General features: G+C 44.6%; 2 protein-coding genes across 6 annotated transcripts; both read right to left on the bottom strand.

Annotated features, from left to right (window-relative positions):
• Positions 1-7,914: 7,914 nt before the first annotated feature.
• GRN (granulin precursor) lies at positions 7,915-36,999 on the bottom strand. Of its 4 annotated transcripts, none has more exons than XM_069951467.1 (19): positions 36,943-36,999; positions 18,618-18,759; positions 18,311-18,430; positions 16,640-16,718; positions 16,456-16,565; positions 14,751-14,889; positions 13,062-13,165; positions 12,847-12,976; positions 11,957-12,051; positions 11,740-11,863; positions 11,446-11,540; positions 11,247-11,370; positions 10,983-11,077; positions 10,782-10,905; positions 10,001-10,095; positions 9,800-9,923; positions 9,248-9,345; positions 8,239-8,454; positions 7,915-8,151 (listed from the first exon to the last, which is right to left on the bottom strand). In XM_069951467.1, the coding sequence occupies exons 1-19, from the start codon at positions 36,996-36,998 to the stop codon at positions 8,023-8,025; spliced, it is 2,199 nt and encodes a 732-aa protein (XP_069807568.1). In that variant the 5' UTR covers position 36,999; the 3' UTR covers positions 7,915-8,022. The 4 variants fall into 4 exon arrangements, with proteins under 4 accessions (XP_069807568.1, XP_069807570.1, XP_069807569.1 ...); XM_069951469.1 differs by lacking the exon at positions 36,943-36,999 and adding an exon at positions 25,589-25,673; XM_069951468.1 differs by lacking the exon at positions 36,943-36,999 and adding an exon at positions 23,947-23,981.
• A 24,470-nt stretch (positions 37,000-61,469) lies between these two features.
• On the bottom strand, positions 61,470-71,711 carry PHB1 (prohibitin 1). Of its 2 annotated transcripts, none has more exons than XM_069954030.1 (7): positions 71,649-71,711; positions 70,026-70,130; positions 67,467-67,628; positions 67,239-67,381; positions 66,532-66,648; positions 62,330-62,425; positions 61,470-62,154 (listed from the first exon to the last, which is right to left on the bottom strand). In XM_069954030.1, the coding sequence occupies exons 2-7, from the start codon at positions 70,111-70,113 to the stop codon at positions 61,942-61,944; spliced, it is 819 nt and encodes a 272-aa protein (XP_069810131.1). In that variant the 5' UTR covers positions 70,114-70,130; positions 71,649-71,711; the 3' UTR covers positions 61,470-61,941. The 2 variants fall into 2 exon arrangements, with proteins under 2 accessions (XP_069810131.1, XP_069810132.1); XM_069954031.1 differs by lacking the exon at positions 71,649-71,711 and adding an exon at positions 71,576-71,636.
• Between the last annotated feature and the right edge of the window lie 41,097 nt (positions 71,712-112,808).

The raw sequence follows: 112,808 nt of genomic DNA, 5'->3' as shown, positions 1-112,808 counted from the left end.
CTCACGCAGCACTGCAAAATACATGTGCAAATAATACCCAAAATATTGCCTTAACATGTGAACCAAATGGACCATAAGACTGTGTTGAGGAGTCTCACAGCCCTCATGTTAGTAAGTTTCCAGGTATTTAGTGTTTTACATTATCTTTGTGTATATGGAAGAAATATAATGTCACAGACTTTCCTTATGGGGAATCTGTCGGCTCTTTATCATGCAGTATCAAAGAGGCAGTGCAGAGCTGACGCATGCATGTCTCCTCCATCCCTGCCTTGACTAATTATTGCTCAGTGCTGGAAACCAAGCACAGAGATGTGGAGAAGGCATGCATACTGCAGCTCAGCCTCTGACTCGAGCTTACAAGGGAAACATGATTTGTATAATGTTGCAAACAGCATTCACCTAAGATACAGGTATCATGATGTTTTTTTTTTTTTTTTACCAATTCTTTACAAATTTATTTTGTAAGGGGGCAGCCATATTGCCTGAACTTTCTGCCCGCCATTAAGAGAGGTGTTTTACAGCAGCCCTAAGCACATAATGTTGGACACAAAGAAGAAGTCCCTATTGATTTTTAATAGGCATGACAGTCAATTAGGCATGCACTGTGATCTGCGCAGATGTCCTTTACAGGGAGGGGGAAAGATGCTGCGAGCTGTGATTATCACATATTGCGAATGACTAGATCCCATCTTCAGATGTCACCTTTTACTGTAGTCATGAGATTGTTAAAAAGTTGTATATAGAACAGGCTTTAGTTAGCATACACTTAGTGACCATATTAAAAAAAAATGATTTTATATATATATATATATATACTGACCACAGCTACTAGATGGTCATCCGTGGTTGGTACCCTGACAAGTCACAAGGTGCTAAATAGTATAATGGCTGTAATAGTAGTTTGAAGCGTATTGTTAGATCAGCAATGCAATAATATCATTTTAAAGTCAGGAAAGAATGCAGTTAATACACCTTCTCCATCTAGCGATCAGTCTGGGTGTCACCGCTTAGACTTTGAAAAACAAAAGTTATTGTCTGGTGCAAAGTGTAATGGACACTGATGTCCCCAAGCCCCTGAAGTAATGCTCACTCCCTCTCATCTCCAACCATGATAAGTCAGCTTCTAGTGCTCAGACCTGCTCCCAAATGTTGCACATAGCAGGCATGATATTTAAAAGCAGGAATTAAGTAGGGATGGGGAGGAGTAAGGAGGCATTACAGTTCTCAGCAGTTTAGAGGGTCAGAATGGAACACCTTTTTACACTATGCATTAGAGAATAAAAGCATTTTTTGTATGTTATGGAAGCACAGACATATGAAAGGTACCATGTGCCTCCTTGACCTAACAGCATAGTGGCAGTGGCTTAGAAAGTAAATTGCAGTTCAGATCAGAATGCAGGACTATCTGGGATTGATATTGGCAGAACAGAGGTACTGAACATCAGATGCATATTAGTCCCATTCTTAAATAGGTATTACCATCACCAAAAGTGATCCTTACTTCAAAAGATATTGAAAACAAGCTGAGTGGTGAGGTTTAACTGCTGAGACCCTCACAGAGCAAGAAAATAGAGGAAAATAACAGACCGTTAAGCTCAGCAGGGTTCAGATGAATAGCAGAGAATGGATGAAGCTCTGGCCATGCAAGGGCTTGGTTTTTGTGATCAGTGGAGGTCATAGGGGGTGAGATTCCCACCAGCTTGTTCCCTATCCTGGGATCTACCTCTAGCAACTTCTTTGCACTGCTGCAATTGTACAGTGCTGCAAGGACAAACACTGGTGAGCACTTGAGACTGGCATTTAAAGTGACTGAAGCACTGGAGGCGGACCGACCCACCCTTAGTGGGAAGAAACCCCAGCCCCTCCATGACGTGACTCTATTACAATCAATGAAACCCTATCATAGAGGAGCGGGGGTTTCCTCCCACTAAGGGTCAGTCAGCCCGCCTCCAGTGCTTCAGCCTGGGCCTGGTGGTACAGTCACTTTAAGCTTTGCAGCCCTTTAACTGAATATTCCTATCTGGACAAGTTATGCCCTATCCAGGGTGGAGCATAACTAAGATTGCCACACCCACCACAGTCCCAACCCAGAATTTATTGGCAGTTTTAGTGGCCCAAACATGAAGACATGTTCCCAGTAGCACCCACATGTCAAGACACCATCTAGTTGTACACAGGGGATTTTGGTGACACTTGATAATACATTCTTTAAGTGCTTGTAAGGTTTGGAATTACTCTATAATATATAAACAGAATACGCCAAGAAATAGTATCTCACAATGTTGTATAAAACAGTCATGGTTTGAGGTCAAAAATCCATAATTCAGGGTGGCAGAATTCTTGCCCCAGTACACAAACCAGATACATTACATAAGAGCTCAGGCCATAATACTGTGTACCCCATATGTGAGGTGTGGGTTTCATCACTCTAATTTTGGTAGGAGTTGCACACCACATTTATTTGCAACTTGAAAGGCACAGCAAGTAAAGACCAGGGTGGGGTTAGGTTTAACACATGCAAACTGAGACGTTTAAAAACTTTGTGCAATAAACACACACAATTGACTTCCAATTAATAGAGGTGGAGTAAAAAAAAAATTGTATAAAAAAAATTAAAGGAATCATTCAGCCTTAGAAAAACACTGCACCACTCCTCTCCAGTTTTGGTGCATGTTTTGCAACTCTGTTTCATTGAAAGAATGAAGCTTAATTGTGAACCCCACATGAACTAGAGACAAGAGTGGTGCTGTCTCAGGTAGAAATTGGCCATGTTTTTCTAATGCTGGATGACCTCTTTAAAGTACATTAAACACAGGTCCATGGATATTGGTGTTGCCATCTTTAAAGGGAAACTCCAGGTAGAGGTTAAAAAAAAAAAAAAACTTCTGCAGAAGCATAACGCATTTCTTACCCATCTATCAGAGTTTTAAAACTTCCAAAAATCCATTTGTTTGCTCTGTTTTGTGTTTCTGTTCTTCCTGGTTTGGCATTTCCCAGAATGCAATGCTTTCCCTCAGCTGCCCATCACAGTCCCCCACCCATTACAATCAGTAAAATTAGTGCAGCAGCTGCTTCTGGTCGGTCAGAGATGGTGAATCACTCAGGGGATTGGGGAATCCAGCCAAGCCTCCTGTGACATCATGCCCTGTCTGTCAAACACACAATGTGAGACAGAGGCATGAAAGGGGGGAGAGCAGAATGAGCAGGAGACAATGTGAATTGGCACAGGGGCCTTTTCTTCACTTCCTGGATTTCTATCAGCTACCAGTGTGGCAGAACTGTACAGATACAGTATACATTGTATAGACACATCTATAGAAAACTTTTAATGTACTTTTAATAGAAAATAAGTTTTCCTTATCCAGAGTTCCCCTTTAATAAAAAATAAAAAAATATACATACACAGACAGGTATACAGTCTTTAGTGAGTTTAGAAAAAAAATAGCAATTTTCCGAAACTGAGCCACAGTGGTCTTGGGTTGTGTGTGCGCTATTACAACTTTGCTCCATTAAAGTCAATGGAACTCAACTAACATTACACACAACCTGAAGACGAGTGGGTGTTTCTGAAAGAAAACATGCATTTTTTTTTTTCCTAATCCTGGAAAATCCCTTGCCCCAAAATGATGTCTTGAGACGTCAAGAAATGCAAGAACTTAATGCGCTGTTATAGGCTACTTGAATGTGAGGAGCCTTTCATGTTGTAAAAATTAGGATTACCTGGAAATACAAGAATTATGTCCTTGTGGGAAGAATCATTTTAGTGACAACCAGCCTATCCATCACAATGACCCAACTTTCCAGAGTCCCTGAGGGGTAAATCTGTACTGTTATTCTGGGGTTAATCCAATTTCTGCTGCTCTGCCTGAGCATAACATGCAGTTGTTACATTTCTGTAGCTTCGACATTAAGTGAGATGTGTTAGGCCAAAAATGAATTTTTCTGGAACAAACTTCATTGTCTACTACTAAAATACCTGTGGAGTCCATATACTTACTACACCCCTGTATATTTCTTTGAGGGGTGTAGTTTCCAAAATAGGGTCACTTGTGGTGGAGGTCCACCCTACTGACACCACAGGAGCACGTTGCACCCAGAAACTATTCCATCAAAATCTGCACTTAAAATGCAGAAAGACGCTACTCTTCTTCGAAACCTTGCCATGTGACCAAACAGCAGTTTATGCCCACATATGGGGTATTTTTATATTCAAGAGAACTTGTGTGTTACATATATTGCAGTGCATTTTTTGTGAAAATGAAATTTTAAACTTAAAGAAAATATTAATGGGAAAAAAAATTTCTCATGTCCTAATGAGAAATGCTTCACTTAAAGGACAAGTGCCATGAAAAACTTTTTCCCAGTAATTGAAGCACATTACAAAGTTATATAACTGTAATATGCTTCAAATCACCTCTCTGTCTCCCTTCCCTGTCTTTTCCCCCCCACCAGGAAGTGCACTAAACTCACACAGACCTGATGACTGCCGTCACCAGGCAGCTCCTTCTTATAAGGATAAGTCATCAGCAGGAGTGCTGCTCTAGCTCCTGTTACACCAGCCTCCCCCTCCTTGTCAGGTGACTCTGCTTGCTCAGCTTCTCTAGTGACATTCACTCACTGAGTCCAAGGCAGCAGGAAGAGTGTATGAGGTGTGGGGGGCTGCTTATGTGCCAGAGTCAGTCGGAGAGAAGATAAGCAAGTAAGATGTGACAAGTGATGGCTTGCAGTTCAGCCAATGGGAGCTGAGCAAGCTGAGTCACCTGACAAGGCAGGGGAGGGGGGAAGCTAGTGTAACAGGAGAAGGCTCTGAGAGAAGAGCTTGGTGATGACCGTAATCAGGTCTGTGTGAGTTAGAACACTTCCTGGTGGAGGGGGAAAAGACAGGGAAGGGAGGCAGATAGGTGATTGTAATGTGCTTCAATTACTGGGGGAAAAAAGGGTTTTCATGGCACTTGTCCTAAACACCTGTAAAGGTCAAAATGCTGAGAATACCTCTCAATGAAGTTTGAGGGGGGTGCCATTTTAAATATCGGGTGTCTTATGGGGGTTTCAATTTACTTAAATTTTTTTCAAGGACCAGTTGCTTTGTTATTTTGGAACTTAATGAACATTTTGAAAGTTCCTGATAAACTAAGCCCTGTATCATCCTAAAAAAGTAAAATGTTTATCCAATCATGCAAGCACATATTAGACCTATTGCCAATGTGACTTAGTAACTAGTTTATGTGGCATGACTGAAAACTTCTGTTTTCTAAAAAGGTTAAAGTCATACTAATGCACTTTCATAATTTTTTTCTTCATTTTTCTCCCCAAAACACCAAATACATTATACTTTGTTTTCTTGTGATACATTGACCAATTTTGACCAATTGAATACACTAACAGTCTCAGAATTGTGAGCATACATTAAAGCATTGCTGAGTTATAATGACAAAAGACAGATCAGATTGTGGAAAATGAGCTTGGTCATTAAGGCCAAGACAGACTGGAGGCAAGGGGTTAAAGCATACCTATCTGGACAGCATGGTGGGGTACATTGAAAGACTTCTGCAGGTATGCGGTTCTCTAATGTGGGTGGTCATCTGAACTGCAGGAGGTACCAGTGACTGCACTGTATGCAGTCTATTGTGCCTACAGCAGTTCAGATGACCACCCGCATAAGAGGACAGCATACCTGAAGACTTTATGTACCCTGCCACGCTGGCCAATTGCTAGGTATGCTTTAACACAGGCTTCTGTTTTATACACTTTAAAAGGCCCTATTACTCAAAGCGATCATCAGCCAGCCACTATGCCTGATAAGCGATGGTGTAATAGATGGCAACAATCAGCCGACATGTACGATGTTAGCAGATTTTTGTCTTAAAAGGTCTTTCAATATGTTGAATGACAACCGAGGAGGATAGCAATGATCTGCTGCTGTTGCTCCGTGTAATAGGAGCAGTACCAGCAGACCACCGCCATCTATGGGCTCCCTGTGGCGCCCCCTGCACTTGGATCCCATTACACAGGCCGATGGGGGCCCAATAAATACTATATTGACGCTCGTTTACTAGGCCTATTACACATCCCTATAATCATTTAGCAAAGGCTGCATGGACATGTATACTGTTTAAGCAAGGACATCAGTAACTATTACCCGTCCATGCTCCAGGGCTTTCCATGCGGTCTGCTTCCTCCGGGATGCCGCACAGCAGCCTGTCTGAGCTGACCGGGACCCTTTACAGCAGTGCTTTTCAATTCCAGTCCTCACCAACAGGTCATGTTTTGAAGATATCCCATACAAAGAGCAGCTGTGATAAGACCTGATGCACTGAGGATAATTATATCACCTATTAAATACTAAGGAAGTCCTCAAAACATGACCTGTAACAGGGGCTTTACAGACTGCAGCTGTCAGCCACACGTAATGACCTTACCAAAAGGCGTTACATGATTAGTGTAGTAAGGGTATGTTCACACACGCAAACTGCTGCATCTGCATAGATACACTGACTTAGTGCAAAATCACTTAAAATGAGCTGCACAGGTGAACATGCCACAAGAATGATCCTGACTATACCACCATGTGCACCAAAATCTGTTACATTTGTGAGCTGCAGAGGCCACAAGAGTTGATACAACACTAGGTGACATTCAGCACATCCTAAAAAAAAAAAAAAAAAAAAAAAAAGTATGTCCACTAGGTGGCAGTGTGCAGAAAATTTCCATCTCGTCTCCTACCACAGTCAAGATACAAATATGATGATTAGATGCTCTTTTTATTCTGCCGAGAATCTCGCTAGATATTATAAGTGGATTGTATACTACACCATAGGGACTGCTGCATTTTGCCAAATATGAGATGTATCGACTACAGGACATCAAAACAGTGCGGTCCTGTCATTCCTAAAAAACCAAGGCTTTGGCTGCAAGTTTGACACCTGTGCCATACACTGCTCTCTTCCACTGGAGGCAGAGAAGTTGTCAGCACATTGTTGTGAGCTCCATTGAATGTAGTTCAGTGTTGGGACACTTGTGAAAGCAATAATAGATTCCCTCCACACAGTGCATGTACTGCAGGTTCCATACACAGTCTTCTCTTGTACATACATGAGCCTTTAGTCAGAAACTACAGGCAGTCTAATTGGGGTGATAATTATACAGTTGTGTACAAGCCTCATGACAGCTTCTATTGAGGCGTGAAAACTGGGCAGACACATTAGATAAAGTGACGGTCTCCTCTGCTGACCACCATCAAATGTGCATGGCAGCATCCAGACAGCAGAGGTTAGGAGAAAGGATTAGGGAAATTGAATTTAGAGTGCCCAATCATTCTTAGGTAGACATGCTACTGCCAGGAGTCTATTAATAAAATGCATGACTACAGGTAGGAATCTGGAGAGACAGCTGCTGGCAAAACTGGTGTTCATCTAAGTCTTGTGTATGGAATATCTAGCGGCAGAACAGCCACCAGTCTTGCCCATGGGCTAGTAAGGCAGCGTCTCTATGTAACGGAATTGGCTGCATCTGCAATACTTAGACCATGGACAATAGTGAAGCCATTTCAGTTCTGTTTCCCCTAATGAAACTGCAAAAATGGTTTCCTTTAGGCCTGTTTTACAGTCAGGTCAGCTCATACCCTAATCTCATGGTGCCAGGTGACTGTTCCACAGTTGGTCCATTTTTGGAAGCCTTTGTCTATTGAAAAGGTATGTATATTTTTAGTATGAAGCCTACATTCAGCCAGTGCATTATACTGCGTAAATTTGTATTAAGTCCGCCGTTTTACACATAATCAGTTAACACACAACTTGTGTTAGATCTATGGTCATAGCCACATTCTTTTGGAAATCTAATGTGTAAGTTTTACCTTCTGGATGAGAGGTGCCAGGACTTCTGAACACCTGGGGAGATGAGACACACATGACCACATTTGTAGGTTTAAATACAAAATTTTATTTCCAGTGTTCTCTGCAGTGCTTGTAGGATTAGACAACGTTTGGTGCAATGGTACAGAGATGTAAAAGAATTCACACTATCTCACAGAATCGGCTTCAGTTCTTTCCACATATCCCACCGTGGACCTTCACTACGGCTACACTGCTGTCCATAGTTTAGACACACATGGCCATAAGGACAGCAGTGTATTCTATCAGGACAGCACACACCCTGCCAAGTAAAAAGTGCACAGTAAATATCCACATCATGACTATCAGGTAGTAAAAACAGCAAGACTTATAAATACTATATACTCACACGAGAATAAGGACAGCATGTCCAAGCACCACCAATGCCTACGCAACAAGTCTGACCATCATAGCAGGCAGTATATGCATCACACCATACATAACCCAATGGTTGGACTCTGGTAGCCTTCTCAAGAACACCAGATGGTTTATTGCAAGTGCCTGATGCCACATCACAGGTGTAGCCAGAAGGACAGCAGTGAAGGTGGTCGGCACAGCACACAGCCTTATGTGGAGAAGAGAAGAGTTACAGTAAGGTCCATGGCTGCACTACAAGATGGCAGATTAAGACAAGGAATGCAGGCCATTGGTTTTAGAGATCCATGGTAAGGAACCAATGGGCTTCATTTCACAACTCCATAGCTTACAATGGAGGCCTCAAATCTACATATAGGAGACAATAGTGCAGCAGTGAATATTAGGTGACCAAGAGCCAGTAAGAGAAGCAAAGTGAGCCTGCCCCCACAGGCCTGTAGTGTCAAAGCTTAGAGGAGACATTACACATAGAAGGAAAGTCAGAATATCTGATGAACTACTTTGTATGTAAAGTAGCTTTAGGATCCCTGACTGCTAGTAAGTCATCCAGATCTCTGCACAATCCTGAAAAGAACAGGTCCTATGTCAAGTATTTTGAGGATCTATTCTTGTAAACTTCAGTCATGCGACTATGAACAGAATGCACACCAACTGTAGGCGTGAATGGTTTCTCACCTCCTCCAGGGGGCAGCATGCCCAGCCTCCACCCTCTGTATGGCAGCAAGTGGTACCCTGGGCACAGCTGTGAGACTTGTCACACTTGACCTCAGGGGCCCGAGCATTGATCTTGCCAAGCCTTGGGGTTGAGAACTGCCCTAACACACAGGAAGTCTGCGCATCACATGTCAGCCCACTGGGGCAACAGGTGGCCTATTTAGGGGAAAGACACTGGTGAACTACAGAGACTGTAGAAGAGACAGAAGCAGAGAAGTTGGTTAGTAAGTGTAGGGGGCAGGTTATTACACATGGCATGATAAAGATACCTGCTCATAGGGGCAGCAACCCCATTCCCCAGATGCAAGTCGGCAGCAAGTGGTCTTGTCAGAACAGGAGGTTTCCTCATCACATTTGACATCACCACCTATATAAACCACAGTATTAATACAGGTTACTTTTGGATAATTTTTTCAGTTTTACAATACAACTAAGGGAGAACAATCCATTGCAGTCACCTTGCGTAGTGTCAATTTAGTGAAAAACAGGATACACAGACAACAGTAGGCCTACTGGTGTTCGTATACCCCAACAATGTTACCCTACGCAGGTTGAGTGCTGTGGATTGTTATTGTTAGATACTTGCTTGGACTGTGTTCACACTACATGCACCTGCATTATCTCCAAGGTCCACCTGCACACATCAGCTTAGGTTTTACTAGCAAGTGCCAACTCCTTTACTTGCTATTGCTTACAACTAAATAAGGAGCCACCGAAAGTGGCCGCCTCAAGTAGGAGTAAATGTACAAATACTGCAGTGTCATACAATGAAGGTGTGACTAAGTCCCTTATGATGTCTGTTTATTGGAAACAAAACTCACTCTTTTGCTTTATAGCTGGAGTCTTCTTAGACCAAGGAATGGACAGCGCCTCCGTCTGACACTGCCCGCCAACACAGGTGTATCCATTGGGACAGCAATGCTCATGATCATCACAGCACACAGCCTAGCAAGAGAAGCTTATTTATAGCAATTCCTCCAAACAACCCCCAGCCTCCATAAAAATTAGATAAAAGTACACACTTTTTCATAAGGACAGCACCCCCACTCTCCAGAAGCCAGGCGGCAGCAGGTGGCAGTGCCCGGGCAGGAGGTTGTAGAGTCACATTGAACTGTGGCTGTAAAGGTAGGAAAACCACCTCATGTGAAATGGCAAGACATTAAAGGGGTTATCCAGCGCTATAAAAACATGGCCACTTTCCCCCTACTGTTGTCTCCAGTTTGGGTGGGGTTTTGAAACTCAGTTTCATTGAAGTAAACGGAGCTTAATTTCAAACCACACCTGAACTGGAGACAACAGTAGGGGGGGGGGGGGGGGGAGAGGAAGAGGCCATGTTTTTGTAGCGCTGGATAACCCCTTTAACAGATCAACATTAGTCTGCAGGGTCACACAGCAATCTTCTCAATTGAACATAGTTAAAACCCAGAGTTAGGTTCCATTTACACAGAAAGATTATCTGGCAGATTATCGGCCAAAGATTTAAAGCCAAAGCTAGGAACAAGCTGTAAACAGACATCAGGTCAAAGAAAAGCCTGAGATCAAATTCCTGGCTTTGGCAGATAGTCTGTGTAAATGGACCCTTAAACATGGCATTGTCAGCTAGAATGAGGACATATACTGCACAGGTGTCAAAATCAGGTTTTCCAGCTGTTGCAAATCTACAACTCCCATCATGGCTGTCTATGCATGATGAAAGTTGTAGTTTTGAAACAGCTGGAAGGCCTAAATTTGACATCCCTGATATACTGTGAAGAGCCACCTGTGGGCAGACACCAACACAACATATTAGGAAACCAAGCTTACCCTTTTCCTTTATAGCTGGAGTCTTCTTAGACCAGGGAGCAGACAGCGCCCCCATCTGACACTGCCCACCAACACAGGTGTATCCATTGGGACAGCAATGCTCATGATCATCACAGCACACGGCCTAGCAAGAGAAGATCAAATAAATAGCAAGTCTTAAAACCACTTTCATCCTCCGTAAAAATTAGATAAGGTACACACCTTTTCATAAGGACAGCACCCCCACTCCCCAGATGCCAGGCGGCAGCAGGTGGCAGTGCCCGGGCAGGAGCTTGTATCGTCACATTGAACTGTGGCTGTAAAGGTAGGAAAACCACCTCATGTCAAATGGCAAGACATTAACAGCTCAACATTAGGACATTATCCAGCATGATCCTCAATATTCGGGTGAAACCATAGAGACCCCAACTGAACATGAAGGACAGATACTGCAGAGAGCCATATGTAGGCAGACACCAGGCTTACCCTTTTCCTTTATAGCTGGAGTCTTCTTAGACCAGGGAGTAAACAGCGCCCCCATCTGACACTGCCCGCCAACACAGGTGTATCCACTGGGACAGCAATGCTCATGATCATCACAGCACACAGCCTAGAAAGAAGCTTATTTAGGGGAATTCCTCCAAACAACCCCCATCCTCCATAAAAATAGATAAAAGGTACACACTTTTTCATATGGGCAACACCCCCACTCCCCAGAGGCCAGGCGGCAGCAGGTGGCAGTGCCCGGGCAAGAGGTTGTAGAGTCACATTGAACTGTGGCTGTAAAGATAGGAAAAACCACCTTATGTCAAATAGCAAGACGTTAACAGCGCAACATTAGCACAGTCTGCAGCATGATCCCCAATATTCCGGCCACACTACAAGTGAACATAACTAAAACCCAGAGTTAAAACATGGCAGCCTCAGCTAGAAGAAAACATATTGCAAAGAGCCACCTGTAGGAAGACACCAAGCTTACCATCTTCCTTTATAGCTGGAGTCTTCTTAGACCCGGGAAGAAGCAGTGCCCCCATCTGACACTGCCCACCAACACAGGTGAATCCACTGGGACAGCAATGCTCATGATCATCACAGCACACGGCCTAGCAAGGGAAATCAAATAATCCATAACAAGTCTCAAAACCAACCCCATCCTCCAAGGGGGGAGGGGGGGGGGGGGAAGTATAGGTACACACCTTCTCATAAGGACAGCATCCCCATTCTCCAGATGCCAGGCGGCAGCAGGTGGCAGTGCCCGGGCAGGAGGCTGTATCGTCACATTTGACAGTGGCTGCAGAGATTAAGAAAAAAAAGAAAAAAGTCACATGGAGTGTAGGGGACTGGTCAGAGAATGGAGTTTAAGTTAATGGGGTCATAACTGACTAAGCATGCGGTCTAATCCCAGGTATTTACAGAGCCCCGAATTAAGAAATCATGGTACTTTTCTCAAATTTGCAAGCATTAAAGTGGTTATCTAGCATTAGAAAGACATTCCCACTTTCTTCCAGAGACAAAGTTATTGTTTTCTTTCCATTTATGGTGATCACTGTGCTCGATCAGTAATTGTTTATTTTAATAATTCTCCGGCAAACATGTTTCTCTTGTTTATGTTTTTTTTTAAAAAACTTGAAAAAGGTGGGCAATTTAAGCTTTTAATAAAGTAGTGTTTATACACTTTAGGTCCCCCTAGGGGACTATAACATGCAATCATTGGATTGCACATACTGATCAATGCTCTTCTGATTAAGGGTCTTTTTACACACAGGTTTATCTGACATTTTTAAAGCCAAAGCCAGGAACAGACTAAACAGGTCGATAAAGGAAAGCCATTTCTGGCTTTGGCTTCAATAATATATCAGATTTGTGTAAAAGGAAGTCTCAATCAGCAGAGATGCCGAGGCTTCCACGGAAGTATAACCCTGAGACAGCCCTAGCACTGAACTCAAGAATGCTCCTGTAATAGTTGCCAGGTATCAGGTACAACATACAGCTTAGCTCCAGCATCTGCACTATATGCAACAACTGCTGGGCCGCTGTAAAAAGGCAATTTGGCAGTTGATAATGGGTTAACACACTAGTGCTTTACCTTTCTCTTGTAACACTGGGAGCTTGTTGTACATTGGAATCTCAAAGTTTGCATTCACGCACTTCTTCCGAGTGACATCACAGGTGGTCCCAGAAGGACAGCAGTGGACGAAGTCACTACAGCACACTGCCTGCAATACAGTCATTGGCAGAGAGCTAAGTACAGTGAGGACTAGTAGCCATATTAGCCTAGGTGGTTACTGCAAAGATACTTACAGACATGAAGGGGCAGCATCCGTAATGTCTGTCTGCAGTCTGGCAGCAGGTAGTGCCATCAGGACAGGAGGATCCATCATGACAAGGCACTTCCTTGACAGTTTCTGTCAAAGAATATTGTGTTGAATGACATTACGAAATATGAATTGCTCAGTCTGATTTTTTTTGGGTGACTGTAGGTGGTTAAACATGGGCTTGAACAGTGGGGCATTAGGAGAGTGCAATTGTTAAAGGGAATCAGTTATCTGCAGTTTACACTGCAAACTGGTGGTTACATTCAACCTCTCAAGACTCCTGATCTGCGATCAAGGAGGGTATAGGAAGGGGTGTAAAGAGGTGTTACAGCTTTCTCCACTTCAGGGCTTGGAAAGTTTTTGCTTCCAGCATGCAGAAAAAATGCTTTAATTTCAGAGTACAGAGTCACAGACCAATACAAGTACCACCATGTGTTTACTTGTCCTAACAGTGTCCACAGTTTGCATTATATCTGACAGGTTCCCTTTAAGGCAGTGTAAACTTCGACTAGAAAGACCAATAATGAGCATTAATGCACCAAAGGTTCAGGCCATTTGAAAAACTAGCACATTATTCTTGCTGCGTCCAGTGCCACATCCCTGCCTCCATTTACTCAGCTGTCCTCTCAGTACTTCTTGACGAAATCCCCAGGACACCCTGCAGCCAGTCCTTGGCCTCCGCAACAGACGGCACAAGATCGCCAATAGTGTGTTCACATGTACAGCTTCTTGATTGCAATTGGCGAAAAAAAAAAAAGGCAGGAATGGATTTAAGAGAAATCAGTCTTTCCTATATGACCAGTTTTCTATTTATAGTCTGTTCCTGACTGAAGCTTCAATAATTGCATTGGAAAAATCCTGTTTGTGTAAACACACACTAAGGCTGGTGACTGGCGATTGTATCTTCGGGCAAGTCATTGTGCAATGCAGGGAAATAAACGGTGGCACTGGATGCAGAAAATATACAACAGGTGTCTATAGCAAGGCGATAGCCTGCTTACTGAGGGTATGTTCGCACACATTGGAGTTTATTGCGTTAACACAATGAAAGAAAGAAGTTAAAGGATTACTGTAATGAAATGACCAATTACTGCAACTGAATGATTTATTTGTACTGTGTTACTGCACTGCCTGTGGCAAACAATTCAAAGATGGCTGATCGGACCACAGAGGGGTAAGTATTTCCTCCAGCAGTCAGGGAAAATAGGTGCCCCTGCAGTCACACTACAGGGATCCCGATCAAACAGTGATAGGAGCCACAATCGGAGTTTCAGGGGTTAATGGTGGGTGGCAGCTTTATAAAATAATGTGACACCAGTAGATAGCATCAATATAAGACTGTAGCAGCTCCCTGTGGATTGACACCCTCTTCAAAAGGTCAGAGTATGCACATTAATGCTTTACATTCATCTCAAGGGGACAGACTTTGTCTATTGTTTTCCATGTACATGCTCAATCTTGCTGTAAGCCATGCCATTAAATGCTGCTAAACAGCACAGGCAAGATGGCAGCCCCAATAACAATGTCAGAAAATAGAAACAGACTAAAATAAAGGCATCTTTTAGTATCTGGCTCTAAATCAGAAGAAGAAATTGTAGGAGATACATTCCCTTTACATGTAGCTTTGGCCTTGTTCCCCCCGTGCTAGCAAGCCCAGTTGAATCCCAGCACTTACTGGCACTGCTCAGCCTCACCCGAGCCGGCATCTTCTTTAACATAGGAACATCCCCATTCTCAGAGGCACATCTGCTGTGTTCCATATCACACGTAGTGGCGTGAGGGCAGCAGTGCAGGTGATCATTACAGCATACGGCCTGTAAATAGAAGGTCACAGTCAAGCTTACAGTGTATGTCAGAAGCAGAGCCATACATCCCTATTCATGTCAGTAGAGCCGGGGTGCAATACCAGAACACCCAGTGATAGGTGTGGCTTTTTTGGGTAGACTTTCTAATGCTTGTGGATCTAACACCCTGATGGAATAAGTCCACTGTGCCAATGCCTTTTCAACTCATCAAGATGGATCCATGAGGACCAACAGATTATTGCAGCCTGCACTAAAAAGTGTCTCTGGCAGCTAAATGGAAAAGAGCCAGGAAGTGAAGCACAAAGCTGTGCTCCTAGCTCTATCGATACATGGGAGTATGAAAAAAACATTTGACGTAAGACCTAATGGTACATTCTCTTTAAATTAGTAAAAATGAGCCATACATACTGCCCTATTGGCGCTGCAGTGTACTGTTCGGCCGTGTGGAGCTTTTTTTCATTCCGCTGCCTGGTTCCCGTTATTTCCGCCGATAAATTTATATGCCAATTAGCCACCCTGAAGTGCAAGAGGCCGGCCCAGCTCTGATGATGGCGCTCGGGATCCGGCGTGAGGACGCTGTGGCCAGGCAGAAGACAGGAGGCGGGCCGCAATTAGAATAGGAGGCATGCCAGTGCAACCTAGTCACAGCGCGTCACCGAGGGGGGCGGAGAGGAGATGGAATTTCAGGTGCCGGGCCGGCCTCCTGTGCTTCAGGGCGGCTAATTAGCATATACATATATAAGCGGAGATAACGGGAACCAGGTGGCGGAATGAAAAAGCTTCACACGGCTGGACAGTACACTGCAGCGCCGATAGGACAGTATGTATGGCTGATTTTTACTACTCTAATGGGATATTCTCTTTAAAGGGAACCTGACACTAGGGTTTATCCTGCCTTAATGAGGGCAGCATAAACTAGTGACAGAAATGCTGAAAACACGGGTGTAATACTTACATCGTTTTGTTCAGCTGTTCTCCTGATATGCTACACCCCTCCCCCAGCTACTGATTGACAATTGACTGCCTCTACACAGTGTGGCTAGATATCTGTCAATAAGCAGCTGGTGGGCAGAGTCTTCTGCTTCTCATGAATAATAAGGTCTACTGAGCACATGCACATAATGGAGGACTAGATATTGTCCATGTTATTCAGAAATCTCTCTATGGATCAGCTGCACAGAACAATGTTAAGTGATAAAAGCTGAACAGCATGATGTGTCACTAGTTTATGCTTCCAGGTTCACACTGCGTTTTCAGCATCCGTTTAACGCATCCGTTTTTGGAAAACGCATGAAAAACGGATTGCAAAAAACTGATTCATTTGTGTGCATCCGTTTTCCATTGACTTCCATTATAAAAAAAACGGATCCGTATTTGACGGACCAAAACACGTTGCTGACCCTATTTTTCTGGACGTTAAAAAAAACGGATCCGTTAAACGGATGCTGAAAACGCAGTGTGAACCTAGACTTAAGAGAGATTCTGTCAGAAGGTTTATGCTGCTGTATCTAATTAGTTCGTCAGGCTTATGAAAACAAGTAACAGACAGGCAATAATTTTCTTGGGTCAGCTCACCTGTGGGATTGGGCAGCACCCCCAGCTTTGCTCAGCTGTCAGGCAGCAGGTTGCATCAGTCGGACACTCCGATCTTCCATCAGGGCAGATTATGGCTGTAAGGTTTGAAGCTGAAGGACAGAGACTGATTAGCTGGGGCAGAAAGAAGCCGTGCAGAAATATAACCATTTGAGAGACTTCTTACCTGGGACACAATGGTGACCATCTTCAGAGCAATGGCTGCCTGAGGGACAGCAGTGATGTCCATCCTGGCAAGATGTTCCCTGGTCAAGCAGAGAATCAATAACTTTAGTTAGGGTGATTGTATAGAAGTGTCTGCAGTTAGACCTAAAGACTTGGTACACTCTGCTATACCTAGTGCTGGGCCTGATGGGGTGGTGCTCTATATCCATGTTATGCATAGAGCATGACTTTTGCATGGAGTGCTTCTTTAAAGCACTAGATCCCAACCTGTGGCATTTCAGCTGTTGCAAAGCCATAACTCAGGGTTGTAAGTCAGTTTTGCAACTGTGGGAGTCCAATGCTTTAAAGCACAGATCATTGCAGAGGTTAAAGAGGCCGTTTTCATGAATATCACTGCGGGAGCTCAGGGTCTCAGTGACCCTTGTTTGTGAAAATCCATCGGTTTATTCTTATCCAAAAGATAAGATGCAGACACCGCATTTTGTGCCATGCCCGAGAACAAGAGTGGCTTGAGCACTAATGAATATTTTAACCCTTCCCCTGCCAAGGAAATAACTCATGTCCTGGCAAGGAGGCATCTCCTTACTACCAACAGCTGTATCTCGGGCTGTGTTGCAGCTGAGATTCTGGCTTTTTATTTACACCAATATGTTATTAAAAAAAGACGGAGCACTACAGAGTCCACACTCACAAACTGAGCTGCAGCCAGGGCTAAGAGCAAGTGTCTCACTTAAAAGAAGCCCAAGATCACAACCAAGATACAGCCATTAGCCTTTGTTATAGCCTGGATTGGCTTCCAAGGAGGCACTGCAATATACAGAGGGCTGAGGTGAAATATGAGTGGAGACTTGCACTATATATAACACCTAGAGGAACCAACAAGGGACAATCTCCATCACCTGCATCATGGCGTTATGTTACCCCCCAAAAATCAGACAGAGCATGTGACCTTTATTCTTTTCATCAGATTAGAGGTGAGAAGGGGGGGCACACCTGCCCAACTGCTGCTAAAGCCTTTATACATTTTGCACCTTACACACCGACTGCTGCACTACTGAGATCTGTTACATGCTTCGGTCTTAGTGATCAGGATTAGCACTAGAGGGGAATAGCTAAATGTATTTTCTGATGAAATATTTTATGTTTGCTGTTGCTATAAAATCTGAGTATTTCTCTGTTTAGCTGAATAGGTGCAGTTTTTGCTCCTTTGTTAGAGAGTTATCTTGGACACACACACACTTTTGCAGAAACGCCAGCGGCCAGATGTTAGCTGGAGGTTAATGAAAGTTTACGATATGCCTCACATATGTTTGCATAAGGGGGACATCCATGTTATGTATAAACTCATGTCTTAAGAGTTTCTCTACAGTACATATAGTTTGCATTTGTGCAATTTTTACTTATTCAATGTTTTTTTTAGGGTGTTCTGGTTTAGATTACCTCTTGCTTAGTGCCATAATCAATTACTTACATGCAGTTCTGTGTCAAAGTGTGTGGGGTGTCATTTTAACAATATGCTTGGTTTGTCTCCAATATGATTTGGGGGGGGGGGGGGGGGATGCGTAATAAGATTCCGAAACCCCACCCCTCCCTCACAACATTTGTACATGTCAAAAATGTTAAGGTATTTTGCCTAAAACATCCGGCCCATCAAGTCTGCAAGATATTTTACCTTCTCAAAAGGACAGCAGGCAGATCCTCCTTGAGGAGTGTCCACACATGAATATTCTTCTGGACAACCCTTGTCAGAGCAGGAGACCTCAGTGATCATTGGGAGGGAACGAGACATCACCTGGATACAATGAGGGATACACAGTTAAACCTTGCCTCCAGGCTGCTCACTGCTGCCCCCTTGTATGTGATGTAAAGGAAGTGTACACAAGTCGGGTTGTAATGGTCAGACCCTTTTACCTCTCCAGAACAGTCTGATATCTACAGACATGGTGGTTACAAGATGGATCTGAACACATTCATCATACCTCATTCTCCGGACAGCACCCATATCCTTTTCCATCAGGCAGCTCACAGCACAGCGTGTTCTCGCCGCATGTTGTCCCATCAGGGCAATGGACTGCGGCAGCCGAAGCGACCAACAGCAGGAGAGACCAAGGAGGAACCATTCTGCAGCAAAATAAAAGGAATTACGACATTTAGAACAGGAACTGGAGACAATTTATAAATTACATCTCCGCCACCCTAGTGTCATATAGGCGTCATATAGGCAGCAAATCTCCCTGTACCAGAGGGTTATCAATAAGCTCTTACTGAAGGGTTTCTGAATAGCATAGAGCAGGGACAGAGAACCTTTGGCCCTCCAGCTATTGCAAAACTACAACTCCCATCATGATGGGAGTTGTAGTTTTGCAACAGCTGGAGGGCCAAAGGTTCCCCGTCCCTGGCATAGAGGAATCTTCCTACCCGAGATCTGTGACAAGTATAGCGGATTAGCCAGAAGTAAACTACAACTCCAGTCAATTCTCATTATACAAGGACCCTATAGCACATCAATAATTATGCTTGTATTCTATAGGCAACAGTCGTTTGGGTGGTATACACCAGGGACAGGGAATAGAGATGAGCGAACCTCGAGCATGCTCGAGTCCATCCGAACCAGATCGTTCGGCATTCGATTAGCTGGGGCTGCTGAAGTTGGATAAAGCCCTAAGGTTGTCTGGAAAACATGGATACAGCCAATGACTATATCCATGTTTTCCAAAATAGCCTTAGGGCTTTATCCAACTTCAGCAGCCACCGCTAATCAAATGCCAAACAATCGGGATCGGATGGACTTGAGCATGCTCGAGGTTCGCTCATCTCTAATGGGGAACCTTTGGCTCTCCAGCTGTTGCAAAACTACAATTCCCATCATGCTTGGACAGCCAAAACCTTCAGCTTTGGCTGTCCAGGCATGATGGGAGTTGTAGTTTGGCAACAGCTGGAGGGCCAAAGGATCCCCATCCCTGGCATAGAGGAATCTTCCTACCCGAGATCTGTGACAAGTATAGCGGATTAGGAACTGATGGTTATGGTATCAGCGAGATATCAGAATACGACTGACAGTGAATGTAACATCTATCTCCAGCCCGTCACACAGCATCTGCTTTATCTGCTTCCTCTTATTTTCACTTTCAACGCTGAAACATGTCATTTCCCCTCATTGTGATAAACCACGGCCACCGCTATCTGCAGATTCCATCCCCTACTATATCACTATCAGCTCTGCTGTGATTTTCACACTACTACATGTATCCTTGTGGTGGCACCACTATAGTACATCAACTTTACACACTTTATACCACAGAAAAAACTGCAGATATTTCGGGCATTAAAGAAACTAGTGTTTTTTCCAGTACAAGATTTTTTTTTTTCTCTTATTTGCTGTGTTGCATTGTTCCCAGTAAACTGCCAGGTGTGAGACAGCCTTAGCAGATATGCACAGTCTTTCGATATCTGCAATTGAGTAAGCTGGGTAACCAACACTGTGGCTGCCCCTACAGTTTAAAGCTAGAGCAGATCTGCTACACTGAAGCCCAACATTCTAAGAAGGAGAGATGACACCCCCATTGGGAGCTGTAGTGACATTTTGAGTCATCCAAGAAGCACAAGCAAAGCGGCTCTGATGCCACCTGTTAGAGGTAGGTTTTCCTTTACATATGGGTCTGAGGTTGATAAAATGTCTTGGCCCATGAATTACTGGGTCACAGCGGTGTAGTGATAGGGGTTGCAATGGGGCTCCCCAGGTTGTAGAACTAAAATCCCCCAATCATATCCTGCTGACAGTTTGCACCAGGGCCCACAAGCCATTAGCTATGCTCCTGGTCAGACATCAACTTTAAGGCAAAGCTACCTCCAAAAGGTGGCGCCAGAGAACCGCTTTTCATATCCTCCTTCCTGGAATTCTCAATGAAGCATAAATGGCCCAAGTCTCCATACAGCTTTATTGTGCTCCTCTGGAGGAGAAATATATTATCTCCTTTGGTCCCCCAGAGGTTATTATAATACATCACAAGGGGGAATTATTTATTACAATGTCATATGACTGTCCTGAAATATGAAACCTCAGACAGTCCCTATGAGGAGCCTATGGCATCAGGTGCTTTATGGACCATTTCCTGGGGATAAGATGGGGCTATCTAGGGAGGCCTGACACCAGACATCAAGTAAGACTAACCCCCTTCTTCTCCCCATGTGTCTGTCATAAAGTATGCCAACATAATTCTAATGAAATCCATTCTGGTATCGGGTCTGGGTATCCATGTATAAAACCACATACAACCTGTGGACAGCAATGGCGCTGGTATTGGAATCTGTTTTTCAATTCAGCAAAACCCTTTTAGGATGGTCATAACAGCCAAACCCAGTAATTTATATGGGGCTTTCTAGTGTATATTGTATTCCTGACTCCCTTGTAGTCTTTATTACCATGGGAGAAAGCACTGATAGGAGTATATTGCACACTTATAAGACAGCATGTCAGCCAGCGATATGTAGGCCATGTTCACACAAAGCTGTGGACTATAGTACTAAACAGCTTCATACAACATGGTGAAAATCTATAGGCCTCATTTCTAGGAACCTCGCCTTGTTGCCCACAGCAACCAATCAGGACTAGAGGTGCAAAGCAGACATTACTCTGCAGAGCCCCTGTAACAGTGTATTAGATAGCAGTAAGCTAGTCATATGTGCTGCGCATATATATATATATATATATATATATATATATATATATATATATATATATATATATATATATATATATATATATATATATATATATATATATATATATATATATATATATATATATATATATATATATAACCCCTGTGTGCAGAGTAGTCTAGAGATGAGCGAACCTCAAGCATGCTCAAGTCCACCTGAACGTTCAGCATTTGATTAGTGGCGGCTGCTGAACTTGGATAAAGCTCTAAGGTTGTCTGGAAAACATGGATACAGCCAATGACTATATCCAGGTTTTCCACATAGCCTTAGGGCTTTATCCAAATTCAGCAGCCACCGCTAATCAAATGCCGAACGTTCAGGTTCGGATGGACTCGAGCACGCATGAGGTTCGCTCATATCTACAGTAGTCTAAATCCTGCCCACAGTTACCAGGTATGCATCATGATCTGTAAGAATATATAGCAGATTTCCAGCTCTCCCATAGGCCGGCTATGACACTAAAGCAAGTGGAATTCTGCCCGATTTACCCAGAGTGAACATACTCTAAGGGGAGATTTATCAAACATGGTGTAAAGTGAAACTGGCTCAGTTGCCCCTAGCAACCAATTAGATTCCACCTTTCATTCCTCACAGGTTCTTTGGAAAAAGGTGGAATCTGATTGGTTGCTAGGGGCAACTGGGCCAGTTTCACTTTACACTATTGCTACGTTTACACGGAACGATAATTTGCCCGATCGTATGATTAACGATGTTAGTAACGTTTTTTTCCATAACGAACAGCGTTTAGACGGTACGAAAAATTTGTTTTGCAGTCGCTTAAGCCTATCTTACAGATTGGTTAAATCGGTGAACGACTGTTCACATGGAACGATCTGCAATTTTTTTTGCGAACGATCAACGACGATTTGAGAAGTTGTTGAAAGATCAAAATGAAAGATTCGTCGCTTGATCGTTTGCAGCGTTTACACGTACGATTATCGTTCGAATTCGCACAATAATCGTTCCGTGTAAACGCAGCATATGTTTGATAAATCTCCCCCTAAGTGTTTGAGGCTTTTTCTGTGCCTACATGGATTGTGCAGGGGAGACATTATGTGACAGCTTAAAGGGAAACTATCTGCAAGTCAGAAGTATCCAAGTCCCTATAGGGCACACAGCACTGAGGATAAAGGCAAGTTTCTCTCATCTCCAGTTTATTCCAAATGTAAATATGTTGGTTTGGTGCACTGGGGGCAGGACTGGTGCACTGGGGGCAGGACTATCACCCCTAGCAGGAGGAGGCCACCCGGGGATGGATCAGTGCTCTGGTGGGGTTTTGGGTAGTCCTGACCCAAGTGTACCAAAATATTAGCATATGGTTTACACTCAGAGGCAGGTGCTTCAATACCCAGCTTTTCTTTGAGCCACACTTATTTTTAATTTCCCTGGGTTTGAGCTACTAGTAAATTGAGCACTTTGGAGGCTGTAAAGAAAGATTTTGCCTAGTCAAGGCGCAAATATCAATAAATTTTGCGCATGTGAGGGCACGCCTCCCTACACACAGTGCTGTGCCCCCTCGGCAAATGGGGTGCAAACTAGCAAAAAAGTTGCACCATTTTTGCACATGGGGGTCCTTTTTGTCGGCTTGTGCTAGACGCAGAGCTTGAGGCATCTGCCCCTTAATATCGTAGAAACTTACCCTGCCCTATAGGGAGATATCAGCAGGTTAGACGTTTATAACCTGCTGATACAGAAAAAACATCTGCATTGTAGTAGAGTAAATAAATCCCAGGGAATTTCCAGTCCCAGAGCGACCAACATGTGATAACTGAATACACGATAGTCAGTATGGGTGCAAAGATGGCCAAGCACCTTAGATAGCTATTGGCTAAATACTTGTTTGCTGACAGATATTCCTTCCCATACACCTGTCCATGGAACAGCTGGAAGAATAGTGTACATGATGGGATTGTAGTTTTGCAGCAGCTAGAGGACCGCTTCACAACTGTGGTCTATGTGTATAACCTGAGGAATGATACAATGGGACAATTTTCCCACCAGTGACTTGTCAGAGTGACCAAACATTTACAGGAACACGGCAATGGTAGTAGCTACTCCACAGTACAAGGCTATGTTCACACTATCCAAGTACCGTAGTGATCACAGCCATGATTACTACGGTACTTACGTAGTGCTGCACCTGAGGAAATCCCGCCCGCATCTCAATTCAGCGGCAGTAAAGATCATCCGGACGGTACTGCAATGGCCGGTGTCTTACAGAGTGGGAACATAGCCCAAAACCGCAAAAAAGCAAGCGGCTCGGCTGCACCAGGAACAGGTTAGGATTTGTATCAAGGCTCACATGACTGTCGCACTGAGTCATTGTATCAAAGTGCCACCCATGTATTACAATGTACCAGTTTATAATTGCCTTTAGTGCAACCCATTGACCTTGTATTGTGCTTATACATTAGAGAAGAACTTGACACTTCCCATTCCCACACTACCCCGTCCCTGCTCGTACACGATAAGTGGAGTTCCCTTTTCTTGCAGTTTATAACAGCCTGAAAACATTTTTTATTATTCTGATTCCCACCTATTCACCACGGTACATTTTCTATATAAAAACAGCAACATGCACACTACCCTAGGGCAGCAGGATCCATCCTAATAGTGAAAGCTACACCGGGGGGTGCTAGGAGACACCAGTGAGTCCTCAATGAGGAAGTGAAAGAAAACTGGGAAGCGAGTCACGTGGTGCCCCTCCTCTGCTGCAGGAAATCCCCCACCCACACCCAGTCAGCAGACCAGCACTGGTAAAAACAGGTACAGATCACTGCCGAATAAGCTGCACACATCAACAGTCTCAACCTGTACATCTAATTACTCACAGATTTTTAAAGTGGAAGACAGACATGTTTTTCTAACCCTGGATGGCCCTTGCGGACATTCATTGATCAGCATAAAATGCTCATCACACATGTGCCAATCTGAGACTGGCGCATGCACTGGCTCATCCACAAGGGCTTTTACTGATGCCAACATAGGCAGTTATCCAGCTTTCCCAGACTCCTGAGTGTTAAATCTGCTTAGTTAAGCAAAGATATTAAAAAGTAGCAATACACCTGCTCCCCCCGCTGATTTTTCCTAGAGGGATCCCATGAATGATTCTACTATTCCTTTCCAAGATAATAGAGGTTGGCACATGGTACGGGAATAGGTGCCCAGTGCCAGGAAACAGATCTGACTGGTGAACGATAAGTGCATGGGGCTTATACTATATATATGATATACCACAACTCATGTGACCCAGCGGCTGCCAGCAGCAAGTTTTGGCAGGAATCCAGCAATACAGGGAAGGTGACTTGGGTCAGAAGCAAAGTACAGTCCTCAGTGTTAGCGTCTTGCAGCCATTAACTAGTTATCACTGGAAAAGCTGGGTGACAACTAACTTCAAGGACGGCACCCAGATTTCCCGACTTCTGTCTAGTAAGCCAGAATAGTTACTAAGACAACATGGCATCCCTCCATCTAATCCAGCAAACCTCAACTTGTTGCAAAACTCCAACCCCCAGCATGTCTGGACAGTATTGTAGTTTTGCAACCACTGATCTAGTGATGGGTTGGCCAGTCAGGACCCTAGGAAAGATGGCTGCCAACCAGTATAGCAGGTGTGATCACCCAGCTTTCCCAGGAGCAGTCTATACCTGGTGACTCACTCTCACCTGATCCTGGTATGGATCAAGATTATAACCCACCCACAAGACTTTGCAACATGTATCACCTACAAGGAAGTAAAGCTGAGAAACAATGGAGACACTACACAGATGTAGCAGAGCAGAAGTGCACCATATCCAAAGGTCTATAGGGATCTGTCACAGATCGAGGTCTCCAAACTGCAGCTGTTCCTAAACTACAACTCCCAGCATACCCTGCAGCATCTAGAGCAATGTTCCCCCAACCTTTGCAAAACTACAACTCCCAGCATGCACTGGAGCAACGTTCCCCCAACCTGTGGCTTCGCAGGCTTTCCAAAACTACAACTCCCAGCATGCACTGACAGCTTTAGCTGAAGCCAAGTCATGAGGCCATTTTTATAAGGATGGAGTAGGAACCATAACAACAGTCCTATGCAAAACAGAGAAAGCACTGAGGTGTTTCAGCTGACAAACCCGGCTCTGCTGCACCTGGGTCACAGACAGTAAGGCACTCATTGCATTGTAGTGGTGTGACAGGCGACAGTTCACACTAGAGCGCAGCACAATAGCCGCAACACCCGCCTCCTCACCTGTCTTCTGCTTCAGGAACTCAGCCTAATACCCGTCCAGCCTCTGACCTCTTATAAGGAAAATAGCCCCGCCCGCTCTACGCTCCTATTGGCTGACTGGCCCGTCTTTCTCAGCTTCAAAGCCTTAAGCGTCACGTGATCTAGTGGGGTCAGCGTCACATGACCGTGGACACGTGATTACAGGGAAACTAGGTGAGGAGCGGCGTTCTGCAACCTTTGGCGCGCAAGGCATGATGGGGAGTGTAGTGTCACGTCCAGCGGGAAGCCACAGACTGAAGGTCACAAATAGAAAGTATAGATAGGAGATGTACTAATAACTGCATGTTATTCATATGTTCTTTAGGGGTGATTGTTCACCAGCAATTAAAGCGGACATACAGGATTAGAAAAGCACTGCTGATTTTTTTTCCTGGAAACAGCGCCACCCCTGTTTATGTGCGGTATTGCAGCCCAGTTCTAGTAACTTAAATAGAGAATAGAGAGTTGTAATACTGCTCACAACCTTAGGTTAGGCGTGGCACTATTTTTTTTTTTAGGAGAAAGCAGTTATGTTTTACTAATCCTAGATATCCCCTTTAAGGCTTGCTGCATCAAATTGTACAGAGGTACAGACAGTGTTCACACAGTGTAATTTAAAGCTTTATTCAAAAAAAAAAAAAAAGGCATAATAAGGTCCGTACCATATGGAGATTATGCCTCAAAATAGTTTGAGCAAGTTTGAACATAAGCATAGCCGACTCACGTTACACAGGTATTTCGGTAAGGTAAGCCTCGCCCCATATCTAGAGGCTTCACAACTATCTATGGACACACAAGAAGTGCCCAAAACATAGTAATAATAGCTTGTACGTGCAATTTGGGCCAGTTGTCTGCCTCAGCGTCTTCACCAACTGTCTGTTGTCAGGGGAAATCTGTCTCTAATAACAGCGAGCTCAAGACACATTGCTTGAAGTGGGGTCAAGGTCACTATATGCAGGAGACAGAGATAGACCCTGAATAAGCCCTGGCTGTGTACCTGCACAATGAGCCAGTCTGCCTGCTGAAGATGATCCACCCTGTGCCTCAAAGGTAAATCATGGCTTCCCTCTCTCATCTCTCTCCACCCATTCAGTTGGGTAAGGTTGTATAAATATTATTGTACAATAAATATATTGTATAACCATGTCCACATGGCTGCAATGTAATCTCTGCCTCCACACCATTAGCTTCTCAGCACCTAGGGTAACCCTTTCATTGCTGTTTCCTTCATTTCTGCCCACATAGTACCTTGGAAAGACAGTACATCAGTAACTCCTTCTCCCAGTGTACTGTGGAAATCAACCCCCAGCATAGTCTGTTTGGTGCACTTTCACCACCACTATGTGATGGCATAGCAATGAGGTGTATGTGCTGTGATTGGCCAGAGAAGAGAAAGTAAAGAAAACCTGGGTGACAACTATTCGAAAGGTGGACACCTAACTTTTCCTGACCTATTATAGTTACCTATAATAAGTCAGACAAATCAATGGAAACTGTGCAGTAACATGGCATCCTTTCATCCAAACCAGTAGTCTGGAACTTGTTGCTCTCCAGCAGTGTGCCCTGCATGATGGGAATTTTTAACTGCTTAAAACCCACAGGTAATAAGAAAAATCACTTTTCTCATTGTATGGATGGCAATGGATATGGAGGGCGCACACTGACTGCACCCTCCTGGGTTTTTCCTATCCCTCAATCCCTCCCTAACCCTTTAGCCCCCTGAGCTTCTTCTTCCTGTCGACCTGTTCGGATTTGAACGATAATCGTTTAATGTAATAGCAGACAACGATTAAACGACCAACAAGAAATCATTGGTCGTTTGATAGAATTTGGACCTAATTTATCGATGATCGTTTGCAAATTGTTTGCTTGTAATAAGACGACGTTCGCAGTAGTGACAAGTGCAGTAGCGATGACAGGACGACCTCAAGAACGATCATAAGAAATAATCATCGTTCCGTGTAATTGGGTGAACGATTTCAGCTTGTTTGCCATGGCAGTCGTTTAAGATCATTAATCGCTTAGTGGAATAGGACCCTAAGAGTTTGGCACTACGGGCAGGGAGGCTTACCTCTCCCCCTGCCTCTGAAGCGTTCTCTGCTCTGGGACCCCCAGCTCCAGCAACGTCACGACTTAGCTGATGGATTGCCCGCTAAGCCAATCAGTGACTGGGTTGGGGCACTGCTGCGGTCACCGATTGGGCAGTCGTGACAACATCGGAACTCATGGCAAAAAGGAGTTGCAGATGGGATCCTGGAGCGTGTGATGTGGGCACGGGGAGAGGTGAGTAACACTTGTTCATTGTGTTCATTGTAGGGTCTATGTGCAGTCTGAAAAAATTCTTGTAATCAGGAACCTGGGAAAGCTTCGTTCTAGTTCCTATCACTCAGCTTTCCCGGAATCAGATAACTACAGAGTCTTTCTCATTTTCAGCTGATCCTGTTACTGATGTTGTAATTTTGTATAGTTCCCCTAATGGAAGGTTACAATGCACCCCCAAGACTTCCTGACATGTATCACCTTCAAGGAAGTAAATCTAAGAAGCTGCAAAACACTAGTGGAGTCACAGATTTAGCAGAGCCATTTAAAGCAAAAGCGCACCATTTCCCAATGTCCAGTCTAGTTGTCACAGATTAGGGCAGGGGTAGGGAACCTTGGCTCTCCAGCTGTTGCAAAACTACAACTGTCATCATGCTTGGAAAGCCAAAGCTTTACCTATATATAGACCCCTGTGCGCTTCCCCAGTAGTATATAGTCCCCCTGTGCGCTCCCCCAGTAGTATATAGCTCCCCTGTGCGCTCCCCCAGTAGTATATAGTCCCCCTGTGCGCTCCCCCAGTAGTATATAGTCCCCCGTGCGCTCCCCCAGTAGTATATAGCCCCCCTGTATGCTTCCCCAGTAGAATATAGCCCCTCTGTGTGCTCCCCCAGTAGTCTAGAGACCCCCGCTTTGTGCTCCCCAGTAGTATATAGCCCCCTTGTGCTCCCCCTCCCTTATAGCATATAACATAAAAAAAAAAAACACTTATACTCACCTGGGTCTGGGCGTTTCCTCTTTTGTTCACTGTTGTGGCCACACTGCAGCTGTCACAAAAGGCCGCTCTCCCCTCGTCCTGGCGCTGGCGCTCCAGTGACGTCACTCAAGTGCCGGCACCAGAGAGCAGCTTCAAGAGTGACTGAGAGGGAGGGAGCCAATGGCTCCCTCTCTGTCAGTGCTGCTGCACGGTAACTATGAGCGCTCGTTATGAGCGCTTATAGTTACTGTGCAGAGCGCAGTTCAGTATACAGGTATACTGAGCTGCAGCAGGGGTCCGGACAGCTGGCCTCCGCGCTCCGCGTTTGGACCGCGATGTGTTTTGGACCGCAATGTGTTTTTTTTTTCTCTTTTAACCCCTTGTGAAAATGATAAATTCAAGGCTAGACCAACATTATAGCGTAAAAAATGTAATATTTCATTTTCACGCCACATTGTTCCACATTTGTGCCCATCACCAGTGGGGTCCATATGCTTACTACACCCCTTGTTACATTCCTTGAGAGGTGTAGTTTCCATAATGGGGTCACTTGTGGGGGGTTTAAACTGTCTTGGCAACACAGGGGCCTTTTAAATGCAACATGGCCCCTCGAAATCCAATCCAGCCTCAAAAAACTAAATGGCGCTCCTTCCCTTTGGAGGCTTACCCTGCACCCGCATGGCGCTTTATGTCCACATGTGGGGTATTTCCGTACTCAGGGGAAATTGCGCTACACATTTTGTGTTTTTTTTTTTTATCTTTTAGCCCCTTGTGAAAATGAAAAAATCAAGACAAGATCAATGATTTAGAGTAAACAATTTTTTAAAAATGACACTAAATGTTGGTCTAGCCTTGATTTTTTTCCTATTTCCACAAGGGGTTAAAAAAATAAATAAACGCAAAGCGTGTAGGGTAATTTCCCCTGAGTATGAAAATACCCCACATGTGGACATAAAGCGCCATATGGGCACAGGGTAAGCCACCAAAGGGACAAAGCGCCATTTAGAGGCTGGAATGGAGGATGGAGGCCATGTCGAAATTACAAAGCTCCTGTGCTGCCAGGACAGTAGAAACCCCCCACAAGTGACCCCATTCTGGAAATTACACCCTATAACGAATCTAACAAGGGGTGCAGTGAGCATATGGACCCCACCGGTAACAGGCACATATGTATAACATGTGCCGTGAAAATAAAAAATACCATTTTTTTCATTTTCACGTCCCAAATGTGTCCGTCACCAGGGGGCCATATCCCCGCTGCCCCCCTTGTTAGATTCCTTATGGGGTGTAGTTTCCAGAATGGGGTCACTTGTGGGGGGTTTCTACTGTCCTGGCCGCACAGAGGCTTTGTAATTGCATCATGGCATCCAAAAGGGACAATTCTAATTTATTTGGGGGTATTAGGCCAATTATTAGTTTATAAGGTTGAAAATGACAGGTGTCCATCAAATTCATAAGACAAAGAGAGAGTAGATGATCTCCAGCTTCATAAAACGTACTTTTTATTTATTTCGGCAACATCATAAAAGTGCAAACATTAAAAACACGCCGACGCGTTGCGAGGTAGACCCTCTTAATCATGGCACATAATACAAGTATACAAGGATATAAATACCTTTAGCATGATGTGACGTAACCTGTGGGAGCTAACCCCACCTGTGGACAACACCTGACTCCTAGAGGCCACATGACCTGCTCACACAAGGCTAAGGGAAAAATGCGTACCGGATCAGACTAATACATTATCAGTATATATAGAATAAATCACTCTTATAATTTAGTCCCTTTGGGTACCTAGTTCCAAACTTCAAAATCCAGTAAGCTTCCCGTTTCCTTAAAAGACCTTCCCAATCACCTCCCCTGTGAGGTCTATTTACACGTTCCAAAGCACTAACCTGTAGGGTGTCCGTGATCCCATTATGACAGTCTATAAAGTGTTTTGAAAGACCTGACACGAATCTACGTTGATCACCCTGACTAGAATTCCTTATATCCAAAAGGTGTTCTCCTATGCGTTTTCTTAATTTTCTGATGCTGGATCCAATGTACTGTACATTGCATGCTGTGCACTGCACTAAATAAATGATATGAGTGGATGTACAGTTAATAAAAGATTTGACCCTGTGACTTAAACCTGTACTGCAAGAACAAACCACTGACTGTTTTTTCACAAACGCGCACAAACCGCATCTTGGTTGTGCACATTTGAACATCCCGGAAACAGAGAGCCAATTGTATTGATTACTATGGTCCTGTTCCTTTTGTAATACACTAGGAGATATTAAATTACCTATGGTTTGTCCCCTACGCGCCACACATCTGATCCCTTGCTCAAGTATATGTTCACACTTGTGGTCCTGATATAACATAGGTAGGTATTTCCTCAGGATACCACAGATGCTATTGTACTGGGGACTATATGTGGTGGAAAAAGTAGGAGGCAGTTCATGTTTACATGTCACTTTTGTGTCTTGTTCACTACTCCGGCTCTCTCTATCAGTAAGATGGTGAGTGCGATTTTTCCTTTCCGCTATTTTTCTGGCTCGGTTGATTACATGTTTCCCATAACCTCTGGCCTTAAATCTCTCCTCCAGATTGTGTGCCATATTTAGATAGGTGTCCATATCCGAGCAATTCCGTCGTAAACGGATAAATTCCCCAATGGGGAGATTACGTGTTACATGCGTGGGGTGGCTACTACTAACATGTAAAATGCCATTGCCTGCACTAGGCTTTCTGAACAGGCTGGTGTGAATGTGGCCCTCAACTAGGCTAAGAGATAAATCCAGAAAAGAGATGGTGTGTGGTTCGAATTGATAAGTAAACTTAAGATTTAACGTGTTTGCATTAATATAACGTAAAAAATCTTGTGCTTGCATCTCCGTGCCCAGCCAGACCAGGAGGAGGTCGTCTATGTACCTCCCGTATCACCCAATAACCCCCAAATAGGGGTTATGGGTGCTGTACAGGACGACCTCCTCCCAGTATGCCATAAAAATATTAGCTAGTGACGGGGAAAAACTTGCACCCATCGGACAGCCAACCATCTGCAAATAAAATGTGTCCTGAAACTGAAAAAAATTGTGAGATAACAGAAACCGTGTAACATGTAGAATGAAGTCCTGTAGAATGTTGTTGTAATTGCTGTATTTACGTAAATGGTATTTTAATGCCTGCAGGGCACAATCATGTGGTATGTTGGGGTAGAGGGCTACTACATCACAGGATAGCCAAGCTCCACCTCCAAACTGGGGCAGTTTCTCTATAGTGGCAAGTAAACTTTTGCTATCTCTGATATAGCCTGTTGTTCTTTTAGCAAGTGGCTGCAGCAGGTTATCCAACCAAACGCAGAGGCGTTCTTGGATAGATCCTATCCCAGAGACTATAGGGCGGAGAGGAGGGGGAAATATATTTTTGTGTGTTTTTGGCAAAGCATGAAACACCGGGACAACCGGAGAAATCGGCATCAAGTAATCCCGCTGTTTCACACTAATAACCCCCTGCTCCACGCCCGTGTCCAGGATATCCATCATAATTTCTTTTATTCTATTGGTAGGGTCAGACTGCAATTTCCTGTATGTAACTGTATCATCCAGAATCTTTTGTACCTCCCTTATGTATAAACCTCTGTCCAAAATAACCACCGAACCCCCTTTGTCTGATTTGCGGACCACTATATTATGATTTTCACGTAGCTCTTTCAACCCATGTCTTTCACCTTTTGACAGATTGTCCCTAATTTTCTCGTTTTTTACCCCATTATTCAGAGCTGTCAGTTCCTCCTCAATTTTTTGCTGGAAAGTATCCATGATCCATGTTTCCGGGATGTTCAAATGTGCACAACCAAGATGCGGTTTGTGCGCGCTTGTGAAAAAACAGTCAGTGGTTTGTTCTTGCAGTACAGGTTTAAGTCACAGGGTCAAATCTTTTATTAACTGTACATCCACTCATATCATTTATTTAGTGCAGTGCACAGCATGCAATGTACAGTACATTGGATCCAGCATCAGAAAATTAAGAAAACGCATAGGAGAACACCTTTTGGATATAAGGAATTCTAGTCAGGGTGATCAACGTAGATCCGTGTCAGGTCTTTCAAAACACTTTATAGACTGTCATAATGGGATCACGGACACCCTACAGGTTAGTGCTTTGGAACGTGTAAATAGACCTCACAGGGGAGGTGATTGGGAAGGTCTTTTAAGGAAACGGGAAGCTTACTGGATTTTGAAGTTTGGAACTAGGTACCCAAAGGGACTAAATTATAAGAGTGATTTATTCTATATATACTGATAATGTATTAGTCTGATCCGGTACGCATTTTTCCCTTAGCCTTGTGTGAGCAGGTCATGTGGCCTCTAGGAGTCAGGTGTTGTCCACAGGTGGGGTTAGCTCCCACAGGTTACGTCACATCATGCTAAAGGTATTTATATCCTTGTATACTTGTATTATGTGCCATGATTAAGAGGGTCTACCTCGCAACGCGTCGGCGTGTTTTTAATGTTTGCACTTTTATGATGTTGCCGAAATAAATAAAAAGTACGTTTTATGAAGCTGGAGATCATCTACTCTCTCTTTGTCTTATGGACTAACGGGGAACGGCCCGCAATAAGGATCTCACCTGCTTCTGTCACGGAGAGCCTCCATTATCTGAAGTGAACCACATGGTGAGCTGATATTTTTGTTCTTTTTGAGTCCATCAAATTCAACCTGTGTTGATCCAGAGGAAGGCAAAAAAACCCTCATAATGGCGATCAGAATAATCCCTGGATCAACGTGACCCCTGAAATAGGAATAAGGGACAGAATTTAGAAAATGTAGATCTCCAATGTAGTGTGGTATGCCTTGAAGCGATCCAGTATGCAGAGTCCTAGCTGAGGGGTCCAGAGCAGGTATTTATCATTTTTGGGGACTTTGATCGCCGGCCGGTTACGGCGATCGGGACGTGGCACCGTGGCCACCATTACTTTTAACAGTAATGGCGGTCGGTGCTGTCTCGGACAGCACCGGCCGCCATTATTTTCCGGGTCATCGGGTCACCGATGGCCCAGAAAGGTTCCGATCGCCGCTATTGGCTGATCTGAACTGATCAGCCAATAGCAGCGATCGTCGGCATGGAGGGGGGGTTAACAACCCCCCATGCCGACAGGAAGAGATGGCCTGCAGTGTATTTCTGCAGGCCATCTGTCCCGATCGCATGCGGCCGGTCCGCGGCGCCCTCTTAAAGGACCCGAGTACCGGTATGTCATGGGTCCTTAAGTGACAGTGATCCATGACGTACCGGTACGTCATGGGTCCTTAAGAGGTTACACGGATCGATAATTCGCCTGATCGCATGATAAACGATTTTGAATGAACAATGTTTTTTTTATAACGATCAGCGTTTAGACGGAACGATACATCGTACGGAAAAATCATTATGCGATCGTTTTGCGATCGCTTAAGCCTATCTCTCACATAGGTGAAATCTTTAAAAGAATGTTTACACGGAGCGATCTGCGAATTTTTTGCGAATGATCAACGACGATTTGAGAACATGTTGAAAGATCAAAATGACCGATTTCTCGCTCGTCGCTTGATTGTTTGCTGCGTTTACACGGACGATTATTGTTCGAATTAGATCGTTATCATGCAAATTCGTTCCGTGTAAAACCACCATTAGTGTACTTACCTTCCGGCAGCTTCTTCCTGAAGGATTGGACTCCCTTTAGTGGCAGGCATAGACCTGTTCAGCTGTATTTAAATTATCTAGTGCTACAAAAACATGGCCACTTTCTTTCAGAGACAACACGACTCTTGTCTCCAGTTCAGGTGCGGTTTGCAATAAAGCTCCATTCACTTCAATGGAACTGAGCAGTAAAACTCCGCCCAAGCTGGAGACAAGAGTGGGGCTGTCTCTGGAAGAAAGTGGCCATGTTTTTGTAGCGCTGGATAACCCCTTTAAAGGCTCAGCACACAAGTTCTAGTAAATTCTAGGCTTGTCACCTGAGGGTATTTATTGCCATTACCTTTAATCCTGTGTGCTCAGTTGTTGGTGTTGTTCCAGTCAGCAACCACCTCCACCTCCAGCCACCGGCATCTGTGCTTCCTAGCGACATTCTACCTGTTTGGATCGTTTTCCATCCCTGGTTCTCAGCCTAGTCTGGTTGATGTCATCTTATAGTACATTTAAGTTTGTCTGCAGTAGTGGTTCATTTAGCTATGAACTTCAGTGCTCCTTCATTTCCTTCAGTTGGTGGTCACCGGGGACCTTCTCTGAGGGTAGCAACCTGGGAGGTTCCCGCTGCAAAGCCTATCCTGTCTTGTGGCAGGCTTTGGTGAAAACTGGGGACTTCTTATACTCCGCTCCTTGTAGAGGTTACATCAGCACTAGGGATGGTCCGAACCTGCCGAGGTTCGGGTTCGTATGAACCCAGACTCTCGGCAATGATTCCCGCTGTCTTAAACCTCCGTGGAGAGGGTGGATACAGCGGGAGGACCGCCTGGAAAACCGGGACACAGCCACAGCCATAGCACTCCTCAGTGATCCAGTGGATCCACCTCCTGATGCCTAGACCTTCTGCTACACATACTAGATCATTTATACTCCACAGAACATCAAATGAATTAGTTAGTTCAAGGTAACTGTATTCATACTGCTATGTGCGTTTGTGGGGCAATCCCAGACATGTGTGGATAGTCCCAGAGAGATCTAGATAGTTTTAGACTGTTCTAGAAGCTTCTTGCTAGGTCTCACAATTCCAGAAGATTCTAGAAATCTACTCTCGGCACTGAAGATTTTGAGAATATTCTTATAAATACATACATTGCAAAACATCACTGTGCTAACCACAAAAGATTGGTTTAGGGGAATACTAAACTTTTCATATATCCTTTTTAGGCACAAATAATTACGATTTTTTTTAAAATTCTTACATAATGTTATTTAATTCAGCAGTAGGAGTGTAGGTTTCTTGACTGATCAAGGCTGTTGGTTTGTCAGGACACGCTGGGGGTTGTAGCTGTGGAGCAGTATGCAGCTGTCAGGACATGCTGGGGGTTGTGGAGCAGTACGCAGCTGTCAGGGCATGCCGGGGGTTGTAGTTGTGGAGCAGTGTGCAGCTGTCAGGACATGCTGGGGGTTGTAGTTGTGGAGCAGTATGCAGCTGTCAGGACAAGCTGGGGGCTGTGGTTGTGGAGCAGTGTGCAGCTGTCAGGACATGCTGGGGGTTGTAGCTGTGGAGCAGTATGCAGCTGTCAGGACATGCTGGGGGCTGTGGTTGTAGAGCAGTATTCAGCTGTCAGAACATGCTGGGGGCTGTAGTTATGGAGCAGTATGCAGCTGTCAGGACATGCTGGGAGTTGTAGTGGTGGAGCAGTATGCAGCTTTCAGGACATGCTGGGGGTTGTGGAGCAGTATGCAGCTGTCAGGGCATGCCGGGGGGTTGTAGTTGTGGAGCAGTTTGCAGCTGTCAGGCCAGGCTGGGGGTTGTAGTTGTGGAGCAGTATGCAGCTGTCAGGACATGCTGGGGGTTGTAGTTGTGGAGCAGTATGCAGCTGTCAGGACATGCTGGGGGCTGTAGCTGTGGAGCAGTATGCAGCTGTCAGGATATGCTGGGGGTTGTAGTTGTGGAGCAGTATGCAGCTGTCAGGACATGCTGGGGGTTGTAGTTGGGGAGCAGTATGCAGCTGTTAGGACATGCTGGGGGCTGTAGCTGTGGAGCAGTATGCAGCTGTCAGGACATGCTGGGGGTTGTAGCTGTGGAGCAGTATGCAGCTGTCAGGACATGCTGGGGGCTGTTGTGGAGCAGTATGCAGCTGTCAGGACATGCTGGAGGCTGTAGCTGTGGAGCAGTATGCAGCTGTCAGGACATGCTGGGGGCTGTTGTGGAGCAGTATGCAGCTGTCAGGACATGCTGGAGGCTGTAGCTGTGGAGCAGTATGCAGCTGTCAGGACATGCTGGGGGCTGTTGTGGATCAGTATGCAGCTGTCAGGACATGCTGGAGGCTGTAGCTGTGGAGCAGTATGCAGCTGTCAGGACATGCTGGGGGCTGTTGTGGAGCAGTATGCAGCTGCCAGGACATGCTGGGGGTTATAGTTGTGGAGCAGTATGCAGCTGCCATTGCCCCCTGGTAGTCAGCCCCCCTCAGGTAGCCTTACCCCCTGGTAGTAAGCCCCCCCTGAGGTATCTATTGCCCCCTGGTACTAAGCCCCCCCCCCCTCAGGTAGCCATTGCCCCCTGGTAGTAAGCCCCCCTCAGGTAGCCATTGCCCTCTGGTAGGCAGTCCTCCTCTCTCCCATGTGGACAATGCCCCCTGTACAATAAAAAAACAATATACTCACCTCTGTAGCTGAGCTGCTGTGTCCTCCAGCGTCTCTTCTCCCTGCTCTGTGTACATGAGTGACGTCACTCATATGCCGGAACTACAGGGGAGAGAGTGGCCTCTTGTGGCTGGAGGCAGAATGACACCTCCGGCCACAAGAGGTTTAGCAGAGCAGGAAGCAGATGTCTCCTGCTCTTCTAGTGTAACTGAGGTCCGGGGGGCGGCGGGACACATGGGGGCTGTCCTGGGACGGCGGGATATGACCCCAAAAACAGGACTGTCCCGCCAAATTCAGGACAGTTGGGAGGTATGCTACTGCAAAACTACAAATGGACAGCATGGTGGGAATTGTAGTTTTGCAACAGCTGGAGGGCCACATGTTCCCCTTCCCTGATCTAGATGAATACATCTTACTGTTTCAGCACAGTTTTACCAATAGCAGATATGTTCTGAATGACTATGCAGAAATATTTATACATCAGATTGTACAATGTTCTGTTCCAGTTGCATAACAAACATGATGCAACTATAATTTGTACATGAGAGGAAACCACATAATATTGTCAAAGAGGAAGTGCAACTGCTGTATAAATGATACAAGCGCATCTATAATTCACCTCTGACCTGGTTATTAGTTATTGTGACAGGTAATATTCCCCTTATCAATCTAATCTCATTGCTCTCAAATCCATATACATTTATGTGACGTTGGAGATGTCTGTGGGAATTATCACCCAATTATCCAGAAGACAAATGATTGGAAGAGGCCAGGATTATCCCAGAGGTGTATGATGGGGTTGAGGTCCGGACTCTGTGCGGTCAGTCACCAGACAACCCCCCACACTCCATGCCTTTATAGACCTTGCTGTGTGCACTGTGGCACAGTCATGTCGGAACAGAAAAGGCCCAAACCCAAACTCACAAACTTGGAAGCAACATTTGCCCAGAATGTTCCTTGTATGGTGAAGCTTTAGGATTTCCCTTCATTGGAACTAAGGAGCCAAGGCCGATCCCTGAAAAAGAATCAATAACTTCATCCTTCTCCACTAACCATTACAGCTGACATAATGTGGTCACAGGAAGGTTCTCCTGGCATTCACCAAACCCAGACACATCCATCAGATACCAGATAGAAAAGCCTCACTACACAGAGTCCTCTGCTCCACAGTCCGGTGGTGGCTTTTCACCACTCCATCTTGGCACTTGGCATCATGCTCGGTGATGTAAGGCTTGCATACAGCCGCTCAGCCATAGAAACACATGTCATAAACGTCCCATCAGGGCAGTTTTTCTACAGGTTTTAATTTCAGATGAGTTTTGGTTTCTGCAGTTTTTTATTCAACAGTAGGTTAGCGACTTACACCCTATGCACCATACACCCTATGGGCCCTATTCTACGGTAACGATAATGGGCCGAATCGGCCCCATTTGGCCCGATTCGGCCGATTATCGTTCGGTGAAATAGAGAGAACGATCAGCCGATGATCATGTCATCGGCTGATCGTTCATTTAGGGCCAGACCTAAAATCATTGTTCCCCCACTGTGCATCGCTACGGTTGAATAGCGGTGAGTGGCGGGCGACCGACGATTTGAGAAGAAGCAGCATCATACATTACCTATCCAGGCTTCTTCTCCGCGCTGTCTTCATCCCCGGGTCCCGCGCTCTCTATCTTCAGAATGGCCGGTCAGCTGACGGAGCGCTCAGCCAATCACAAGCCGGGACCGCCGCGGCCTGTGATTGGCTGAGTGTGGCCTGTCAGCTGCTCGGCCATTCTAAAGATAGAGAGCGCAGGACCCGGGGATAAAGACAGCGCGGAGAAGAAGCCTGGATAGGTAATGTATGATGCTGTAAGGGCTGCAAGGACATCAGTAACGATGTCCCTGCAGCCCTCACTCAACGATCATCGGGCCGTGGAATAGGCCCAGTAAACGAGCGGCGATCTTGCAGATCGACGCTCGTTTACATCGTTGATCGAGCCCTCCTCGGCCCGTGGAATAGGACCCTATCACTTGGCGACATTGTGGCTGAGTTGCGGTGGTTTCTATACTGTATGTTTCAACTTCTCAGAAATACCACTCACAGCTGATGGGGAAAGATAGAGGGGAAAAGAAATTTCCAGGACTCCTATAGTGACTCCTATTACAGTTCTGCGTTAGTAACAATGAGGAACTATTCACATACAAAATTAAAAGAAACTCTGTGGACGATATACATATATCTCTTTATATAACCTTTTAAAAACTATGTGAGGTATTTATGTCACTGTAGCTTCAGAGCAGGTCTCTGAACTGACAGGCAGCTCAGCCAATCACTGTGGCTACCATGGTGGCTCTGGGAGGCGAGCAAAAGGCAGAACAACTTTAGGAGCGTTGAGAGGTAATGAATACAGTTTAAGGGCAAGGGCTGCATAGACATCTCTAATGATGTCCATGTCGCCCTTGCTAAACGATGTAGGCTCGGTAAATGAGCGTTGATCTAGCATATCAGCGCTCGCTTACAGGAAGTATCAGGCTGACTAATACGGCCCCAAGTCTGGTGTTTGAAGCAGAAAGAAGGTCTGTGACCACGGATAAGCAAGTATTTTTATTTATTTCGTTTTCGTTTGCCCTTTGACCTGGCAGCATATTAAAAGGGATATCCAGAGAGCAGATAAGGGTCTCTCTCTGGCCATCTCAGATGAGATGAGGGGGTCTGGAGGCAATATTCAATAGCTGCCTGTTATTATGGCGTCATTAGGCAGCTATTGGACATTGCATATGGGTGAGGTAGGATCTGAATAAACCCTTTTAATTTTACACAGGGACTGGAATTCCCCTTTGGGGCCCAATACTGTTCTCTATATAGTCTGTCTATTTAGTGAAAATTAAAAAAAAAAAATGAAGTGAGAAAAGGAAGCAATCATTTTATTGTTGGAAATAAACCGTACCACAAAAAACTCAATGACCAACACTTCTCACGCCACATCACAGTCTAAGGGAGGAACAGCACTACCCAGCCACATCCACTATACAGTGGTACCTTGGATTACGGGCATAAGTCGTTCCGGGACCGTGCTTGTAATCCAAATCCACTCTTAAACCAAAGCAAAATTTCCCATAAGAAATCATAGAAATGCAGACAATTGGTTCCACACCCCATAAATAATGATTTATTATTCTGAATAACATGTAAAACAAATGAAACAAACATTCAGAAACAGCAGAATCTGTGATATTATAAGTTACTGTACAGTAATGGAGAGGATGGGAAACAGCTTATGGCCAGTGATTTCCGAAGCAAAGTATGAGATATGTTCATGATAGGCCGCTGCCCTCAAAGGAAGATCAAACCGCTCCCTGAGTGCCACAAAGGGCAACACTTGACGTTTAAGAGGACAATATCCGAAAATGGACAAGGACTGACAGAGACTGCAGGGAGCAGGAAAGAATGATCAGGGCAGATGTGGGCACATACATGCAGCACTCTGTCCGGGGAGAGAGGGGTTACAGCTATGGAGAGATTACCTCCACAGTCCTGTCCCCTGAAGCCTGAAGTGGATCTGCTATGATTTGGAAGGTGAGGGAGACTTCCTGGGTCAGAGTACAGGGCTGTAGACCACCCTGCGCAGTCCATGCCCCTCCCCCACTCGCCCTCCCACCCAGTACAGGCAGCTCTTAAACCAAAACGCTCTTAAACCAAGTTACTCTTAAACCAAGGTACCACTGTATCTTCTTCTCTACAGAAGTCAATCTAATGTACATAGGGAAAGCTATCCCGTGGCCTCTGTCATCAGCCATGAGGCACATGTAAGGCTGGCTTCACACTGTGTTTCTCAATCCATTTTTTTGTCATCCGTTTTATGCAAAAACGGATGAAAAAAATGGATGTATTTGTGTGCATCTGTATTGATCATTATAAAAAAACGCAGTGGGAACCCAGCCTCAGCCCCCCCTGCTATCGCCAGACGCTCCACCTGACATTGTATCAGATGATCTGTTTACAATACTTTGAATTTTTTTTTTTCTTCATTTTCTTCCTCGTAATTTCCCCTTTGGTCACATGAACATTACCCATGCTGCATCAGTGACAGAAACAACTTACAAGGAATGCAGAATAACTAAAACAATGCTGCAAACAAAAAGCAAAAGGTAACACTTCACATATTTCTAATTCTGAAATAGAAAAAAAAAACATTGTTAGATTAACCCTTCAAGGTGATGTTAGTGCTTCTCACTGCTGTTATTGAGCCTCTGAGAGTCTCTTTCATGGTGCACGGCAACTTCTCAGTCTCTAAACTTTAGGAATCAGGAGCAGAGTTGGTCTGTTTGCCAGTAGTACTCAAACAGTTAAGTTCCATCTTTGTTGCTCTGTTCTCTATGATCTAGTGCTGGAGACAGTAAACTGGACTGAAGCTGGTAAGGAATGAGAGGGAAGCCATGTTTTACCTTTAAGGGACAGTGTGGATCATTGCCAGCAGGCAGACTGCCTCGGCTTAGAGGTGCACAAAATGTAAGCCCATTCCCATTTTTTGTGTTCTCATCTGCTTTGTCTTTTTTTTTTTATTTATTTATTTCTGTTTAAAAAAAAACAAAACTCCATCTTACATCACAAACATAAGAGGAAATAAAACAATAAATGCTTCAACAATTAAATATTCCATCGTAATATCAAATTTTTTTATCCCTCCCCCCCCTCTCTTAACCCCCCCTCTTCCCCCCACACGCCTCAGGTATGGCAAAAAATAAACAAAAAAAACCCTCCCCTCTATATTTCCTTTCAATATTTCCACACAGTTTTAGTGTTTGCAGCTTTCACCGATCTGCTCTGTCTTTTTACGGATAAGCCTGTACCCATGTTTTCAAGGTGGTCCTCAGGCTGTATCCACCTTCTCCACGGAGCGGGCAGACATCAGGATTCAAAAGTTAACAGTTTGGCTCTGTACAAACCTTATTAAAACCCACTTTACTCATCTCTACTGACAACAAGTGGATGTGGTTTAAGAGCTGATTTTTTTTTTTAGGGTAAGGGGTCATTTTTGGTTAATGAAGTGAGTTACAAATATATGACACATTACAATTTAGCTCCATTCACTTTAATGGAACTAAGCTACAAAACCCATACCCAAACTGAAAACAGGAGTGGTACTGTTTCTGGAGAAAAAAAAAAAAGTGACTATGCTTTTCTAAGCCTAGACAACCCCTTTAACCCTTAGAAGACCCGGGCAATTTTCATTTTTGCAGTTTTGTTTTTTCCTCCTTGTGTGTGTATATTTATATATATATATATATATATATATATATATATATATATATATATATATATATATGTATAAGGCCATAGCGCTTGCATTTTTCCACCTAGAGACCCAGATGAGCCCTTATTTTTTGCGCCACTAATTGTACTTTGCAATGGCAGCGTAATGCTCGGTTCACACGTTGTAAGAGTGCGGCTGTATGTGCGGCTGTAATTGTGCGGCGGTATTTTTGATGGTTCGTGTGTATGCTGGGAAGTATAGGATATGCGGCTGCACAGTGCACACTATCTCTGAATCTACGGCCCTATCGTAAACGGACCCGTAAAAAATGAACAAGACCATTGTTTGCGGCTGGACATGCGGCCGTGGATTGACAGGCGGTCCGTACGGAGTACTTCAAAAATAGCCGGCAATGATGCCGAATGCCGATGCCTCTAATAGTTAATATATTAAATTAATCAAAGACATTTTATTTGTAATCAAGACACTTTCGTTGATCAATAATTTATTTCTAACGAATCCATCATTTTGCAATTAAATATACTGTTAAAAAAAATAGATATATAAATAAATGTATATTTATCTATATATGTATTTTTTGACAGTATATTGAATTGCACAATGATGGATTCGTTAGAATTAAATTATTGAACAACGAAACTGAGTTTTATTCATTAAATATTAATTAGTACAGGAAGCTCTATAAGCCGTGAATTCATATGCCGGCAATAGAGCATTCTGTACTAATCATCACTTTACTTTAATGAAAACATCAAGTGTTTCTTCTAATTATGTTATGACAATAACATTATTAGAAGAAACATTTAGAATTATATGTGCGCTCAGCTGATTGGCTGTTCGGCTGAGCGCACATATAATAAGCCAGTCCGCAGCACAGTGACTTCATTGTGCTGCGGACCAGCGAAGAGGACACATCGGGGTGAGTATAGAGCTCTCCCCACCCCCTCCCCAGCACTGCACCCCTCCCAGCAAGGAAGGGGGGTCACTTAACCCCTTCCTTGCTGGGATGGGTGCAGTCTGACATCAGTCTGGCCCCCCGGGGGTTAAGGGGGATGCAATACATCCTCCCTTAACCCCTTGGGGGTCAGACTGTAAGCAGCGATCTGTAAAGATGCTGCATACTGTAAGGAGCACAACACCGCTCACAATGATGGGTGTTGTGCTCCTGTTTGTGTTTTTTTTGTGTGTTTCTCCCTTTTTGTTTTTCAGATATCGGTATCCTGGGGATTACGTCGGATTCCATGGACTACGTCGATGACCAGCGGTTGTTCTTTGAATTTTTTAAATAAAATGGTCAATGAGGGGTGTGGGGGTGTTTTTATTTGAATAAAAAAATTTTTAAACTTGTGTCTTGTCTTTATTTCTTTACTTTTTAGACTTAGTAGTGGAAGCCGTCTAATAGACGGAATCCATTACTAAGTTGGGGCCTAGTGTTAGCCGGTATAAAATGGCTAACACTAACCCCCTATTATTACCCCAGTACCCAATGCCACCAGGGGTACTGGGAAGAGCCGGGTGCCAGTGGTCCCGGAGCGTCAAAATTGGCGCTCCTGGACCGGGCGGCAGCAGGCTGGTAAGATTTAGGCTGGGGAGGGCCTAAACCAATGGCTCTTCCCACCCTGGTGTTACCAGGCTGCTGTCATTTGGTTTTTAACCCGGCTGGTTATAAAAATAGGGGGGACCCTATGCGGTTTTTTTTAATAATTTATTTATTTAAAAAAAAAAACCGCATAGGGTCCCCCCTATTTTTATAACCAGCCGGGTTAAAAACCAAACGACAGCAGCCTGGTAACACCAGGGTGGGAAGAGCCATTGGTTTAGGCCCTCCCCAGCCTAAATATTACCAGCCTGCTGCCGCCCGGTCCAGGAGCGCCAATTTTGACGCTCCGGGACCACTGGCACCCGGCTCTTCCCAGTACCCCTGGTGGCATTGGGTACTGGGGTAATAATAGGGGGTTAGTGTTAGCCATTTTATACCGGCTAACACTAGGCCCCAACTTAGTAATGGATTCCGTCTATTAGACGGCTTCCACTACTAAGTCTAAAAAGTAAAGAAATAAAGACAAGACACAAGTTTAAAAATTTTTTTATTCAAATAAAAACACCCCCACACCCCTCATTGACCATTTTATTTAAAAAATTCAAAGAACAACCGCTGGTCATCGACGTAGTCCATGGAATCCGACGTAATCCCCAGGATACCGATATCTGAAAAACAAAAAGGGAGAAACACACAAAAAAAACACAAACAGGAGCACAACACCCATCATTGTGAGCGGTGTTGTGCTCCTTACAGTATGCAGCATCTTTACAGATCGCTGCTTACAGTCTGACCCCCAAGGGGTTAAGGGAGGATGTATTGCATCCCCCTTAACCCCCGGGGGGCCAGACTGATGTCAGACTGCACCCATCCCAGCAAGGAAGGGGTTAACTGACCCCCCCTTCCTTGCTGGGAGGGGTGCAGTGCTGGGGAGGTGGTGGGGAGAGCTGTATACTCACCCCGATGTGTCCTCTTCGCTGGTCCGCAGCACAATGAAGTCACTGTGCTGCGGACCCGCTAATTATATGTGCGCTCAGCCGATCAGCCAATCAGCTGAGCGCACATATAATTCTAAATGTTTCTTCTAATAATGTTATCACAATAGCATTATTAGAAGAAACATTTGATGTTTTGAGTAAAGTAAAGTGATGATTAGTACAGAATGCTCTATTGCCGGGAATATGAATTACCGGCTTATAGAGCTTCCTGTACTAATTAATATTTAATTAAGAAAACACATTTTCGTTTAAATAAATACAGTTTCTTTGTTCAATAATTTAATTCTAACGAATCCATCATTGTGCAATTCAATATACTGTCAAAAAATAAATATATATATAAATATACATTTATTTATATATATATTTATTTTAACAGTATATTTAATTGCAAAATGATGGAATCGTTTACATTTAATTATTGAACAATAAAAGGGACTTTATTAGACAGCTAATGTGTTTTATTAATTCAATATATTAACCATGAGAGACATCGGCTATAGTGCAGAGGATCGCAAACCCCGGTAATAGCAATTCATGTAAACTGTGTTCCCTGCTTTCCCAGATGCATCCAGAGGTGTTTGCATCACTTTCTTAACATTTTATTTGTTATTTTTAGTTGAACCAGATTTCCAAGTAAATGACCGTATGTTTTGAGCCGCATGTCTATTTTTTCCCACGGCCGTAGTTTCACCCGCACATTTACAGCCGCATAAAAAATACAGCCGCACAGTTACAGCGTGTGAATCCAGCCTTATAAAGATGTAAAATATGCAGTGAAACCAGAAAAAAATTAAACTTGTGTGGTGAAATAAAAAAAACAAAAAACATTTTTTTTCAAATTTGTGTGGGTGTGGGGGGGCGTTTTTACGCCGTTTGCCCTAGGGTAAAACTGATCCGCTGCGTGTATGGGACCCATTCAAATTCACAGTACTGGATCCGCAGCGGATTTCGCTGCTAACTTGAAGCGTCAAATCCGCTGCGGATCCGGTAGGTGTGAACGTACCCTAAGAAGGTTTTTTAGCGGGCCTTTAATACAGATAGAACTGCTCTCCTTGACATGTCATCTAATTCAAAACAACAAAGTGAGCCAAAGAAAGTTAGATGTATAGGCACCTATGATGCCAATGCTTCCTCCATCATGGCAATCCTACGTAGGCACTGGCGAGTCCTACTTAAGGGCCTATTACACTGGTCGTTAACAGGAGCAAACGAGCACTCTCAGCGCTCGTTTGCTCCTCGTTCCCCGCTCGCTGCCGCCGCTTTTCAGCGTGGCAGCAGCGAGCGGGTGAGTGCAGGAGGGGCGGCGGGGAGCTGCGGGGGGGGGGGGGGCTGCTCGGAGGATCGCTGATCGTCTGGGCAGCCCATAGGATATAGCAGCGTCTGCTGCCGATGCTCCTATTCAACGGAGCGACGGCAGCAGATCGTTGCTGTATCAGTCGCTTGTTTTTCAACATGTTGAAAAACAAGCGACTGCAACGATCAGCCGACATGAACGATGTCGGCTGATCGTTGCACTCTATTCCACGGGACGATTATCGTCCATATCGGCCGATAATCGTTCCGTGGAATAGGGCCTTTAGAGATCAGGATTTAAAAGATGTCATGGGCCCTAGGCCTAGTGTGACCTACAGAAGGGGTAAAAACCTTGGTGACATTCTGATGCACAGTCACTATGAGGGTGATAATCCACAATCATGGTTAAGATCAAGTATCACTGGATCACATTCATGTGGAGGGTGTCAATTTTTCAAATACCGCCCAACTACAAAAGAATTTGTAAATCCAGTTGATAACAGAAGGTATGAGATACGGCAGTTTATTAACTGTAGATTGAGGGGTATCATATATATAGCATATATATGTGAGTGTTCCAAGATATACGTCGGGAAGACTGTACAGGAATTCAGGAGAAGGATCTCTAACCATTTAAGCACAGTCAGAAATGCTGAAGACACACCAATCTCCAGACATATACGTACGTTTCATGCAGGTAGATGTAAAGCTCTTAGCTTCATAGGGATCGCCCAGCCTAAATTGGGACCTAGAAAGGGCTGTTAGGATAAGTTGCTGTTACGTGAAGAGGCAAGATGGATTCCCCGGCTGTCCAGTATGAGTCCTCTCGACCTCAAAGAAAGCTTTTCTTTTGCGGCTTTTTTTATAATTCTTTAGAATTATCTACTGCGAACGACCGAACAACGTCTTATTTAATGCAAACGATTTGCGAACGTTTTGCGAACGAGCAACGATAAAAATAGGTCCAGGTCTTATAAAGCGATCAACGATTTCTCGTTCGGTCGTTAATCGTTAACTGCATTTCAACCGAACAATTATCGTTTAGATTCGAACGATTTAACGATAATCTGAACGATAATCGTCCGGTGGAATAGGGCCCTAAGTCATTGATATATTTTTGGGTGGCTCCCAAAGACATTATATGTAACAGTAAGCAACCCACACCATTTGTTCGCTAATATATTGCTTTCCGCCACTTGTAGATACTAATATGATTTCAGAATCATCTACAGCAGATCCATATATATTTGTTATTGGACACCTATTGGTTTGGGCTATTGGAACTGGTAATTTTTTGGTCTATCTCCATCAAATGCATCATTTACGCATGATTCTGGAGCAAATACATTTTTAGACCTAAGAATATTGCTGATAAGTACTGTCAAACCAGTACAAGAAAGATTAGTACTGTCAATCCAGTACAGGGAAAATTTATAACAATTATGTACTGTTACTTACCTTACCTGAAATCCTATGATAAAGTGGACACCTATAGGTTTGGGTTATCGGGATTGACTATTTACTAGAGATGAGCGAACCGGGTTCGGGTTCGAGTCGATCCGAACCCGAACCTTCGGCATTTGATTAGCGGTGGCTGCTGAAGTTGGATAAAGCCCTAAGGCTATGTGGAAAACATGGATATAGTCATTGGCTGTATCCATGTTTTCCAGACAACCTTAGAGCTTTATCCAAGTTCAGCAGCCCCAGCTAATCAAATGCCGAATGATCGGGTTCGGATCGACTCGAACTTGAAACTGGTTCGCTCATCTCTACTATTTACCATTCCTCAGCCCATGTCCATCAAATGCATTTATTATGTATGTAGGCTTATGAAATATCACTGATCATAAATGCCAGGGCCGGCGTCAGCACCTGGCATACTCGGGCAAGTGCCGGGGCCCACGGCCGCTCAAGGGGCCCCCGACACTTGCCCAAGCAGTGAGACAGACGCCCGCCGCATCACCGACCCCCGGGGGAGCGGGTGCTGCAGACCCCAAGTCCGGGGGAGGGCTGGAGGGGCTGGGGAAGGACCTGCCGTGTTTCCTGCACTGGGGAAGGACCTGTGGTGACGTCATAAGGGGGCGGGACTGAGAATGGGAGAGGCTGCATATGGATGAAGGACCTGTGGTGACGTCATAAGGGGCGGGGCTGAGAACGGGAGAGGCTGTATATGGATGAAGGACCTGTGATCATTGTCATGTGACATGAGGAGGCGGGGCTCACTAATACCTTCCCTCTGTATGCTGTGAGTTTTAGTCCTTCTCTTATATCTCCTTCTGTAATGGCCTCTGATCTCCCATAATAACAGGCTGGCCATGCTGGGAGTTGTAGTTCTCCTCATATCTCCTCCTGTAATGGCCTCTGATCTCCCATAGTAAGAGGCTGTGCATGCTGGGAGTTGTAGTCCTCTTATATCTCCTCCTGTAATGGCCTCTCATCTCCCATAATAACAGGCTGTCCATGCTGGGAGTTGTAGTACTCCTCTTAAATCTCCTCCTGTAATGTCCTTTGATATCCCATAATAACAGGCTGGACATGCTGGGAGTTGTAGTTTCCCCTGGTATACCTCATGTAATGTCTCTTATTGTAACTCCATTCTAGCCTGCTCTATGGTGAAGAAGCTAGAATACAGACTCCAAGGGGACGACCTCCTTCTAGCACCTCCATTCTAGTCCATTCTAGCATGGATCCGATCTCACCAACAGGCGCAGAGCGATGACGTCATCACGCCTGCTGGTGGATCCACAAGGCGCACACAAGGGAGAAGAGGACCCGTCCCCCGGATTAGTAAGTATGTTTTTTTTTTGTGCTGAGGGAGATCAGGGGGCATTTCTATGGGGCAGAGCAGGGGGCATTACTATGGGGACAGAGGGCATTATTACTATATGGGGGGCACAGCACGGGACCCACAAACCTCCTTACTTTACTGCACATGACACCAAACAGCGGAGTTACTACTGTATAGGAGCCTATGGGTGGGAAAAAGGGAAGGAAGTTGCTGGAAAAGTGCGGAGCCTAACATGTTTGTCTGACAGGTCCCGAAGAGATGAATTGTAGCTGGAAGAAATCATCATGGAGGTCTGGGCCAGATGGAGAGGAAACAGAGAGCGATCGCCTCAGATCAAAGAAGACGTCACCTGTGAGTTACTGGATTAAGTTTTTTTTCGATATTTTGTCAAACTTTATTTGGTAGGTGTGCCCCGAGGTGTGCTAGGTGTGCCCCGAGGTGTGCTATACAAAGGGGCCCGCTGAGGCTCTCTCGCCCAAGGGCCCACAAAAACCTGGAGCCAGCCCTGATAAATGCCCATAGGGAGGTTTACATATGATATATTACTTACCTGTAATCTTATGATAATCTTATTTTCTACGATATATACATGCTGCTAATTATTAAGCACAATGGGATTTATATATCACCATATATTATCATGATTACATATATTACATACTTACCGAGTATAGACTTAATGATAATGTATAGGATCCTATTTTCTTTATTTACTGTTGACAGTGCACTTATAATAATAATATGCTTTATTAATATTGGCATTTATTATATTCAGACACCTATAATTTAGCAGTGGTGGCATATATAATGTTATTTTATTATTACGTCCTCCTAGTACTGATACATGTTTTCGCCTGTATTTTTTATTTTATTTATAAATTGGGAAAAGGGGGGTGATTCAGACTTTTATTAGAGGAGGGGATTTTTTCTTAATAAAAAAAAAAATTATTTTTTATTTTTTACACACATACTAGAAGTCCCCCTGGAGGACTTCTAATATCACTACACTGATCTGTCTTTGAGATTAATGCAGTATAGATATACTGCATAGATCAACGAGATTGGCGTTCTATTGCTCTCGGCTGCTACAGCCGAGAGCAATAGATTACCGAGCTGGGATCTGCGCCATTACGGCGCAGACCCCCGGCCAGATGGGATGCAAGGCCACTCCTCTGTGATCACGTTGCGGGGGGCAGTTGCGCTGCTAGACCACCATGGATGGGGGAAAAAAAGTATTTAGATGCAGCTGTCAACTTTGACATGGAGATCGGACCATGCACGCTAATAGCCACAGATAGCAACCGGGATTGCGGCGGTTTAGAGTGGGGTCCTGGGTCGTCCAGGGGTTAAACACCATAATTGCCCTTTAAGGTCCACACTTATGCTTGTAAAGGTGCTTAAGTGGGTTATCCAACTTTAAAAAACATGGTCACTTTCTTCCAGACACAGCACCTCTCTTGTCCTTAGTTTGGGAGCTTAGCTCCATTTAAGAGAATGGAGTAAAATTGTAATACCACAGGGGTGGTGCTGTTTTGCAAGAAAGTAAGTAGCTGTGTTTTTTTTTTTACTTCTTGGCTGGTCGATATGGCCAAAACATAAAATCTTGATTTAAAAAAAAAAAATTATGTCCGACTATTGAAGTCATAGCGCAATTTTAAAATAAAATATCTAAATCAGTTTTCAATTTAAGGCCTTGTTCACGCAATGTATAACAACAGCCATTGTCTGACACGGCAAAATCAGATAACGGCCGCTGTTTTATATGTTAATCCGTCTGATACTTCATTTTCGGCCGGATGGACATTATTTTAAAATCATTGAAATCCAGCCACCGTATCGGTGTGCCTGAAAATCATCCGTTGATTTTAAGGCACATTATGGCCGACATGCGAGCCACACAGTGTGTGAACTGTGAATTATTTGTGGCCGCTGTATCCGAACAAGGCTGCAAATAATTGACATTTGAATTATTTGGCAGCCGTAGTTCAATACACAGTGTGAACAACGGCCGCTGTTTGCATTAATTTCAATGTTGCTCATTATTTTATGACAAGAAGGGCCATTTTATTTGCACTTGTTTAAAGCCTAAAGGTGAATTAATAAAATTAATTCGATTAATCACCCAGCCCTTTCTGGGAAAACTCCTTTAACCCCACGTCACAGGCAATTTTCGTTTTTTCCTCGTGTTTAAAAAAACCACAGCACTTGCATTTTTTTCACCTACAGACCCACATACACCCTTATTTTTTTTCAACATCAATTGTACTTTGTAATGACCAACTTATTTTTTCCACAAAATATGCTGCAAAACTGAAAAAGAAAATATTTAAGAGCCAAAATTGGAAGAAAAAAAACAAAAAACTATTTTTTAAATTTCAGGTGCGTTTTGTGTTTATGCCGTTTACCATGTGGTAAAACTGACATGTTTTCAGTAGAGATGAGCGAACGTTCCGTATTTGATTAGCGGGGGCTGCTGAAGTTGGATAAAGGTCTAAGGTTGTCTGGAAAACATGGATACAGCCAATGACTATATCCATGATTTCCACATAGCCTTAGGGCATTATCCAACTTCAGCGGCCACCGCTAATCAAATTCCGAAAGTTCGGGATTGGATCGAGTCGAGCATGCTCCAGGTTCGCTCATCTCTAGTTTTCAGTGTTCCCCAGGTCAGTACGATTACAACGATAGGCAACGTAGAAAACAATATAATCTTTATTTTATTGCTTTTAAGAAATTTAAAGCTTTTACAATGTGTTTAAAATTGCTCTATTACCATCCTTATAACGCTTTTAGCTTTTGTCTGTGGGGCTACTTGAGGTGTCATTTTTTGCGCTATGATCTGTACTTCCTATCGGTAGCTTGCGTATATGCGACTTTTTATTCAAATGTTTCTGCATTTGATGTGACCAAAAATCTGCAATTTTGCACTTTGCCACTTTTTTTTTTACACTATTTACAGTGTGAGATTAGGAATTACACAATTTAAAAACTCGGGCAAGTTCATATGGAGACATAACAAGTATGTAAATTTTTTATTTATTTATAAAGTGGGAAAAGGGGGTGCTTTAAACTATTATTAAGGAATGGAATTTTTTATTATTATTATTATTATTATTATTTTTAACACTGTAATTTGAAGTATAAGAATGTTAACAGAAGATGCCAACATAAAGTAGACATATTGGGGGCGATTGATCAAACTGGTGTAAAGTAGAATTGTCTTAGTTGCCCCTAGCAACCAGATTCCACCTTTCATTTTCCAAAGAGTCTGTGAGGAATGAAAGGTGGAATCTGATTGGTTGCTAGGGGCAACTGAGCCGGTTTCACTTTACACCATGTTTAATAAATCTGCCCAATTGTGAATTAATAGCTAATTTATGTGGTGGGACTTATAAGTGTAACATTTTTCAATTATTTTCAAGAATTTTGGAAACCTTTACACAAAAAGATAAAACCTGCTGAACATATTAGCCAAAATTTACCACTACCAAAATACAATGTGTGATTAAAAATACTTTCAGAATTACTTGGATAAATTAAAGCATCACAACATAAAAAGACACATTAGATTTGAAAAAAAAATGTCTTGGTCATTAAGGGGTTAAACATTACACAGGTCAGCAACATTTTACAACGTTTTTAGGAAGTTTATGTCATACCCCCTTAAAGTTCATCTGCACGTACATGAGTGATGGAGCAAAAATGAGCGATTTTTGGTGGAACAGAAACTAAATATTCTGAGAATTCTTATTACCGAAACACTGAAATGACTGGTTTTGCTGGGATGACTTCCACATTAAGCAAACTGTACAGTATTGAGATGGCGCCCTGTGTATACAAGACTCCTTTCCCAAACGTCTAGGTAGGGATGGCCAAAAAATTAAATCTGAAATTAAAAGTTTTTAAAAGCTTATTGGTCATTCTCAATTTTTTTCCTAGAGGAAAAGTTCAGTGAACTAGTGCCAGAAAAAAGAATGATACACAATGTAAAAGACTATGATCGGTCCAATAAAAATGGTACACAGTCTAGTGTACATATAAGCTTTGGTCAATGAACTGAGACTGCTGCTCAGGAGATAACCGGAGGAGAGGACAATGCAATGGTAGAATTGTAACTCCAGCTGGGAATGTTATTGGAGCATAAGAAATGATGCAGCTATGGAGGTAACTGAAGTATAACCACATACACTGAGGTATACGGTCAGTACAAGGATAAACACCTGTGTACAGGTCACAGACAGACAGCTTCCTTAAAGGGGTTATCCAGCGCGACAAAAACATGGCCACTTTCCCATTACTGTTGTCTCCAGTTTGGGTGGGGTTTTGAAACTCAGTTCCATTGAAGTAAATGGAGCCTAATTGCAAACCACACCTGAACTGGAGACAACAATAGGGGGAAAAGTGGCCATGTTTTTGTAGTGCTGGATAACCCCTTTAAAAATTGAAGGGGTTATCCAGTGCTACAAAAACATGGCCATTTTGTTTCAGAGACAACCCCACTCTTCTCTCCAGTTTGGGTGGAGTTTTGTAATTCAGTTCCATTGAATAGAATGGAGCTTAATTGCAAATCACACCTGAACTGGAGGAAAGAGTCATGTTGTCTCTGAAACAAAGGGGCCATGTTTTTGTAGCACTGGATAACCCCTTTAAGCCTGAAGGTGGAGTCTCCCAGGTCCACCTCTTTTAGCAAAGTGAAGACCAGCACCTGACCCCAGAGGGATGAACCTTTCCAGGTTAGTGCTGGTTTGAGTAGGAGAGTAAGAACATGTTTACTCTGTCCCATCCAGTTTAAGTGGGCCTTATATCAAGCTTTAGACCAAGCTAGTTTCCAGTTCCATGCAAACCGCTAAACCAAGTAACCAAACTGCAGCATTACCCTACAATTTGGGTCACCTACAAGAAATCATGTGGCATTGAGAAGATTTTGCCCAAGATTGCTTACAGTCCATGTTCAAAGGCAAGTTCTGCTCAAGCACCTTTTCCTGACAGGGAAATCATGATAGCCAAGAGAGGTAACAGTTCTCCAAGGACTCTCTTCCATTACCTATTTGTTAACATGAGTTGTAAGTAGCCACATGTCACAAGTCTTTTCTGTGTACACCCTTTAGGATTTTGCCACAACCACTATGGTACAGTAAGGGTCATATGACACTGGACGACTACGGCCCGATCATTTTAGTAAACGAGCACCGATCTGCTCCTCTGCTGTCACTTCTTTGAGCGGAGAGCGGTGGCAACGGAGGAGCACCCACTCTCCCATAGAGATGCTATGACATACTGAGGCAGGTGGAATTCCGCGGCGGAGAGCTCCACCGCAGAATTCCGCCTATTTTAATCAGTGTGAACATACCCTAAGGGTGGATAACACCAGGGACAATTAGTTGTGAACACGACCCTACTAGGTGACATATCCGGGGAACAACACCATCCAGCTAGCCTGTATCATCAGCTGCCCCCTTGCGTACCACAGCAGCTCTAAATGTGACTGGAATATATGCCATGTCCAGAGCTACACAATTCTGTTGTTACATACTGACTGGAGTATAAGTCTATGTTCACATTTACATTGTTTCAGCCATATTTTCAGCAAAAAAACATAAATGCAAAAATAGCTGAAAACTCTGGAAGAGCTTATTTTGTCAGAAGATTCCTTCCCAACACCTAAGCCTCCTATCCATGAAATAGGCCAAAAGGACAGGGAGGAGCATTGGCAAGCCACCAGAGAAACAAACAATGGACCCAGAGAAGAAGGACCTCCTGATCCAACTACTACAAGTAGAAAACACTGTCTAAAGCAATCACATTTTGCTTTGCACATTAAGGAACTGATTTGATCAAGGCTGTCACAGCTCCAGAAGAAGCAAATTCAAGACGTGGTTTGAGGTTTTCCTGGACAAACTATAACAGTTTCTGGGCCTGTGGCAAGTGGGAACAACTTGTCCAGACAGGCCCTGAATTGAAAATAACAATAAAAAAAAAAAAAAAAAGGGAAGTGCCATCAACAATCACCTAGAATATCCGCCCAATTAGGAACAGAGCCAAACCGATCTGCAAATGGTGACATCAGAAGCCGAAGCACAAGGCAAGACAGCCACTATCTATGGAGGCTTCGCAATAAGTACTTTCTTGGCTAGGAAATAAAGGGCAACCACTTCTCAACAGCCTCTTCCCATAGTGGGAGCTTGGTACCAGAAAATCTCTTGTCCTTGTCCCCTTGAGAAAACATCCTTATTCTCAATATGAGAGGAAGACCTAACACGTTTTTTGATTGCACATATGTGACTTTTTGATCGCTTTTTATTACAATTTTTTCTGGATTTGATGCAACCAAAAATGCACAATTTTGCACTTTGGGATTTTTTTGCGCCTACGCCATTTACCGTGCGAGATCAGGAATGGGATTAATTATTAGTTCGGGCGATTGCGCACGCGGCGATAGCAAACATGTTTATTTATTTATTTTTATTTATAACATGGGAAAAGGGGGGTGATTCAGACTTTTATTAGGGGAGGGGGCTTTTTATTAATACCAACACTTTTTTTTTTTAAACTTTTACACTTATACTAGAATACTTTCTTCCCTTCTATGATTTTCCTTTAAAAAGTCTGTAGATGTGTTTAAATGGCTTATTTTTTAATGGTTTTATTCTTCTTGCAGCACTAGACACTTTCTTTTACGTCTCCACAGCTCGACCCTTCATTTTCTGAACAATGGATCTCACCTCTGTTGTATCTTTTGGGATGACTGATATGAAAAAAGGGAGAAGGACAACCATCAGTAGGTAAGAGATATAACAGAAGCTTTCTTTTTAACCCCTTAAGGACCGGGCTATTTTTGGCCTTAAAGGGGTTATCCAGCGCTACAAAAACATGGCCACTTTCCCCCTACTGTTGTCTCCAGTTCAGGTGCGGTTTGCAATTAAGCTCCATTTACTTCAATAGAACTGAGTTTCAAAACCCCACCCAATCTGGAGACAACAGTAGGGGGGAAAGTGGCCATGTTTTTGTAGCGCTGGATAACCCCTTTAAGGACCAGGGTCTAAATCTGACCCTGAAAGGATTTAGCACAGTCTTATGCTAAGTTTACACGGAGCGATAATTGGCCCGATCGCACTACTAACGATTTCGAAGTAATGATTTTTTTTTATAACGATCAGCGTTTAGACGGTACGATATATCGTACGGAGAAATCGTTTTGCAATTGCGCACCCGCACCCGCAGGGCCGGCATATCGGAGTGGTGGCGGCGGGGGTGGCGATCGGAGTGGCGGCGGCGGGGGTGGCGATCGGAGTGGCGGCGGCGGGGGTGGCGATCGGAGTGGCGCAGGGGGCTGCGGACGGCCGGACTATCGCGCAACAACTGTTTACACGGAACGATTGGAGAATTTTTTGCGAACTACGAACGACAATTTATGAACATGTTAAAAGATCAAAATGAACGATTTCTCCCCCGTCGTGCGATCGTTTGCTGCGTTTACATGTACGATTATCGTTCGAATTCGATCGTTATCGTGCAAATTCGCACGATAATCGTTCCGTGTAAACCCAGCATAATGGTGCGTTTACACAGGCAGATTTATCTGATAGATTTTGGAAGCCAAAGCCAGGAATGGATTTGAAACGGGGGGAAATCTAAGTCTTTCCTTTATGACCTGTTCCCTGTTTATAGTCTGTTCCTGGTTTTGGCTTCAAAGATCTGTCAGATAAATCTGCCTGTGTGAACGCACCATTATGGTGTGTTTACACAGAGAGATTTATCTGACAGATCTTGGAAGCCAAAGCCAGGAACAGACTATAAACAGAGAACAGGTCATAAAGAAAAGACTGAGATTTCTCCTCTTTTCAAATCCATTCCTGGCTTTGGCTTTGAAAATCTGCCAAATAAATCTCTCTGTGTAAACGCTCCCTAATCCAATCCCTGGCTGCACTGCTTATTGCACCCCCTATAGGTCACACAGTAAAATGCACTTACAGTTTGGCTTATATAGCAGATCCCTATAGACAATAATGTCATCTGTAAAGTAGATGAGTAGAAAATTCACCATTTAATAAAGGCGACTAGTAATACGACACCAACTGCCAGGACTACAAGCCTGGACATGTCTTATGACATCATCAGTCTACGCTTGTGACATCACAATGCAGTGTCCAGGCCTCACAATGCTTTGTCCAGGCGATTGCCCCTCAGTCTTTTCAGTGTCAGTGGAGAGGAAGGACATGGAGAGAATTGTGCTGATTTTAGTGCTTTTAGTTTGTGCTGTAGAGGGAGAGGAGTCAGAGACCCCAACAGGTAATGGACATTATGACTGTGGAGGGTTTGTCAGGGGTTTCTCTGGGTTTTGATGGGAAAAGTCTTGGGCATCAGATGCTGCTATTATTGAGTATTTCATGTCTTTCCTTTCTTCTTCAGGATCCAGGATAGCATGGGAAGTGTGGGACAGTATTCCCAAGACAGGTGAGTAGTCAGTTTCTCCTCCCTTAGTTTTGCTCTCACAGCCTCCTATCCAGCCCTGCCGGTAGTGATATCTGCCGTGTGTGATCGGACCCTCCAGCAGTTATATCCACCGTGCCCAACCAAGCTGCCAGTCCCTGCCCTACTGATGGCTGTATGGAGGACATGGCTGGCATCAGGAGGACTTACACATGTTATACTATGTCTCATAGAATATACTGTCAGTAAGAATAACAGTCATCTTGGCTCTTTCCCATCAGTCAGAAGAGTTGGCGTCTTGGTCGTTGGCATCGTATTACTAGTCGCCTTTATTAAATGGTGAGTTTTCTTCCTCATCTACTTTATAGATGACATTACTGTCTATAGGGATCTGCTGTATAAGCCAAACTGTAAGTGCATTTTACTGTGTGACCTATAGGGGGTGCAATAAGCAATGCAGCCAGGGATTGGATTAGACTGTGCTAAATCCTTCCTGCCTGTTATACATTGTCCCTTTATATATCACTGTGAGTAGTGGGGAGGGGGGGTTCTGATGGATAAGTCACTACTGGAATCTTTACCAGTGTATATAACAAGATTTCTCTGTCTCACAGTTACAGGTGTCTGAGGCGTTGTTACAAACGGTGCTGCAAGAAGGCTGATGCATTAAAAGAAGTTATAGTCCACAAGGCAGGTAAGTAACAGAGGGTCAGATTTGATAAGTAGGCCCTGGTCCTTAAGGCCTGGTCTTGAAGGGGTTAAAGTGAAAGCTTTTATTATATATCTTACCTACTGATGGTTTCCCTTTTTTCATAGCAGTCATCCCAAAACCCGTGGAAGAGATGAGATCCATCTTCCCAAAAATAAAGTGGCGAGCAAAAGAGATGTCAACAAAAATGGCCGGTGCTGCAAGAAGCATGAAAATTATTAAAAAGAAGCCGCTCAGAAAACTGCTGAAGGAAAAAAGAAAACTCCTTAAGCGTCTCTGCCAACTTTTAAAAGGAAAACCATAGAAGGATAAAAAAAACTCCTTCACCCCCCCCCATACCCCTTTCTCCCCTCCCCCACACCCCTATCTCCCCTCATTCTCCACACCTTCCCTTATTTTCTCCCCCCTTTCCTCTTGAAAATAAAGAATCCTTAAAAAAAAAACTTTTTTTATTCTATTATTTATTTTAATTCTTTTAACCCCTAGGCCACACATGCCGTAGAGGTACACCATTTGTTCCTTAAAGAGAAAATCTTTTTCTTTCAGATCAACTGGTGTCAGAAAGTTATATAGATTTGTAATTTACTTCTGTTTAAAAATAACCAGTCTTCCAGTACTTATCAGCTGCTGTATGTCCTGCAGGAAGTGGTGTATTCTCTCCTGTCTGACACAGTGTTCTCTGCTGACATCTCTGCACCAGACAGGAACTGTCCAGAGCAGAAAGGTTTTCTATGGGAATTTGCTAAAGCTCTGGACAATTCCTATCTCGGACAGAGATGTCAGCAGAGAGCACTGTGTCAGATTGAAAAGGAAACATTTCCTGCAGGACATACAGAAGCTGATAAGTATGGGATGACTTGATTTTTAAATACAACGCTATACAACACCAGTTGATATGAAAGAAAAAGATTTTCGTTGGAGTACCCCTTTAAGCATGTATGGAGGAGGCTGAGGACTTGAGCCCGCTCCCGGCTGCTTATTTAACCGGATATTTATTGTGTAACCTAGGAGCTCGGCCGGTTCCCTGTCTGGAGGAGGAGCATCCAGTGACTCCATTATTTGGCCACTGTAGATTCCTCCCCACTACTACCACTATTTTTATACCGATTCTCCCTATGGTGCGCCTGTTATTTTCCTTATAGCTCTTTACATTTATTATTGGAGGGCACCTGAGTGGATATGGAGACAGGGCTGCTTTAACCACAGGGCAGATGGTGCATTTGTACTGGGCCCCCACTGACAGGGGCCCCCTGCATCACCCAAGCCTGGCAGACAGACAGCACACCTAACTTAGTAACAGAAATTTCTAAGGGTCCATTTACACAGAAAGATTATGTGACAAATTATCTGCCAAAGATTTGAAGTCAAAGCCAGAAACAGACTTTAAACAGAGATCAGGTCATAAAGGAAAGCCTGAGATTTCTCCTATTTTCAAATCCATTCCTGGCTTTGGCTTCAAATCTTTGGCAGATAAGCTTTCTGTGTAAATGGACCCTAAATTAGACATGCTGTCTGTCTGCCAGACCACCCCCCGCCCCCCAGCTGGCCGCCCGTCCTACTCCCATAGCGGTTCGTTCTGAGCGCCCCGGCAGACAGACAGCCCATCTAACGTAGAAATTAAAGGGGTTATCCAGCGCTACAAAAACATGGCCACTTTCCCCCTACTGTTGTCTCCAGTTTGGGTGAGGTTTTGAAACTCAGTTCCATTGAAGTAAATGGAGCTTAAAGGGGTTATCCAGTGCTACAAAAACATGGCCACTTTTCCCCCTACTGTTGTCTCCAGTTCAGGTGCGGTTTGCAATTAAGCTCAATTTACTTCAATGGAAGTTTCAAAACCCCACCCAAACTGGAGACAACAGTAGAGGGAAAGTGGCCATGTTTTTGTAGCACTGGATAACCTCTTTAATTGCAAACCACACTGAACTGGAGACAACAGTAGGGGGAAAAGCCGCCATGTATTTGTAGTGCTGGATAACCCCTTTAAGCGCTTATAGCAAAAGGCGTGGGGGGGCGATAGGGGGGGCTTCCCAGGACATGGTTTTGCCGAAACTCTCTCCTCAAAATTGGGACAGTTGGAAACTATATGATGGGAATTGGAGTTTTGCAAGAGCTTGAGGGCCGAAGGGTCCCCATCCCTGGATTTATTCTTGGGGAAGCAGTTAAATTATTATATTTCCTGTAGAGCCCCTTTAAAAGAGCCAAAGTGACTTCTGCACAGTCTACAGACCTCCCATTGACTTGAGAGCTGCACACAGAGCACTGTAAGCTCCAGTTACCATAACTCCTGGGTTATAGAAATAGTAGAGCTAGTGGTGCTGTGTATACATATCCCAATAACCACCAACATGTCAGCTGCTGGAGGACTACAATTCCCATCATGCCTGGAGGATCAAAGATATGGCTTCAGCTGCCCTGGTATAATGGGGATTGTAGATTTGGAACAGCTGGAGGGCTGAAGCTTCCCCATCCCTGACCTATAGTGGAGTTAGGTAAACCACCACTGGTGGCCATCAGCAGGCCTGAGGTGACCAGCTCTTGGTTTTGATCCTATCAGACATAGATGGCACATAGTGTGGATATCCCATACATGTTCAGATGGGGACACAAAGAAGATTCAGGTGTAGAAGACCCCCATCTATATGCAGGTAGGCGTAATAGAGGGGTCTCACCCTCTGTTGGTTTTAAAGAGGAACTCCGGATAAGAAAAACTTGTTTTCTATTAAAAGTACATTAAAAGTTATATGAATGTGTCTATACAATGTATTACTGTATCTGTACGGTTCTGCCACGCTGGTAGCTGATAGAAATCCAGAAGTGAAAAAAAAATGGCCCCTCTGCAAATCCACATATAACTCTCGGCACTCACCAATTCAGTTCATGCGGTTTTTATTGTATCAATAAAAATCAGGAGGGTGTGGAGGAGGGACAGAGAGCTTGTGCAAAGTTAGGGCACAAATACTCCCGTTTGGCACAGGCTTCAAGTTTGAAAGTATTTTTTTAGGACAATAACTGCATCACCTGCCAAACGGACCGCAGGACAGATCTTGGATTAAAAGCAGCTATCCGAAGGTACAAGTGGTTTGGGGGGGGTTAGATTGTGGGTACAGAGTCGCTTTAAATTCCCCTCAAGTTCTGCTCCTATTCTGACAAAGCTGAATAGGTGAGGAATTTCAAGCAGAAAACTTTCCTCTTCAATTCCTCACTAAAAACTCGCCTATTCCTCAGTGTAAACATACCCTAAGTTCCGGTGGATTCCATAGCTCGTACCCGCTCGAGGCGGTGTGCATCTCTGTCTGTGCCATAGTCACCATTCTATGGCCGGGCCAATTCCTCCACCTGACATGTCAATTCTTTTAGCGGAAGGCGGAATCCACCTGGCCGTAGAATAGTATCTATGGCACGGTCGGGAGATCCGCACGGATTCTGCAGTGTGAACCCTTTTACAGACATATCAGAAGAACTGACAGGTCCCATCTTACTTGATAAGCTGTAAGATATTGACTGTTCATTAAATGACATAATACATGGATGACAGGCAGAATTATTTATTATTATTAATAACAACGAAAAGCCTAATTCATTAGAAATCTGAGATCCAAGGGTAAGTGCTCCCTGTATAAGAGGAATGGCGTATAAATGATGACCAGTCAAAGTGTTGAATGTTTGGGTTTATATTGGAAGAAGAGGCACAGATTGGCTATACTTCATTTGAGTCAACTCCATATCAAAGTCAAGTGACCGATGCTGCATGTAAAAAGCAGAGCCAAAATAGCATGTTACATCTGTTTTTTCCCCTGTAAACCATGTTATGTATCATTACTGCACTTTGTTCCTTCATGTGACTACAGGGCCAGTCAGTCATTTGACTCATCTATAGTGTTGACTCCAGCACAGTCCGCTGCTTCCTGGATTGGAGCTTCAGCATTGAAGTGACTAAAGCCCTTATTGGGGACACCGAAACACAGATGACAAGTGGGATGGGGAGGCGACAATCCCTCGGACTACTGTGGCAGTTGTAGTAGCGTGGACTGTCCTGGGGGTAGGTATGTTACATTACGGGATCTGGATAGCTGGTATGCAATGTCTTCAGCCGCTTCCAGTTTGCGGAGCTCGATTAGACCATCCCCGACTTCTGCTAAAGAGATGGCAATCAGCTCGGCAGCCTTAGAGTCTCCTTCAGCAGATATGATGGCAGCCTTTTTCTGCTGCTCTGCCTATAAGATAGCAAAAAAATAAAGGAAGACGTGACTGTAATATCACACATCAGACAGATGATTACTATATTGGCTCAATAGCTAGCTGGTGTCATAGGTTGTCAGTTAGCGTTTATTCACACTTGCACAAGACACAATAGGAGTCTACCAATGACCCCAAGGAACGTGTCTTTACCTTCTCCACGATAAACCGGGCTCTCTCTGCCTCTTGCTGGGCCACTTGTTTGGCTTCCACAGCTTCTGTGAACTCCTTACCAAACGTCAAGTGAGTCTACAAGGAGAGGAAACATGAATGATACATTGTGGCAGATTTCTTATTACTGTCACTTCACATATCAGGGCTGTGGAGTCGGTAAGCCGCAGCTCCGGCTCCTGTATTTTATCAGGGACCAACTCTAGGTTTCCGACTCCAGCTCCTTCATAAATGGCCAGTCAGACACCAGGGGAGTTATTTATCACACTGGTGTACAGTAGAACTCCTGAAGAACTCAGAACTGGACTAGATGGAGCAGGTGGTCTTTTCTGCTAGTTAGAAACAATATTTTTAACTAAACACTCACCATACACAAAGAAACCTGCTAACAATGCCAGATCCCTCTGATGTATAGGTCAGACATACTGTAGGCCCAGATTTACCAGCCCTCTATCAGAGTCCGCGCTCCTGAATCATGGTCCCATAGGAACTACCTGCTCAACCAGTGAGTGACTGCAGCTGTGTCCCACTTTATGGCTGAGTGGGCAGTTCTGAGCAGGGCCATGACATGACAGGATCGGGAGCCCAGCGGGGGATGCTGTACTGCAGGGGCAAGGGGTGGAGGTAAATAAGACTATTTATTATGATCCCACCACCCCCTGTCCCCCCTGGATTTTTCCACTGTTGCCCAGAATACCCCTTTAATTTCTGCCTCTCTCTCCAACACACATGCAGCCTGCTGCAGCCATAGCACACTGAAAAAAAAACATGCAGTCTTCTCCCAGAGAAAAACACCACATTGAGGGCAGAGGTTACTGCTACACTACTTATGGCTTCTCCTCCTCCTTCTCTGTATTATAGAAGGATATCCTTATATTACACTGCTGCTCATATACAATCACCCAGCATTCAGGAAGAGAACAGCACAGATCCCCCCACCCACACAATGGACTCTTCCAGCTCAGAAACAAATCGCCAAGTAGTGACAGACAACTTTTCCCCGACCACCCTTATCTAATAGGGTCAGTGCTTTATTACTCAGGAAACTAAATGTATGTGAAAAAGTTTTTGTCCCCTCATATACATAAGCTCCTTAGATTGATAGAACATAAACTATATTAATGAGGAACATTTATAAAATTTTTAAAGTTTTTTTCTTTTCTTTTAAAGCTGGAGTCAGATTAGGTACATTTTCACACTCCGACTTCACAGTGATAGATAAAAAAAATAAATCACAATTGCTTTTTGTCCCTTTACCTTCCACTGCATCTCACCTCAGAGGAATCGGTGTAAGAACATGGCATCACAAAGCAAGTTTATTTATTTATTTTTTTCTCATGCTTCTGTATTATAAAAGTAGAATGTTGGTATACTGAATACAGCAAAGTATAAAACCCTACATTTCATGGTGCATTAAAAAAACCCTTGCAAAGGCAAAGGCAAAGGGGATAAAAATGAAAGAAGAAAACAAATTGGTGGTGTCAAGAAGGGTTTAAATGTGGAAGTGACCCCTACTATAAATCAAAAGGGAACTAAAACTGAACTCTGTTTGATACATTTTTGCCTTTGCAGCAGCCAAAATTCTCAGAACTGAGAGATGTGGTAATGCACTAGCGGGTCTTGCAACTTCTCCAGTCTTACAGTGTTGGAAAACAGATAAGTCTGCACTGTGCCACGGGGGGGGGGGGGGGGGGGGAAAGGCACTCGCACTCAGGCAGTGGACAGTACTGAACCTTCCATTAAGGCTCACCAGTGTGGTGAGAAGGCTAGGACCATATCTGCTCTTCCTGGACACAGGGTACAAACTATGTATTTGATTTTTGTCATTATTAATGAACTGTGTCGTCAGGCCACCCCTCCAGAATGATTGATAGTGAGCTCATCTTCGGTTGCGTGGGATTTCAACATGAGCTGGCTGTCAATCATTCTGGAAGAGGCCTGACGATACACCGGTGGTTGGAGAGTGGGGCAGACACAGTCAGTGTCACAGACCCGCCTCTTTGACACAGTCAGCCCAAAATAAGTATTTTTTGTCACAGTCTCCAGATTACATAGCAAAACTGGCTGTGTCCCCTAAGGGTTAAGTAGGGAACTTCACAATGCAATTTCCTGGTGACCAATATATTGCTTTATTGTACTTAGTATGCCGAAAAATTAGTGCTTGCAAGTAGTAAACTGACTAGGAGCCTATGCACAACCTAACAAGCATCTAGCCCTGGTCGGCCTCCAGCTGGCATGGCAACCTATGGTCATCCTTCTATCACATAAAGACCCTACAGGCCCCTTCTGTTTTACCTGCTAGATGCAGTAGTCAATAGTATAGTACAGATATGAAGGGTTAAACATCCAATCTGAGAAACAGATCACTGATCTCAGGGAGACTAGCCAAAGATAACACTGCCGGCGCTCAATGCAGTGAAATCCTAGGTGTATTGCTCTCTGGGAAACATGAATATGCAAAAAAGCCTGTGATGCCTCAAAACACGGGGCGAGCCAGATATCCCTCCGGGAAGGACCCAACCAAGAGGTGGCTCCTGTAGGGAAACCACCAAAACCACCATATTAAGACGCCCTATAAGTCAATGTAATAACAAGGGAAAAACCAAGGCCAGGTATCCACCCACATACCGCTGTTTCAGGTTGTTGCCCCTCATCAGTGTGGAGCAGGATTCTGGCTAGGTGGGAGCAATGCCTAGTAGAGCCATAAAAGAAACAGATCGCTGATTTCAGGGAGACCAGCCAAAGATAACACTGCCGGCTGCTGGTTAAAGCGCTCAATACAGTGAAATCCTTGGTGCATTGCTCCCTGTGAAACAAATATGCAAAAAAAAAAATCCAATATGGCCACTCTGCCTGATCCCAGCTGTTAAACACGGTCCCTGATAATGACGACACGACAGTTGAGTGTCTAAGCATACACATGTGCACGGTTAAATGTATCTATGTTGCTCTGGTTAATACGATTACAATGATGTCCAACATGTACAGTTTCCATCATGTTTTACTACTTTTAAGAAAAAAAAAGGCAAAATTCAATAGCCATATTCTGACCCCTACAACCTTTTAAATGTTCTGTGTACACAGCTGTATTCGGTTCCATTTGGTACCATATTTGCATAAATCACTTTATGATCACTTTTTATTCCATTTTTAACTTGGTTGCATGTAGAGATGAATGCAGTACCTTTGTGCTGCATTGATCTATTCTGCCAGTGCTCTATTGTTTCAGCCTACTGTAGGCAGGCTTAATCAATGGCCGAGACAGGCAGCCTCGGGAGGCCTAGGGTCAACTGACATTGTATCGGTTTCCCACGATCTTGTTGCGACCGGTAATGACGTACGGCAGTGTCATCTAACAGCAGCCGAGTGTTTTCAAGGCTACATCTAAATGGTTAATTAGCTGGCATGGCGATCACTCTGTTTCAGCAAGTGCCCCCCCCCAGCTTGTGAAAGCAGTCAGGAGTCTCTGTATGTGGAGTGCACTTGATTACCAAGCCCTTTTCATACGACTTATTTGGCGTTATCACATTTATTTTCCTCATAGGTCATTAAGGGGTTAAAGGGAATGGATCCGAGTTGTCCAGCTTGGTAAACCAATGATATACATCCCACTGGAGGTCCTCATCTCTAGCTCAGAGTGGTTACAAATTTGGAGATCCCATTCTGCATTTGACAGACTACCCACTGTTTTTTGAATGAGCACATGTGCAATACATCAATTGCCCTGTGGTGGTGCTGCAGGGAAATTATTGCCACGCTTCTCCATAGGTTACAGTGGATTGATCCTTTAACAATAAGCTGTTTCATAGGCAGAAATTGTTAACAGTGGAAAACACAACCAAGGATCACAGCGGGGCTCTAGAAGATGGCTACAGGACTACAATCAGGTTGTAGGTGTTTCCATAGCAACAGACTACCAGCAAATCCTGTGTAGTCTGATCCTGCAGTTACACTGCCTTTCATTTGTGCCTTGCTAATCTGCTGCATGTATATCGCCAAAAATAAAGGACAGATGGAGTATAACAGTATCAAACTACACAGGGTTGTAGACCCAACATTACAGGGAATTTTTACTGTTTGCATAGTTGTTTCAGTTTTTATATTATTGTACAAAGGAGCAAAAAAAGAAAAGAACATTGACGTAATACACAGTAGTTATCCCTAAAGCCTATGCATGAACTTACCAGGGACACGTCATCCAAGATGAGCCCGAATGTGGTGGCTCTTTCTGTCAGATCCTCGCTGACCTGCCTTGAAACCAGCTCTCTCTGGGTAATCAGTTCTCCTGCATCAAATCGGGCCTGTCACAGACAAGTATTGAAATATCCGATCAAAATAACGACAAATATGAGTTTGGTATGATGACAAGACTTGATTAAGGCAATAAACTCAATGACTACTTAGGCCTAAATCCTACAACTACAGCGGGTTCTCTTGTCTTATAGACGTACACTTGTATTGTGACATTGGCACCTTAAAGGTGTAATCCCATCTCAAGACCTCATCCCCTATCCAATGGGATGGTCAGTGGAGTGGTCCGACCACTGGGACCCACAGCAATCCTTAGAACGGCTTTATGGGGCCACCAAACTGTACTGGGCTTGGCTATCACAAATGTTTTGCAGGCCCAGAGATTAAATAGAATGCTGGTCATGTACACCATTCAGTCAGGTGACAATATTGTCCCCATCCTAAGGATCAGTTGGGATCCCAGTGGTCACACCCTCACCAATGCATGGATGGACCTGACCCATCAACAAGGACAGTCATGAAATAATACATTTCCCTTGCAGCGGCCACTAAGAGAAGCCCTTAGACCCTACAGCACTTAATGTGTCATAGAATAATCCAGACCCCTGCATTTACCATTCCCATCACTGTGCACACTTACCACCACTGACTTCAATATCTCAGTAGTAATAGACGGTAGAACCCTCTCATCATAGTCTTCTCCAATACTGGTGTAGATACGAGGCAGCTGACTGGCGACCGGCCGGAAAAGGATACGCAGGGTGATGTTTACGTTCTGCAGATCTGTGAAGGATAGACCCAATAAGTAAACCCCTCCTTCATAGCACAAGGTTGTTGGTGTAATACGGTGCTGAAGTTTTCTTCTTACCTTTGCTTCCTGTTATTACAGGGACATTGCGGGGACGTGAGCGGCAGTCAAATATTATTGGTTTCTGGACCCAGGGAATAAGGAAGTGTGTACCTTCATCCACCACTAAATCCTGCACACCACGGAATCTGTCAAAAATGACAGCGCGGTGACCTGCATCCACTAAAGTATGACAAAAAAATAGGAAATGGTGAGGTTATCGTTTGCATATACACTGATCAGTCATAACCTGCATGCTGTGTGATCGGACGCCTTTCTATCATAGTCAGCAGAGACCTTTACGGCAATTTGTACTAAATACATATACAGCACAAATCTATCTCTCGCCCTCATAGTTTGCTAGGACATCAATGCAGGTACCCTTTTTTATGATAGGTTATTATGTAGCTTGCATGTAGGTTGGTGTATGCCCCAAAACGTGATGCCAGCCTGGGTATTCAGCTACGCATAGGATAGGGGATAACTGCTGGGACCCCAAACAGTCCCAAGAACGGGGTTGCAATTGCACCGCAATAAATTCAGTGCTCACAGGGGCCTGTGCTTCATGCATTCTCAGGCCACAAAATGCTTCCAAGTTCAGCCCTCAGATGCGTTCAGGGGCATCATAGAGAATGAATGCAGTGCAGGCCGAGTAGGCTGCTCCATTCATTGCACCCCTTTTCTCGGGATCTGCGGTCATAACTCACTGCTCAGCTTAACGGATAGGGGATAACAAGCGGACATGGGAATACCCTTTAAAGGGGTAGTGTGGTGAAAAACGTTTCCCCTCATTCCCTCCCCACATGAAAAGTTATGTAACTTCATAATATACTTTGGTAGCCAATTCTAGCATCTTACCCCACTTTCCCTGGTCCCGCTGGCCACTGGAGGTCAAGATCATCTTTCAGCCCCGGATGCCATTTTGTGTCACGACGTAGGCCGACACGTCATGATCTGGGGCGTTCCCCTGCTATTGGGTCCTGCTTCACTCTGCCTCTCTCTGTACAGCCATGTCAGTACTATTAGAACTGCAAGTCCCAGCACACCCGATGGTGATACACATGTCAGTCCAGTGTGTATGACCATCGGGTCTGCTGAGACTTGCAGTTCTAATATGGCTGTACAGGGAGCAACAGGGTAAAGCAGGTCATACACTGGCCTGACATGTACAGCTGCCGGACTCAATGAACTCATAAGGACAGTGCCGCACAGTGGCCATCCAACTCCTGTCCTTATGAATTCATTAAGTCCAGCAGCTGTGCGGCACTGTCAGCTGTGAGCCACGTTGGTGGGGAGCGTCGATTGTGGTGGCGGTGCCGGCAGGGTTACAGGACAGAGGAGGTGAATGGCGACTCTGTGGCACCGTCACTTGCCTGCCGGGTGGGAGGTGATAGAGGTTGTTAGCAGTGCCTGCAGGGGGAACAGGATTGTATACACGGGGGGAGTGGGGGCCATACATGACTGTATACATGGGGGGTGGGGGCTGGCGTACATGCCTGTATACACCATGTGGGCGATCGTATATACGGGGGGTGCAGTTGTCAGCGGTGCCGGCAGGGGGTACATGTGAGGCCACTGTATGACCTGCTTTACCCTGTCGCTCTCTGTACAGCCATGTCAGTACTATTAGAACTGCAAGTCCCAGCAGACCCAATGGTCATACACACTGGACTGGCAAGTGTATCACCATCGGGTGCGCTGGGACTTGCAGTTCTAATAGTACTGACATGGTTGTACAGAGAGAGGCAGAGGGAAGCAGGACCCAATAGCAGAGCTTGGGGAGGTATGGGAGGCGTGTCAAGCAGGGAGGGAGTGCCCGGGAGCCCAAGGAACGCCCCAGATCATGATGTGTCGGCCTATGTCTCGACACAAAATGGCGTCCGGGGCTGAAAGATGATCTTAACTTTCAGTGGCCAGCGGGACCAGGGAAAGTGGGGTAAAATGCTAGAATTGGCTACCAAAGTATATTATGAAGTTATATAACTTTTCATGTGGGGAGGGAATGAGGGGAAACGTTTTTCACCGCACTACCCCTTTAGGGTGGAGAATCCAGGTGCCCCCTTTAATTCTGGAACACACGTAGCAGTCATGGCCAGCAGAACTACATGTAAGAATGTCCTCAGGTTTTCCTAGATTAAAGTCATTAAATGTAATCCAATGTAATTCAACAACCCACAATGATTCAGCACTTATTTCCAGCTAGCTGGAACATCAACCCCTGTCCTCATGTCCTTTTAAGACATGCGACCATCATAAAGGGGGGGGTCCTCCACTGGGTACCACCTTCTAAGAGACAGAGCTGATCTGCAAAAATGGCTCCTGTTCTGCTCACTCCAGCTTCTATGTATCACATATCATACTATATGTTACCCCGCACTGGCCACGGCAGGTAAAATCCATCACCCCTCAGGGGTCTGTGAATTGCTCCACTAAAGGTGTATCTGTACATATACTGTGTACAATAACCTTTCAAATGATAAGTATTGTGACATGGTTGTAAGTAAGCCAATAGGAGCTATCAATTATGGGATGTAAAACTACAACTCCCAGCATGCCTTGAAAGCCACAAACACAACTTACCATTATATAGAGCCGAATTTACGACACCTCCAGCAATGGCCAGTCCCAGACCAAGCTTTCCGATGGATTCAAACAACTTTGCTGCCATTTCCTTTAACTTGGGGCCTGTGGTGACACAAAACATCAGACATTACTGACAATCACGACACCGATAATAATACAGTGAACCTGAAGACTCTGCATCTCAGTAATAAATATTACTATTCATAATGCTGCACAGAAAGTAAAGATCCAGCAGGTGGCGCCTTTCCAACAGATAACACTTTATGAATAAGCCCATGTGACGCACTGTGTGAATACACCATCATATTTCCCTGTTTGAATCATTGTGTTTATGAAGTGGGACATCATAAGACAACACATCTACTACATTCGCCAATCACTGATTTTTCAGGACTCCATATAATTTTTTTTTCCTGGGAATAACCCTGGAAATGGGAAAACACCCCATGTAGCTTCTCCCCGCCCCCCCTCTTTTTATTGTTGTATTTATTTTTATTACAGTCGTAAAGAGAAAAAAAATAAGAAGTAGATGGTGCCTATTTTGGGTGTAATAAAACCTTTCCCCCTCTTTTTTATTTACATAAACACCTCAAATAAATTAAAAATTGCAAAATCACTTTACATTTTCTAATCTGCATAAATGCAAAAAAAAAAAAAAAAAAAAAAAAAAAAAGCTAGAAAATTTGAGTTTTTCAATTTAAAATGTATTTTCAGAGCCTCAAAATACAAATTGTGAACATGGCCTTACAATGAAGGATGTGATTGGCTGCTGGCGGTAACAAACCCTCCAGTGTTGTATATATTATGGTAGCAGTACTTATCAGCTGCTGTATGTCCTGCAGGAAGTGGTGTATTCTTTCCAGTCTAACACAGTGCTCTCTACTGCCACCTCTGTCTATGAAGGAACTGTCCACAGCAGGAGAGGTTTTCTATGGGGATTTGCTACTGCTCTGGACAATTACTGACATGGACAGAGGTGGCAGCAGAGAGCACTGTGTCAGACTGAAAAGAATACACCACTTCCTGCAGGACATACAGCAGCTGATAAGTACTTTTACCATAATATATACACCTGATAAGTATATATACAGCTGATAAGTCCTGGAAGACTGGAGATTTTTTTTTAAATAGAAGTAATTTACAGATCTCTATAACTTTCTGACACCAGTAGACTTGAAAAAAACAAAACAAAAAAAAAAAACATTTTCACTGGAGTATCCCTTTAAGTCCCTCCCATAGGAAAATCTGGCAAGCTCTCCTGCAGCGCCCTCTAGTGCTAGGTGAAGAAAGGTTCATCTCCAAGTCTTGATAAACTGCCACTAGCATGCTGGGAGTTGTAGTCCCCATGACAGTGAGGTGTATACACTTACAGGGCACCCTATACTATGGCTGACACCTTCTCCCCCATTAGCACATTCAGCCCTATACACATATACACTGCACGTCCCCTATCTTCTCCTCATTGACCTCCCTGTAGTATGAGACCCCCATAACCAAGCTGTCCCTCCATCAGTTTTTATTCTCCCCTCCGTTACAGGCACAGACACCTCCTCCCGGTGCACGTCCTCCCCGCTGTCACCGGCACACAGGCTTCCCGGCCTCCCCGATTCCCGCACTCACCTCCTCAGAGCTCTGACCTCCACATGAGACACGCCGCCCGTCTGCGCATGCGTAACCTTTGTCCTTCACTAAGCTGGAAAATCATTCGCCGGTCCCCCGCCGCGCTGCACATTGGGATTTGTAGTTTTAAGTGATTCTTTCCGGTTTAGGTTTATAGCGAGTGAAGACTACAGTACCCAGCATTCCCAGCGGTGAGGCAGGCCTTTCCGTGCTGTCCTTGGCACATGTTGACAGGGGTTGGAGCCTGGAGATCGTGGTGCAATAAGTGACATTTTACTGCAATGTTACTGCTAGAGCTGTGTAACCCAACCTGTGGCAAAACTACAACTCCCAGCATGCCCTGGAAGCCTGCAACGGCAGTGATCCCCAATCTGTAGCCAAAGTGCAATTCCCAGGGCATACAGTATAGTGGCGTTGTAGTTTTGCAGCAGTTGGAGAGCCTCAGTTTGCAGCACTGAGCTCTGGGTTCTATCATATGTATTAGATGTTATGGTATAAGCTTCTCAGTGAGTATATAGAGTGGCTGCGGGGTCCTATAAGCAGTATATAGAGTGGCTGCGGGGTCCTATAAGCAGTATATAGAGTGGCTGCGGGGTCCTATGAGCAGTATATAGAGCGGCTGCGGGGTCCTATGAGCAGTATATAGAGCGGCTGCGGGGTCCTATAAGCAGTATATAGAGCGGCTGCGGGGTCCTATAAGCAGTATATAGAGCGGCTGCGGGGTCCTATAAGCAGTATATAGAGCGGCTGCGGGGTCCTATAAGCAGTATATAGAGTGGCTGCGGGGTCACATAAGCAGTATATAGAGCGGCTGCGGGGTCCTCTAAGCAGTATATAGAGCGGCTGCGGGGTCCTATAAGCAGTATATAGAGCGGCTGCGGGGTCCTATGAGCAGTATATAGAGCGGCTGCGGGGTCCTATAAGCAGTATATAGAGCAGCTGCGGGGTCCTATAAGCAGTATATAGAGCGGCTGCGGGGGTCCTATAAGCAGTATATAGAGTGGCTGCGGGGTCCTATAAGCAGTATATAGAGTGGCTGCGGGGTCCTATAAGCAGTATATAGAGTGGCTGCGGGGTCATATAAGCAGTATATAGAGTGGCTGCGGGGTCCTATAAGCAGTATATAGAGCGGCTGCGGGGTCCTATGAGCAGTATATAGAGTGGCTGCGGTGTCACATAAGCAGTATATAGAGTGGCTGCGGGGTCACATAAGCAGTATATAGAGCGGCTGCGGGGTCCTCTAAGCAGTATATAGAGCGGCTGCGGGGTCCTATAAGCAGTATATAGAGCGGCTGCGGGGTCCTATAAGCAGTATATAGAGCGGCTGCGGGGTCCTATAAGCAGTATATAGAGTGGCTGCGGGGTCCTCTAAGCAGTATATAGAGTGGCTGCGGGGTCCTATAAGCAGTATATAGAGCGGCTGCGGGGTCCTATAATCAGTATATAGAGCGGCTGCGGGGTCATACAAGCAGTATATAGAGCGGCTGGGGGGTCCTATAAGCAGTATATAGAGTGGCTGCGGGGTCCTATAAGCAGTATATAGAGTGGCTGCGGGGTCCTATAAGCAGTATATAGAGCGGCTGCGGGGTCACATAAGCAGTATATAGAGTGGCTGCGGGGTCACATAAGCAGTATATAGAGTGGCTGCGGGGTCCTATAAGCAGTATATAGAGTGGCTGCGGGGTCCTATAAGCAGTATATAGAGTGGCTGCGGGGTCCTATAAGCAGTATATAGAGTGGCTGCGGGGTCACATAAGCAGTATATAGAGCGGCTGCGGGGTCCTATAAGCAGTATATAGAGCGGCTGCGGGGTCCTATAAGCAGTATATAGAGTTGCTGCGGGGTCCTATAAGCAGTATATAGAGCGGCTGCGGGGTCATACAAGCAGTATATAGAGCGGCTGCGGGGTCCTATAAGCAGTATATAGAGTGGCTGCGGGGTCCTATAAGCAGTATATAGAGCGGCTGCGGGGTCCTATGAGCAGTATATAGAGCGGCTGCGGGGTCCTATGAGCAGTATATAGAGCGGCTGCGGGGTCCTATAAGCAGTATATAGAGCGGCTGCGGGGTCCTATAAGCAGTATATAGAGTGGCTGCGGGGTCACATAAGCAGTATATAGAGTGGCTGCGGGGTCCTATAAGCAGTATATAGCGTGGCTGCGGAGTCCTATAAGCAGTATATAGAGCGGCTGCGGGGTCCTATAAGCAGTATATAGAGTGGCTGCGGGGTCCTATAAGCAGTATATAGAGTGGCTGCGGGGTCCTATAAGCAGTATATAGAGAGGCTGCGGGGTCCTATAAGCAGTATATAGAGCGGCTGAGGGGTCCTATAAGCAGTATATAGAGTGGCTGCGGGGTCCTATAAGCAGTATATAGAGTGGCTGCGGGGTCCTATAATCAGTATATAGAGGGGCTGCGGGGTCCTATAATCAGTATATAGAGCGGCTGCGGGGTCCTATAAGCAGTATATAGAGCGGCTGCGGGGTCCTATAAGCAATATATAGAGCGGCTGCGGGGTCCTATAAGCAGTATATAGAGTGGCTGCGGGGTCCTATAAGCAGTATATAGAGTGGCTGCGGGATCCTATAAGCAGTATATAGAGTGGCTGCGGGGTCCTATAATCAGTATATAGAGCGGCTGCAGGGTCCTATAAGCAGTATATAGAGCGGCTGCGGGGTCCTATAAGCAGTATATAGAGTGGCTGCGGGGTCCTATAAGCAGTATATAGAGCGGCTGCGGGGTCCTCTAAGCCAGTGATTTTCAACCAGTGTGCCACGACACATGGTCGGGTGTGCCGCGGGGAAAGTTCCCCAAACTATGGTGCCCTTGTGTTTTGTTCGCCGGCAAGGCGCAGCGATCAGTGGCGGATTATAATGTGGGCGGTTGCGTGGTGCGCTGTGGCGGGCCGTGATGCACGCATCCAATCAATGTGTGCGCTACGGCCCGCCGCAGCGCACCGCGCTCCCAGTCTCCGCTGATTGGAGGAGCACGTTCGGGCCCTACGGGCGGCCAGTAAGTGAGGCGGACAGCAGCGGTGACCATCTCGGAGGAGGTGAGGAGGAAGGGGGGGGGGGAGAGATACCTGGGGATGGGGGAGAGAAACAGTGGAGAGAAGCAGGGGGGAGAGAAGTTTGGTGGAGAGAAGCATGGGGGAGAGAAGCACAGGAGAGAAGCATGGGGGAGAGAAGCACAGGAGAGAAGCAGGGGGGAGAAGTATGGTGGAGAGAAGCACAGGAGAGAAGCAGGGGGGAGAAGTATGGTGGAGAGAAGCATGGGGGAGAGAAGCACAGGAGAGAAGCAGGGGGAAGAAGTATGGTGGAGAGAAGCACAGGAGAGAAGCAGGGGGGAGAAAAGCAGGGGGGAGAAGTATGGTAGAGAGAAGCACAAGAGAGAAGCATGGGGGAGAGAAGCAAAGGAGAGAAGCAGGGGGTAGAAGTATGGTGGAGAGAAGCACAGGAGAGAAGCACGGGGGAGAGAAGCACAGGAGAGAGAAGCAGGGGGGAGAAGTATGGTGGAGAGAAGCACAGGAGAGAAGCAGGGGGGAGAAGTATGGTGGAGAGAAGCACAGGAGAGAAGCATGGGGGAGAGAAGCGCAGGAGAGAAGCAGGGGGGAGAAGTATGGTGGAGAGAAGCACAGGGGAGAGAAGCACAGGAGAGAAGCAGGGGGAGAAGTATGGTGGAGAGAAGCACAGGAGAGAAGCAGGGGGGAGAAGTATGGTGGAGAGAAGCACAGGAGAGAAGCATGGGGGAGAAATATGGTGGAGAGAAGCACAGGAGAGAAGCAGGGGGGAGAAGTATGGTAGAGAGAAGCACAGGAGAGAAGTAGGGGGGAGAAGTATGGTGGAGAGAAGCACAGGAGAGAAGCACAGGGGGGAGAAGAAAACAGGCCCAGGTATAAATACATTTACAATCTATATTATTAACTATATGTATAATATGTACTGTTTTAGTGTCATTTTGTGCCATTTTGGTTGGTGGTGTACCCCGGGATTTTTTAAGTATAAAAAGTGTGCCGCGGCTCAAAAAAGGTTGAAAATCACTGCTCTAAGCAGTATATAGAGTGGCTGCGGGGTCATATAAGCAGTATATAGAGTGGCTGCGGGGTCCTATAAGCAGTATATAGAGTGGCTGCGGGGTCCTATAAGCAGTATATAGAGTGGCTGCGGGGTCATACAAGCAGTATATAGAGCGGCTGCGGGGTCCTCTAAGCCAGTGATTTTCAACCAGTGTGCCACGACACATGGTCGGGTGTGCCGCGGGTAAAGTTCCCCAAACTATGGTGCCCCTGTGTTTTGTTCCCCGGCAATGCGCAGCGATCAGTGGCGGATTATAATGTGGGCGGTTGCGTGGTGCGCTGTGGCGGGCCGTGATGCACGCATCCAATCAATGTGTGCGCTACGGCCCGCCGCAGCGCATCGCGCTCCCGGTCTCCGCTGACTGGAGGAGCACGTTCGGGCCCTACGGGCGGCCAGTAGGGGAGGCGGACAGCAGCGGCGACCATCTCAGAGGAGGTGAGGAGGAGGGGGGGGGGAGAGAAACCTGGGGATGGGGGAGAAACAGTGGAGAGAAGCAGGGGGGAGAGAAGTTTGGTGGAGAGAAGCAATGGGGGAGAGAAGCACAGGAGAGAAGCATGGGGGAGAGAAGCAGGGGGGAGAAGTATGGTGGAGAGAAGCACAGGAGAGAAGCAGGGGGGAGAAGTATGGTGGAGAGAAGCATGGGGGAGAGAAGCACAGGAGAGAAGCAGGGGGAAGAAGTATGGTGGAGAGAAGCACAGGAGAGAAGCAGGGGGGAGAAGTATGGTGGAGAGAAGCACAGGAGAGAAGCATAGGGGAGAAAAGCAGGGGGGAGAAGTATGGTGGAGAGAAGCACAGGAGAGAAGCATGGGGGAGAGAAGCAAAGGAGAGAAGCAGGGGGGAGAAGTATGGTGGAGAGAAGCACAGGAGAGAAGCATGGGGGAGAGAAGCACAGGAGAGAAGCATGGGGGAGAGAAGCAGGGGGGAGAAGTATGGTGGAGAGAAGCACAGGAGAGAAGCAGGGGGGAGAAGTATGGTGGAGAGAAGCACAGGAGAGAAGCATGGGGGAGAGAAGCGCAGGAGAGAAGCAGGGGGGAGAAGTATGGTGGAGAGAAGCACAGGAGAGAAGCAGGGGGGAGAAGTATGGTGGAGAGAATCACAGGAGAGAAGCAGGGGGGAGAAGTATGGTGGAGAGAAGCACAGGAGAGAAGCAGGGGGAAGAAGTATGGTAGAGAGAAGCACAGGAGAGAAGTAGGGGGAGAAGTATGGTGGAGAGAAGCACAGGAGAGAAGTAGGGGGGAGAAGAAAACAGGCCCAGGTATAAATACATTTACAATCTATATTATTAACTATATGTATAATATGTACTGTTTTAGTGTCATTTTGTGCCATTTTGGTTGGTGGTGTGCCCGGGATTTTTTAAGTATAAAAAGTGTGCCACGGCTCAAAAAAGGTTGAAAATCACTGCTCTAAGCAGTATATAGAGCGGCTGCGGGGTCCTCTAAGCAGTATATAGAGCGGCTGCGGGGTCCTATAAGCAGTATATAGAGTGGCTGCGGGGTCCTATAAGCAGTATATAGAGCGGCTGCGGGGTCCTATAAGCAGTATATAGAGCGGCTGCAGGGTCCTATAAGCAGTATATAGAGCGGCTGCGGAGTCCTATAAGCAGTATATAGAGTGGCTGCGGGGTCATACAAGCAGTATATAGAGTGGCTGCGGGGTCCTATAAGCAGTATATAGAGTGGCTGCGGGGTCATATAATCAGTATATAGAGCGGCTGCGGGGTCCTATAAGCAGTATATAGAGTGGCTGCGGGGTCCTATAAGCAGTATATAGAGCGGCTGCAGGGTCCTATAAGCAGTATATAGAGAGGCTGCGGGGTCACATAAGCAGTATATAGAGTGGCTGCGGGGTCCTATAAGCAGTATATAGAGCCGCTGCGGGGTCCTATAAGCAGTATATAGAGCGGCTGCGGGGTCCTATAAGCAGTATATAGAGCGGCTGCGGGGTCCTATAAGCAGTATATAGAGCGGCTGCGGGTCCTATAAGCAGTATATAGAGCGGCTGCGGGGTCCTATAAGCAGTGTATAGAGCGGCTGCGGAGTCCTATAAGCAGTATATAGAGTGGCTGCGGGGTCCTATAAGCAGTATATAGAGCGGCTGCGGGGTCCTATAAGCAGTATATAGAGCAGCTGCGGGGTCCTATAAGCAGTATATAGAGCGGCTGCGGGGGTCCTATAAGCAGTATATAGAGCGGCTGCGGGGTCCTATAAGCAGTATATAGAGCGGCTGCGGGGTCCTATAAGCAGTATATAGAGCGGCTGCGGGGTCCTATAAGCAGTATATAGAGTGGCTGCGGGGTCCTATAAGCAGTATATAGAGTGGCTGCGGGGTCACATAAGCAGTATATAGAGTGGCTGCGGGGTCCTATAAGCAGTATATAGAGTGGCTGCGGGGTCCTATAAGCAGTATATAGAGTGGCTGCGGGGTCACATAAGCAGTATATAGAGTGGCTGCGGGGTCCTATAAGCAGTATATAGAGTGGCTGCACATTGTAAAACACATTGTTACTGAAGTTTATCCTGCAGTACTGGCCGGATGATCTTTATTTCTGATGAATTGGGATGCGGGCGCATCAGTGTCTGTGCGGCTGCTATTCAATGAATAGCGGCCACAGAAAACTGACATGTCAGTTTTTCGTGTGGCCGGTTAGAATTCCATTCATGCACATACAACGTATGTTTTGTATAAACAACAGCCGTGATTTATTTAAAACATACATTGTGTGAACATAATCTTAGGTCTCATTTACATGTCTGTAAAATCAAGACTACAAACTAGTTCGTTTCAATGGGTTTCAATGGCCCTGTTCACACATCTGTACGCGTAGTTGTCCCCATGCATTGTGGACAACTACGAATCAGTAGTGCTGTCCTTAGCTGCGGGTGCACGATTGCAGACAGCACTATGAACGTGTAATTAAAGCGACTGTACCATCAGTTCATTCACTTGAAGTTTCACACATGGATAGCTGTTCGGACTGTGGCTGCTGGAGAGGATGATGGCAGGGAGACACTGAGGGACACAGGGCACTGGAGGGACACTGAGCATCCCTCTGCCATCATCCTCTCTAGCAGCCACAGCCTGCACAGCTCTGGGAGTCAGGTCGTGACATCACCATGTTATCCAGGAAGTGACATCACCATGTTATCCAGGAAGTGACATCACCATGATATCCAGAAAGTGACATCACCATGTTATCCAGGAAGTGACATCACCATGATATCCAGGAAGTGACATCCCCATGTTATCCAGGAAGTGACATCACCATGATATGCAGGAAGTGACATAAGCATGTTATCCAGGAAGTGACATCACCATGTTATCCAGGAAGTGACATCACCATGTTATCCAGGAAGTGAAGCCTTGATGCAGTAGTAAGTGCAGGGAAAAAAGCACTTTATAAGCATTTCCGGTAATAAGTGTATATTGGTGATTTGTATAACTTTTGGGGGGCAATACAATACTTTAATAAAAAGTTTTGCCGGACTTCTCCTCTAAAGCGAAAATACTGATGGTACATTTGCTTTGAGGTCTAACTAGAGCTGAATCTAACCTGCTGATATGTCCCTACTACACAAGAGATGCTGAGGAGGAAGGTATGTCTATTACGTTTATCCTCGGCACTGTTCGGGTGCAGTTAGTAGTTTGCTCCACGGTCCGGTAAGACGATTAGGGGTACTGGGGCATGTGTACAGCTGCAGCACATCCACACTCAGTAGCTGAGACCCCTGGGGGTGCTCCCATTGTATGGTCAGCTCTCCTGTCACACAGTACCAGAACCTCGGTAACCACACAGTGACATTATACTGACTGGATTGTCACGTAACAAAGAGCATTGTCTCCTGGTAATCTGCAGAGCTGATAATTGAATTATTAAAAGTTAATAATATAGTTAATTTACTACCTGCGTGATGAACAGGTGTCTTTCCTTGTGTGAGCAGCAAAGGACTGGGACTTGCTGTGTTTGGTCTCTCTTTTTTTTTTTTTTTTTTTAACAGAGAAAAGACCAAATTTCAGCATGGAGGGAGCATGGCCCATAGTTTGGCCATATGTATAACATTGATTTAAACACAAAAAAATTGTGTTTATTACAAAACTGCTTGCGATCACAACCCCTGTTGATCTCTTAAAAAATTATTTTGTGACAGATACACTTTAAAGTAATAAGCTCTCTTTGTGCCTCTGTACCCCCTGCATCTGCTAACTATACTGTAACATCTGTAACACTTTTCCTCCTACTGTTGTCTCCAGGTCAGGTGCGGTTTGCAATTAAGCTCCATTTACTTCAATGGAACTGAGTTTCAAAACCCCACCCAATCTGGAGACAACAGTAGGGGGAAAGTGGCCATGTTTTTTTAGTGCTGGATAACCTCTTTAATCATCTTCCCAATGTCTCCTAAAGTCTGGGAGCCTCTGAGAACTAAATAGAAATGAAGAAGATTCTGGACACTCATGATTTCACCCAAATTCAGGAAGGAAACATAAGGCTACGTGCACACGGAGTAAAAGTGGTGAAATTCTGAATGCCGCCAGCCTCCGTGTCATAATGACAGTGTATGGGAGGCTCACGCGCCTCCTCTATCCTTGCTGAAAAATGAACATGTTCATTCTTCAGCGCCGAGAGACTCCCATAGACTGTCATTATGACAGGGAGGCTGGCGGCATTCAGAATTCCGCCACTTTTACAACGTGTGCACGTAGCCTAAGGGTACAAACACACGCAGCAGATACGCAGCAGATTTGGTGCTGTATACAGTTATTTAGATCTAATCTGCTGCGTATCGCAGCAGTAAATACGCAGCGTATAAGCCGTGTGTGTTTGTACCCTGAGGCTACAAACACACACACCGTATACACAGCAGATACGCAGCAAATACGCAGCAGATCTGCAGCAGATTTGATGCTGTGTTCAGTTATTTAGATCTAATCTGCTGCGTATCTGCTGCATATCTGTTGCGTATTTGCTGCGTATTGCAGCAGTAAATACGCTGCGTATACGGCGTGTGTGTTTGTACCCTAAGGGCGGGTTTACACTACGGAATTCTCGCAGACAATGTCCGCGGAATTCCGTCAGCTGTCCGCCCGCACGGGCACGCGCTTTTCCGCCGGCTCTATAGACACCACTCTATGGGCCAGTGTATTCCGCGATCCGCTGAAAGAAGTGACATGACACTTCTTTCAGCGTATAGCGGAATACGCCGGCCCATAGAATGGTGTCTATGGGTCCGGCGGAAAGGCGCCCAGATGTGCGGGCGGACAGCTGACGGAATTCCGCGGACATTGTCCGCGAGAATTCCGTAGTGTGAACCCGCCCTTAGAGTAGAGTTAGCTCAGTATAGCAAGGAGGAGGTCTGTAACTTTCATAGCTTATAGACCTGGTTGCAACTGCAACTGCTGTGACCCAAATAACTACACCTGTGTTCCCATACACCTTCCTGACTCCAAACAACAACGGCCAATATCAAACAACGGCCAATATCTCAGATGTTCACCCGGCCGATACTGCAGTATTGGCCAGATGAACATCATTTTAATTGGAATGCGGGCACATTGGTATGCCCACACCTTATTAGCCATAGAGCTCAATGTAAAGTAGGCCGGGAGCCATACTTTACATCTGCAATAACTGCCGTTGTTTATTGTAAGACTATGTAGTGTGAACATGGCCTAAAACTGCAAGGGACTAGGTGCAATTTCCTTGGGCAGAAACAAATGACTTTGGATCATTGACCCAGTCCCTGAACTTTCTCAATTACTTTAAGGGGAACTATCAGCAGATTAGACAAATCTAACCTATGTCCCTCCTTCAAAGGAGACGCAGAAGAGGAAGGTATGTGTCTTATCCTCCTCCTCCTCAGTGCAGTTAGTCTTTTGCTCCACTGTTAGGAGCACTGCCCCCCCATAGTTCTGATCCGTCCTGATTGGCCCACCCCTTTCTAATGATAATGACTGGGGCAGGCCATACCTTCCTCTGCGGCGTCTCCTTGCAATAGGGATATATCAGCAGGTTACATTCGTCTAACCTGCTGATAGTTTCCCTTAAGGGCCCTTTTACACAGAAAGATTATCTGACAGATTATCTGCCAAAGATTTTAAGCCAAGGCCAGGACTGGATTTGAAAAGAGGAGAAATCTCAGTCTTTCCTGTATGACCTGATCTGTTTATAGTCTGTTCCTGGTTTTGGCTTCAAATCTTTGGCAGATGATCTGTCGGATAATCTTTCTGTGTAAAAGGGCCCTTAAAACAACTTGAATGATTATTTTAAAGACATTTAATGAAATTAGAAATACAAAGCTGCTAACTTCTAGAAATAACGCCACCCTTGCAGATGGGCTACATCTGGTATTGCAGGGTATATAAGCGCTACACGTTACTAGATCAGTTGGGTTTTATAGGAGCGATAAACAGCGCCTTTGTACCATCACAGCTTCTGACTTGTTTATAGCACTGTCACTAATATATTAGTATGACATAGCAAAGAGGAGTATGTGCTGTGCTGTGATTGGCCAGAGAAGTAAGGCAAAGAAAGTACTGTGTGTGTACTACTGGCAAACAGTAAACAAGTGAAAAAGTAATTGCCTCTAAACTTAATAACTGGATTTGCCACCCACGGCAATAACAGCTGCAATCAAATGTGTGTGTGATATCTTGTGATGGGCTTTTTCATATTGCTGGTGAGGATCTTTGGCACATTCTTCTTTGCACAATTGTAATTTTGCTACATTGCAGGATTTTTGAGTTTGAACAGTCAGTGTAAGGTCTTGCCGCAGCATCTTAATGGATTCAAGTCACTTTAACATTGACTCGGCTTCCCCCCAACTCAACTTGTCCCTTTTGAGCCATTATGGGTTCTGAGTTTATGTGTCTTAATCTCACTTGAAATACGTTGTTACAGCCACTAGAAATGTGTATAGTTGCTAAACGGCACTGCGTGGCTCAAGGCTCCGGTCGGGTGCTCTGCCCCACGGTTCCAGACCCAGGTTCCAAAGGTAATTCACAAACAAGGCAAGAGGCGGCACTCCAAGTTTTAAAGTGAACAAAAAGTGGTGTTTATTCACCCAGTATGCAACGTTTCAATCTACTCATTGAGATCTTTGTCAAGTGCTTGACAAAGATCTCAATGAGTAGATTGAAACGTTGCATACTGGGTGAATAAACACCCCTTTTTGTTCACTTTAAAACTTGGAGTGCCGCCTCTTGCCTTGTTTGTTACAGCCACTAGATGTCACCATAATACCGATCTGTGCAACAACATAACAGATTCTTACAGACTCATGTGCTGTGACTTGCAGCCGCTAGAGGTTTATGGTAATGATTAGAGGATTAAGGGAAAGTTGGCAGCAGAAAATGCCTAACAATGCACTTTTGCCAGTTGTGTTTATTTGATTGCATAAAATGTTGGCATGTTTGGGGAACACAAATCACAAGTGGCAGAAATCATTGTTGTCATCTTCACCGCTGGCGCATTGATTTTGAGCTTTTGCTAACAAGCAGCCGGAGTCTTCCCACTTCCTTTGGGTTGAAACTACTTGTCAGCTCTTTCTGGTTAAGCACTTTTCTACATTGGTTTCAGTTCTTGGCGTCATTGAATAATAAGTGCTGTGTCATGGAGGTTCAGTCATTAAAGGGGAACTTTGAAGGTTTTTACCACTCAACTTCTCTTCGTGTGATAACCTATGTGATTCCTAACACATCTGCAAATCACTTATTTCACCATAAAAGGCTCTTTAATGCAGAAATAAAACCCTAAAGTATTGGGCACTAGGTGTCTCGCTTTCCTGCAATGTGCTGTCCACTTCCTGTTGTTAGGGGAAATCAGTCTTTAGTAAGATGGAATACAGGAACTGAGTTGGGATTAGCTACTGCTCTATGCAGCAGAGAGGAAGAGTGTCTGGGTTGTGTACTTATGTGATAGATGACCCTCTCTGCCTCCTACAAAGGGACTATGATGTCCATAAAAGTTAAATCAAGGCTTCCCTCTCATCTCTCACCATCCATTCAAGTTCCAAGCAGCTGCCCCTTATGTTCCTACAACCTCCCGAATGTTATGCTTTCTTCCCCCTTAGGCTACATTCACACGTAACAAAACTAGCGGAATTCCACGGTGAAATTGTCCGCCGCGGAATGCCGTTAGCCTCCGTCTTATAATGGGGGTCTATGGGAGGCGCGTGCTGCTGCTCTCCCCACGCTGAAGAATGAACATGTTCATTCTTCAGTGGAGAGACGCTGTGAAAACAACAGCGCGCGCCTCCCATTATGAGAGGGAGGCTAACGGCATTCCACGGCGGGCAATTCTGCCGCGAAATTCCAAAAGTTTTGCTACTTGTGAACGGGGCCTTCCTTTAGCTTGTCATCATTATCATCATCAACAGCAACTGTTTCTTTCATTTCTGCTCACATAGCTACTCCATATGTCATCTATAGTACTGTACTGCCAGTGCTATGTAGTGACACAGCAAAGAGTATGTGCTGGGCTGTGATTGGCCAGAGAAGTAAGGGAAAGGAAGTCTTGTGTGTGTACTACTGGCAACAGTGAACAAGTAATTGCCTCTAAGCCTAACAACTGCATTTGCCAGGAATTAGATTACAAGTCTAAGGAGAGTGAAGGAGGAAGATGGGAGGAGGAGTACCTGGGAACACACACACAGACCGTAGGGAAAGATAACTAACTTGCAGGGCATAAATCTGCTGAAAAATGCCATATACAAGATAAATAATGTCCAGATATAGTGGAGAGCCTTATGTACACAGACAGGACAGCTTATCCTAAAAAGTCACTTGAAACTAAAGGTGCTGCACTTAGCAATGTCTTTTTACCGTTCTCCAGAACGATTTCAATGACTTGGTGTTAAAGGGAATGTATCATCAGTATCATAAAATTTGTATGTTAAACATATTTTTTAAGAATGTTTCCCCCCCCCCCCCACGTTTCCATTTTACTATCTACTGTACTGTATATTAATAACTAATCCTGAAGTTTTGTAGTTTGTTTGTAACGCCTGGAGTAGTGGATCCACTGGACCGTCACCAGCGATGGCACTAACCTCACCAGGGAGCGGAGTCTAAGGGGCCGCTGGTTTTCACCAGAGCCCGCCGCAAGGCGGGATGGACTTGCTGCGGCAGGCGACCCCCAGGTCGCTACCCCTGGCTTGGTTGCTGGTGACGGCAGTCGAGGCATGGCAGGAGCAGTAGGCAGGAGATCGCGCAGGCAGAGGACAGAAGGCGTGCTCGCAGGTGGCGGACAGGACTCAGGAACAGTGGGAAGGCAGCGGGCAAGGATAGGGACAAGGACTAAGGACAACAGGGAGCTGGGCCAAACGCTATGGGAAGCATGTAGAGGCTCCAACACGAGGGACAGGGCATGCTGGGATTTATAGGGAGTGATTGGGTGCAACTACCAATTAGGGACGCACTGCCCCTTTAAATCTGAGACAGCCGGCGCGCGCGCGCCCTAGGAGGCGGGGACGCGCGCCGGCCGGCACAGCGACAGACAGGAACGTGGAGAGGTGAGGCGCCCCCCGGGGCCGAAGTAACAGCAGCGCCGGGTCCCTGACTATGGACACCGGCTACTGCATGGGGCAGGAGACGGTCGCGGCGGCGGCCCGGAACGCGGGACGCCGCCACGGCCGGTACAGTACCCCCCCCCTTTGGCCTCCCCCTCTTTCTTGCCTGCAGATGGCACAGGAAGCCACAAAGTCTTTGACATCTTGGAACAGACTGGACCACCAGTAGTGACGGGAGATCCGTTGGCCGGTCTTACGGACTCCAGAGTGCCCGGCCTCCAATGAGGAATGTCCCCACTTCAAAATACCTCTTCGAAGCGCAGGGTGAACATGGGTCTTTCCGGGGGGGATGTGGGATTGTGGATGAGATCCTTCTGTAAGTTCTCCCGGTGGTAAGAGGACATGACCCCAGTCTCGGTTACGGAGAGAGGGTACACCTCGGCAGAGAAGGCTTCCGCCAAGTCTTGGTCTCCAGCCGGTAGGCCGGATAGAGGCTTGGCGGGGTCGGATGACGCCATAGAGTACTTGGTCTGAGGTGACTTGAGACACTGGCTGGAACAGTCCTGACCCTAACTGAGAATCTCCCCGGTTCTCCAGTCCAGCTTAGGGGCATGTAATTGCAGCCAAGGGAGTCCCAGGAGGATGGCGGGAAAAGAATGGGGCAGGACGTAGAAGGATATCTTTTCCTGAAGTAAAGGACCCACCTGGAGGACTAAAGGTGCGGTCTGGTAGTACACACGGTCGGTAAGAATTTCGCCCGTGACCGAGGAGATAGTCAGGGACCTGGCTAGTCGGGTCACGGGTAGCTGCCATCTTTGGACCAATGTTGCCGCAATGAAACTGCCTGCTGACCCAGAATCGAGAAAGGCAGTAGTCTGGTGATTTTGTCCTGAGGGAGTCCGGATGGAAACTGGCAAAGACAGACTTGGAAGGGTGGCATTCACACCTAGGGACACCTGTCCCACCGGACCTAGGTGCGAGCATTTTCCGGACGTTTGAGGATGTAGGGGACATCTCAGCCGAAAGTGATCTGAACCACCGCAATAGAGACAGAGATTCAACTCCAGACGACGGATTCTTTCATCAGGCGTCAGGTGAGCCCGTTCCACCTGCATGGGAATCTCAGGAGAGGGCTGGGACATCGGAAAGTCAGGATTCTGGAAAACCGGCGCCAGCTGGGGATGGCGACGGGAACGGCTTAGTAGATGTTCATGCCGAACCTCCTCCTCCCTCTCCGAAAAACGAGTATCAACTCTGGCGGCCAGTAGGATGAGTTCGTTCAGGGAGGTAGGTAGGTCTCGGGCGGAAAGCACGTCTTTCACTTGACTGGATAGGCCCTTCTTGAAGGTGGCTATTAGAGCGGCTTCATTCCAGTCCAATTCAGCCGCCAGGGTACGGAACTGGATGGCGTAATCGCCAACAGAGGAGCTCCCTTGAGAGAGGTTGAGGAGAGCAGTCTCGGCTGAAGAAGCACGGGCAGGTTCCTCAAAGACGGAGCGAAACTCGAATAGGAAGGCCCGGAGATTGGCAGCAACAGGATCATCACGGTCCCACAGTGGCGTGGCCCAGGCCAGGGCTCTACCCTCCAATAGGCTGATGATGAAAGCCACTTTAGAGCGCTCGGTGGAAAACTGACTACTTAAAAGTTCAATATGCATGGTGCACTGAGTCAGGAATCCTCTGCACAACTTGGAGTCACCAGAGTATTTGCTTGGGAGAGCAAGTCGGAGTGTAGAAACAGCGTCAGGAGGTGGTGTGCGCTGTAAGGCGGCAGTGAGTTGCTGGATCTGCTGCGACTGTTTCTGGATTTGTTGCGCCTGTTGAGCGACCACTCTGGCGACGTCACGGAGATCAGGCACCTTGCCGGGATCCATGGTTGGAGCCTACTGTAACGCCTGGAGTAGTGGATCCACTGGACCGTCACCAGCGATGGCACTAACCTCACCAGGGAGCGGAGTCTAAGGGGCCGCTGGTTTTCACCAGAGCCCGCCGCAAGGCGGGATGGACTTGCTGCGGCAGGCGACCCCCAGGTCGCTACCCCTGGCTTGGTTGCTGGTGACGGCAGGCGAGGCGTGGCAGGAGCAGTAGGCAGGAGATCGCGCAGGCAGAGGACAGAAGGCGTGCTCGCAGGTGGCGGACAGGACTCAGGAACAGTGGGAAGGCAGCGGGCAAGGATAGGGACAAGGACTAAGGACAGGAACAACAGGGAGCTGGGCCAAACGCTATGGGAAGCATGTAGAGGCTCCAACACGAGGGACAGGGCATGCTGGGATTTATAGGGAGTGATTGGGTGCAACTACCAATTAGGGACGCACTGCCCCTTTAAATCTGAGACAGCCGGCGCGCGCGCGCCCTAGGAGGCGGGGACGCGCGCGCCGGCCGGCACAGCGACAGACAGGAACGTGGAGAGGTGAGGCGCCCCCCGGGGCCGAAGTAACAGCAGCGCCGGGTCCCTGACTATGGACACCGGCTGCTGCATGGAGCAGGAGGCGGTCGCGGCGGCGGCCCGGAACGCGGGCCGCTGCCGCGGCCGTGACATTGTTATTCTCCCCACCAGGTCTAAAACTAAGCTGAGGCTTCCTGTTCTGTCTGTGGTGATAAGGAGGAGACTGCTGTAAAGTGATCTATACTGAATTACAAAAAAAAGTGACACCCGTAGATAGCATAGGCTCAGAGTTCAGCCTCCCCCTCTCCATGCTCCGGTAAGAGAGGCTACATTGCATGCTTATAAGTGTGTCTCATACAAAGAATAAAGCCTGGGTCCATAAAGCATATCACTAAATACTGTTGAAAAAGCTCATGCAACATGGCAGCCCCCATAATAATGTCTTAAAAATAAAAAATTACAATCAGAAAATGGAAACAGATTAGTAAAATAGAATATGTTTCAGAATCTGGATCGAAAAAAAAATTCTAGGTGACGCATTCACTTTAAGCTATGGAGGCAACTAGTGGGGCATGTGCCTCAGCTGGCACCAGATACAGAACTATAGATGTCAACATGAGGAGACAGCCCGGCAAAACCATGTCCCGGGTATGTCCAGGGAAGCTCCGCCCCCACCATGGGAAGCCCCGCCCCTTCCAGTGTGAGTGATGTCACTCCTGCAGAGCAGGGAGAGGAGTCCCTGGGGGACTAGAGGAACCATACTGGTGAGGTAAGTATAGCTTTTTTTTGTTTTAAATACAGATGATTGGACAAGAGGATGCTGAAGGGGGTACTGGTATAATGATGAAGGGATAGGAGGAGGATAAAGGGGGAAGTAGTATGATGATGGAGGGGCAGGAGGATGAAGGGGGTAGTAGTATGATGATGGAGGGGCAGGAGGATGATGAAGGGGGTAGTAGTATGATGATGGAGGGGCAGGAGGACGAAAGGTTTAGTACTATAAGGATAGAAAGGCAGGTAGTATGATGATGATGGAGGGGCAGGAGGATGAAGGGGGTAGTAGTATGATGATAAAGGGGCAGGAGGATGATGAAGGGGTAGTAATATGATGATAGAGGGGCAGGAGGTTGACGGGGGTAGTAGTATGATGATATGGGGTGCAGCTGCATCATATGGGTACAAACTGCCAGTATGTACAGTCAGTCAGTAGAATGCTATCTCTGAATCTCAGTCAGCTCTGCGTGTTGTGTGTAGTATACTGGGGACCTGAAACTGGGGGGTGTAATATACTGGGGACCTGAAACTGGGGGGTGTAATATATTGGGGACCTAATACTGGGGTGTGTAATGCTCCTTTTGTGTTGTTGTGACTGTAAATTTTAACTGGAAAATTTTGAACCCACACCCATGATAGGCCACACCCCACAGAGACCACACCCACAGTAAGTCACACCCCCTTTTATTGCTAAAGTGTCCGTAAAAAAAAAATCAAATGTTGGCAACTCTGCAGAACTAGGGCAGTACACTAAAAATTTTCTCTGGGTAAAAGAAGAAGATCAATTTAGGTAGGATTCCCTTTACTCAAGGTTAGCGATGAAGAAGAAAAAAATGGAGAAATGGTAGTCTATGGGAGTTATGGAAATCAGGTACTCCTACAGACTACAGGGTCCTAGAGTTGGGACCTTACAGACACCTGTGGAATATCCTACCGATAAATCTCTTATAACAAAAAATAATTATAAAAATGATGTTTTGTATAAAGTACACGGTAATGTGTTATACCAGCCAGCAGATGGCAGTGGTGTTCAGCGTCTTATTTTTAAGCTTTTATATGTAGTCAATATTTTACATTCTTCTGCACTATTTATTTGCAGCCGCTAGAATCAGGCTCCAATAAAAGTAGGACATGCATGTGACCCGGAGTTTGCTTGGGTCATAAAAAAAAAAAATCACTCAATGTTCCTTTCCCCGCTATTAGATGTGAAGAATGGATTGTGCGGCCCTTTTACCACTTATCCTTTAAATCTAGTTGAAAGTTGCAGTTATCAGAATGGAAGAGTTTGCTGGGAAAAGCACAGACTGCGAGGATGATTTTTTTTTTACAGGTTTTTTTTGCTTGAATTGCAATAGAGAAATGGAAAAAAAAATACAAAAAAAGCAATTCCCAGAGCATGCTCTCCCCAGGGCTAAAGTAATCAAAATCCACCAAAAATATAATAAAAGGAATGTTATACGTGTCATATAAACAAAGCTGACAGGGAGGAGAGGAGCAGTGCTGGATGTGGCAGGGGTTAAACAGGTGAGTATAGATTTTTTTTTCAAATTTGAACACAAAACAAGCATTTTAATCATTTTTTAAAAAATAAATTGGACATCCTCCTTTAAGAAATGAATAATGTGCTGTATGGGGTATGAGGCCGTTTTTTGCTATCCATATGCTAGGACATGAGTCTCCAAGGTGCGGCCCTCCAGCTGTTGCGAAACCACAATTCCCACCATACCTGGACAGCTAAAGCTTTGGATTTGGCTGTCCAGGCATGACGGGAAATGTAGTTTTGCAACAGCTGTAGGACTGCAATTTGGAGACCCATGTGCTAGGGTATAAGAAGGTAATTGTGGGGGGCTTGGTACAACCTCTGGGGGGACCACTGTTCATCAGGATGCTCAGAGGCCCCATATAGAATGAGCAGGGTGCTGTCTGCACATGCTCAGTGAGTTCTCTTCATTCCATGGAATTGTCTCTGATTTCTGGATCAGTGGGGGTCCCTAGTGGTCAGCCTATAAAACGGCAGCTCTGAAGCATCTTTCTTAGTACTTTGCATTGTGCCATTCCTCTGAATGTATGTATGAATAAAATGACAGTAATTGCCGGACCGTAGGAAATGGTCACACCCAATTGTCAATTTATGCAGACATTTCCAGGAAGATGCATGACTAAGAGAGGTGGGCCTCAAAATGTTACGTCAAAATTGACCTTGATGACCACAAAATTGTGAGTAGTAGACGCTTCCTGTCTCAGACAGAGGTGGCAGCAGAGAGCACTGTGTCAGACTGGAAAGACTACACCACTTTCTGCAGGACATACAGCAGCTGATTAGTACTGGAAGGCAGGAAGTTTTTTAATAGAGGTAATTTTCAAATCTGTTTAACTTTCTGAAACCAGTTCATTTGAAAGAAAAAAAAAAAAAGAAGATATAGAGAAGAGAACCTTGCCGTAGGTTGTGCTGGAGATAGAGGGCACATGTGTCAGTCCTGCAGTGTAGTCTTTATGACTCTCCCGCCATGGCCATCCATTGCCCCCCACACTCAGTATGAGTCATTACACCCATTAGTAAGTGACCCTATGAGGAGCGGGCACCGGCAGGAGGCGTTCTGTCATCTTCCATCCATGTGCAAAGTCATGGGGAACATAATGCAGCCAGTACACAATGCAAACTAGAAAGCTCTGCCCCTTCCTGCCAATTACACGGCAGTGTGTGCCAGGCCTAGCAGTCCATTGCTGTAGCTGTAATCAGGCACATGGCTCCGGGCACAAATCGGCTGTGTGTGAATGAAGCGGCACAGCTCCTGAGGATGGCGCCGAGCTCCTTACAGCAGATGGCAATGAGAGATTTGCTTTACTTTAGGTGTTTTTATGCATAAGGAATAATTGTCTTGTTTGTTTTATGCCGGTGAATTACGGAGCTTAATGGGCGCTTGTTTTTTAGTGCGTTGTATATTTCTTTCTCGTCTCTGCTTTGGAGCCTGTAAAGTTGTCAGCCTTTATACTGCTTGTTTTATGGCTGTAAGTATAAAATATGCTGACGTGCCTGCCAGCCTGTCATACGCAGCCAGGGTCGCCTGTGAATGTGGAATGTGACTGAGAAGCCGCTCGGAGGCTTTATCAAGAGTGACATCACTGTCATATACACTCAGGTGTCCCCGCCATCAGCAGGCTAGCGGGCTACTGACTACTAGCATATATGGGGTATCTAGCCCCCAGGGCCCATAGCTGTCATCACTGTTGTACCCGTTATGTGCAGCATTGTATGGATATAATAATAATATATAATGTGCAAAAATACGATACTGGGCTAATTTCTGTGGGACATCTCCTATACCTTCAGCTATGGCCTTTTATAGAGACAGCAGTACAGACACTGTCTGTATACAGACTCCAGACTAGCCACATCCTGTATACATAAGCCACACCAGACCCTTCCCATATACAGACCAGACGTCCAGACCCCTCCTGTATATAGACCAAACCCTCCTATAAACAGAGCAGGTCCCTCCTGTATCAAGGCCATAGACCACACCCTTTCTATATACAGACCAGACCCCTCCTGTATACAGACCCTAGACCACACCCCTCGCATATACAGACCACACCCCTCCCATATACAGACCACACCCCTCCTGTATACAGACCATAGACCACACCCCTCCCATATACAGACCAGACCCCTCCTGTATACAGACTATAGACCACACCCCTCCCATATACAGACCAGACCCCTCCTGTATACAGACCAAACCCTCCTATAAACAGAGCAGGTCCCTCCTGTATCCAGACCCTAGACCACACCCTTTCTATATACAGACCAGACCCCTCCTGTATACAGACCCCAGACCCCACCCCTCCCATATACAGACCAGACCCCTCCTGTATATAGACCACACCCCTCGCATATACAGACCACACCCCTCCCATATACAGACCAGACCCCTCCTGTATACAGACTATAGACCACACCCCTCGCATATACAGACCACACCTCTCCTATATACAGACCAGACCCCTCCTGTATATAGACCACACCCCTCCCATATACAGACCAGACCCCTCCTGTATATAGACCATAGACCACACCCCTCCCATATACAGACCAGACCCCTCCTGTATATAGACCATAGACCACACCCCTCCCATATACAGACCAGACCCCTCCTGTATACAGACCATAGACCACACCCCTCGCATATACAGACCACACCCCTCCCATATACAGACCAGACCCCTCCTGTATACAGACTATAGACCACACCCCTCGCATATACAGACCACACCTCTCGTATATACAGACCAGACCCCTCCTGTATATAGACCCCACCCCTCCCATATACAGACCAGACCCCTCCTGTATATAGACCACACCCCTCCCATATACAGACCAGACCCCTCCTGTATATAGACCAAACCCTCCTATAAACAGAGCAGGTCCCTCCTGTATCCACACCCTAGACCACACCCTTTCTATATACAGACCAGACCCCTCCTGTATACAGACCCTAGACCCCACCCCTCCCATATACAGACCAGACCCCTCCTGTATATAGACCACACCCCTCGCATATACAGACCACACCCCTCCCATATACAGACCAGACCCCTCCTGTATACAGACCATAGACCACACCCCTCCCATATACAGACCAGACCCCTCCTGTATACAGACTATAGACCACACCCCTCGCATATACAGACCACACCTTTCCTATATACAGACCAGACCCCTCCTGTATATAGACCACACCCCTCCCATATACAGACCAGACCCCTCCTGTATATAGACCATAGACCACACCCCTCCCATATACAGACCAGACCCCTCCTGTATATAGACCACACCCCTCCCATATACAGACCACACCCCTCCTGTATATAGACCATAGACCACACCCCTCCCATATACAGACCAGACCCCTCCTGTATATAGACCATAGACCACACCCCTCCCATATACAGACCAGACCCCTCCTGTATATAGACCATAGACCACACCCCTCCCATATACAGACCAGACCCCTCCTGTATATAGACCAAACCCTCCTATAAACAGAGCAGGTCCCTCCTGTATCCACACCCTAGACCACACCCTTTCTATATACAGACCAGACCCCTCCTGTATACAGACCCTAGACCCCACCCCTCCCATATACAGACCAGACCCCTCCTGTCTACAGACGTCAAACCAGACCAAACCTGTATACAGACTGTCCATTTATACCGGCACCAGACCTTCTGTATACAGATCTCACACCACACCCCTCCTATATACAGTACCCAGACCAGACCTCCTCTGTATATATAGATGAGACCCCACTTGAATACAGACCCCAGACCAGACTCCTTCTGTATATAGGTGAGACCCCTCCTGTATATAGACCCCAGACCAGACCCCTCCTGTATACAGACCCCAGACCAGATCTGTTCTGTATATAGATGAGACCCCTCCTGTATACAGACCCCAGACCAGACCCCTTCTGTATACAGCCCCTCCATCTATAAAGTCTTCTGGTTTACAGATGCCAGACCACACTCCAGCTGTATACAGACTCCAGACCAGACTCTGGTTGTGAGACACCCAGGAGCTTTGTCACCTTTTCCTGGATTCTGGGAGATTTCACCCTTTTTCTGAAAGTATTCACAAGGTCTATGTAATGTATGGACATGCTGGACCCACTAGAAAGAGACATTAATTGTAGCTGCTATCCTCTCTGACATTTTAGTCCTGAATGCTGAACCTTTCTGCATAAGCTCAGAATTCCTTCACAGAGGATATAAATGAAGAGCTGGGCCAGACACCCCATCACTCCTTGCATCTCCTCATAGCCAAAGCTAAATTCCCTATGTCATAGCCAAAGGCTACATATTGCAGGAATGAAGAACCTTCCTTTTTTCATAATGAATAGTAATGTCTTGCTCTGACCACAAGAGGGCACCAGACACCAGGCGCAGTCAAGCGTTTCCGCACTACTCCCACCAGAAAGTCAAGGATCTCTGGAGCAGACAGACAGCTGAGCCGTAAATTTCCCTACTTGCAGCCATAGCCGAGACACCTGTTAGTAAGGCAAATGCGGTCACATTTCATTCATTATTATAATTGCAAATATTGTTCTCTCCATTGTAATTTACATAAGATGCAACATTCAGGAGACACGATCTGTATTACACAACTGTCAGTGGGGAGGGGGGCACAAGGCTGATATTACCCTGATAAACTCACATAGTTCTTAAACGCCACGACTATTAAAAAGGGTCACTGTATTCATTACAGTCATTTTGGTGGTGGTGTGTGTGTGTATATATATATATATATATATATATATATATATATATATATATATATATAGTGGTATATATATATATATATATATATATATATATACATATATATATATATATATAAATAGATAGTGGTATATATATATATATATATACATAGTGGTATATATATATATATATATATATATATACATACATAGTGGTATATATATATATATATACATAGTGGTGTATATATATATATATATATATATATATATATACATAGTGGTATATATATATAGATAGATAGATAGATAGATAGATAGATAGATAGATATAGATATGGTGGTATTATCTTATAGATGAATTTAAGGGGAAAATACTGTATCCCAAGCCTGCAAAAAAGCCTGGCCAAACTTCTGACAGCTATACAGAGCGGTATATGGAATGTATGCTGCTTTAATGATGAAAGTCTGTGGGACCTTCAGCAATTCCCTATACCGTTTATCGCTCACTCTAGATGTTTAGAGAAGAGGAATAGGCACAGTGCGTACAGTCGGGCACATCTTTTCCTTCATTCTAGTGATTGATGGGGGGGCTCAGCATCGGGACCCCCACTTATAAAGACTTCTGACATGTCACCATAACATGTCCATATGATAGGTGCCCTGTAATATTTCACAACAGACTTTCATATAATATAAAGTCTTTTATTGCTTGGGTTGGAATCTGACAGTAGGGGGCACTATAGGAGTCCAAGTCAAGTTTTGATTTTTAATAATGTGATTTAGGGACAAGTCTGTTCATCCTGGTGTTGTTACATTTGGAGGAGACTTATCATAACACAATAACATTTGCTAAAATAACTTGCAATGTATGACTAATGAACATAGTTGCAGCTTCTCTGAAGGCTTGAGCCGTAGTTTGCTGTCTTTGTGCTTATATGTAATTTTTGCAGGTATTATATTTTCCCCTTTTCCTAAGGTAGATGGGTAGAATGACTACCACCGGCTGCAAATGCTCATTTTCCCTGCAGTGCCTCTACAGGAATATTAAAGTATTACATGTTGTCTATTGAGATCTATGTAATGCACAGGTATTCTAGGTCCTCCAGAGTGGAGGACACATTGAGGAGAAAGAGAGGTAGAACATGAATCTATAACATCCTTTTCCACCATGTACCATTTTTTTCTTTCATGTCTTCCTATATAGCAGAGGGGTATTTGGAGCAGCTTAGACACCAGGGCCTGGATGCAATAAGCAAGCGGCAGAAGAAACCTCTAGATCTTTTATTTAAAAATATAAAACATTACAACAATAATAAACTATATAATAAGAACAATAATATAAATAAAAAAGAACAGTACAATATATACAAGATATTAGCTGGTCCAGGCTCCCCCTCACCAAACACACCACTGGAATAACACAGCTGCAGTGTAGTTTGTCTTGGCTGGAGATATCACTAATCCTAACTAGAGATGAGCGAACCTGGAGCATGCTGGAGTCCATCCGAACCCGAACTTTCGGCATTTGATTAGCGGGGGCTGCTGAAGTTGGATAAAGCCCTAAGGCTATGTGGAAAACATGGATACAGCCAATGACTATATCCATGATTTCCACATAGCCTTAGGGCTTTATCCAACTTCAGCAGCCACCGCTAATCAAATGCTAAAAGTTCGGGTTCGGATGGACTCCAGCATGCTCGAGGTTCGCTCATCTCTAATCCTGAACATAATAGCAACTGTGACATCTAAGGTGTGAGACATAGGATCGTTCTTCTTCGTGAATCAGTGATCAGTGCTATATTCCCATTACACCTTCATTTTGCCAGTTACACTTTTAGGCTATGTTCACACAACGTATGTGTAGTAGAAATCATGGCCGTTGCAACAACGGCCATAATTTATATAGCACACATGTTGTATGTGAAAGCATAGAATCCTGGCTGGAGTGTATATACATAGTATACACCGGGATCCCTAGCGGCGCTGCAAGAAACTGACATGTCAGTTTTCTGCGGCTTCTATTCATTGAATAGCGGCCACAGAAAACCCTGTCAGTTCAGACAATGTAGCGTGCGGCTCCAGCCGCACGCTCCATTGTGAGCATCTGGGAATTCGGATGTGGGCGCACACGGATGCGCCCGCATCCGAATTCAGCAGCGGTAAAGATGATCTTTTCTGATACGGAACGGCCGGTGTCATACAGAGTGGAAACATAGCCTTAGGCTATATTCCCACACAGTATTTTTGCTCAGTATTTTTCAACCAAAACCAGGAGTGGATTGAAACGCTTTGTTCACACACTGTTAAAATTGAGTGGATGGCCGTCATTTAATGGCAAATAATTACTTTTATTTTAAAACAGTTAAATGACGGCTATGCACTCAATTTCAAAAGTGTGTGAACATAGCCTTTCTGTGTTTTGAAATCCACTCCTGTTTTTGGTTGAAAAATACTGACCAAAAGTACGGTTTAAAACACTTCCACTTTTCTATTTATCAATTTAATAAAATCTGAATAATAAAAAAGTATATGGCATCTCCACCTCTGAAACAGTAAACACTATAAATAAAAAAGATAAAGAACTAAAGTGAATTTAAGGTTACATCTTCTCTACAACAGTACCGCAAAAAACGAGCCCCCTCACAGCTCTTTCAATGAAAAAATAAAAAGTTACAAACCAAACAATCTTTTTAGAAAGTTTTTTTTTATTTATACACCTAAATACTTCTGATTTCATGAGTTTGTACTGTAAAATTAAACACCCCAAAATGGTGGAATCGACTTCTTTCCCATTACACCCACCAAAGAAATTTTTAAAAGTTTCTCAATACAACCTGCCTAAAAAACAAGCCCTCCTCTAGCTCTGTCCACAGAAAAGTAAAACCGGTATGGGCTCTTGTAGAAGGAAACGCAAAAATTGGCTGCTGCCTTAAGGAGTTAAGTCCCATCCTAATTCTTGGACATGATGACCTGTCAGACATTATTTTTTAAGATAATATTTGCACTCTGTGTAGTGTATAGTGGAGATTTCAGCCCAGGATTATGAGATGTATAACATAACATGACTGCTCAGTGTGGGTCTCGCCACAATACCAAATGCGATTAAATCCAACACTGGGTAAACCTAATAGTGCAGCAGGGTCCGGCAGACACAGATACCATCTGGGAATGTACGGTATGTATCCTCTTGTGATCCTATCTAATCACATTTCACTCTACGCTCCATTATAAACAGATAGCAGTGATAAGGATGAACCAATTCCCAAAATGCAATGTAGTTGTGATGTGGTATCGGAGGTATTTGGAATGGTGTCATGGTTTCTGCATTGTGGCATTGGTGCTTCTGGAGAGATGTTTTACCTGGTATTTCAGGAGAGCTATTATGTGAGGCCTGGTGGTATTTTTTGGCACTGCTGGAGGGGTGTGTTGTGCAGCAACATTATATTTTTCTAAAGCCATGTAGTGTATGATGCTGCTGGAGAGGTATAGGGTGCCTCACTATTCAATTTTATGCTGTTGTGCTGAAGTTTATTTTTTTAGCATTAGCATTTTTAGCATTTAGTATTTTGTGCTGCACTGTGGAGTTTGGCACTGTTGGAGAGGTATGTTTTGCTGCATTGTGGAGTTTGGCACTGTTGGAGAGGTATTTTGTGCTGCACTGTGGTGTTTGGCACTGTTGGAGAGGTATTTCCTGACGCACTGTAGTGTTTGCCACTAATTTGTGCTGCACTGTGGTGTTTGGCACTGTTGGAGAGGTATTTTGTGCTGCACTGTGGAGTTTGGCACTGTTGGAGAGGTATGTTTTGCTGCATTGTAGTGTTTGGCACTGTTGGAGAGGTATTTTGTGCTGCACTGTGGTGTTTGGCACTGTTGGAGAGGTATTTCCTGACGCACTGTAGTGTTTGCCACTAATTTGTGCTGCACTGTGGTGTTTGGCACTGTTGGAGAGGTATTTTGTGCTGCACTGTGGTGTTTGGCACTGTTGGAGAGGTATTTTGTGCTGCACTGTGGTGTTTGGCACTGTTGGAGAGGTATTTTGTGCTGCACTGTGGAGTTTGGCACTGTTGGAGAGGTATGTTTTGCTGCATTGTGGTGTTTGGCACTGTTGGAGAGGTATTTTGTGCTGCATTGTGGTGTTTGGCACTGTTGGAGAGGTATTTTGTGCTGCACTGTGGTGTTTGGCACTGTTGGAGAGGTATTTTGTGCTAGACTGTGGTGTTTGGCACTGTTGGAGAGGTATTTTGTGCTGCACTGTGGTGTTTGGCACTGTTGGAGAGGTATTTTGTGCTAGACTGTGGTGTTTGGCACTGTTGGAGAGGTATTTTGTGCTGCACCGTGGTGTTTAGCACTGTTGGTGAGGTATTTTGTGCTAGACTGTGGTGTTTGGCACTGTTGGAGAGGTATTTTGTGCTAGACTGTGGTGTTTGGCACTGTTGGAGAGGTATTTTGTGCTGCACCGTGGTGTTTGGCACTGTTGGAGAGGTATTTTGTGCTAGACTGTGGTGTTTGGCACTGTTGGAGAGGTATTTCCCAATGCACTGTAGTATTTGCCACTAATTTGTGCTGCACTGTAGTATTTGGTTCTGTTGTGGCGTATTATGTGTGCTGCATAGTGGTATTTAGTCGGTGCTGTTAGCATGATGCTAGATGTCACTGTGCCATAGCATTTGTTCATTGGCGAGGACCCAGCATCAACATGGATTTGTTCATGTGGCCTGACTAGGAAAAGTTTGAGAAGCCCTGCTCTACATTCACCTTCTACTTTCCATGAGGGTTCTGTAACATACCCCCATGGGAATTCAGCACAGCAGTCTCACAGCCTTCCCTGGCACACTATGCGGCCTCAGACAAACTCTCTTATAATCTATGATACATCTAGTGGCACCAAGTAACATTGCACACACACATACAGTGCACAAAGCTGCATACAAATAATGCAAAGCATAAAAAGCATACAACATCATCACACACTGTTTTTTTCCATAGCACACATGACAATAGAACTTGCAAGAAGGCAGGTGCCAGGCACCTACAGCTACCATTCCATATATCCATATATGTGTTGCCAGGGTGGTATTGGGATCCTGTACTTTTAAGGCTACGCAGGTCCCCTTTCTCAAAATAAGGTGCATCTTCTAATCATGCACCTTATTTTGAGAAAGGGGACCTGCTTGTTCCCGAAACGCGTCAATTTCTGTGCTTTTTATGAATAAATTGCATCTTTATTCTATCTGGCAACTCTTGGATGTCTTTCTTGGGCAGCGCTGAGTAAGAAGTACCCTGATTTTTATTTTATTTTTTTTCACTATTCATGGTTTTGTGTCCTGCTTTGTTCTGTCTGCTTGAAATGCGTCTGTTGCTACACTAATAAAGAAGAAATATTGTTTTAATGGAGAACTGGATTGACTTTTCTGCTGCTGTATAGCAGGGTTAAAGCATCAATCACGCAGTATAGTAATGTCATCCCGTGACGGTGTCATGTTTAATCGGCAGCATGATCAATGGCTTGAAAACACAGTAGGATGACCTTGTGCCAGCGACATATTTACTAGGTTATAATTCTGGTTTATTAGGGACAGAGTTATTATTAGGGGACATTAACTGGTAAGTTTTACTATGGTGATCCTTTCCATGTCCTACTTTCCATGTCCATACAGCTCCTCGCCCCCCCAGGGCACTGCTGACCTTCCTTCTAGACCCAGAAAACTGATCTTTATTGTTTAGTAAGACAGGTTCAAGGAGTCGCATCGGTCATAGGTCTTCTTTGCCAGTGATATGTGCATGGAAGCAATATTATTCAGTCCTTGAATGCGTCTAAGGATCCTATTAGATGAAGAAATTTTTAACGATTAAAGATAAACGCGAACGAGAGCCAAAATAGTACACCATATTACACGGAACGATAGTCGTTAGTTATGATGGTTACTATGATTGTTTACATCTAATTCCAGCAAATGAAGGAATGATGTGGAATTACACCGATCGATTACCAATGATTCTAGGTTCAGCCCAAGAGATGCGATCAACGACACACGAGCCATTTTTTCATCATTGCCTGCATACCTATGAAACAATTATCGTTTAAATTCGAACGATATAACGACTTTTTGTGCAATAATCGTCACATGGGCCCTTAGTCTTTTAGAAAAATGCATTAGTCTTCTTGTAAGATCAGGGCCAAACTGGGGACAGGGGGGCAAATCCTGGGCAAGGCAGTGGGGATCTAGCGATTGTTTCCAAGAGAATAACATGTAATCTACTGGTATATAGGAGCTGAATGGCCTGCTACCATGTTGTTACCTGGATGCTCAGCTGTAAACCTTTCCCACCCTTTCCCACTTGGCACACATGAATAGAGGTCTATCTATCTATCTATCTATCTATCTATCTATCTATCTATCCATCTATTATCTATATATCTATCTATCTTCTATCTATCTATCTATCTATCTATCTATCTATCTATCTATCTATCTTCTATCTATCTATCTATCTATCTATCTATCTATCTATCTATCTTCTATCTATCTATCTATCTATCTATTTATCTATCTATCTATCTATCTATCTATCTATCTATCTATCTATCTATCCATCCACTATCTATCTATTTATCTATCTATCCATCCACTATCTATCTATCTATCTATCTATCTATCTATCTATCTATCTATTTATCTATCCATTTTCTATCTATCTATCTATCTATCTATCTATCTATCTATCTATCTATCCATCCACTATCTATCTATTTATCTATCCATTTTCTATCTATCTATTTATCCATCTATCTATCTATCTATCTATCTATCTATCTATCTATCTATCTATCCATCTATTATCTATCTATCTATCTATCTATCTATCTATCTATCTGTCTATCTATCTATCTCCTGTCTTAATTTTATTGCAGTATCTTTTTTCCGCATCTTTACTAATAATCTCTATTTAATTGCTTCTCTTCTTGTAAAACCAGAAGCTCTAGCAAAACCAAACCAGTTGTTCTGCCGGCCGCCTGCTCTCACTGAACCGCATGCTCTTGTTGCTCTTTGACTTAAGCTTTCTGCCTCCAGGACAAACTATATGTTTCCAGCATCTTAAAGACCCGTTTTGAACATCTAAAGAAGTCTGACTAATGTCCTCTGCACCCTGTGCACACGTAACCTCTCCGAGCTGACTGTCCTATATGACCTCTCACTGCTAATAAAAGTTTTGTCCACTGACTGTAAAGTGTGGAGTGTAGTCACTTAAATATAAAGAGACGGGGACATTGGCATGTGGGAATCCAGAAATTCTTATAATTTTGCAGAGAATTGCAAAGCTTTTTCAGTGAATTTGGCCAGGCTGCAGTACCACAAACAACCTGTCGACAATTGGGGTGCTGTTTTCGGGGAAAAGCAGCCATGTTTTCCTAATCTTGTACACCCCTAATTTTTGTATATTAGGGCAAATTTAAATTTAATCTTGTAAACCAATCCAAAATGACCATAGTGTACTGTAAATATAATATCACCTATAGAAACAGGGGAATACACTTGTGTCACTGTCATTAAAATAATTTTTAAAAGAATGAAATCAGTGGGTCTCACTTTGATCAGCAGATATAGCCAGGGAGAGAGGGGTCGGCAGCCGTGTGATCTACTCTCTGGACGTATTTCCTGATCAGCTAATTCTTACAATGTAACTCTACAGTGTCAAAATTAGCGAGTGACCAGGTCCGCTGCGTTCTCTCCTCAGCTATATCTCCTGATCACAGTGGGTCTCAGCACTGATGACATGTCGAGTTATTTTTAATGACAATGACTCTTTAAAGAGGCATCCTGAAAAAACATCTTTTAAATCAACTGGTTACAGAAAGTTATATAGATTTGTAATTTTCTTCTATCAGAAATCAGCTGCTGTATGTCCTGCAGGAAGTGGTATATTCTTTCCAGTCTGACACAATGCTTTCTACTGCCACCTCTGTCCTTGTCCAGAACTGTCCAGAGCAGTAGCAAATCCTCATAGTAAACCTTTCCTTCTTTGGACAGTCCCTGTCATGGACAGCGGTGGCAGCAGAGAGCACCGTGTCAGACTGAAGAGAACACACCACTTCCTGCAGGACATACAGCAGCTGCTAAGTACTGGAAGACTTGAGATTTTTAAATAGAAGTAAATTTCAAATCTACATAACTTCCTGACACTAGAAAAAAATGCCGGAGTACCCCTTTAAGTTTTCATAACTTTTAATAACAAGAATATTCCCCCCTTATAGGGGTCCATACCATTGTGACTCCCATTATCACTAGGTATAAGGATATACAAAGCAACCCAATCCCTTTGCATATAGTCTTACCCAAGATTCCCAGTGAAACATGAATGGTCTGCAAGTCTCCTAATCTACATGGTGCTATCTTTAAGGAGAAGCATTAGTCTGCACTGTAGACCTTAATACCTATTATATATACAGTAGTGTACATTTCTACAATAGATTCCTCCTCATCTCTGCAATCCCCCCGAGCCTTCCCCCCATGTAGCGGCCATGCTTCCATCTCTATTCTTGCAGAAATGTCACCTATAAATGACTTTGAAAGTAGTGGGAGAAAGATTTTATTGCAGGCGTTTGAGTTCTGGTTAATATATGCATGATTTATCTATGAGGGTAATGGATCCTATTGAGTAGAGGAGGCTATAAATTGTGAAGAGACCCTGCACAAGGTTGGATGGTGGGGGAGTCTGGATCCATTCCAGGAGAAAGTCGATACTGTGCGAAATGGAACAATAGGATAAATAGGGAAGTTTTAAATAGGGATGAAATGATAAAGGTGGCAGAGACAGGAGACTGGGAGATGGTAAGGTGAGAGTAGAGAAATGGCAGGGACAGATGAAATGATCGCAGACAAAGAGGCAAAGGTAAAATGAAGGGCAACTGGGAGATGATAATAAGTCATATACATAAAACTCAATAGTATAGTGCAAAATATCACAAAACCTCGTCGGAGCTATTCCTAATAGGCCTTATGTTCTCCTTTCCAATATCCACTACTATGTGATGGATCATCCCATGTCACATCATGTTACTGGCTGCAGCAGGGATGTCATGCTGAATGTGATGTCACCATTAATAGGGCTTCGGGCACTTATATTGTATGGGCTTATATTTTATGGTTAAAATGTATTTATTTATATAAAATTAAAATGAAAAAGGTGTATTCACTATAACATACTCTATAACTAAGGTACGTAATGGAGAGACAAAATAGACATGGCCGCTCATCCAAAATTCCTGACCATCTCCTTCTTAGCAACATTTACTACTAACATCAGGAGTTGGTTACATTTTGATCAAAAGGCCTAAACCCACACACCACGTCAAGGTTCCTGATAAAGTGTGGGTCCCTAATCTAAAAATGGCGCAGCCCCAACTGGCGACCATCACCACATCAACATCTGCGCCACGGGAAGGAGCAGCCTACTTGCCCAGCAGCCCTAATGCTGCCAGACATAGCCCCCCTGGGCTCCGGGCCACACCACCCGCAGACACAGTGCCACCACAGCAATGGCTGTCACAATGGATATACTACAAAACAGGGAGAAGCAGATGGGAAGGAAAAACCTCTTACCTTGTACTTTCAGCCAGTGAGACTGAGTAAGCCATGCTCTGTCCCTATTCACTATAAGGCTATGTTCACACTACGCATTAGACCGGCCGTTCCGTGACCCAGCCGGGTCACGGCACGGCCAGTCTCTGAAAAGATCATGCCTGCCGGTACTGCAGTACTGGTACTGCAGTACCAGTAGCGCCGCAGAGTTCTGATGCGCGTCCGCATCAGAACTCCCCACTGCACACAATGGAGCAAGCGACCGGAGCCGCTCGCTCCACTGTGTGCACTGACGGGGTTTTCTGTGGCTGCTATTCAATGGATAGCGGCCGCAGAAAACTGACATTCCCTCAGAAAGCAGCACTTCGTAAACCTAACCCTGTAACCCTAACCCTGTAACTGATATTGTCATGGTGCCCAGTCCCTGCTGTTCACTATTACCTGTTCTCCTTTTGACACAAGGATTGGCTGGATCACCAGTCTGGTCAGTGATTGGACAGAAGAGAGCAGGAGATGTTAAATGGGTTGTTTGACCAGGACTCAATTACGCTCTATGCCCAGGGAAAGGGTGAGGGAAAAAAGTAACAACCCCTTAAAGCAGTGGGTACAGGACAACACTGGAACGATGGCAGGACAATCCCTTTATGTATATATTTATGTATATACAATTTTTTTTAACATTTCTATACAAACTCTCTACCAAGTCCTCTTTTTTCCAGACAACCCCCCAACCGCCCAATAAGGTTTCTTAGAACTGAGGATTAAATATGGTCCTGTTTCATGATATATAGTAAATGCTGGACTTTAGGCCCCTGGGGTGAGGGGTTAGGGTTAGTACTATATACAGCGCTCTGCCCCATCAAGGCTACTTTGTGAATACATATTGTATATTTATATACATTTTCCTTATATATTCACAGTATATAAATTTATTCTTGTGGGTGTTTTTGGGGGGTATTTCAGTTTCCCCCACACTCCAAAATATACTTAGTGGTATATTGTGTTACCATATAAATCAATGTATATATCTCTGATAATATAGAACTGTCACCTCCCAGTCATCATAGGGAACTGATTTGTGCTGAGCTGAAGAAATTAAATCTGTGACCTACTCTACATGAAACCTGAGACGTTTTCATAAATTTCTTTCAAGTCCATTCAGCAATCCACCCCCACATGTGTGTTAGGGCCACAGAAGGGATGGACTATGCTTTGGTCCATATCTCGAGAGGGAGAGAATATTTTCCAAAAGGGGTTCACCGTACAGAAAGGCTGAGGGTTCGGGTGAATTAACCCCCGCTAATAAGTTCAGGAGTTCATAGTTTGTTTGACATAACTCTTTGGGTCAAAGGTGATAGTCTCGGAGGACCTCAGGCCTACGGGCTTGGTGGTACATATCTCCAAAGGCCTATCATGTTCTAGGAAAATAATACAGTATACGGAGAAGAGCTGGACAATAGCAATTCAAGGCATATGTAAGTTATCAGTCCTTCCCCAAAGTCCAGTTCTATTCAATTAGTTAGAAAAATCTCTTTGTAGGAGACTATTAGAGGTTTAGGTATTACAACCAGATGAGTAGAGCGTCCATGTCCACCTTTTATTTGGCTCAGCTCTGCCGCAACCAGACTTAAATGGCTATAACAGTTGTGATGTGTGGACTAAAGCCGTCTTTTTCATGAATGGAAGTGTTATTATGCTGAAACATGAAAGTTCCTCTCGAGTATGATGGAGTCTGAAAGTGGGAAATTGGGAGATAATATAGGCCATTTGGTTCTCATCTGTTGTCAAGCTCTTTCTCTTTCCCTTGGCTGGGTTTTCCTTAGGTCATCTGACTATTACATGGGAATGACCCTGTAACCCATTAAAATGGCGCTTTATACTTATTGGATTAAAAAGCCTTTTATATTTTGCATAAAGAATGAATATGAACATGAGACATGTAGTGTCTCCCATGGCTGGGTCACAATTCAGTGGTGAGGTGACATTCCTCCCAAGCTTCTGCCTTGTTTCACTTATATTGGGGAAATTAAGTTGGTTGTAGAAAAAATCAGCATTTGTATTTCTGGTTCTGGACTTCTGGCAATATAAAGGGACATTGGTTTTATAGAAATTAATGTCTTTGACAACAAGGTAGGTCTTACATTTGCCATATTTAGTTCTTGTAATTCTAGACCCCATAATACTGTTATATACATCTGACAAAATAGCACCATATAGTACCCAAACAATATGCAGTATCTAAATAATACTGCCATATAAAGCTGACATTATAGCACCATAGAGGATCCATGAAATATGCGGTATACAAATAATACTACCATGCGTAGTTGACATATTACCATCATATAGTGTTCAAATAATATTGCCAAATACAGCTGATATAATAACACTTTATAGTCCTCACATAATATACAGTATCCAAATACTACCATATATAGTTGATATATCACCATTATCTTGTGCTATAATAATACCGCCAAATACAGCTGATATAATAACACCATATAGTGCTCACATAATATACAGTATCCAAATAATACTACCATATATAGTTGATATATCACCATTATATTGTGCTATAACAATACCGCCAAATACAGCTGATATAATAACACCATATAGTGCCCACATAACATACAGTATCCAAATAATACTACCATATAGTTGATAGAATGTCATATTTTTGTCCATTTTCCCTGTTGGTTTAGTGCTCCAACATATTTGGTAAAGGTTTGCGACACAACTCGACAAACCCGTAAGTTTTGTCCAAAAACCTGCCAAGTGGGCGTGTCGTGGGTGTTTAATTGGTGTGTACTTTAAAACCCGCCACAACTGACAGATTTAATAAGCAAACCATTATTATAGTGTGTTGGTTTAAAACCTTCCAAATTTACATAGGGCATGCGCCCTATGTATCCAAATAGTACTGCCATATACAGGCAACATAATAGTGCCCAAATAATATGCAGTATCTAATTAATACTGCCATATACAGACAACATAATACCATCACTCAGTGAGCAAATAATATACAGTTTCCAAATAAAACCGCCATGTACAGCTGACATATCACCGCAGTGTACAGTATCCAAATTAGAATCCCATAAAATTTGCAGAATCCAAATAATACTCCCAGAAAGACCAAAATAATACTGTCATATAGTTCCCAAATAATATTGTATTATGATTCTCTATTCATACCACTATATAACAGTACTAAATACTTTGGAGTGATCCTTTTTGTGCAGTAAGAAGCGTTGGAGAAGTTTTGCAGAGGTCTATCTCCGAAAAAAGAACATTATGGACAAGGTTGAAGAAGAAGAATGTTTAACTTTCTAACAAATGTTATATGATCCGGTACAAATTACTTCAATAAAAAAATAAAAATAAAATTAAAACAAGCCCAGTACAATTATCACAGATTCATGTCAGCGTATAGAGAGGGAGGGGTGGAATGGAAACCTATACATGAATGTACTTTTCTGCCCCCTCACTGCCGTGCGGACTTTTTTGTTTCCTGCTCCCACATAGTTCTCGTAGCCCTGATAGTCATCAGGTCACTACATGGTGATAGCATATACGGGTCACCATCTCCCCTTATCTGTCTCTTGTAGAATAAAATGGAGCCATTGTTTCCTCCGCCGGGCATGCTTCAGGCTTGAGTTCACAGCCAGGGCGGTGGTGTGAGATCCAACCCTCTGTCATTTTTGTGACATTTCAGCATATGACGGTGACACATAGAAATGCTGGGATAGTGATTGTGAGCTCAGAGGGTGAGTAGATTGGCTCCTGGTCATGCGTGTCTTGACCTTCATAAGTAGAAGGCCTTGATACTTATGATTCACTGTTTATGTGACATCACAATGTATGGGACTTATTGTCAAAATGCTTCTATTGACCTATCCCTTGGGCATGTCCGAAGATGAAATTGGTGATGGGCTCATATCCAGGGCCGCCAAAATTTTTTTTATTTTATCTGTAAAGTAACACAATTGAACGAAGTAACACTGTGCCCAAAATGTCATATATATACTACCAAGAATAGGGGTAAAGCAATAGATGGGGCTAAGGTTAGAAGGTTAGAAATGTGGGCCTCACCCAGATATATGGGGCATAATCCAGTCTGCTTTGATAAACACGAGATATGGAATATACAGTAAAATGATCCTCATACTAATTCATGCAGTCAATCACTTAAAGGGTACTCGTCATTTTAAAAGTGTTTTTTTTTTTATAAACCTGCAAATTTTTGTTACATTAACCCTTCAGAGTGGTGACAAGATAATCTTCTTACTCTCACAGCCGTTATTGGGTTTCTAAGAGTCTCCTCCTTAGTCCACAGCTATTTCAGGGAGTGGGACCAGATCTAGGCTATGTTCACATTACGTAAATTACGTATTAATCACGGCCGTTGTTGCCGATTTGCAACAACGGCTGTGATTACTACGCAGCTTATGTACTGCTGCCCTCTATGGATCTCTAGCGGCGCCACAAGAAATTGCCAAGTTAGTTTTCTGCGGCCGATATTCAGTGATCAGCGGCCGGAAAAAAACTGTCAGTGCACACAATGGAGCGTGCAGCTCTGGCCGAAAGCTCCACTGTGTGCAGCGGGATATTTAGATGCAGGCGCACACTGATGCGCCCGCATCCGAATTCAGTGAAGTGAAGATCATCAGTATTGACCGGGATGATCTTCTCTGACACCGGCTGTTCCGTGACTCGGCCGGGTCACGGAACGGCCAGTGTCTTACTACGTGGGAACATGGCCCTAAGCTATATGCCAGTAGTACACACAGGACTTCCTTTCCCATAGTGTTCTGGCCAATAGTCCTTATTGCTATGCCATGACAGTGCTGAAGAAAATACACTAGACTGAACAGGCTGGCACAATGCTGGGGGGGGGGTGATTTACATAGTACAATACTAGATGGCATGTAGAGAGAGAAGGGGTTACTGGTGCACTAAGTTGGCAAGGTGTTTTGTGAGCAGAAAGGAAAAACTGAAACAGCTAGGAAAACACTTAGCACTGAGCTGCAACTGTTGCTGCTGCTGACTACCTAAAAGGATGAAGAAGCAGAGGTTAGACTACATAGTAGATGCACTGGTATTTGCACAAGGGACACCTGCCCTGAGCTTTATAGTTGGCCAGCGATGAGCAAGCCTTGATTTACCTTTGAGGAACAATGTGAATCAGTTTAGCAGACCAGCTCATCCCGTAGGCTCTCCCATGCTTTCCCTAGAACTTTCTCTTTCCTGCACAGAGCATATGGTAAACCCTACTTCTACATCCTGTAATTTGCCCCGATCTAGCCATTACTAAACAGTCTTTCCCTAACAACAAGTAGTGGACAATAGATTGCAGGGAAGGGGGACACCTACAGCTGTTTTTCAGATAACGTACTATCAAATGTCTGCCCCATCCATGGTTGAACATTCATTTTAATGGCTATAATACTACATTTCACCTGTGATGGCCTCTATAGGTATAGTATGGCTGCCTGTAGTTTCCCATGGTGACAGCAGTTTTTCCCTAGGGGATTTCTGAATCTGGTGATCCGTGGTGTTCAGCTGATCGTCACCCTGGGTTGCCTTTACCACATCATAAAGTGATCCTTAAATGCAGAATTGTTAGAGCATTATATTCTGTAGACTCCTCTCTGAAAGCCATGGGTTGGCAATAATTCTGGTTTGTGATTCAGCGTTATTCTTCCATTTTAGGTGAAGCACACATTCCTTAACATTGAATCTTATTAAGATGTTTGGACTAAAACCAATTTGCTTGTGGCAAAGGCTTGAGATTCATATTGTGATAGCTGTATATAGTACAGGCGGGCGTCCTGTCAGAAGGGCCGGATATAAAAGGTGATGAATCATTTAGGATGAATTAGATGCATACGTGGAATTACAGAAATCAACCGCAATAAATATAATATGGACATATAGGGAATTCTATTCATGTAGCTTCGATAGTGTAGGCGCAATCTATAATGTCCATCCCTGTATAATGCACATTAACATGGATTTTACCTCATTCCCCAGGTGTGTCCCTAGATAATGGAACATGAAGAATTTTAATGCTGGACCAGTCCATGTAGGTAACCAAAAACCAGTTTCAGTGTTAGCGGCAGTCTACCTTGGCAGGGTTCCATTGTACAGATCTATATGAATTAAAGTACACCCTACGGTCACATCTAACATTGCTATGCATTAGGTGCAGGAGGTGTGGTCAGGCCGATCGGATTGGTTGAATAGACCATTAACCTATTCCTATTAGTTTTTTATTTATCATGTGTATATAAAGTCACATTGCAAAGCCTGTATAGTGTTACTTGGAACCCCTACGGTTCTATATTAGGATGCCATAGACACTCCATGTATTGCTGCATCGTGACACTACCCCTTAAATTGTGTACCTGTCAGGAAGCCTGAACTTCTGGCTGCGGAGAGGATTTCACCACTTATCACAGCGGCCGGAAGTTTGGGTATCCAATCTGGGTTGTATGTATTACCATCTCAGTGTGTTCCATCTCCATAGATACCAGAACTTCCTACTAAGTGGATTTCACCACTGATCGCAGTGGCCAGCTTCCTGACAGGTACACTTTAAGAAATTAGAGGCATGTTGAGGTATAAAATTTCCATGGGAAATGCTGTATTATGAATATAAACAACATATCTCCTATCGCCATTATAGATTATACATTGTTTTATGAATTCTGGCTGCCCTGGCCAGACTGGGACTAGCCCACAAGGATGCAAGGTAATATGTTCATGTACAGTAACTGTGAGGTGGCCCCAGAATAAATTCTTCCTGTGGCCCTCAGCACCCCAGTTGGACAATGACCATGGCAGAGGGTCTGATTCGGAATCTTTTTTAGAAGACCCCCCTCAGTTACATTAATATAACCTACCAGGGCACATGAAAAGACGTTGTCTTAGCGAGACAGCCTCTTTACGGACCAGATCCTACATCAAAGTATGCTTTCGAAAAATCAAAGAGCAATAGGAAATGGAAATAGAAGCTCATAAAACGTCAATGTGATCCAAGGTCTCCTATTAAGACGATTATCAGTAGACCCCCTCCAACGGCACAACCCATGTCTCGATGTGTAAGGCTTCCACCAAACAAGGTGTTTCATATAAGGAATAGGACGTCTTCATTACTACAAGTAATATGGGTCACATTTACAGTCAGCAAATACTCTTGTAATAAAAGAGGTCCAACTGTGCATATTCATGAGAGTTCTTGAGGAGCTAGGTCACAGTCTCCACGTCACCAAGCCATGGGCCCTCACTGTTCTTTCTCATAAATCCTCCCAATCTGTACTTGGTAAAAGGGTAAAAGGGGAATTCTGTAAGGATAAGGCATGAATTACTCGGCAGCAGATAAATGTTTTGCCGCTGCCTGACAAAATCTCCGGTGGTTCCAAAGTAGGTTGCATCTATACATCTTTGGCCTTGTCCTAGTAACTTTTAGGCATTTCAAGGGTTACTAACATACTCTACTGCAGTCAATTACGATTAACAAAAGCCCAGCAGCTTTCTCTCTCCCCGTCAGCACTAAATATTCACCTCCGTGGGTGGAAATCAGTCCCTGGACCAGAGAGGATAACATTGGTTATAGTTCAGCTTGAATTAATTTACAGGGTTTTGGCAGAAAGGACATATTCCTATTGTGTTTCACCTGCATATAACCTCATTTTCCAGCATTCCCCAAATGTACACCTGTCAGAAGCCATCCTGTATATGAAATAATAATCTGATAAGAGGGCCAGATAGGAGAATAATTAATTCCGTCTCCGTGTTTTCAATTAAGATACAGGAATTGTGAGAAAGCGGCCCAGGCCCGATGTGGAACATACTTTATAGAAAGGAACTTTATCACTAAATTAACTGAAGGGAATTTCTCTCCCTGGTGTGGTGCCGAGTATTAAGTTGGATCACTCCAGCCTTTTCTAAGATTCAGAACACATTTGCAGACAGATTTACTTTGCAGAGTTTATTAGGCTTGGTGCGCCGATGGTTAGAACTTGTGTAAAGTAATAATTAGGATGAAGGCGATGGGATTTATTCAGGTAGATAGGAACAATGAAAATCAGTCTGTTGTATTCCCCTATTAACCACCCATTTACTTAGGCTTTCTTAAAGAGAACCTGTCTTGTTAGACATGCAGCCTGATCTGCAGGAATAACCGGGAGGAACTAAATGGAATGATATATAGTTTTTGTCAGGACAGGGGAGGTAGGGACAAGACACGACAGTAAGCCCTGATGCTGAACCCACCAACTGTCCCTACCTACTTGCTTCAAACGGCCCTAGGCGGCTGTGGACAACCACGAAGACGTTCCCAGTACTAGATATGTGCACACAGAACAAGACAGACAAACAAACAGAATAGCGGATAGTCAAACAAGCAAGGTTAGAACCAAACGGACAGCGAAGTACAAAATCAGGTTACAATCGAATAGTCAAAAAGTCAAGCAAGCAGAGGGAGTTAGGACGGGGAGCACAGGAATAGACAGAGGGAAGCTGGGATCAGGGTGTTAATCTAATAGCCAGCCCTGGGATTCTGCTGAAC

This window comes from Dendropsophus ebraccatus, chromosome 14 (assembly GCF_027789765.1).
Source record: "Dendropsophus ebraccatus isolate aDenEbr1 chromosome 14, aDenEbr1.pat, whole genome shotgun sequence".
In the NCBI taxonomy this organism is placed as follows: Eukaryota; Metazoa; Chordata; class Amphibia; order Anura; family Hylidae; genus Dendropsophus; species Dendropsophus ebraccatus.
The sequence above is the reverse complement of the archived record's forward strand: the minus strand, read 5'-3'. Positions and strand labels throughout refer to the sequence as shown.

Excerpts from the sequence above, each read along its gene's own strand:
- GRN (XM_069951467.1), bottom strand. The coding sequence starts at position 36,998 with ATGTACACAGAGCAGGGAGAAGAGACGCTGGAGGACACAGCAGCTCAG. Across the intron at positions 10,906-10,982 it reads GGTGCTGTCCTTATGAAAAG|GCCGTGTGCTGTGATGATCA; the intron begins GTGTGTACCTTA and ends TTCTCTTGCTAG. Across the intron at positions 8,152-8,238 it reads CATGCTGTCCTTATTCTCGT|GGTGTGTGCTGTCCTGATAG; the intron begins GTGAGTATATAG and ends TTTACTTGGCAG.
- PHB1 (XM_069954030.1), bottom strand. The coding sequence starts at position 70,113 with ATGGCAGCAAAGTTGTTTGAATCCATCGGAAAGCTTGGTCTGGGACTG. Across the intron at positions 62,426-66,531 it reads TCTTGGATGACGTGTCCCTG|ACTCACTTGACGTTTGGTAA; the intron begins GTAAGTTCATGC and ends CTCTCCTTGTAG. Across the intron at positions 62,155-62,329 it reads CCCGGTTTATCGTGGAGAAG|GCAGAGCAGCAGAAAAAGGC; the intron begins GTAAAGACACGT and ends GCTATCTTATAG.